At 50.0% G+C, this 144,179-nt stretch overlaps 1 protein-coding gene across 1 annotated transcript; it reads right to left on the reverse strand.

Moving 5' to 3' along the window:
- Nucleotides 1-4,369: 4,369 nt before the first annotated feature.
- LOC141963915 (hydrocephalus-inducing protein homolog) lies at nt 4,370-113,997 on the reverse strand. The gene is given in 51 exon segments (XM_074913650.1): nt 4,370-4,404; nt 9,077-9,261; nt 9,444-9,658; nt 10,065-10,268; nt 10,742-11,356; nt 12,107-12,266; nt 13,242-13,383; nt 13,862-14,045; nt 14,349-14,487; nt 14,934-15,159; nt 16,285-16,458; nt 17,084-17,254; nt 17,909-17,946; nt 17,948-18,092; nt 18,246-18,414; nt 18,633-18,872; nt 19,956-20,105; nt 20,500-20,691; nt 20,804-20,931; nt 21,777-21,913; nt 22,926-23,059; nt 23,723-23,853; nt 24,367-24,544; nt 26,222-26,359; nt 27,217-27,426; nt 28,112-28,228; nt 30,118-30,310; nt 40,679-40,992; nt 41,837-41,980; nt 43,714-43,857; nt 45,724-45,979; nt 48,105-48,343; nt 56,019-56,171; nt 58,426-58,590; nt 59,047-59,182; nt 60,434-60,534; nt 61,343-61,578; nt 63,533-63,600; nt 67,792-68,015; nt 69,976-70,094; nt 74,515-74,614; nt 79,068-79,239; nt 81,413-81,430; nt 81,931-82,132; nt 91,168-91,292; nt 97,144-97,343; nt 102,628-102,762; nt 106,743-106,862; nt 107,773-107,898; nt 109,067-109,198; nt 113,860-113,997. Coding segments are annotated over 51 exon segments (8,517 nt in total).
- Nucleotides 113,998-144,179: the final 30,182 nt, after the last annotated feature.

Here is a 144,179-nt window from a genome sequence, read left to right on the forward strand (position 1 = left end):
CGAGAAGGTGCTGATGCTGTCATGCAGCACAGGCTTTATATGTTCTTAATGGAGTCTTCGTATTTGTAATATTTGTCATTCTATGTTGTGTCAGTAAGGAGTGTGGGGGACTTGTTGGTGTGGTTGTGTGATTGTTCTGCGTGTGTGAGACGCAGCCCAGCTGCAGCTGCGGAGTCATCGGTGCTGCTGTCTGTTCGGGCTCAGTGTTACATGTAAAATGCCTCCTCTAGCGGGAGGCAGCAATTCTGTGTTGATTGTTGTCTTGAATTTAGGTGCGTGCTCTGCGGGGAGAGTGCACCACTGAACCATCTGCCTGACGGAAATATTCTTGAAAGATCATCTACCACCTGACAGGGGTTGTTTTTTTTACCAGGGGTCGTAGATGCTGGTTATAAAGAGAAAAATCAAAACTATGGTCTGTACCCCTGTGCTCTGTAACAAAACGGTCAAAAATTGTTCAGCTTGTTAATTTTACTGTGGCTCCCCCTACTACTATGCCGAGAAGCCGCGATGACTCGGGATTTGGATCAGCAGGTACCCCTTAAATATTTTTGGACTCAGACAGTGACACAAGGTTAACTTCTGGTAAAATGTACTCTCGTTAAAGCTAAAAAATCTGTCGAGCTGACAGGCATTTTAGATACTGGTGCAGATGTGACCATAATATCTGTGAGCAGTCTGGCTGTTAGCTCTGGTACCTCAAATGCTTTTCAGGGTTGGTGTCATGCTGTAACAATTCAAAGCAAGGATCTCATTCATGTAAGAGGCCCAGAAAATTGGGTAGCAAATATTCACCCATTTATATTGGAAACCCCTATTACGTTTTGGGGTTGTGACTGTGTGGCTCAATGGGGAACTCCAACTGGATCAAATTTGTCTTAATTACCACTGTAGCACAACCCACCCTGAAACCCACCCTGAAACTCACCTGGAAAATGGAATCACCGGTGTGGGTGGGTCAGTGGCCCTTGCCAAGGAAAAAGTCATGCCACCTTAATGACTTAATTCAGGGATAATTAAGTTTCTTATTTTAAAGAAAAGTGGTTAATAGTGACTTTTACATGATCTCCAACATATTAATGATACCACACAGGATAAAAATACTTTACAACCATGAATGCCCTCCCCAACAATGATTACCTGAAACTGGCATCTTGTAGTAATTGATCTAAAGGATTGATTTCTTTTATCATTCCCTTGCATCCGAACGATGCACCTACAATTACCTTTTCTATTCCCACTATTGATGTCAGTGAACCTGCAAAACAATACCACTGCATTATTTTACCATAAGACATAAAAGTCCCACCAGGTCCCCCAAACTGTTACATATCATTATATGGATGACATCCTTACAGCAGCAGTAACACAGGAGATCATGGAAAAGGCTCTTGCTTTAACCAAGCACTTACAATCTCAAATGGTGTTGCAAATACCACTTGAAAAGGTACAGATATCATCACCAGGCAGTACCTGGGCTGAAGGATTTGTGAACAGACTATGGTCCTGCAACAGCTTAAACTTAAAACTGATGTTAATCACAGGTACACTGCATTCCCCCACGGGACAAGCCATCATAGAAAGAGCACGCCAAACCTTGAAAGCACTTTTGCAAAAACAAAAAGGGAGAGAGATCTTGGCTCCAGGTCAGCCATATGCTCCGGTGTTTCAGTGGGATGAAAAACACATGCCTTTTTTCCACCAGAATGCCAGAGCAAAATCAAAACCAGTTTTCTTTGTCAAGGCGTCAGGCTAAAGACATCACTGCAACTTGCCCTGAATACCAGACAGACTCCATCTCCTCAACAGGGAAGTGGTGTCGACCCTTGGGGACTCACCTCCTCAGAATTATGCCAAACTGATGTCACTCACTCAGCTGCATTTGAAATGTTAAAATATGTACATGTGTCTGTTAATACCTTTTCTGGAGCACTGTTTGCATCCTGCCATACAGTGGGGGGTCAAGCACCTGACCAGCATTCCCCACTCACTGACCGGTCAGGCCATGGTGGAGCATACATCTAGCAAGCTAAAGCGTCTGTTACAACAACAACAACAACTAAAGGGGGAAGATGCAAGATACCAGATCAACAAGAGGACCAGAGCAAGTCTCAAGTGTTAACAAAAAACTTAGAAAGTAGTAACTGAGGAGGACCATATCTTTTAATAACCTGGGGAAGAGGTTATGCTTGTATCTCCACAGGTCTCAGTCTCCAGTGGTCACTGGCAGGGTGTGTGCAACCACACCTGAGGGTGAGAGGCAGCCAGCACTCAGGATCCAGCTGTGGGTGCTGTGGGTGCCCCTGTGCTGACAGTTTGTAATCTCTTCGACTGATCATTTAAGCAGAATGTCTGGGTAATGTTTGCTACTGCAACAGGACAAACTACACTACAGTTGCCAATTCTTTTAAGAGAAAATGCTAACAGTAATTGCAACTCCTTAATGAAGTATCTAGGCTTACTAGTCACTATTGAAAGATGTAGTTTAGATGAAATGCAGTTATTAATAAGGATGAAATGCTGTAAGAATGTGTGTATTCCACTTTCTTTGTTTAGCAATATTAAGAATTAAAAGCTCAAGTGTTTAACCTTATTAGAAACTCCCTTGGTTTCCCCCTGGAGTGCTGGCCAGGCTCCAGGTGGAACCCAACAGGAGGATGAAATCAGATGTTCCTGCTCAAAGAAAAGTGCCAGTTATTTTGGCCTGTTGATTTAGAGGCCGGACCTGCTTGCAGCGACGTTGGATGCCTCACCTACAGATGGACGCATCACGTAGGGCTTCCAGTTTGTGAGGAAGGGCACTCTGAATTCTCACTGCATTCGGGGTTCCCCAGCGATTGCAGATCTGGATGTTAGTACTTCTATTAAGTGTGCTATTCCGTACTTTCCTTACTGTTTATTTTGTAGTATTTAGTCATATCTCTTATTTATCAGTACTGAAATTAGCCTACTCTTTTAACTAATAATTGTAACTGCTGTACTGTTTCAGCCTTCTGTGGAACTATTGTAAGTATGCTGTGTTTTTGAAGTTTGTCTAACCCTTAATTGATACAGCTCTCAAACAAGCCTTGCAGGTGCCGTTGCAGAAACCAAGAAAGGGGAGATCTGGGAGGCATCGGCCTTACACAGCCTCTGACAAACAGCTAGGCTTTGATGAAGAACAGGCCTCAGAAGATAGATAAGAAACTGCTGAGCTGTGCCAAGGTGGCAGGGAAAAATCAGTCAGGACAGCAGGCATTTTGCCTGGGCTTAGCAACTGCTGCCGACCCATCCCAGACCTGTTTGATTGGAGTTAGAGCTGAGAGGCTCTCTTCCCCCAGTAGCTGGGAATAGCATGCGAGGTCAGGCCTGGGGATGTATATAGTTTGGTGGACAAAAAGCCTATCTGACACATGGTTGGTATAATCGGACAGTCTGGCTGGGATGGCAAACCCGTGCCTTTAGCCTGGGCTTGTCAAAATACCAACAAGGCCGCCTTTGTTACCACAGTCGCTGTTGTAGCGGACCTCATAGGATGCCTACGCAACATGACCCTTCAACACTTTGGGAAGGAACCTGACACAATACTCATCCCCTGGAAGCAGCAAGTGTGGGACGACATGGTTACACGTTCGGAAGACTTACAACGTGCCATCTTTGACTTTCCAGGGTCCATGACAACTGGAAAGGGTCTACAATGTGTTACACACCTGAAGACACTTCAGCTACAACTTACACTACCCCTAGTCATGCGCCCTCTTAACGGCACAACATACTTCACAGATGCCTCATCACAATCACAAACAGCTGCAGTCGTATGGAAAGCTGAAGGACACTGGGAAAAGAGGTTGTGGACTCAGACTAATAAATCAGTACAATGGTTGGAAGCCAAAGCGGTCCAGACGGCACTCCAGCAGGAAACAGAGAATCCACTTAATATTGTTCCAGACTCTCTCTCTGTTTATAAACTTGTACACAAAATGGTAACCGTAGGATTTGTGCAGACGGAAGTATCGACTTTGCTTTATGACGCTCTACAACAACACGTAGGACAGGCCTTTCTTACACATGTGAACAGTCACCAATCCTTACCTGGTCCAATTATAGAAGGCAATCATAAGGCTGACCAGGTGGCTCGGGGTGTATAGTCACTAGATGCTGCAAAGCATTTACATGCCTTTCTACACCTCGGAGCAAAAGCTTTAGCAAAAACATGTCATATTTCTCTGTCACAAGCAAAAAACATAGTGGCACTTTGTCCCTACTGTCAAAAGGGCCCACTGTGGGAAGCAGGTGTCAATCCAAGGGGTATCTCCCCCAGTCAGATATGGCAAACTGACATAACAGAATTTGACCTATTAAAACCAAATAAATACCTCATGGTAACCATTCACACCTTGAGTTCTACAATATTAGCCACGATGGCTTGCAGACAAACAGCCAGACACATTATTGCTCACTGGGAGGGCGTCATCGCCTTATTAGGGAAGCCACAAGAGATTAAAACAGATAACGGCCCTTGTTTCATCGCGAGACGTACGAAAGAATGGTGTGCATTATGGGACGTCAAGTTAGTACACGGCCTTCCTTACAGCAGTCAAGAGCAAGCAATAGTGGAACGTGCGCATCGCACCCTAAAAGCCAAACTACAACAGCTTGGGGAGGGGGAAGGTCATAAGGGGACAATACCCATAGACCGGCAACAGACTTTATTGTCCCGCGCCCTTTATGCTTTAAATCATTTTGTAGAGGCGGCGAGTCCACACTTCCCCTGTGGAAACACTTTATGCCAACCCAGGAGACAAAAAATTATCCTTTGGTTCAGGTCAAGGAACCGGGAGTGGGAATTAGGCTGGTCACTGAGAGTGTTTGGGCGTGGGTATGCAGCAGTGGAAAAAGATGGTTTAATTAAATGGATACCTGCCCGATGTATAAAAGCTGAAATAACCATTTCTTCTTAAAGTTTTTGCGGATTTTCTGTGGCTTTTGGCTACTTGGATCTTCTGCTAGATGAACCATCTCGCCCAAACCCAACATATGGGCAAGCACTACAGAGAAGCATGCAGCAGCTGTGGTTAATACAGAGAAAGAATGGAAAAAAAACCCAACACCAAAAAAACCAACAACGAAAAAACCAACACCAAAAAACTCACCCTTGCACATGAAGAAATAGAACAACAAGTCTTCAATTATTACAAATATAGCTATATAGCATGGGGAGGGGGAAGTGTAGGGAGAGGCGCTCGGAAGATCTCACGATGTACAGAAAGAATAGGGAAGTAAAGATCTCGCGATGTACGGGAAGGCATATATAAAGCAATTGTGCAGTTAATAAATCGAACAAGAAGCAACCACCATATTGGTGTCTGTGCTTTTGTTCCCGCGAAGGTCATAATCTCCTGCATGGATTAGCTGTGATCTGAGCGCCACACCTCTGCGGATTGGCAGATAGAAAAAGACAGCTAATACCCCTACCTCAACACAGGACTACTGCAGCTGGAATATTTTTGGATTGCAGAGAGACAAAGCTCCTGCTTAAGGAAAAAGATTAAAAAAAAGAAAAAAAAAGGCAGGGTGTCATGGAATGCTGTTTTGACTGAATATCACCTAAGGCCCAAGCCCTCTACTCATGTTGTTGGATAAATGAGATTGTCTTTGTTATTTGATTTCTCTATCTCGATACTGAATTTCACACCTCCTATCTTATTTTATTGAATCTGATGGAGAACCAAAACTTGCTGGCTTTAACTTTGCTGGTATAGCTGCTGCTACGATTTGGGAATAATTTTTTGAGGGGTGATATTAATGCATATTAAAAGACAAACCTGTGCTGGATATTAGATGACTGAACTCCAGTAAGATTTAATTCCCATTTCTACCATTCTGTTACTTCTTATTAAACTTGAAATAGTTGTCAGATTTTATTTTTCTATTGAGTCTACCAACAGGAGAGTACAATCAGTACTATAAAAGTGTGTTCTGGAATGTAAGCATTCAGTTTCTGCCCGAACTACCACGACAGGTGATTTACCATTCCACTGAGAACATTCTTGTCTCACTACAGACAGGGCAGTTTGCAGAAACCTAGGCAGGAACAAGGGAGGCACAATCTTTCGTGGCAATATCCTGGGCTTAATTTAAATTGCCTCAGCAGATAATGGCCAGTGCTGGCAGTTTTTTCTCAACTAAGTAATCCGACATCACCTCCGTGAATGGGAGGAGGGGAGCGTAGCCAATGCACAGCAGCCCTTTCATTTACCGAGGTATGACTTTGTTTGCAGAGAATATGCCCTGGGGTGGTGGCAGGAGGGAGGAAGAGGAGCCACTTCTAGGAGCTTGGGTCTTCTGCTTTGATTAGGTCACAGCTACAAATAGATTTAGGACTCAGCCATGCTCAGTATTTTGCTCCTACTCGTACACAATGCTTTTAGAAATAAAAAATTAAAAAATGGAATGTGGAATTAAGGTGGTTGATTTAAATGACAGCAGAAACCAAAAAATTACAGATCTCATAGTCCAGCAGCTCCTTAAAGGAGTCTTAAACATCAAAAAGCAAGAAAAATCCTTGCGGGACAACATCCCACCCAAGAGGAGGAAGATGGTGGAGCAATGGGTGGGAAAACGCTCCAAAACCCCGCGGGAGGCGAAGCCGGACAGGCACAGCGTGGCGGCAGGCAGCAGCAGGCAGCAGCAAGCGGAGAGCATCCGATGCCGACCACATGCCCGGCAAGCGAGCCAGAACCTGAGGGACACCACGGACAGAGTGCCGCCGCCCCCCGACCCCTTCCGACAGGCGGGCAGAGAAGACGTGGAGCCGGATCCCCGCCGCACGCAGCCTGCGCCCGCCCGCTCCAGCCCCAGCCCCAGCTCTCTCCCGGCTCTCTGTTTCTCACTTCATTAAAGGTTCGATGTTCGTTTCACAGCGCCTCTGCCTGGGCTCATCCCTGCAGCGGGAGGCGGGGGGTCAATGCAGCCCCTGACCCGTGTGTAGATCTGACCCTCCACCGCTTCACCCACTGCATGAGGAACCCCCCATGACTCTGGGTGGAGATGTTGAATCAGAACATTAGTTCCCAGACTCACGGTTAACGAACTAGAAAGAGCTCTCAAAAATCCATCTGCTCCCATGGAAGCAGAAAAATTCTTCTTTAGCTTTGAGAGCAGGACGAAGCCGTCTGGGACTCGATACGCTCACGCTGCACAAACCCCCTGTTACACCAGTGTTACAAATCTCGACAAATCGAACACCATGTCCCGGGCCATTTCCAAACATTTAAAAACGTTACATCAAATCGCCATAGCTCCTGGGGGATTTTCACTTCCTGGCCTGTTTAGGTGGACACCATCCTTAAATTTTGCCCTGGTTTGAGCCCAGAGGGCAACTGCGCATCACACAGCCGCTCACTCACCCCTTCCCCGCAGAGCTGGGAAGGAGAAATGAAGCAAAGAGCTCAGGAATGGAGATAATGACAGAGAGGGGTGGCTCGAGCACCCATGAGTCAGGGCAAAAGACAGACTTGTTAGGGGAAGAAAACAGGAATAGCACCTGAATTCAAACACTAACAATGCTTAACAGACACAGTGGGACAGTGAAAAGCGTTATGTTACCACAGTTAAAAACCCCTCGCCCCACCCCTCCCTCCCTGGATAACGTCCTTGGCTCCATGCCATGCAGCTGCCGCCACAGCCCGATCAGTTTTTAACTGTTTCAGGAATTCCTGTACCAGTCGCCATGCAGTTGAAGATGACACAGTGATGGCATTCTTCCTTACGGCCGCCTCGAATAAGGCGCTCCCTGCCCCTTTCCATGTTTCGAGATCAAAAGCAGACCGTGCATCAGCAGGGACCCCATTCCTTTTGCACCAGATAAGCAAAGTGCGCAGGGCTTTCCCCTCGTCAGAGGGAGGTGGCAGCAGAGGGCTCCACGATGGGAGGTGGAGGGGGCACTGCCTGAGGGGCTTTCTGCTCATTCGGTCTTTGTGGAGGAAACAACTCATCTTGTGCTTCCTCATCAGAGTCCTCACACAATCCCCTCGCCCTCAACCACGTCTACGTTTGGGACGGGCTCCCCCCGCTAGGTCCTTATCTTGACCTCTCGCCACCAGGACCCGGCCCGAGGACACCCCTGGATTATAAGGTGTTTCCCCTGAGCTTGCTTTCTCCGCCTTAAAGTCTTTTAAAGTCTCTTTTAAAAACCTCCAGGTTGTAAGGAGGTCGGCTGCATTCTTATTACTGCGAGAGGCACACTCCAGCAGTTTCTGTCCCAGTTCTTCCCATTTGCTCACACTAAATGCAGTGGCAGTGCCAGCTTCATACCCTTGCGCTTTGATTCACGACAACATTTTTTGGAGCGCTACATCATCCAATTTGACTCCCCTGCGCTGAAGCACCAACTTCCACATTGTCAGAATCATACCCTCCTCCTTAGAAAGGATGGCACCCATCGCTTTGTTCCCAGCCACTCACCTGGACGGTGTCAAATTCCAAAAGGTTGTCGGGACTGTGCAGCTCTCCCCGCCGCTGCGCTTGACTGGGCTCCATCTCCGCAGCTCTTCCTGCCGCCGTTATTTATTTCCTCGGTGTTGGGATCACATCGGGGTCACCATTTGTCATTGTTGAGACAGACACGACAAACACCGAATTGTGCAAAATGGCTACTTTATTGTTCCAACAAGCCTTTTAACGACTTTATGAAGCGTTTGTGTTCATGTGTGACTGGCTTTGGTGGAGACTAACAGTTCACGGCTGGATGCCCTCTTCTCTGTTTCAGCCTCGATGACCTTCCTCTCCTTGTGGTCAGGCAGTTCCGGTCTGGCAGTTCCTTGATCTTCTCAGCTCTTCTCGGGACTTTCAAGTCTCTTAAGGGTACGTGGTTATCTGCTCAAAGTCAGTATCAAACTTACATTCTGATCCCTCAGACCAGCCCAGGTCTCCCATAGTACCAGTACTGGTTCCCAGCTCCAAGCACGGGAAGAGACACTGGGCGGCTCAGGCAGCATGCTCTGCCCGAGCCAGAAGGTCGCTGGGGCACAAGGGGCAGCCCTGGCTCTGAGTTCAGGGAGGAGCAGTGTGGGAGGCTCCCATGCCCCAGCCTTACCGTGGGGGTCCTGGCTGATGGTGGGATACAGGCAGGTACCCCTGCAGTGCACCTGGTACTGTTGGTTCGTCCCCAGCACCTCAAAATGCAGCGTCTGATCAAACTGCCCCGGCACCGTGGAGCTGAACTGGACCCTCAGTTCTACCTCGCCGTGGGCAGGCACTATCCACCGGCAGCTGCTCAGCCTGGCAATGAAAGAGGAGGCTTCAGACATTGATAACGAGCAAACGAGAGAAGGAGGCGGCTCATGGACTTGCCATCCCCCCATGGAGGCCCTGGCAGAGGGTCCCTGCAGGGCTGGGGACGATGGACCCCGCTGGCAAGATGGACGTGAAGCAGAGGGATCACCTCCTCCCTCACGGCTCACCTGACGGATCTCCCCGGGGATGGGACCGTGTCCATGTCGCTTTGGTGTGCCCCGGGGCGCTGCGTGGGTGCTCCCGTGCCCGGCGCCTGGAGACCTCTCCTGCCTGGAGACCTCGCCCGGCTGGAGCTCCGCTTCCTCCTCACAGCCTCCGGCCTGCCCGCGGCTTTCTCCTTCCCCGACTGGCCCCTGCTTGGCGTGACCTGCTCCTCTGACACCTTCACACCAAGGCAGAGAGGAAAGGGAGAGAGGTGAGACCTGCCCTGAGACGCCCCCATCCCAGAGAGAAAGCTGCAGGTTTGTTAACAGACGGGAGAGAGAATAAACCACCAACCACCTCTGCCCATGGATTTGGTCTTCCGTATGGGACTTTGTTTTGCCTACAACACCCCTCCTTGCCCAGGACCCTCTCCTCAAGGGAAGTTGAAGGGTTTAGCTGATTTTTTTTTCCTCTCATCTTACAGAACTGGCCCATATTTCAAGCAGAGCTGTCTCTTTCAGACAGACAGGAGGGATGCCTGCAGACATGGAGCCCTGTCATGTCTTCACTGCCCTTCCACAGTGATCCTTTTCCATCCCACCCACCCCCCATGCCCCCATCCAGCCTGGACCCTGCCCTGGCACCTCCACTGCAGGCACATCCAACAGACTTCTGGTGTTCTTCTTTTCTTCTTCTGCAGTGGCACCTTCAGGCACGACAAAGGCGAAGTGCTCGAGGGCTTCTCCTGCTGCAGGGACCATCCGCTTCTCCGGGTAGCGGATCACGGAGTAGAAAGCCGTAGGTGGAATGGGAGGCCCCGAGGGACCCAGTCCCAAGTCATCCAGGATCTAAAGCATAAGAGAAAACCCTGTTTATGCTCCCGTCGCCTTCATCCTCACACTCCCTGAAAGACACTGAGCTTTTGGCAATGGGTTTTTTATGTAGATGGAGTACAGTGATTTTTTATGCCCAGCGGGGTGGGCAGGCTCCAGAGCAGTGCCAGGACCTACAAGTGGGACCTAGAGAGAAATTTGAGTGACTCGGCTGAAGGAAACAATGACCAGGAGCTGCCCTGCCCTGGGACCACTGTGAATGATTTCCAGACTGGGAAACTCTCTGAACAGAGAGGATGAGAGCCCCCCCTCTTCCCCCCGACCTGAGGGATGGCAAGAACTTCCCCAGCCACGTGGCTGCTGTGAAGCCATCGTGGAACATCATCAGTGGCCTGGACAAGGCTCTGTGCTGTTGTCACCTGGCGGGACACAATGCACCAGGGCCTAGACCATGGCAGGCTCAGCATCTGAGCCTCACAGGGCTTTACCTGCTCTGCTGCTGGCAGCTTGCCACTCTCCAGGATCGCCCTCGTCACATCTGCAGAGCTCAGCACCTGGATGTCCAGGCAGGGCACCCCGACGTCCTGGCCTCTGGATGACCCTTCTGCACCTTCCCCTTCCAGCCCAGATAACTTGGAGTCCTCAAGAGCCTTCAGTTTTTCCAGATGCTCCTTCTCCAGCCTCTCCTGGTGCTCCTTCTCTCTGTCCTTTTGGCTCCTGCAACGGCGCTGGCCTTGGACTTGCTGCTGTACCACCTCCTGGTTCAGAGGGGACAGCAGGATACCCTGAGCCCTGTCCCAGGATGACAAAATATGTGTGACATCCTTCTGCGATGCCTCGTAGATCTTAAACCTCAGGGCCAAGTTCTCGCTGTCACTCTGCGCCTCGGTTTTGGTTTCCCCCTGTTCTGGGTCCGCAGGTTGTACAACCTCTGCTGGGCAGACATCTGCCAGGGGAGCCTCGCTCTGCTTTTTCTTATCTTCCTTGTCACTTGCAAGAGAGTCCGGGTGCTCCTTTGCAGATCCCTTCCTCTCTCCCCCCTCGGTGACTTCGGACAGGTTGCCAATGGATGCTCTGGTGTTTCTGGTGGATGCGTTCGTATTCTGGGCAGGACGAGCAGGAAAAAGCGGTGAGCATTTCCAAGCACCAACTCAAATGCTGTAGGACAGCGGCGATCTTTGCAATAGCACCCCATGTCTCATCTGAGGCTTGTGCTAGGTGCTCAACAAATCCCAGTTCAGAGCGCAGCTGGTATCCAGTTGAGCTCAACTGAAACTAAACTCCCCAGCGTCAGACTGATGAGGAGTCCTGCAAACCAGCTGAGAAATGGAACAGCTTCCCCGACCCAAACTTAAGACACCTCCTTACTCCTGTGCAGTCCTCCGGGCACGTTTCTGCTGTGCTGAACATCCATCCCTGTGTCTGGCTGACACTTTGGGAAGCCTGGCTGCTAATGAATACCTAGAGGGCCTGGTGGTATCTCCTGCCAGACAGGTAGCAAAAGACACCACATCCCAGGCGGGTCACGGCTCAGAGGTGTAAGTCACATGCAGAACGGGGACAAATGCTGGACTAAAACTATCTAGGGCTCGGAGTTATGTGAAGCCATGACTCAAAGGCAGCATGACCCTAGAAGAGCAGCTCTACCCAACAAACCCAGCCAAAAATAGCCCTGGCGAAGCAGCAGCAGGATCAAACACTGGCTGCTGTTTCCCAGCACAGCCCCGTGTGTTACCGACGGCCAGGTGCTCATCCCCAGCACTGCGGGTGGCTGCTGGCTGCGCCAGGAATGGTTCGGCTCAGCAGGAGGGGCCCCAGGGCTTTTACTCATCTCTATAAACACAACCACCCACCTGCCCGACTCCAGGCTGGCTTTTCTTCCTTGCAGCATTATCTTTCCCAGGCTTTCTCTTGGCCCACTTAGATGACTTCTTCAGATCTTCTTCCTCCCTCAAGTGTTCTAGCTCCCACCGGTGCTTTTCCTCAAGCTCTTGAGCCAGCCGCTCCATCTCCCTTCAGCAAGACAAACAAAACATCCCCAAGAGTCACCGCCAGAAATCTGGGCTTGTTGCAATCCCAGCTGGTCCCGCACTTCATTCACTGACCCTGAGGCCAGGCACAACCGTTAGACCAGCTCTGTGGACTTCCCTCAACCTGGGGAGGCTGGGACATCCAAAGTGAGGGAAGGCGGGAGGGGACCTCCAGGGCCAGCCAAATCTAGGCTTTGCTGTCACAAGGCCTAAATTGCACTACTTCTCCAGTGAGGTCCACCTGGACACCTCCAGCAATGCTGCCAAAGACTGGCTGATCCAGGGAAACAAACTTCAGCTGGGGCTGAAAGAAGTGCTGACACACAGGCTCGCTTTAAGCAAGTCCCTCCCCAAGTTTCAGGCAGGAGTTAAGAGAGCCATAAGCTTATCCTGTGTATCCTCCTGAACAGGGCTGCTTTGCTGGATCAGAGCTTCCCCCAGGCTCACCTGCTGCTGCAGCTGAAGCTGAGCCTAGGAGAAACCAGCTTTATGGCTGGTGTCACTCAGTAAAGGAAAACCCTGGGAGCTCAGCAGTGCAAGGGCCTCACCTGCACCAGGACTGGGATCTAAACCAAGCCAGCACAGCTGTGCCTCACACCAACCCACACCACAACCCCTCTGGTTTGGAGAAGAAGGGCGATGAAGAAGATGAGAATGAACATCATTAACTAGAGACACCTGTAAGCACAGTGGCAAGGCAAGCACAGAGCCCAGCTCCCTGCAGCCTGTGTCCAAGCCGAAGGGCTCACCACTAAAGCGGAGAGAGGATGTTCTCATCTCACCGGAGGAAGGTGCCTCCTCTGCTGGGAACCAGGGAGGTGGAACTGGCAGTCCTTGTGCTGCTGGTAATTAATGCTTTTGGCCTTGGTAACCCCTCTGAGCTCAACCAAGGTCTCCGGAGCAGGGAAACCCTTCGGGGACACTATCCTGGGGAGACACCCATAGAAAGCTTACAGACCTCTTCTTCCTCTCACGCTTGACTTGCAGTATACTGTTATCAAACTGAATTTTCTCCTCCTCGGTGAGGGCATCATACTCGTCCTCGTCCATCTCCCAGAGGCGTGCTTTCTCCCTCCTGGCAGCTTCTTCCCGCTCCCGTCCTTCAGCACAGACCAGAGGAGAAACCGTCAGTGCCTGCAAGCAGAGCTTGCTGCTCTGGGTGAGCTGCCAGGATTCACAACTCTGTCCCAACCCAGCCTATCATCCTGCCAGGAGATACTGGCGAGCTCACATTCCCGCTTCAAAATTCAGACAAGCCCCCAAACTATCGCTGCTCAGTGAGTTCCCGTGCCTTGCCTGGCTCACACGCCCCAGCGCCGTGGACGGCTGGCCGGTGGTTAGTTATTGAGCCACAGCAGCTTACACTTGTGCCCAAGCTTTAATGTTAGAGACTGAGGTCAGCCTCAGCATTGCTGTATTTTAAGCAACTGTGAGCTGAGTGCTGGCTACACCGAGGCAGAAGGTGGAAGGATTAATAAAAACCCCTCTTACAAGTTCTGCTGGTAACCCAGATACACACGGGTAAGGTTGAAGGCTTGAGAGAGAACATGTCAGAGTTACGGAGACGAAGAGTCTCACCTTCCTGCTCTTTTGCGGCCATCTCCCTGGCTTTCCAGGAAGCATAATCCTGGAACAGGTTCACAAAATAGATGTAAGGCCGATTTCTGACAGCTCTGAGCAGGCAGAGGAGAGCAGACGCCGTGCTGCGTGCATAGAGGGTCTCCAGGCCATCAAACACCACTCCCTGGTAGCAGTCGCTCAGCTGCAGATAAAGCCAAAAAGGAAGAGAAAGTCAGCTGTCGCACGCATTGGGCTCTCAGCCAGTCACTAAAGCCTGTCGTCAGAGATCACCAGCCATCACAGTTCCAAGTGCAGCAGCTCAGACAAGCTCTGATCTTCCCCCGCGCTCTGCCAGCTCATGGCATCTGCAGCTTCACCCCTTCACCCATGGATCCCTGCACGCAGCCCAGGACTCCTCCAAGAGCAGGCACAGCCCTCCTCCTCCTCTCTGAATTATACCTCGCTGCCTGTCTCTCCCTAGCAAGAATGCCCCCACCCCATGTACCTGCAGCCTGTCAGAGAGGATGGCCACCAGCAGGTCCTCGGGCAGCACGCAGCTCCTAAAGCCCAGCTCTTCTGATGTGCTGCTACCGATGCTCAGCGATCGCTGCGCAGGAAAGCAGGGACGGGGAGAGAGGTGAGAACTTGATGAGCCTTGCAATGTCGAACACCACCAGAAAAATCAACCGCTTTGGAAACCCCCAAACAATTCCAACTGCTGGGCTTGGAGCTGGGGTTTCTCACTAGCAGGAGACTAGAACAAAACTGCAGGCCAGCAGCTCCAGGGGAGCACGCTGGAGGGTGCGTGCGTGGCCAGCAGAGACCCAAGCTCGCAAGCCCCCAGCGCAGCATCCAGCAGCTTTGCCCACGGCTGCAGCCACATTAGCCAGGACTGCACTTTGCCAACAAACGGCTGAGATGCCGTAGAGTGTTTCTGCCAGGGTTTCATTCCCAGCCCGAGCCATGCCCAGCCTGCCCAGCTGGCTCTCTGCACTACAGACCCCTGCACCAGGCTCTGGGTGACACAGAACCTCCACTGGAAGCAGCCCCTTCACTTCTCAGAGGCAACAGAAAGGTCCCAGGCATCAACCAGTGCAGGCCGTGCTTCACCTGGGAGCCTGTCAGATCCATCAGATGCTGCTTCTGGGATCGGGCTGTGGGGCCATCCCTCTTCTCGCCTGCCGCAGCACTCACCTGGCCTTGGGAGCTGACGGACTGCCGGCTGACTTTGTCCACAGAGCTGGACCGGCTCGTCTCTAGGCTGCGCTTGGCCTTGGCGTGGAACTGCTTGCCGAGGGACTCATCTGCGTTGTGACCTGCGGAGGGGACAGACGCTCAGTGGGGAGCAAGCAGGCACCTTCCACCCCAACGGGCACAGCCCTGCGCCCTGGCAGGGACACGGCCCTCGTCCCCCAGCCTGCCGGGCACTAGCAGCACCCATCTCCAGAAGCAGCTCCTGCCCTGCTTCTCTTTTTAGCATGGTAAAGCACACCACCTGATACTGGATTTTAAAGCCAGAGAGTTTTTAAGGCACAGCTCCGCATCCCTCCTCACAAATGTGCACGCAGGTGACGCCGCACAGTAGCTCCCCTATGGATCAAGCCGAGGCTCCATCCTCCAGGAGTATCATTTCTGTACCTTGCGCCCATCCTGCACTCTCACGTGGAGACGGTAACATGCAGCCCTGCCCCAGCTGCATCCCCATCTCCACTGGAGCCAAATCCTCCGCATGGGCTAACCCCACCTGGGGCCCAGACCCTTCTTCCTTCCGCCAGCTCCCAACCCAACCAGGTTCAAAGCTGAGCAATGCAAAACTTCCCCCACCAGAACCAGGGTCTGGCCTCACCCTGCAGAGCTCGGGGCACCAACTGCCCAACCAGGTTTTCTAAAAGTCTCTGGTCTCAGGTGGAGAATGGCACCACATGCACGAGCTGTGTGACCTGACAGCGTGTATAGGGAAACCTCTGGAGAAGAGTCTCATCTGAAACTCTGGGAGGTTATTCTTCCCTTCCTCTCATGTTTCTGAAGCCACACTCAAAGTCAGTTGTCTAGTGCTTCATGAGCAGCTTCAGAGGGCTTCTTCCTTGTTCAAGTGGGCATCAGTTCTGCCTGATGGCCACGAGGAGTCAGCTGGATTCAGCTTTGAGGAAATGTAAAAAAACCCTGAGAAAAATTCAGGTGTGCTTCACCACTCCTAGGAAAAGGAGTGTGTGCTGAGAAGCCCAGAGGCAGTAAAAGTGCCCCTGTCTGAGCCCTTAAAACAGAGATTATTTTCTTTAATAACATGAAATGCTTTATGAAATGGCTTTGCATTTCTGCACGCTGCACCCATGTTCCCTAAGAGACCCAAGGGCTGTCAGACTCCCTCTCTGGAGCAAGCAGAAGTGGACGGTCAGGGTGGGTTTCTGAAGCGCTGCTCTGGGTCCAGCATGTCTCCTTACCGGCACCCTCTGCCTCCTTGCAGCTCTGCTCGATGGCAGCCCCGATGCACAGCTCCCGGGCGCGCAGCCCTGCCGAGCTGCTCCTGTCCGAGATGGCTTCTGTCACCACGGCGTCGATGGACAAGCAGGCAGCGCCGTAGTATTTGGACAGGGCAACCGCTGCCGCTGTCTTTCCTTGAGAGAGAGGAAGACTGCTTGGTGACACTTGCACGTGAAGCGTTTTCAGGGACAGGCTCTAGAAAGTCCCCAGACAGGATTTCAAAGTTTCAAGGACAGTGGGAAATCAAGTGCCCCTTTAGGGGAGACCACGAGGGAGGGAGCTGAGCACGGCTGGAAGCGTTGTCCTCTAGAGCCAGGCGGATCACCTCCACCTCACACCCAGCTGAGCGCTTTGTCCCTCGTGGGGACCTCAACCCTGGGCCAGGACATTGTTTCGAGCCCGGTCCCGCCACCCCTGCGCTGGCCGGCGCTGCCTCAGGCAACGTCTGGGCACAGGCTGGGGGTCAGTGTGGGCGAGGGACCGCGCCCAGGAGGCAACCTGGGCACTAGGCACCGTGCTCCCACCAAGCAACGGGGACACGGCCACCCTGTGTGGGGGGAGGATAGCCTGGCTCTGTGGACACGGGGTGAGCCACAGCACTTGCCCCAGCTGGTGAAGGCCTGGGACCATTTCATGTACCAGCAGGGCTGTGGCTTACCTCGCTTCGCTTCAAGTGGTCAATCAAGCAGCACGGCCCACCAGGACGTGTCTCTCCTGCTCCCCCCGCATTCCTTGCAGCCACGGGCTCGGCTCACCTACCTGTCAGGGGTGCCCCATGGACGATGACGACGATCCCTCTGCGGTCTCGGGCCGCGCGCCCCTCTGCAGAGATATCGATGCCAAGGTGGCGGGCGATGGCCCTATGCACAGGGCTGTCGGTCACTTCTCCCGAGGCCGCCCTGCTGCTGGTGACGCTCTGCCCATGCTCTGCTGTGCGGAACCAGATAGAAAAGTCAGCCTCCTGCCTACCTATGACCCTGATCATCCTCCCCATCCCCTCAGATCCTGGGAGAGAAGACTCTGCTGAAACCAACACCACATCTCACCATGCCCCTCCTTTAGGCTTGTGCAGATCAGGGTCTGCCCTAGATGGTGGTCAAGGTGCCTCTTCAGAGTATAGGAAATGGGCTGGCAGAAAGAGGAAAGAACAAGCCTTTGGCAATACCTAACAGGACTGGGCCAAATGTCCCGTCACCTGTCAACGTGGTCCCAGGTCCTGCTGAGTAAGGGGCGGACAGGCAGAACCAGGCATTTTACACTGTCCCAAGGGAGAGGCTCCATTTGCACATTGAGCGATTATCCAAAAGCTGGATGCTTTAGGAATATTACTCCAGGAGATGTAGCTGGGCTCTGAATTCATCATAACACATTTGCAAAGAGCTCCCACCTTTGCCCTTAGGAGGTCACCAAAAGCCATCTCGGCTTGCAGTGTCACGCAGGACAGAGAGCGCGCTGCCCTGCCTAGGAAAGGGAACAGCATCACCCTGATCCCAGCAGCTCCTGGGGCAAAAAGGTGCTCATTTGGCAAAACTGGGGAGAACCTCTCTGGCCTCTCACTTGTCCCTGTCCCGTCTGCAACAATACCCAGCCCCTGTCTTTTCTCAACACCTTCCCTCTCCTCTGTGTTCAGATTTAGAGTCCACCTCGTTGGACTGGCTTTCATCAAACACGGAGGAGAAAACGAATGAGCTCTGGGATGAGACAGCGTGAATGATCCCAGCAGAGGACTTTCTTCCTTGATCTGACAGAGACTGGACATTTTCAAAGTCTGCGTGTTACAAGGCACAGACTTTCACGCTGGAATTCCTCCACCAAGCTGGGGAATGGGTGGCTGCTGAAAGCCTGGGCTTCCCGTGGAGAGCTCGGGGTGTGCGGGCTGGACTCCCCGCTGTGTCCACGCTCAGGACAGCCAATGCCAAACCCTCACCGTTGTCCTGGCCTGCTGGTTCCCCAGTCTTGGACTCCTCATCCTGCAGCCTCTTCTGCTCCTGATAGTACTCCAGCACCTCTGGGGGCAGCTTCTCACCCGGGGCACGTGGAGGCAGCAATAAGGTGTTACGGCAGTCATAATCTTTAAGCATCTGCAGGATCTGTGCATGTAGGGAAGAGAAGACACATGCAGGACGTGTTTCTAACAACACGGACTATCCAAGCCCCTCCACAGTCTGCCAGCAGAGCTGGCTAACCCTGAAATGCCACCAGGCTTTGCCCTGGGGACTGTCTCCATCTCCCTGGCACGAACCCGGGAATGCTGGAGCACTGTGAAGCTACGGGAGCGTGCACATGGGGACCAGAGCTTCCCTCTCACCTGCTCCTCAGCAAGGTACTGCTGGTCGAACTCCAGCGAGTAAAACTCGATGGGGAACTCGCATGGGTTCTTCACCACCACCGTCCCCTCTGCTCCACGGCTGTGCGGCAGCAACGGTCCCAGCTCGAGCACTGGGGGGCTGAACTCCAGCCGTGGCTCCAGCCCACGCCCCGAGACCTGCAGCTGGAGGTTCTGGCTGCTCTGGCAAACAGTAATCTTCATCTCACTTCTGTAGGACTTCTGAAAAGAGAGAGGCACAGAAAGCTCCTCCATGAAGTCCCAAGTGACAGGGCCTCAAATTCAACTCTTTCCCCAGGGCAGGGGTGTCACCAGTACCTCTAAGGGAATGGAAAACAGATGTTTACTTCCAGCAGGGGCTACAGCATCTGCATGCTGGCTCTGAGGAACTGGGATGAATCCTAATGTGAAGTCTAACTGGCTATTTTGGTGTCAGATGAATCTAAAATGCACTATCACATGTTTTCACCTAGTCACAAGGGAGTGTGATGCTCATGAGAAAGGTCCTCAGGGTTACGTTTCCCAGACACAGTCCTGGCACTGCTGCATCAGGCAAACATCAGCTCGATGAATGAGGCAGGTGAGCTCTCACTGGCTAGAAATAAGGGTCGACTTCTCTGCTCAGTGTTTGGCTCTGGTCAATGCCAGACACAAGATGGTTACACCTCTACAGCAATTAAAACATCCCTGGGACTGTTCCCAGGCACGGAAGCACCTGTGTCCATCCTGTTACCCACTGCCAGTTTCCAAGCCACGGTGGCCACAGGCAAACTGCCTTTGGGAACGCCCCGTCATTGCAGCTGACTCCCAGAGTGCCTGGGAACGCGCAGGCAGGCTGAGCCAGAGCCACAGGGACTGCTGGCAGCAACCACTCCAGGTGACTGTCCTGCCGTGCCCAGGAAGGTGCCCGGTGGCTGTTTTGCCTGCTGGTACCAGCAGCAGGACTTGCCTAGACTGGCCCTTGCAGGGTTATCCCCTGTGAGCGCGCCAGCTGCTCTGCACCAGGGCGCTGCAGCCTCAAACAGGCGCCTGCAAGGGGGAGACGAGGGCAAACAGGCAGATTTCCCCCCATGCACCAAGAGGCAGCCAGCCCAGCGTGCCCTGATGCTCTCTGAGCAAGCTCCCCAGGGGGATTTCAAAGCCCCTCTCAGAAGAGTGTGCTGCAGGGGAAACTGAGGCACAGTGGGTACAGGGCTTGCAGAAAGCTCTCTGTGGAGGCAAACGCCGTCTCCTCCTCCCCGTGCTGGGCTCTCGTTACCACACTGTCCTGCCAGACCTCCTGGGGGTGACACTCGCCCATCTCACCTCTTCTGTGGGCGAAAACCTCACTCGGACGTTGCATCGCTGTCCCGGAGCGAGGGTTCCAGCCGAGGGCAGCGCCTCGAAGACACACGGCTGGGCTTTCAGCTTCTGGGGCACCTTCTGACGCACCCCCGCTGGCCAATGCTTGTCCACCTGAGCACAGAAAACAATTGTGTGAGGTCTCCTCGGTCTGCGAGGACAGACCCTCGGTTCCCACAGTGCTCTGAGACACCGTCACGGTGCTGAGGGCACCCACAGCCAAACCAGCCGAGGCCACCCCTGGCCTGAACTGGAGGGAAAACACGTCGGCAGGGCAGGCAGATGGGGAGGCACCGTCCTCAGAAGAGGAGGAGCGGGGGAAGGTGGCAGAGAAGTGAAGCACCAGCTAATGCCCAGGTCCAGGTGAGCCAGCCTTGCTCTGTACCTCCAAAGCTTCCTCAGACGAGCTGCAGCCCAAGTGCTCACGCAGCCACCGGGGCAGAAAGGGCAAGAGAGGCAAAGAAAACCCAGCCGAGAAGGTATGTGTTACACATGGTCTGTGCTTTACCTTCTTAACAGGCTCATTTATAGTGATGAGCCAGTTACAGGGGACCTGGACCTGATTGTGGAGCTGGATGGTTTCCTCCTGGCACTGCCCACACTGGAGAGTGGAGAACTCCAGCCTGTCCCTGGAGACGCAGAGGGCTGGCATGGCCACGCTGGCACGGAGGTGGACGTGGAACGTGGGGCCTCCTGCTACCTAGGGAAGGACAGAGCATCCAGCTGAGAGCCACGGTGACATCTACTGCTGTCCCCAACCTGCCCCGAGAGGTGCACGGGCACAGTGGGGCGAGGAAGCACGCCGCAGGTACCTTGATGGGCAGGAGCACGTCCACCTCTCCCAGCGGCAGGTTGGCACTCTGTGGGTCAAAGCGCACTTCAAATGTCTTGCTCTCGCGGCAGGGCAGGTGCTTCACGTGGTCCAGCTCCACACTGAAACCTTGAACAGACGAAAATAAAGCAGCTGAGATACACAATCGACATGAACGTGTCACAAGCACGTTAAGGCCGTATGTCCTGGCTGGCAGCTCTGTGAAGTTCCCCTTTGTACCTGTGGAGAAGACTGCCACTCCTTCTCCCTTGTCACCGCACAAGGAGAAAGGGTTTTCACAGCCAGAATCCAAGACCCACATGGTAAAAAGGAAACATCTCAGTTGAGGAGCTCCAGCCATTCCTTCACTAGGGATCCCAGGAAAGGATGCACAGACCTCTCCAAAGGAGAATTTCCAACTAAGATTCCCCCGTGCCATGGTGCTCTCTGAAAAACGATTTAGAGGAGGCACCTGATCACCCTTCAGACACGGCGAGGCACCGTTTGCTGGTGCTGTAGCCTTACGTCACGGCCTGTTTCGAAGCCTGTTTTGATACAACAGAGGACCTCACAGGCTGTCTCCTCACTAAAGGCTGAACAGAAGTGCTATGGCATGATGAACTTTAAACAAAGCACTTCCAAACCACAAAGGGTCCATCTGTTTGCAACAGAAGCTCATGGAGTGCCCATCAGATGATGCTCATGGTAGCCAAGAGCAGAAGATGCTGAGAGGTGACCAAGGTGATCAGCCCACCCAGCCCCGGAAGGGAAGCGTTAGGGCAGGCCCGGGCGGGCCGGGTCTCTGAGTGCTGCTGGCCCGGAGAACTCAGGCTCTAAAGCACCAGGCAGCAGGTCCCAAGGAGGAGAGAGTTACACATACAAGCACTCAAAAAACCTCCCCATGTCCAGTGGCTTAAGCTAAACTGTCAGACAGCTCCTTCGAGCCCACGTGAAGGCTCTTCAGCACTGGTTACCTGTGTCACGCAGGACCTGTCTGTCAGCGCAGAAGGACACAGGGAACTGCCCGGTGTTGGTGATCCTCACGACGTGCGTGGGGGTGTTACCGAGAATCACGTACCCAAAGTCCAGGAGGTACTCGGGCAGCTCAGCTCTGAAAGGAGGAGTAAGGACAGTCCTTAAACCACAGCCTGGCTGCATTTCCAAGAGCATGGAAGATGCAAATAAAATATTTCTGGATTCACTGTTGTAAAAACTCAACTCAAGACCATGAAATCCAAGGCCTGACCACCTGGTAATGAGACTTTGGTAAGTCACGAGGAGCATAGGACCTAGGTTTTATCAGCTACCAGTGGGGCCTTAAAATAAAATTAGTTTAAAATGAATTATCATTTATCACAGCTCCTCTGCTACGGGAAGCCACTGTAGGTAAGTCCAGTGGACCTCCACTGGTCTCAGTGAAACTGCTATGCCCCATGTGCAGCCCCAGCCTGAAAGTGCTTCAGGACCTTGTCATGGGATTCGCCTGCACAGGAAATCTTCACTGCTCTGCAACCAGATCTGTCCCCAAAGCAGCACGGACAAATGTAGTAATCAACACCTGCAAGATTCATGGGAGGGGCCTTTCCCAGAGCAATCTCACTCGGCAAAGCACCTACGTGATCTGTTTTGCAGAGCATCTTCCTGAACTGGAGGCTACCGTGCCCATGCCTCCTCATGGAGGAGCAGAGGGAAGATACCAAGGTAAGCCCTGCAGTCCCACCAGCATCCGAGCCACCTGATTTGTCAAGGGTGTGTCAGCCTCTGCGGTTCCCTACTCTTTTTGCTCAGTGTGGTCTGTTAGCCGGAACAAAGATTTGAGTTGCCTCTTTCAGATCTGGTCAGCAGGGACGGTGCTGGTGCTGTCTGGAAGGGCTTGATGCTCTGCACTGGCCCCCTCAGCCCTAAGAGCAGGACCCAGCGCCTGTGGGGAGCTGAGCACCTCCAAAGCTCAGGGTGGCTCTGTGGCAGTGAGGACACTCAGCTGCTCACAGGGAGCACGGCAAAGCCGCCAGGATCAGACCCTTTCTGGAGTCCCCACTACCCCCAGCTCTCAGGAGCAGGGGTGCACTGCTGGGTGTTACCCTCGGGGCACCTGGAGAGAGGGTACGGGAGCCCCTACTAACTTGAGAAGCCTCTGACGAGCCCGCTGGTCAAAGGCAGTGGCCTCTGGGGGACCAGAGGTGAGAGCTTTCTGCTGCTCCAGGGCGTGTTCTTCCATCAGCAGCTGCTCCATCTGCATCTGCAGCCCAGGGTCCAGCTGAGGGAAGGAAAGGCAGCGGCTGGTTAGCAACGGTCCTTCCCAAGGCTCCCCCCTGCTCGTGCTGGAGGGGTGATGGGGTCCTTCTGTCTCGCTGCTCAGTGTCTGTGACACCTCCTGCTCTCTCAGTCAGGGCCTCATCTCAAGGGCAACGAACTCCAGCAACTTCGCCTGCCCAGTCACTGTTACAAAAGCTGATCTGGCCAGACAGACAAGCCAGGAACCTTCCAGAGCTCCAAGTCTTTGCCTGCCCCCAGCCAGTGCCAAAGCAGCTTGGACAAGAGCTCTCTTGTAAAGGGAGCCACGATAAAGCTGCTGTCTCTTAGAGATCAGCACTGGCAGCACAGTCCCAGAGCACAGTCAGGCTGCTGCTATTAAGCTCTGTAAACCTGGCAGGGCTTGGGTTGTGAGCAGCAAATCCCCCAGTGATGACCTACATCCCATCACGAAGTGCCATAAATTTCATCACTTGAGCAGGGTCTTCAGGATCTCTCCCTGGGGCAGCCCCGGGGGCACTGCTGAGCTGTGCAGGATCATGGGCAGGTGTGGGCAGGGAGGTCCCAAGTGCCAGCAGGGCCCCGGGAAGCCTGCTGCGGGCTGCAGGGGACCCAGTGACACCGGGGGAGGGTGGCACGCGTCAAACGGGGCAGCAGCCATTCTCACCACGGCGTCCAAGGGATCTGGGGGTGGCTCCGCAGCCACAGCCGCCCCCAGAACTGCTGCTTCCTCTCTCTGGCCATCTTCTTCTATCTTTTCTATCACCTCCTTGAGGACCTTCTCATATTTTTCATTTCCTGAAGGAAGAAAACATCCACAAATAGAAGCGGGGCACAGAGCCATTCCCCTCAAAGCTGGGAAGCCCCACTCCCCCGACTCTGGCCTCTCCCAGAAACACCCTCCCCAAGCAATGTATGGAAAGTCCATGCTGCTTCTCCTCTATCAACCCTGATGTTCATTCCCACTCATCTTCCTCCCCACATGGGAGCATCTCATCCCCTGCAATGTGCTGCAAATCCAACCCTGCCAAAATCCCTGCCAGCCTGTGCTCAGCTTTCCAGAGCATTTCTGTCTAGCCATCACCTTCCCAGGACTCCAACACATGCTGGAAAGCTCTGCAGGATGGTTCCTGGGGCAAAGCCCATACGGGCTCATCTGCCAGAGCTTCAGGAAGCAACCGGGGTGTTGAGTTTTGGTCTGACAGCCCTGAAACCTCCAGGCTTGGTGGAGGCAGTTTGAGCTGCCCTACGGGCATCTGACATGGGGGAGAAACAGGGGCCCCTCCTGGGGAGCAGACAGGCCGTGCTCACCTTTGATGTTCCTGGGCAGGTCCAAGTAGATCCTGGGAAAGCTCCCCTCTCCCTTCAGGGAGATTTCTTCGGGCTCCAGGTGACCCACTTGGATCTGGAAAGTCCTGCGGAAGGCTCCAGGCACTCCTGGCAGGTAGTAGACTTTCAGGACTTGCTCCTTGCCAGGTCCAACGTAACCCTGCAGGGTGTGGGAGAAGAGGGAGGGAATGCACCAGAGAGGGTTTGGTGGAGGGATGGCTCAGACGACAGACATGCCGAGAAGAGAAGGCAGGTTCTCGTACATAACAAAGTATCAGACAGCATCACCTTCTAGCTTTCATAGAATCACAGAAGCTGAGGTCTCCTACACCAGGTCCTTCGGAAGGCCCGTAGGGATGCATTCCCCCAGGACAGACCCACAGACCACCCCCTGCTCAGCATGAGCACAGCTCTGCCCCTAATGGTGTTTACCCTCTGCTAGCAAGAGCCAGACTGAAGAAATAAAAGCTCTTTTAGCAGCCACTATACAAAATAAGGGAAGTGCCCACACTCTCGGCATGGCCAGCAGCTCCTGCCACAGCACACCAGCGGTTCCCAGGCTGATGTTGAAGGACCTGACCCCTTACAATGATCCAACCAAACACCTCCTGCCTATGCGGTTACACCGGGGTGCGTGAGCCTATCCAGACTCACGGTGACCTGCAAACATGCATCTCTGGAAAGGCAGGAGCAGAGACTAGGATGAGATCTGGGGAAGGCGTTGCCAGGAAGGGCACCTCCTCTCCGGGCTTCCAGAAAGGCTGCCCCAGCCCCAGGCTAGGCTCACGCCAGCCAGGCTGAGAGCAAATGCAAGCGGACAGCAACACAGCCCTGGGTGACGGGACACAGCCGCAGCTTCCCTCGGCTCGCCCTCTGCACGCTGAGCTGGACCCTCGGCTCCCCGCTCCCCTTCAGGCTGCAGGGAGAAGGTGCTGAGCGGGACAGATCCTGCCACTTGGTGCCCTGAGCCCCTGGTGCAGTGCAGAACACAGCTGCAGTGGAAGCCAGCCCTGCCAAGCTGCCAGCACCGGCGGGGCTGTTAAAGCGACCGACTGCGCGGGGCCAAGCAGAGCTGGGTCTTGGGAAGCTGGCAGGAAGAGGGCATCAGTGTGTCACCCCTTGTAGGAGACAGGCATGAGGAAATGTGAACGCTGTTTGGCTTCCTCTTCCCACTGCAAAAAGGGACTAGACAGGAATGCTGCTCCAGCCCAAAGACAGCCACGCAGGACTGAGAAGTTCGGACGGTGGGATGCTGCAAACTCCTCACTGTTCCAGCCCTGCTCCTGCCTGGCCCCCTCACTGCCCCACAGAGCTCCTGCAGAGCAGCAAAGCTGGGGGAGTGGGGGACCGGCACAGGGGCTGCTACAATTCTGCCAAAGCAGCTTCATGCCCAAGTGAGAGAGGATTTAAGTCCCGCTCAGTGCTGGCAGGGGCCTGGCAGGGTGTGCTACAGGCAGGGACAAGGGCTAAGCCCTGTCCGATCACACAGCCTGGGCACGGTGACCCCCAGGAGAGCCGGCACAGCGCGGCCCCGGTGCCTGCACAGCCGGAGCGCTCAGCAGTTGGGGTCCCCAGAGCCACCAAAGCGCTGGTGCCTCCAGCCAGTGGCTGCTGTGTGATGGCAGGGTCACCCGCTGGCAAAGGCCGTGAAGGGGGGCCGTTAGGACCGCGCTTGCTGGACCACCCCTGCCCCCCAGCAGCAGCTGCTTACAGCCCTGTCTCTCCCGTCTGCTTTTGTGGGTTGCTTTCTTTTTTTTAATTTTGTGTTTTTCCCCCACAACCCCCTCCTGGGCAGCCTGACCCACAGCCAGGGTCCAGGCGCCACCTCCGTACTCACCGTGCTGGGCAGGACCAGGGGCACGCCGGGCAGGGGGCTCTCTGCGGTCCCCACGCCGGGACTTAGCACCACGTAGTTGAAGCCCATCTTCCCTCTGTTCTGCAGGGTGACCTCTGCTTCGGTGACTTTGTTAAACAGCTGAAGAGAGGACAGAGGAGTGGCAAGATGAAGGCACAGGCCTGATACTGGGAACCTCCTTCTGCTTTCACTGGGATGTGAGCAAATGAACTCAACGCAGGAGAAAAGCAGAGGCAGAGGACATACGGGTACTTGAGTCTCCCTGGTTAACCTGGGTAAGCCACCGCCACAGGGCACCCCTTAGCCCTACGCAGGAACAGACACTGATGGTGGCACGCAGAGGGGCAATGCCAACCACAGAGATCAGTCATCAGGAAAGCAAAGAGGAGACAAGCTCTCTGCACCTCATGGTGTGTCATCTCACACCCAGCTGGGACAAAGGAGGTGGCATCAAGACACTGCAGAAGAAAAAGCACCTGTAGTGACAGCAAAATGGGAGACAGGGCCAACAGCTGGAAATATCTGTGGGGTTTTTGACCGAAAAGAAGTGGGGATTATTCTAGGACATTCTCTCCAGCTACAGTGACTGGGAAGCCCAAGTTAACTTCCTCCCTGGTTTATTTTGCTGATTAATCAAGAACATTAAAAGAGAGCCCCTCCTGGGACCTCAGGCTTTAGGAGCGGATCAGCAGATGGACGTCTTGGGGCACGTCCCTCTGGAGATCACCACTGGGACCCTGCCTGCCCCAGGAGGCGGCATTAGTTACCTTGAGGAGGAGGAATTCCCAGCTGGAGGGGGACGGACATGGTCATTAAAAACCAGCTTGGATGCAGCACATATCACTCCAAGGTTGTACTTCCAAGCCATAGAGCCAACAAAGTAGTTGGGAAGGGGAGAGAGCCCCAGCCCTAGGTGGCAGCAACACGCCGGTGATGGTTTCACGGCAAGGACCTCTGCCAAGAGAAGCGTGCGGTACCTGCAGCCCGCAGTCGATCTCCGTGACGTCTAGGAGGTAGTTGATGAGTGAAGCCTCCCCGCTCAGCGCGATCTCATAGGTCGGGCCTCCTTCCACCCTGCACAGCGCCGTGACGTGGGCGACGATATTTGTGTGGCCAAAGAAGGTGAACATGACCCGCTGGCTCTTGCCTGGCTGCAGCACACCGCAAAGCGGCAGGACATCGAAAACCTGGAGGTAGGCGAGGAGAGATCAAGATGTCAAGCATGGAAATTGATGCAGAAGAGCAGCCACGGCTTGGAGCAAAGTACAGACGTGGCTGGAGGGGGCTCTTCCTCAAACACAGGCAAAATCATCCTAATCTCATCCTGTACCCATTCCACTTAGCAGTGGAGGGGCCACGGGAAAAACCTTCTCCCATGCTCCCTCATTAATTAATACACTACATATTAAAAGTAATTTGGGATGTCGCCTGGCAGCAAGAAATTCTCTCCACTGCAGAACTTGCCTTTAAAAGCACCTTTTACTGCCCTAAGCAAAACACAGTATTCAGAGGTGAAAGCTCTCAGAGCTGGGGGGAGGACTCCAGCCCAGCTCATCTGATGTTTTTCACTCTCTCCGATTCGCATGCTGCGCGCTCTCAAGATGCTACAGCAAAAGCTACCGCAGAAATTTCCTGTTGACCACTTGATTAGCAACAAGATGAAGAATGCCCTCCATAGCTGCTGCACAGGTCAGCCCTACGACACGTCCTGCGTGGCCTCTCCAGTGACCGGTTGCTTCAGCAGCGCTGTGCGATGGGCTTGGAGGGACGTGAGGCCACTCTGCGAGCAGCATCGAGGGCCACCAGTGGGGAGGGGAGCTACAGAACTGCTTGCCACACTGGAAACGTGGCACAAGATGGATTCCCACTTACCTCCTCCATTCCCAAGCTGACGGGCTCTGCCTCCACAGACTGCATCAGTCTGTTGATCCCCACCAGGCCCTGTGTCTCCACAGCCCCTTCCAGCTCCTCAGCAGGGGATGGCAGCACCTGCAAAACAAGCACCATGGGCTGCAGCGAGCACCTGGCTGGTCTGGGTGAGAGCACTCTGCTGCAGGCTCCGCCACCTCACCCAGCCAGGAGCAGCTGAGATGGGACCTGGGTGCAAATCAAGTACGGGTATGTCCGTGCCATCCGTTGAGTGGGTCCAAGCCCACCCACAGGTGAGACACGGGCTCCGCCTGCGCTTCCTACGCACAAGCGTGCATGGGGAAGCTGAGTGCACCCAGCCCTCAGTCCTGGCAGAGACCTCAAGGGCATTTTGCACCCTTGTGCCAGACCAGCTTCGCTCACTCCTGCCCAGGGAACGTGCCCAGAACCCCATGCCTCGACAGGTTAGGTTCTTCAGGACAAAAGCAGGAGCACAGCTGCAAGCGAGAAGTATCAAACCAGGAAAATAAGGGCTTGGCACAAGTATCCCATTTCAGAGAGTGCTTAGGTTTCATCTCGCGCACCCATCAGTGCTGGAGAGCTGAGGATCTCCCCCAGGTCACTCTCTTGAATGACACCTTCCTGAAGAAGGTGGCAGAGATATTCTTCTGTCTCCCAGCAGCTGAGAGCTGGTGTTTGACCTCAGCGGTGCCATGTTTCAAAAGGAACCTCATCCCCTATTTAATAAGCGAGGGCTTTGTGAGTGCTTTTGAAGTGTGGCAATACCTGCTTCTTCAGTAACGTGAAGAAGTGCTTTGTGCTGGGGCCTTGGCATCAGCAGAATCTGCAAGAATTTTTATGGGACATCTTTACACCTAATCAGAGGCTACATCTCCCCGGTAGATGAAGCTCAGAATCAGAAGATTCAATGCTCTTTCTCTCGTCTCCACATTTTCAAGCCTAGCAAAGCTTTGCCATTCACCTATTCCCAAAGATTCTAACCCGCATCTTTCCTAGGCCTATGGTCTCCCACCTCCCCAGGGAGGTTATGTGGGTATTGCCTTGACACAGTCACACAAGCAGAAGGGGAAGCTGCAATCCTGGCGTATCCTTTGAAGCCTTTTGGATCCTACTTAGCCACACCTACTGGATTTTCTCTGGTTTGTTTCTGCATACGTTGCAACAAAGCAGGAAATAAAGAAGATTCCACGCTTCTATCCAAAAACATACAGCCACGCTATTCTTTACGTCTACGGGGTATCATTTCTCCTGATCCAGAAAAAATGTGCCGTTATAATGTTAAAATGACCGAAGTTTGGATGTGAGCAGGTGCAACCCCTCTCCTTGACCTTAATGTCAACGCCAGTGCTTTCAGAACTTCCCATGCTTTCTTGCATCCTCTTTTATTGCCCCAGGAGCAGCCTCTGTCCCACACGATGCAGAACAAGGCGCCAGTTCCCACTAGCACGGACGTCAAGCTCCAAAGCACCGAGGTTCACCAGGAAGGTCAGCAGACCAAAGGCCATTTTTCATGCCAGGAGGAAGAGACAATGACCTTGAAAAGTCTCATTTTATCAAAGATGGCTCTGTGGCCATCCCTGCGATACTGCAGGTCTCGGGTGAAGGCAGAGACATAAAAACATGCAGCTCCAGCTGGGGGTGAGAAGGTGGTACCTGGAGATCACAGTACTTGGCACAGCTTGATACAGGAAGGAAACTGGAAGCCTTCACATCATGATGCAGATAAAAGGCTCATTTTACAGTGTAAAAACGAGCTAAAAAACCCCAAACTCAGCATAGGTCTGTAGGATCTCAGTGGGCTTCTCCAAGCAAAACTACCCGATTTCTCCCTCCCCAGAAGCCCCATGTCCAGCCGCTGGCCCTGCTGCCCAGCCCACCCTCAGGGCACACGAGAGCAGGGCAGCTAAAAGGGGGATTGGCACAAGCACGGCTTTTCGGTGGCAAGCTGGGGGAGGCAACGCAAGCGGTAGGTGTACAAGAAAATCTACCTTTGCTTCCAGGGAGTCATCTGCATCTGCTGGCTCTTGGGCAGGATCCCCTGTGGCTCCCAGGGCTTCAGCTGGCTCCTCCACACCTCCATCCCTGCAGCTGCTCCCTGCAGACACCGAGCGCTCCAACCAGGCTCCCTCCTCCTTTGGTGGTTGGGGTTTGGTGAAAAATTTCGGTACCGGAGGGCTGAACCTGGAAAATAACATGACTTTGATTGTGGACCTGCAGTGGGAGGGAGGGAAGCCTGCACGAGCAGCTCCTCGGCAGGATGCGGCCCCCGGCTGGGCACTGGTGGTGTGAATTCAGTAACGGGTCTGAGCCAGCAGCTCCCAAACCAGGATGGAGCAGGTCAGCATACGGGGCTGCCTAGGGATGACGCTGCTGTTGCGGCGGTGCAGGCAGCTGGCAACTGGTTGCAAGGAGAAATGGAAGAGGACACGGGTGAAAGCCTTGTAGGGAGGTAAAAATCACAGCAGGAAAGGAAGAGACACACAGACTGTGCAAAAAGGTGAGCCTGAGACACAAAGGGGCAGATCCGGAGAGCAACAAGCCAGTGCAGAGCCACCAGTGCCCTCCTGAAAGCACCCACAGCTGCAGACTGGGCCTCCCCCACCCAGAGGGCCAAGGCGAGAACTTCTGCAGCTCCACCAGGTGCTAACCCGGAATATTTCCCCTGACACCACCCGCAGCTGCAGGTCAGCACAAGCAAGCAGCAACGCCCGAGGCTTTCTCCAAGCACGTAAGGCAGGAGCAGGGATAGAGCCCGGAGCCTGCTGTGCCCTAACCCCGACAGAGCCCAGCGCCGTGCGGGGCACCCACGGAGCCCGGCACGGGACACCCCACACACGCGGGGCAGCGTGGAAAGACCCGCTGAGCAACTCCGGGCAGAGACACGGCTGAACAGCCCGTTGATCCCTGAGGAGCGCCGAAGCAGCAGCGATCGGTGCTCCGGGGAAGGGAGCTTTGGGCATTTGTAATCAATACACGGCACACACCGGTGACAAGGCGCAGCTCCCTGCTGTGCCACCGGCATGCCCTGGTTGCGACACAACGGCTCCAGCCGCACCTCGCGCTCAAAGGGCAGCAGCTCTGCTGAAACAAGGCTGTAACCGATGTGGCATGATCACCTCCCCAGCAGCTTCTACACACAAACCATTTGAGGACCAATTTGGCAAATGGTTCAGCAAAGCAGTTCCACAGCTCATCCTACTGACAGAACTGAGTTGATAGTCTGACCAACACGTGTCAGTAGAAAGTGTATGGTTTAACATTTTCAAACAGTCCCAGTGACTCAGACTACATTCCCTGTTTCAAATTGCAGCAGGTGCTCACGGTAACTCTGTTCATCCTTCCAGTGCCCCATGGAGGGACACGCTGGAACCGTGCCTGCCTGTCACCACGCCTATCTGCAAGTGTTCCCGGGGGCAAACGAGCCCCGTCTTTCACAGCACTGTGGGTGCTTCATTCCCAGCCGGGAACTCAGGGCCTTTAACGACGTGCTCCCAAATGAGTATTTGTCTCTGGCTTTGCAGCTTATCATTAAAGGCTGGTTTCCATTTCTGGATTAGAGGCTCCGCTCCTCACAACCCCCGAGAGATCCCACCTGACTTGTCCTTCCTGCAGTCACATGCAAGAACAAGGCTCTGCCCAGGCGAGCTGCCCCAAGCAGGGACCGATGAGCAGCAGTGCCGTCACCCCCCCCAGCCCCCCTCTGCCTGCTACTGGGACCCCATGGGGGACCCCAAAGGCCACCTCGGCACCGTCCACGTGGAAGAGCAAAGCAGGGCTGGAGGGGACGAAGGCGCGCGCTTGCCCCTGCAGAGCATCGCCCATCTCCAGTCCCGCCAGTGCAACCTTCGCTCCTCTCAGCCGAGGCGCCTTAACAAGTATTGGGGTGCCCTGAGGGGTGACCCACCTGCTCAACACCTCCAGCAGCCACTAACTTGGGCATCTGCCTCAGGATGAAATCAATCCAGCTCATCTGCAACAACGGTGCCTCCGGGCAGCCTGCAGCCGAACGCTGCCTGTCCCTGGTGACAGGGAGATGCCCCCGGCGCAGGGGCAGACACATCCAGGGCCAGGAGCACTCGAAGCCCTCCAGCTACACACCAGTCCATGCACCAGTTCAGCGCATGGCTCTGGCCATTGTCATGGTGATTGTCCCAAAACTGCTAGCTGTGACTCCTCCTAGCCAGGCAATGAAAGCGCGGCTCTCAGAGCTGCTTGTGATAAATACTGCAGGTTAAGAACAGCTCCTGAGGAGAGGTAAACCCCCGAGATGCAAAATCCATGATCACTTACGAAATTACCCTCAGTTGTATAGTATGGCTTGAGGCCACCTCATGGGATCGTGGTGCCTAGACAACATTTTTCACTCTAAAGCAGAAGCCTCTGCGACCTGGTGCTGGGAGATGATGTGATTAGTGAGTCCTGCTGTGGAGAAGCACAAAGCACGGAGAGGGACTTTTTCCAGTGAATGAACAATAAGAAATGTAACATGAAAAGAAAGGGAGGGAGGAACCCAAGGTGCAATAGAAAGCTGACCCCTGGGACAAGAAATCTTCCTGGTGCTGAAGGGGGTTGTCTTCAAAACAGAGAAGAAAGGGGAAGATGCTCAGCATCAGCCCAAGCTTTAGGCAGCTCTTCCCCTCCAGCACCTCCTGGCCAAGGCTGTGAATGCAGGGAGGAAGGCCAGGAGCAGAGAGCAGCTCCTCCACCTGCAGAGAGGACCCATCCCAAACCAGAGGGGCCGAAGGGCTGTGGACATGCCTCCATCAGCACTGTGGAGCTGAGAGACAGAGCCTCCTGACATAAGCAGGTCAGCCTGGAGCTGGAGGGGCTGAAAGCAAGGGGTTAAGCCCTCCAGGTCCATCTCACCCAACCTGGCCACCCCTCAGGTGAGACAAAATGCATCCAGGAGTTAACAGTGGGGATTTAATGGCAGCGAAGGGCAGATTGACACCAGGGGGAGAGGAGTCCTTCCTGCTAAGGCCAGGACAGCCTTGTGTCACCCACTGTCCCCAGCCTCAGAGATGTTGAAAGAAAATATCTCAGACTGTCTCTTGGTTTCTGAGCCTGCTAGGGCCACAGCTTCCCACACCCGCCCCCCAGAATAGAGGAGCTAGAAATCACACTGCTTCTGCAAACTACACGTGAAGATTCACACAGGACGACATGACCCGGCCGCCTGAGGCTGTGAGAGAGCCAGCAACATGAGGACCGTCCCCCCAACCCTGCAGCGCTGCAAGAGGAGTGCCCCAGCTCCCACAGCCCGGCCAGCACCGGGGACAGGAGCCAGAAGCCACCGCCCCTTTGCATGAAATGCAAGAGTTTTAACAGTGCTGAGACTGCTTCCCTAGTGCATGGCACCCACGTGTGGAGCATCCTTGCCCAGGCCCCCAAGGACCACCCGCTGGTGCCCCCACTAGCCACGGCACTGGGTTAAAACGAGCCTCCCAACAAAGCACGAGCTCTTCTCAGCTCATCACAGGGAAAAGCACCCGAGACCGCATGCCCATGAGGCACCCGAACAGCCTACAGGCCCCTACAGTGCACTTTTATTTCTCCTTCAGGCCATCAGATGCATATTAAAAAGGCACTTTGGAGCCAGCTACAGACAGCTCAAGGGTGTTTTCAGCTGAAAACAAAATAATATAATACAGGCGCAAACCAAAAGCCTTCCCAGTGCACCATGTGGGAACACTGGGCTTGAGCTGGGCCAGCTGGCCAGCAGCTGAGGAAGGCAGTGGCGAGGGTTTGCCCTCATCAAGAGTGACTTCTGAACAGCATTTCATCCAAATGGCCCTGAAGCCTATTTCTTTGCTGGGATAAATTCCCCTGCTGAGCTAAGGTTTGTGTATTTACTGAACCACCCACTGAAATCCAGACCAGGCAGCGGAGAGACAGAGGAGAGAAGCAACATTGCTGCGGTGAGACCCGACACCTCCAACTCCTGCCTTGCACTCGCTGCAAGGGATTAAGCTGGATTTGGCATTCATCTAAATCCAGCGAGCAGTCCCACTGTGACCAAGTATTAATTAACTCAAAGTTCATACGCAATTTCAACAGCCACTTACTTATCCAAGTCAAAAACGTGTCAGTTTTGAGAGATGAGGGAGAATTTTGATTTCTTGTTTGAAAGCAGAAATTGTGTGGGAATGGATGCAGCAGAATTGAAGTGTCTCACGTTCCCGGGGCAGCAACCAAAGCTCGCCAGCACCTTGAAGCAGGAACCACAGGATTTGATTTTTGGATGCACAAAATTCCTTGGCTCCTGCTGAAGCCCACAGACCTTGGCCATTCCATCACTTTAGATGAGAAGAGTCAGAGGAGGGCCTGAGGCCCCTCAAGCTCCATGTGACAGGGCTCATGCCTCTCCCAGAGTATTTCCATGAGATGTGGCTGGTCCAGTTTTGCAGGGGAGAGGCACTAAAGCTCCTCAGGCACTTTGGTTCAACCGAAGCTGGACCAGGGCCAGCCACCACTGGCACTGCAGGCACAGCAGCTCTTTGTGGAGATCACCCTGAGGCAGCAGTACTTCCCTCTCTTGACAGGTCACAGCCCTGGAAGAGTCTCCACTGACTTTACTGGAATTATTTTGACTTACACTGCTTTTACAGATGGTAAAACATGACCCAGTAAGTCCTCTCCTTCCTCATGCTTTGCACGTCAGCCAGGCAATTTATAAGCATCAGGTGAGCTCCTGACTCTCTATCAGATAGAAAAATGCTTCTCAATCAGACTCTGGCCAGAGGTCCCTCTGAACAAATCAGCAGCTCTAACAATAAATGTAACTGTAGTCTTTGTTCAAAATGAAACAAGCCCTGACAGCTGTATTTTGCAGATGCTATTTAAAGTAATCGGCACCCATTACAATTGTACCAGCTGCTTCAAAAATCAGCTCTGCCAACAGACGACTGCATTGACTCCCGTGACTGATAGCAAAGGAGGAGGGATGTGCTCCAGCCGTCTTTGTGGCAGGGATCTGGACACTCACCGTTTCAGGATGCCTTCATGGGGACAAGCGCTAGAGCTCGGAAACACAAAGGCTATGGCTGCAAGGGTTAAGAATACTAGGAAGCAGGGGGGAGCAGAAGTGGTTGAGCATAACCAGCTCCTGGGTGATTAGAAAGGCAAGCAGGAGGCTCCCAGCCCTGGGAAGAGAGAGATTCTCAATGTCCTCTCCTTAGGGAAAGGCTGCAGGAGGCCGAAGCTGGATCTCAACAAGTTTGTGAAAAGGGTGAACAGGACAGTCTGAGGTGGTAGAGGCCAGGCTGGGCGGGCTTGGCAGGCCAGTTTCACCCTAAAGGAAGCCAAAAAGCAGCTCAAGCCTGACCTGGGGCATCCTGGAGGTTGAGGACCAGCAGGTACCTGGGCTCTGCTCAGGCACCCATGTGCTCTGGGTGCCTCGCTGCACCCAACGGCAGTACAAAAAGACCTTGCAACCCCCGGCCAAGCACCCTCCAGAGCACAGGGGCTCGCAGCTGCACCACAGGAAAAGCCAACCACGGCCCCTCTGCCCACCAGCTTGCATCACTGTCTCTCCACGGTGCCAAGAGCTGAGCGAGGAAAAGGAGTGAGATACAATGACGGCCCATGTCCTGAAGTCCTCACCTAGAAGGAAATGTCCCCGCTCATCTTGACAGCATCTGCTGAACCCCAGGAGGTGCCTCCACCGGCCCGCACTGGTGCAGGCTGCCCAGCACGCCCGGGGTGGGCAGCGATGCCACAGCACACCCTCCCAACGGGGCTCTGCAGCGGGTCACTGCGGGGAAAGACAGGAGAAGGTAAAGCAGCAACGATAACTAAGGCAGAAGGAGAAGCAAACCAAAACAAGCTCCAGTTTCATGTACTTCCTAGGATCACATCCCCAGATCACTCAGATGCTGAAGCTCCACCCCGCTGAGTACGCCAGCACCGCCACCCATCCCCTGTCCAGAAGGAGCAGGGCTTGTGGCACCAGCAGAAATCACAGATCTAAGGCTGTGCGTGGCTTTCGCCTTGTGTAAAAGGTGAGTTAACGCCACTGCTGAGTTACTAAAGGTCACTCCCACAGCACAACATCATTACCCCCTGCTTTACCAAGAGCAAGGCAGAAATACTCCCAGGAAGCGTGCTCACAGGCCAATGGCCCCACTGAGCTCCTGGGGCCAGGGCAAGGGACGAGCAGACAGGATTGGCCTGGTCCAGATGACACCGGGACAGCTGGGGACAGCTGTGGGGTGATGGAGGCAAGCGGGTGAGGGAGAGGTGACAGGTCCCACCGAAGAGGAAGCAAGCAAAGCAAGCTCACAGTTGGAAGGGTTTCACACAGACAGAAAGATGACTCTCCTGAGGGCAGAGCAGCTGAAAAGGCGGCATTAATTGAGTCAGGCACTCTCAAAAATGCATGACATGTCACAGCTGGCCCAGAAGGACCCTTGGGGTGCCCAACCCCCCGGGACTCCTGCCTCCTGCTACAAGAAGCGGATGGTGGGAAATAAACCAATCCTTCCGGCACCAGCCTACACCATTAACTCTGGGGTGGGCATCTCTTTGCGCTGCCCCACTCTTTGCAGAGCCCCATTAAATCTCCCTGGGACCTGAAGTCCTCCCCAGGCTGCTGTGCTGTAGAGAGCTGAAGGTTTGCCCTCTCTTTGCCCCTGGCTGCCTCCCTGTCCAAGTCAGGAGACACAGACTGATGGTGATACATCCCCGACATCCCAAAGTCCTCACCTGGGCTGTGTGAACACGGGGTCCATTCTGCCTTAACCCAATTGCTACTTGTTCTCTGAGCTGGCAAAGCAACCCACCTGCTTCTGCGAGCAGCGTGGCAACCTGTCAGAGTTCAAGGATCACCTGGACAATGCTCTTAGTCATATGATTTCGTTTTATGTGGTCCTGCAAGGATCAGGGAGTTGAACTTGGTGATTCTTATGGGTCCCTTCCAACTTGAGATATTCTATGAATCAACGCTCCTGCGCTGCTACAAGGGCAGTAGCAACAGCGGGTCTTCACACTGTCGCTGTTTTCAGGGATGAGGAGATGGATCAGGCGGATAAGAGATGATTTTTTTATAACACGCGCATTTAACAGAGCCTGTCACAGCATGGAGTGGCTCCTAGAGCACATGGAGCTGGTGGCTGTGGCCAAAGAAAACCTTGGCAAAGAAAGCACTGTGGACCAAAACATTGGCTTTAAGCAGGAAAAGTAGCACCCATGGGGCTTCCAAAGCCCAAAACGTACTGCCCCGAGGAGCTGATGGCACCGGGGGGATGAGGAGGGGGTATGCTCTACTGCCACCCATCTGAGACTCCCCAGACCAGGGGCACAGTGGATGGGTGCATTCCGGATGGACAGGCTGCTGCTGCTGCTGCTCCCTCTCCCCTCCGCTGGCTGACAGGGGACTGCTGTCAGATTTGTACCTTGCACTGTTGTTCACTGCCTGCATTTTCCATTTCTTCCTTGTTACAAAAACAACAAAGCAGAAACCCCATCAAATGTAACAGAGAGTTGGGGGTTTCTGGTCAGTAACAAGGCTGAGATGGAAGGAGAGCGAGCGAGGAATGAGAAGTTACTAATGCTGTAGGAAAACCCACTTGGGAGGAGAAAGGCTCCTGGTTGGTTCAAAACACATTGGCCGAGAAAATCCTGGATGGAAAAGAAAGAGTGATTTTCTACATGTTTAGCTCAACAAACCCTTTCCCCAAAGAATCTACTGGCAATTCATTACACTGGATTTGTAGCTAAGAAGTTCCCACTCCCCAGACACGCCAGATCAATACACAGAGGGGGTTGGACAGGTGCCACAGAGGGGCAGAGCTCCCTGCTGATCCATCCTGGCACACGGACTGCTCGGTGTGTGTCAGCTCTGTCCCAGGGAGGAAACGTGTCTTGCATGAAGGGGACAAAGAGGTGATGCAGGAACAGCAATGCTCAAAGTAAATGACAAGGCACGGGTCCTTAATAGAGGATGAAAACTCCAGAGAACAGCGAAGTTTGGCGATGAGGCTTTGGCAGCCTTTGTCACAGGTCTCAAAGAAAATCCTTCTATATCCTTTGAGATTTAATGTCTTCCCTTTGATGGGAAACCCAAACAAAGCTGAGGAGCCAGATACTGCCCTTAGAAAGGGGGACAAATCAGTCTTTCATAAAGAAACCTTTAAGGTAGGAAGTATGATGAAATCTCTGAATTTGACTCCAGACCTACAGTCTCCTGCTGGGTGACTCTGGTGACCCATTCCAACGCCGCAGAAAACATCGTGGTGCAAAGGCTTAACTCAGCTTTGAGCTATCAAAGGCCCAAGGGGTGAGGAGAACGTATTCTCAGTCTGTCTCTAACCACGTAGAGGTCTAGAAGAAGAGTCACCATGAGAGATTGATGGCTCAGCAGTGCCATAGAAGGGCCATGGGTTGGCGTGAGTTGGGCACGTCCCACCACACAGCAATGGTTGGACTGTGTTGCTTATATGATTGCTCTGCTCAAAGTAGCAGCAGTGATCAAAGGGTAAGTAGGAAAAATAGGTTGAACAATTTGAAGCAAAAAAGATCTAAGCACACAGTCTTGTCCAGGCAGAGGAACATTGTTCTCTCCTGGCCAAAATAAACGTGTGTGTCTGATCGATGGTGGGAGTCTCTGATGATGGGCTCCAGCAAGGTCAGATGGATGGATGGTTAAACTCTATTGATCTCACCTTCATGAGACCTGGTGTTTGATTCCCTTGCTGTCAGACTGGGTGAGTTTGATCTGATAATTTAGAATATTAACAGTTCTTAATGTGGACCAGAAATAATATCTGACATGCTGCCCTTCTGCCAGGCTCTTAATGAGCAACTTGAGGTGTCAATAGCTTGGAGACCATCTTCATTCCCAGCTCTGCCATGGAGAATCACATGGTGTCTGCTGAGGGACCCACAGAAAGTACATTTCTGCTTAATTAACATACAGAGCAGAAAAGGGAGCTGCCACAACATCCCCAGTGCTAACGAGTCAGTGAAGGGGCTATGCCAAGCCCTTCGGAGCAGAGGCTGCTCTCCTGCCAGATGCTCAGGACCCTCAACTGCTACTGACTCAGCAGAGTTGGGTGACCCAGCATCCCCTGGAAGAACAAGCACCTGCAGGCTCAGGTCCAAAGCCAGTTTAGGTGGAGACGGGTCAATTAAAAGCTGAAAGCTGATTCAGCGTTCACATTTCCAAAACCTTAAATTGGTTCTAAAGAAAGAAAAGAGTAAAGATAGACAGGCAACTGGCCAGCAAGTGGCCCCAGAAGAATTAATTCCACACAGGCTTTGCTGTAACGTGCTTGCTTCTCTCTTATTATAAAATATATGCATTGGTCTATCATCAAAATTAGATTTTCATTCTAGCTTGCAATTAAACCCTAATCTAATTTAGCAGGAGATGACAGGGGCCTCCAGGCTGGGCTTACAGCTCTGCTCCTCCTTCCCTGCCCACCTCCCTCCACCTGCTTCTGTGGGCTTTCCTCTGCATTTTAGGGTCTGTTCTGGTAGGTGCCATGCATCAAGAAGGGCCACACTAAAGACTGGTTGTTACTCGGTAAGATCCGGCTGTGAACAGGCTACCCCCGTGCCCAGGTCTTCTCCCCCAAGCTCTCCTCATCGCCACTGCTAATCTCCAGTTCCCAGTAGGTTGTCTCCTCTGAGCCAGATCCCAATTCTCTAAACAAACCTGATTATTGATGATCTCTATTATTTGTAATGGCAGCACTTCAACACACAATGGTTAACTTTGCTGGGTTTCCTAGGGCGTTATGGAAAAAACATTTGCTACTGTAATTAAAACTGCCCAGACTAGACTTTTGACTAAGCAGAGAGGCCACAGCGGGAGGAACTGCTAGAGATGTGTTTATAAATGTGCTCCAGCACAACTGCAAGATTGCTCTTGGGCTTGTAAACCACAGCCCAGCGCTGGCTGGCCCTGCTTCCCAGGACGTTCAGACAAGTGCTCCCACCAACGCCTACAGCTGCACCCACAGCTGCAGCAGAACCTGCCCTTTCCCTGTAAGACACTAAATGGCTGTTTGGGGAATGTGATGGTGCAGTTTAACGATGAAAACTCACTTCACCAGTGTGGTGTTCGCCTCAGGCCACAAAGGTCTGAGAAAGCAGCTTTCCAACACCAGCCTTCCTTCCCAGGGGAACCAGTATGGGGGCTACAGTAAAGCAGCAGCAAGAGACTGTGTAGGTTCTTAGTGTAAAATGACAACACATAGGGTTGGCAGGGAAGAAAAATCATACATCTGCTTGTCCCAGTGCCTAGGTATGGGTTTGTAGCTCCAGAAATAAAGCAGGACTCTAGGTTATGGACAATGCAGGAAGTGTTGGTAGCATCTCACAGCCCCAGCTTGGCTGGAGAACGTTGTCTCCTTCCCAGCGTCAGACTGGTGGAGATCACTTATTCCCTGAGCACCTAAGCCCGACCACGGCTGGGAGGTGTTACTCCCCCAGGGAAAGTTGAAAGCAATTTGTCACACCACAAGGAAACAGCCTTGGTCTTTGCAAAGCACAAACAGGACACAAGGAAGGAGAAGAGCTTCAAGGAGAGAGCAAAGGGGCACATACCTCATCTGGCTCACGCAGCCGTCCATCAGGAAGGACCAGTTGTACTGGACAAGAAGCGGGCTGCAGTTGGTCATCTCGATGTAACGCACATCTTTGGTGTCATTCAAGATGCAGCCAAAGTCCAGGGCCGTTTGCTGGATATGGAGATTTGGGAAGCAGACTTCTCCCCGAACGGTGACCTGCTCCTCATGAGGATGCTCCAGAAACTGTATCTTCAGAACCTTCTCCACTACCCGGCTACACAAATCCTCTTTATAAGCAGGGTTAAATCTGATGGAGAGAAGAAGTTCCTCCCCTATCTCCAGCTTCATGGGCTGCAAGGAAATGAAGAGTATTAATCACCAGTGTGATGAAGTCCCAAGGTCTGGAAGCACGAAACGTGGAAATGTTCAATGTGTGACCCCAGCGTAGGCTTCTCAGTTCATCCTGTGTTTTCTTCACAGTGTGTGCCTGACTGCAAGCCCCACCACGCTCTGTCTGAGACTATCTCAGGCCCATGTCCCTGTGCTCTGCATCAATACACGAGGAAAATAAATATTCTACTGCTGAATTCGGGACCCCCAGGAGCGATGTGCTAAATACACACTAAATCAGCATTTGGCACACCAGGGCCTTTTGCCCCAGCTCTAGAGGAACTGCTTTGCCCTCCCAGCACAAGCAGCATGGCACTGCAGCCTCGCCCTTGCAGGGGCTAGTCACTGGCACAGCACAGAAGCAGTGGCCGTGCCTACAACGTTTAACAGAGCCCATGTCCAGCCCCTTCCTCCAACAACAGGGCAGGGGCCAGGCAGCAGCTGGAGGAGCCTCCTCAGCCTTCCTGGAGGCAGGGCTGCCCCTGAGGAAAGCCAGCTGCTCTGGAGGGTATCTGAGAATGGCTGCTGGAGAGCTCAGTGACTTCCAAGAGACACCGTTATACACGGCTTGCCCAGGCCTAGCTGCCTGCTCCCCTCTCCTCACGTCTTAGAGCCAGGATGTATTTCCCCAGTTCAGATGATATTTTGTTTCCTTCAGCAGCTTGATTCAAATCTGACTTAGGTCAGGCCAGTCTACTGCTGAGTCTAAGGAATAAACTTCTCTGCTAGAGGACCTCCCAACAGAAACGTACCAGCACACCCCCCCTCTTCAAACCCCACAGCGGGAGGGCCCACGGCTGCTCACCTGAGCGTCTGCAGAGAGGGGCTGCCGCTCCGCGTCACAGATTAAGAAGGGCTGCTCTAAGGCCAGGACGACGCTGAGTGGCAGGGCGGAGGCGTTTCTTAAAGACAGAGGCTGGTGCTGCAGAGTTAGGACATCACCAGGTTGCTACAGAAACAGGACACAAGGGGAAAAAACAACATGAAGTAGCCACGAAACTCCTTCCCTTTCTGATGCATTTCAAGTTTTTCAACCCCAGAAGTGCATACACCTCTATTCACTATTTTTGTTAGTTTCTATCCTTCTAGGTGGTTTTTCTCTAAGTATATCAGATCCTTTCATGTTTAGAAACCACAGCATCCCCCGGGGACAGGGAAACACTCTGGCACACAGAGGAGGGAATAGGACCCTGAGAGGAGGCAGCTGCATGAACAAGACCAATAGCAGAAAGTGAACCCAGAGCACTTGTCTCCATTTTCTATCCTCTTGAGAAGAATGGCACAAGATGATTTTCACTCACATAGTCATTTCTTACAACCTTGTCAGCTCTAGTAGCCTCATAAGAGCAGTGATGCTGGTCAGAGGAGAAAAGCGAGCAGGATTTGGCCCACAGTGGAGAGCCTGCAGCAGCCTAAGGTTGGCTTTGAGCATCTACAGGCACATACAGCCAGGAGAAACCTCAACAGTGGCGCTGCAACGGGTGTCCTGCTGCCCCTGCTCCAGTGACAAGCTGTCTGTAGCCTCAAAGCTCGGCTCTGCCTAAGCTATTTCTTCCTGTTTATGCATTGCTCTGGGCTTCCTGCATGGTTTATATAAACTAGACAGTGTTTGGGAAACTTGTTCTGGATGTATTGACATCAAACAGCTGCAGTGTCATAACACTCAACAAATCCGAGCACATGGCATCAAGCAGACCACAGGCAGACATCAGGGACAGCTGAAAAGCTTCTAATTAAACCTGAACTGCCTCCTCACAGGATTTTGTGCTTCTCTGGAAGCCTGGGAACCAGAGGAGAGGCCTGAAAACACAGAAACTAAATAATGAAGTATCTTCTCTTTTTCAGACACCTCAAGGGAGAGGGAAAGGTGATGCAGGAGTCAGGATCCAGAGGCTAAGGGGCACCTGCTTTGCGCTGGCATTATCATCACTGCAGCTGAAGGATGTCTGCGGGTCCTTTGAAGAAGGTGAAGCTTGGGGAATTGCAAAGAGCTACCATCCATGCCAAGAGCAGAGAAGGCAAACAGACAAAATGACAGGTTTTTCTCATCAGCCTGAAGAGCTGACAGGAATCTCAGTTCTTCTCAGCTTCCCTACAGGATCGGTGTTCAGACATCACCGTGCCTTGGAGGATCCCCAGAAGCCTCCCTTCACCCCGAGTACAGGAACTGGTGTCTCTCTAGAAGTAGCCATGATCCCCCTCGGCAGAGCAGCTGTTCTCTCTGTTTTACTTGGGTGAAGTTAAAAACCAGTCCCATCTCTGAAAACACCCTCGCTTACTTTACGAAGTCCCTCAGGAAGGGTGAGGAGGGGGTTTAGCATCGCTCAGCTGCAGCACTCTGCTCGCCTACCTCAGCCCCAGCACACGAGGTGGCTGTGCAAAGCCCACGCTGTTCTCGTGGGTCCCACACATCTCGCCCTGTGCCCTTGGCTCAGCAGCTCAACTCTGTCTCCACATCAAAAAGGCAGAATACAGCTGGTGGGACTGCTCCCGATCCCAGAGGGGCGAAATATTGATCTCAGTGTTAATGGCAAAATCTTGGTCCCGCTCAGCTCAATAGTCAAAGCCCCAGGGACTTGGAGAAGCCATTTAACTCCCTCCTTCGAACACAAGCACACGCCCCACCAGGCTTTCAGTCACCAGCCATGCTCTTCAGTGCCAGGATGAAATCCAGAGACTTACCTTCTCCACCCGGAAAGTGATTTCCCTGGAGGACATTTTCAGGATGGGAGCGATGAACTCGCAGGTGACATCCACTTCCATTATCGGAGCCTTCTCTGCCTTGCTCCCCACGACGGCGTGGCACAGCAGCCGCTCCTTCACCACCTGCACGGAGGAGTCACCCGTCACCCAGCGGGGCCCAGCAGGGCGTCCCCAAAACGCACTGTATTTGCTGCCCACCCAACCACAGACCCTATTACCGCCATCAAGTTACAGCCACTGGGCTCCTCAACAGCCCCCTTTTCTTTTTATGCTGCATCCCATTTATTCTGCTCTCAAACGTCCGTAATGCCACACCCCACTATCCACAAAAAGCCCTTGTGAGTCATGTGCTGCTACAACTGTAATAGTCCCTGCCCCAAATTATTACTGTTTTGATTTGTCCCACTGCCAGGCATAATACTTACAGAAAGCTGTAGGAACTTATTAAAAAAAAATTTTTAAAAATGCAACTATATTAAGGGAAACAGGTGACAGAAGGGCCAATGCTAGCAAACCCTCCCTTGGAAGCTTAGAGGACAGGATCCATAGGAAAAACCCAAATAGGCAGACTGCCTTCAGGTAAAGAGGGGGCCACTCATTCCTAGCAGGTACTGTGCCCTCCTAGAGCTGGTTTTAAAAGAAACCTCCCCAGGAAAGAGAGGTCTTGCAGTTTACATGAAAACCCTCTGCTTAAGCTGGATGCTCTTAAGACTTTTTCCTGATTTCTCATGGTTTCAGTTCTCCAAAATCCTCCCTTCATTTCTCACTCTTCCCTCTGCTACAACACCACAACTCCTCCTCAAAGCCTACAGACTCAAAACCATCTGTGCTGCATGTGCGATGCAGGGAGTTGGGCTTCTGACCGACATCAAGAGTATTAAGTTCTCAAGACCCGAGGAAGGTGGAAAGCCCACTCCCAGGGTCTTGGTTTTGACTGCAGGAGCCAGGTAGCCACAGCTCAGCTCACAGATCCTCTTTCAGCTTTCCCGGCAGGACAGCCTCTCCAGCACCCTGATCACTTTATTTCCTTTCTTTTCCCTGCTTCAACAAAACCTTTGGGCTCCGAACTGCACAGGGACAGTCCCATTGCAGTCAGTTAGGTGAGTAATCAAGTATTCGTCAAGCTACCTACCAAGGCAGCCCTTTAAAACACCTTTCAAAACACAAGTATCAGCAGGAGCTTGATGCAGATTTATTCCACATTCGCCTAAACATCTGTGCCCAGCAGTCTTGGAGAGAGGGAATGCACACCAGGGTTAGCTGGAAGTTTCTCCGCAGAGTAGGATTTCCCCTGGAAATAAAGAGTCCAGGGAGGAGAACACCCCGTGACCCTGCTGAACTCTCCCCCTGAGCTGCCATCCAAGGGTGCTGCGAGACCTGGCTGCCCTTGGCACCCCGGGACTGGCTGAGAGACTGAGGTGAGCCGTTATGGAAATACTGACAAAGTCAAGCTGTCGATTGTAACAATCCCTGCAAACAGTTTCCCACGTGGATGAACATCACCCGATCGCTACAGCTGACACACTGTGTTCATTTTTCTGCTCCAGGACTCAGTGCTAGACAAGCCCTCTGCCCATGCTTGTCTACAGAGGAAAAATGATGCTACTCCCAGACACTCCCTCCCTTCACAGGTGTTTTGTTTTACTCACTGCTTCCCCCAAATACATTACTTTGCACTTTGTTATTTACTTTCTGCCTGTGCTCCTAGTCTAAGCGTAACTTATTTTCTCTGCCCTTCCTTTCTGCCTCAGCACATGACACCTTGTAACCTGCCATTTGCCCCTGAAGTAGCAATATCTCCTTCAGTCTGTCTGTTTTGGTATCAGCAGGTTGGGTTTACAGTAGCCATGGAAACATGAAAAAGCCTTAGGAACTGACAGTGGCTAGCAAGGAAAGCTGGTGCTGCCATGGTAGCTTGTGCTGTTAGAACAGTTTCTTGAAAGCACTTGCTCCTGATGGGGAAGGCTCAGCCCTCGGCGGGGACCTCACCTGAGGAGTGCTGGAGAAGCATTCCAGCACCATCTCTGTAGTCTTGCCCGGCATCAGCTCCACCCTCAGTGGCTGAACCTTAAACCCAGGGCGGGCAGGTCTGGGGCTCTGGGAGGAACCTTGGCCCTCGGTGGTGCTGACAGCAGGGACACGATGACGCCGGCGAAACGAGCCAGAACCTGCTGTTGACCAGTAGAGCCAACGGGTGCGCCGTCCTTTGTTTGTTATCTTGAAGCGGTAACAGCAGGGATCCAGGCTGGAAGGGAAAAGAGATGGAAAAAGTCACGGGAGCTGCTATCTCCCAGCGGTCACCCGGCTTCAGCACCCTGATGGCATTACCCGACTGCACACTCAGCAATAAAAGCACCTCCAAAAAGGCTGACCTAGCTCAGAGCTTCAGCAAAAGCCAGACCTTGGTTGCCCCTAAGTTTATCAGCATCCAGCAGCTGCTCTGTTTGCGTACAGCAAGGAAGAACTGCATGAAGATCATCATCTCAGCTGCTGCAGACAGAGCATCACCAGCCTAGAGACCCTCCGGTGACCTGGGCACCCCTTGCCTCGCTGGCGGGGCCCCTGCCCTGGCACCCCCAGTCCCTTAGGGAGCATCCAACCTCATCACCCCCAACACATCGTCCTTTGCCTGAACAGTGCAGCTGGTGCTGTGGTTTAGGAAGATAAATGCACTGTGAGAACACAGGATCAACAGAAGTTTCCCCAAATCAAACATGGCAGCAAGACCAGGTCTAGCTGCTGAGGGGATGGAGCAACGATGAGAGATTAATAACTAGAGCTAGATATAAACCAAAATGAATACTCAATGGAAATTGATTTCTTCATGTAAGGAAACACTAACTGCAGGCTCGTCTGGAGTAATTATTTTACCCTCTATAAATCTGAGCATGACCAGGACGTGAATTGTTCCTGGAACAGTTACTGGTTTTCTGAAAAGGACAGAATACACGGCTTACAAAATGCATGCCTGCCCCAGGCAGCTAAATGCACAGACCTGAGCCAAGAATAGAACAAACCAGCCGCTGAAACAGACTGTTAAAACATGATGCGTACAAGCTTAGTGTGAAATGGTTTCTGTGGTGGGCAGCACAGACGAAAGCCTGGAGAAGCTCTGGGTGGATGCAGAATCTGTGGCTCTGGGAAAGCCCAACTCATCTGAGATGTTACCTGGGTCCCGTCTCAGCTCACCTGGGGCAGCTCTGCAGCCGACAGCAAAGGCAACAACTCCAGAGTCTGCAGAGCAAGACGTGAAGGGGGGCAGAGGACCATGACACAAATCACACTGACATCGCCCACTCCGTTGGGTAGCCAGTCTGTGGCTGCACAGAGCACAGGACACGCTGGACAAGCACCAACCCCCTGCAATGTCCCTGCGTATGTGGGTGGCTTGTGCATGCATATTTAACCCCCCAAAATCTATCCTAAAGAGTAGGATCAACCTGCTTTTTCTACCCCCAAATTTAGGGATTGGACCGCTGTGGACACTCTGCAGCCAGGGAAAATAACAGGCACCTCAAAAAGACTATTATTCTCATCCTAAGAGGTGTCCAACACAAAGCAGGCAGCACTTTGAAAAGGCTTATTTTTCTCCCATTTACAGGAACAGGCCTGGTCAGATAGACGCGTTAGGACCAGTGAACCCCCTCCTTTGAGCCAAGCTCTTTAATTAACACCTTCCATTTATCCTGCCCAAACTCAGTGGACTTCTCCTCCTCTCCCTTCCAGAGCTGGTCCAGTGCCGCCCTCGCCTGCCCGCGCCTCAGGCTCCGCTGCGGCGGTGACGCCGGGGAAAGCCGGTGGGAGAGACGAGGGAAGAGCGACTACGTCTGATGAAGAGCAGCCCAGCAGGGGAGACGGGGAAGGCGAGCAAATGAGGGATGACACGGGGCAAAGAAATTCTGCTGCTCCTCAGGACCGCTGGGCAGAGGGCAAACAAAACAGCACCATTAATTTAGTCAAGGACCTGCTAACAAGCTACCACCAAGGCGTTCCGCTGTTGCGAGATGATACTCCACAGGGAAGGGAAAAACAGTCAACATGATTGCAAAGGGAAATGTGTTTATACTTGTAATGTAGCATCTTCCACCCAGAGGCTTCCAGGACCTGCTGTTTTCCTCCAAATCTCTTTTTGTTCAAGTGAGGAAATAGATGTATTATAACTAAAGACAAGTCAGTGACAATTTAACAACTGGTTTCCATTTTGGTGGCTTTTGAGGGTATCTAACAACTTTCAAATGGCCACAGAAGGAAGCCCTGGGGCTTCAGGAAAACAGAGCCAGGACCTTGAGCGCTGAAGAACAACCAGCCTGAAGGACTACAGCAAAACTGCCCCTTGCTGAGCCCACAGCAGAAGCTGAGAGATACCCTACCTGAAGTGGGGTCCCAAGTTGAGCTCCGGCGCAAAGAGTTTGTCAGTGACAATCGTGGTGCCAATGCCAACAGCCCGGACGGGGATCACGTAGGTGTGGCTGTTCTCGATGAACAGGTTCACCTCGTCCTTGAATTTCTCCGTGTCATCCAAGCTTGCTATGACAGCTACTGACACCTCTGTCTCAGGAGGAATCACTCCTTCACTGGGTTCAATCCTCCAGCGCGAGCATTCACGAGCCTGTAAGACAAGCCAAACACTAACTTAGCATGGAAACCACGGACCCTGGGCTCTTGTGGGGTGCAGGAAAAGGAAGGGCTGAAGATATGAGGATAAAAACCAGAGAGGCTCCATTTCCCTAAATCCAAGCTGGAAACAACAACTATGCAGGAGCTTCTACAACCTGTATTTTACCTTCCTTTAACAGACTCACTTCATTAACCCAGTGTTGCCCAACCCAAGGGATGCTCATCCTCAGGAGGAGGTTATTCCTCCTCCAGTCTCTCTTTTGGAGCGCACGCCAAGGGAAGCTACTTCACCTCTCCTGGCTTCCTGACAATGGTGGCTGGGCTGGCATAAAGGCTCAAGGCCAGAGGAAGCCAGGACTGCTCAAATCCCACCGCAGCAGCCACACGGCTGGGGGATACTGCTGAGAGCCTGAAGAGTAACTCTGCAAAACCGGCTGATCAAAACCCTGACACCAACGTCTTCTTTCCCAAGAGGTACTCAGTGCTTCTCAACAGCCCCCGAAGAACTGAAGCACTCGGTTCCCACTGATCACCAGCTGCAGTGAGGTGCCCCAGTGCCCTCTGCTTTGGAAAATTCAGCTATAAATGTTCACAGCAGGGCAGTAAAGCAATAAGCAGAAAGCAAACTGGAAGGCACGTGCCCTGTAGGCACGGCCCGAGCTTCCAAGCACTCTCTTCCCTCTGGTTTCTCATGGACTTCCCTCCACAGTTGTGGCAGTGAAGGTGCTGGACCCCAGCCCCTCCAAAACCACGCTCCCAGGGAGCAAGCCTGCAGAGAGGAAACACACACCGTGCTCCCTGGCCAGCAGGAAATGCACAGGGAGGCAGATGTACAGCTTCCAAGTGTCCATCACGGTGGTGGTGGTGCCTGCACCCCACACTTCAGTGCTGTGTTTGGGGTGACAGGCACTACTCACCCAAAACCCCGCAGTATTGTAAGAGAAGAGGTTTCCCCCCGCCTTTTTTATTTTTTAATGGAAAGCAACAGTGTGCTTGGAGGCCTGACATGATCCAAGCAAATGCTCGATCCAGGTGAGGTTAGCTCGAGTTTCCATCCGTCAGGCTGGCAGCACTCAACTCTAACAGGACACCAGCCAGCCCAAGGGAGAAGACTGTCAGAAAACCAAGCAGCACTTTGAAGTCTTGGGAAGCATTTTAAATAACCCCCCAAAGCGACCTCTGCTAGCAAGGGTAAGACTTTCTGCGGCCAGGGAAGCAAAAACTTGCTGAGCAGGCAGCGTCCCAGCAGCGTGTGTAGGATGCCCCAGCTAGGATAGCTCCTTAGGCTGGCTGTGCCCTGCATGGAGAGCAGGTCGGGTCTGCACGCCTGCGTCCCAGGTGGAGCATGCCAAAGGCATCAACATTATTCCAAGTGCTGGCAAAATCAATCAACTCTGCTCCATTTAATTTGTCCTCTAGAGCTGCAAAAGAAAGTCTTTAAAAAAGCAAGATGAGAATGGGATGAAGGAAGGTTGTTGGCACAGGGTAAACTCTGGGGCCTCACACAGGATCCCACCACCCCTCCTCTGCTGCCCCTGCATCCCGTGCGCAGCCCATCACTAGCCTCAGAGGATCCACTGCGCTGCCACCAGCCGAGGGCTACCCAGCCAAGGCGTTCACACCAAGCCGGTGGCTGTTAGCTTTTCTTTGCCCTCTGATTCATGGTAGCTCACTGGAAAAGGAGACCTGATAGCTCCACCCCAGAGGTGAATCTGCATGTCTGCTATCTGGCAAAGCTCATTTATCAAAGCTTGGCAACAAGCCAGGCAGTAAATTGTACCCAAGAAACTATGACTGAGGAATAATGACAGGCTGTCTCGATGGAGCCAGACTTTGAATTTCCCAGGGTGAGCCAGGGCCAACAGCCCACTCCAGAGGAGCAGGAATGGCATCGTGTCCTCATTCTTTCCGTTAGCATTTGGTGTGGGTCCAAGGGGCAGCACGGGGCAGCACAGTGCACCACTGAACAGGAGACCTGCCGGGACCAAAAGGCTCTGCCGGGCCAGACTCACTCAGGCTTCCAGGTCAGCTTCTGCCTACGTGGATCCAGGCTGCGTCCCAGAGACAAGGAATCTCTTGGAGCCACGCTAAAAATTCCCCCCACTTTGAAGACCACGATCTAACTTCTGATAACGTCCCTGCTACTCGCTTATCCTTGAATGCTCCAGAACACAACCCAGCAGCCCTGTGCACTGGATAGACAAAAACAGTGGCTATTTTTGTCCCTGCAGGAGCTTGCACAGAGTCCCTGAGTGCTGGGCAAGGGTGGGGATCAATCACTTATTCAAGAAGCTCAATGCTGAGATCATTAGCTTCTCCCAGGACAGATTTCCACTGCGAATAAGAGCTGCCAGAATTTGGATATAAGACACCACTGTGCATCTAAGAGATGGATGGATGGATGGATGGATGGATGGATGGATGGATGGATGGAATGGCATTGATGGCTGGGATGGGATGGATGCCCTAAGGGACGACTGAGGAGCCACCACACTCAGTTCTCTAGAAGCTGCATAAAGCTAGTTAATTAAGTGATCTGGTCATTCTGGCCTTGCACAAGTGAAAGAGGAAGCAGAACTCACTATTAAAATGCAGCTGTACTTTACCAAGCCACAGCCCTAGCAAGGGAGCATTCACACCTTTGTCAGCCGACCCATCGCTCCTCACGGAGGCTGCCCATGAAGGGGAAATAAAACCCCGTCCCACATCAGTTGTGCATAGAGCCTCCTCCCGGGTGTTTCAGCGGTCCTGAGGTGGGGGACCCTGCGTTCTTCATTTCAAAGCTACTCTTTATCCGCACAAACTGCCAGTGGCAGAAGAGAGCCCCAGACGGCCCCGAGCCCCAGCAGGAGGTGGAGGTCAGGGCACGAGGCTGGCTGGATGCTCCCACCAACCACCAGCCGCCTCCTGGCACCTCAGCACCAGCATCTCCTCGGCGAAAGCACGGATGGGGACCACTTTGGTTTAGCCTCTGCCCCAGAGCACCATCAAGGGGATGTTTTGTGAAATCAAAAGGCAGAGCCTCTAAAAAAACTAAAGTAGTGTGGCACTCACTGCCACTGACAACAGAGCCTAACTTGTCAAGCTTGGTTCAGCCAATAGCAGACTGCTGAGCGAGCTAACTAAACTTGTCTCCATTTGTGTCCCTGGTCCAGAGCTCACCCCTCCAGAACCCATCTGCGCTTCCTCGCTGGGCTGGGGAGATCAGGGCCACCTGGTTTGATAACCAAACTCCTCCTGCTTTTCCTTTGGGAAAAGCACCCTCCTGAGTCACTCTTGCTTCTAGGAGCATAATTGCCTTGAAGATTCTACTCTTCTTTAATTCATTTAGCCAACAGGTACAGCATGATACGACAAGTTTAATTTCCCTAGACAAGCAGGATAACAATTTCTTCCATTACTAAAAAACAGCAATTCTGAAAGGGCATGAACTCATATAAGATACCTAACGTGATAAAAACCAAACTGCCCCCTGTGGCCAGGTTTCAGGCACCTTTTCCAAGGTCTCCTCCACACCTCTGCTCCCCTTTCTAAGAGCCACATGCTCTGGACTTAAGCCTGCTGGACCTAAGCCTGTGCGACACTGGGAGGGACGCAGCCTTCCACCTTCCTCAGGTTTTGGTACAACCTGTCACCAGGGCAAGACTGACGCTCCTGGCCATGACCCCTGCTCATGACTGATGCCGTGTGTTTCCAGGCACAGGTGGCTACAATGAATGGTTCCCTCCAGCTCTGGCAAGACCAAACTGGCTGGAAATCAGCAAATTGGTACTGCTGCATTAGCAAAACATGGCCTTTAAAACCTAAACTAAAAGGTGAGCTTTTGGAGCACCATGAGGCTCTGGTGAGACAGCTCTGGAAAGAGTTAAGCCTGTGCATCTGTTCCCGTGCTGGGCCTGGCTCATCCCCATCCCCCACTTTGCCAGCTGACATTCTGGTATATTTTGTTTTCTGTATCGGGGCGACTGACACTGGCACTGCCTGGCTCTCTGGCCCAGTCGCTGTGCTGGTGGAGGCGACTGACACTGCTTCTGCCTGTTCCCCCGGCCCGGATACTGTACCAGTAACTTCACTCTCAGGTTCTGTAGCCTTTTCTCCCCCCTGAGGGCAGTGGGTGGTATTAAAGAGGACACGGTAGGCATGGGCAAGTCCCCAACACATTGCAGCGATTTGTGTCTCCTGGGTTTTGCCAGCTTGGTAACACACCCTTTCTAAGCACTCCATCAGCTTCTCAGGGCTCTGCATTTGTTTGGGAGTGAAATTCCAAAGCATTGGGGGTGCCCACCGACTCAGGCCTTCGCCCATCTTTTCCCAACCCCTTGCCACTCACTATTATCTGACCTCGGGGCAGGTTTCCAGGCACTGCTATTGTTAGAGAAGCGCCGCATGGCCCAAAACAAGATCTGGCAGGCATTCAGAAAGCATTGTGCTGCAATCACACTGCCCTGCAGGCTCCAAGGATAATTGAAACTCTCAAAAACCGAGAGGATCTCTTCCCCTGGCTCACCCACAGAGGGGGTGAGACCCCTAAAAAAAGCCCAAACGGCAAACAGGTACTGGCCCGCCCCCCCCCCAGCGATACAAACACATTATAAGCAGTCAGGAGCCAGTACAGCAAAATAAGACCCTTTACACATTTTCCACTGATAACAAACACCAGCACTGAGAACACACAGTGGATATAAGGAATAATCCAGCTCCACCACGCAAGCAAGTGGGCCAGCATTGCAAACATTGTCTTATCAAACCGTACAAATACAAACAGAAAAACTGCACCCAACAGATTGCTCTAGCACACTCTGGTCAGGGTCTGTCCCTTTTTGATTCTTATTTCAACCCTCTTGTGCCCCACGTTGGTGCGCCAAAAAGGCTGTGTTGGTTTAGGCCCTGCCGGGACCGGAGACCACGTTGCTGTTGTCACTCCCCCACCCTCGGATACAAGTAGGGCACAAACCCCGGGTTGAGATAAGAAGAAATTTAATACAGCAGTGTAATAAACAATCTGAACAACAACAGTAGCTATGATAACAACAATAAACAGTAATAACAGTAAACAAGACAAAAGATATACAGAGAAATACCGCAATGGTTACAGACAGCCCCGTGCTCCCCGCCACCAAAGCCACAAAGGAAAAAGAATTCCCGTGCTCCCGCGCCTGGACCTGAGGTCAGCATGGTATGAATAACCTGGCTGGAGATCCCTTCCCCCTCTCTGCTGGGGAAAACTTAACCCTATCCTAGCTGAACCAGGACAGCATCTTATCTTCAAAAGTTCTGCTCACCTTGGAAGAGACCCCATATTCAGGGCCAGTGTTGCCCATATCCTGGAAAGTTAATTCAACACTCATTTCTAAATAGCATTACAGATATCATTTGAAGGGCACAGCACTGTTACCCACAAAAAAAGCATCTTGCCTTGCTCAGATAATGCTCTTTTCTCCCATAGAGCAAGAAGAAATCTTGACTTGACAGGAACAGCAATTTGCATGTGATGGTTAATACCACCACCAAGGTGGCACCATGGCCATCTGCATTACAGCATTTTCCTTTCCTGTTTCGAACAAGATACTAAACTTATACTTGCCCTGTTGCTGTCCCTTTATTTAATCTTGTTCTGTTTGTTGAGCTGACAGTCAGCGTGCTGTAACATTGCTGATGCAATGCTGCTGTGAAAATGTCAATCATAGCTCCTTCCTTTGAGCAGGGACCGTGATCTCTAAGCCTAACTGCAAACAGCCACGGTTTCGAGATCAGCCATCAAACAGGAGACAGGGAAATCACAGCTCACCGTCCTGCAGCAATCTCCGGGCAGGAAATCAAAGCAGCAGCTTTTCTGTCTTAGAGAACACAAGACTTGGGCTCAGGGGCACAACTGGATGCAGGATGCCCAAGTCACCCACCAGCAAGGCTAAGGGACTGCCTCTGCTCTCAGAGGTACGTGTGCAGTTCACCCTGGCACCTGACTGCATCTCAGATCTTATCTCCAAAATTATTCAGTCCTCTCTTCTTCCCCTCAATAAACGGCCAGGCAGCCTAAGGCAGCAGCAAAGGGCGAAACTTCAACTGAGGCAGCAAAGCAGCACCAAAGGAGGCAGCTGCTGGGGGCAGGGAGCAGCTGGAGCACACCTCACCTGCCGCAGTGCTGCTCCCCTGGAGCTCAGCATCGGGGGGATGAAGAGTCTGAAGAGCCCTTGCTGAAACGACTGATCGAGCAGGTTCTCAGGACCTGCTCCCTTGAACACCTCCGTGATAGCAGCAGCTGTCCTGAGAAGCCGAGATGCTCACGGTGGGGTAAGTCAAGCCTGTGGGGTCAGCGGGGGGGACTACGGAGCAGCAGAGCCCACCCTTACTGCAGGGCAAGAAACCATCCCTGACCCCCCTGCTATTATTGTTCTATTTATTGATTAGCCACAATATTTGCAGAGATGGCAGTGAAGCAGGATAGGACTTATTGCCCAGCCCCACGCCTTAGGGCCCTGAGGCAATGCAGAGGCAGAGACACCCTGCGAGCCCCCCGGGACACACAGGCTGCCCGGGGAGGGAGGGCAGGCGTGAGGCCGGACAGCAGTGCCGGAGCAGCTCTGCGGGTCAGGGCCTGCTATGAGCACGCAAACCCCGTCCTTCACACACCAGCACCACCCACCCCAGGTGGCTTGCTCTCTGCAGAGATGGAAAGCAGGTTTTCATTGTGGAATCAAAGCAAGCTGCCCTGGGAATCCCCCACTTTGAGGTTACATTTATCCCCCAAACAGCTGGAAAAGCCGCGTGAGGGAAATTCAGCCCCGTCCTTGGCCCAGGAGGCTGAGCCTGTACTCTCACACACTGCCTGATGCTCCATCCACAACACCCAGTCCACAGTGCCAGGCCTGGGCTAACCAGCCCCAGGAGTCTGACCCACCTGGCACGGAGAAGAACAACCCCCCTCCGAACCCTGCTTTCAAGCCCCTCACAGATCCCCCCTCCAGTGGGGAGCACACCCCACCCGGCCTCAGCGCACGAGCCCGTGCTGGCTGCATCAGCCCTGCTCCCCCTGCCAGGAGCAACCCACCCTCCCTGGGCCGTGCAGCTTCTCACCCTACGCAGCCTCCAGGATTAAAGAGCCTTTCTCTGCAGCCAGTCTCCAGAGGTGCTCTGCAACGCGACGGACTCCACCGTAGGTACACCACCATTACACTATGTTCTTGTGCAACAACCCAGCTGGTTTGACACCCAGCAGGTGTGAAACTCACCTCACTGCGAGCAGTTTGAGGCCAGACCTCACACCCTAGTCTCTGTCATTACCAGCAGTTCGGCACAAAGCAAATGCAGATCTAACAGGGAAACCGTGTGGAAACCCATGCCCTTTCAGGAGCAAAGGGCCACGGCGTTCTCTTGGTCTCAGAGCTCCAAACACATGAGTCTTAGAGCTAAATACCTTCCACAAAATAAAGGGAGAACTTGCAACACTGATCCAGACTCATTTCTGCTCAAGCATCTATGCAAATTTTCTGTTTTACTCAGGGGTCCCCCAGCTAAAACTGCCCCCAGACCAGGCTCCTCTTGCTGCATTGTGATGGAATACATTGCTTTCTCAATCATCTAGTGATATGCAAATGTTGCATATAATAATTAAGTCACAGGTTGCTTGTCAGTCATTTTTGTTGGAAAATAGCTCCACAGACACTTACCATCGTTGCCCTGAAGGATGCAGGGATGACACTCTGATTGGAGAGGTGGAGAGTTCGGGAGGCATCTTGCAGAACTTGGATACTGTCAAAATTTATTTTGCTTGGATGCACGTAGACAACTGGTCCTTCTCCAGTGCTCACTAGATGGATTTTCTGCTCCAGAAAGCAGGTAGGAAAGATCAAAAAAAAGAAGAGAGAAAGTTTAAAATGATTAAACGGCTCTAAGGGTACTCCTAGACTGGGGGATAATTACGGCTGTTTGAAGTTTTCAGTGTTGTAAAACTGAAACCAAAGGCCTGGAGCCAGTGTGGGACCTGGACTGATCCCATCTGAAAGACACAAGCTCCCGTTATCAGGGGATAAAGAAACCCTGTTTCCCATGCTTGCTTTTTCACACCTCCTCCGCACTGGTAACTCTCCTTCCTCTACCTTGTGCCTGCTCCCACTCCTTCTACTGCTCAGTCTTGCCCCAGAGCACCCTCCCTGACTCCTGCTGCTGCACAGCACACTGGGACAGTGGCTTTAGTCCCAAAGCTACGCCTGTGAAAGCCAGCACCAGCCAGAGGCAAAGCAGGCCCTTCAGAGTAGAGATCACACAAGTTAGTTGCTCTGATTTGCACTTACGTCTATTCCTGGTATTATATGGATAATGGGCATTAATTATTAATAATACAAGCAGTATTTTTTCCTTTTGACAGTCTGAGACCCAAAAGTTCTGTTCTTGAAGAACTGTCACAGACTACTGGGGAAGGAATGTGGATCCCTTTGCTAAACCACCTCCTCACATCAGTAAAAACATTCAGGAGGCATTCAGGAGATTTAGCAGCATCATTTCCACTTCTTTCATTAAAAGTTTAAATCCCTGTAACTACTTCCAAAATGTCAGCCTTTCTTTCTGTTACAGAAAGCTTAAGGCTCACAGGAGCCCTCCGACATCCTCTTTCATCCTCAGAGATGAGAAGACATTTTAAAACAGCTGCTTCAAAAGTTGATATCCTTTTAAATTAAACCTTAATTAACTGTATTTGATCTTGATTTCAGCTAAATGAAGCCAGGACACTACAGACAACATTCTCTTGCCTACATTTCGTGGTCATTGCTGCTGTTGTGTATGCCTGACTGTGAACATCAGCCTTCAGGAAGCTTTAGTCCAGGAATGCTTTGCCTCATCCATTTCCAAGCTTGGCAGAAAAAAAAAAGTCTCTGCGCTCCAGGTGCAAGCGGCGTGGAGACTCATGAGTCTTTGGCTGGGGCTCTCAGCAAAGAGCTATGACGGGTGTTTCTCAGACGTGACGGGCCTGACTTTCAGCACGGCCTCTTACACAGCGCTTGCGTTAGCAGGATTCAGGGATGTCCCTGTGTGCTCCTGAACAAAAGGCCTAACGAAGCACCAGAGCTCTTCATCTAATCGCACAGCAGAGTACGAGACCCAGGGGTTGTTCTGGGCTTCAGACTGGCCTTCTTATCCTGTCTGACCTAGCTGTAATTAAATGCTGTGTCAGACACTTAGATTACCACCTGGGATGATACCATCCTTCCTCTTCTCTAGGTGAAGGGGAGTGGCTGCAAGTATACTTGAGATTACAAGACCTCCTGACCTTGTTAATGGATAGGAACCAGTAAAGTAGGATGCTCAGTTTTAACGTTAACCATCACTTGTGTTTCACTAGCTTTTATTTTTCCTGTATTGTACTGCAATGTATACTATTTCATTTATACTCTTTTCCTAACTACCCTCTGACATCTCACCCACTTGTAAAACATCTTGAAACCTGTAAACCCTTGCCTAGTGGAGACAAAACAGGCCTTAGACAGCCTGGTAACCTCCCTGAGTACATCCCTGATAACAGGGACCTAAGAACGCAAGACAAGCGCCTGAGAAGACGCCAGTGTCACGAAAAGCGACTGGGAGCGGGTTTACACCAACCCCCTCGGAACAAACAGGAGCTGAAGGATGGTGAGGTCACTCCATGACCATGCATGGACACGGGAAACCTCAAGTTCAGCCAGCGGGCAGTGTGAGGAAGACGATGTGGACCACCAGGGGGGAGAAGACCCTCAGTCTATTTTTACAATGCACGCTCATTTACTACGTAAATGAATTCTGTATATTAGTCAGAGAGCTTTGCTAGTAGCTGCGGCACTTGTGGTGGAGCGATCCCCAGCGCTGCCCAGCGCTGCGAATAAAGAATCCCTGCTGAACAGTCATAATTCTGACTGTGAAGCTCTTTGTTTCACAGACATTAGCTGTTGCGTATGCCACAAACCCCTTCTTTCCTTGTCCACACCAGCATATATTACAAGTTCTTGTTTTCCCGGGAAGGATCCCCGGAGTTAGCAACCCTGCCTGAGGCTTCACACCCCACCAAGAGGAGTCGCACCAAGGCCCACGTCCCCCAGAACTCACCAGAGGGGATCCGTCACTCCCAAACACTGCAACATGAGCAACAGTGTCCTGCTCTCCCGTCACCTGGGCCTCCAGCGTCAACGGGACCTCCACCGAGCTGCGAGGCTGGACAATCCCCCACGGCACGGGGCTGGAGTACCACACAGAAGCGTCCTCCTTGTGTTCCTGTAAGGGACAGAGTCAAACGCAACACACAGGAGTGACCTTGGGGGAAACTTTGAACTCCTCAACATCTACCACAATGGCAATTCACACACATTTTCAAAAACCCCTAGGAGAAAGCAGAAAGGTACAAAGCAAGATACAAGACTTGTATGGGCTTAGCATCCTCAGAGGGTCCAAAACCTGCTGCACCCACACCCACTCCTGTGCTGGCAGCCTCCTTGCAGAAGCTTTTCACAACCCTCTAAGTTCTCCTGCATGAAAGCACCCCAAAGACTAGAATATAAACTGCTTCCTAAAAAGTTTAAACTGCTTCCTGAAGTTTATATTCAGGTAGCTTCCTTTTCTCAGCAACCTTTAGGTTTCAATATAAACCAGCAAGGCCTTATCCAAAACCCTTTTTTTCCCTAATAAACCCTTAGTAACGTCTGAGGGCAGGAGGCGGATGCAATGCCAAACCTGAGGAAGAACCCTGTAGCAGCCTGGGAGATCGCTGTCATTCACAAGGGTCAGCATCTGCTGGTAAGGGAATTTTAGGAAGCACCGTCCGAACATCATGACAGGGTTGAGCACTCGCAGCGCAGGAACCACGCATCTAGGCAAAGAGAGGACCGAAAGGGAATTAGAGATACGAGAGAATGTGGAGTTCGTTTACTCCCCAAGTAGCATGAAACAGAGCGTAGCACATTTGTCAAATAGACACTTAATACCCCTACAGCGATAAATGGCCTTTAACTGCTTCTGACTCCACCACCGCCTGTAAAGGTGGGGCAAACCCCGGGACTCGGCCTCGCAGAGGCTGCCAGGTGCCCGGGCAGCGCACGGTGCCCTGTGCCAGAGCTCTCTGATCAGCTCTGCCCGCTCTTTGCCCCAGGAGGCTTGCAAGGACCCTCCCAACAGTCCCGGCAAGGCGTGAGCTCTGGGGCAGCCTTCCCCCCGAGTGCTCACCAAGGCTCAAAGGGCACAAGACCCCAGTGTCTCAGTGAGAACGACTGCCTCCTCTCCCACACCGCTGTTGCCCTGCCTGAGAACTCAGCCCTTTGCCCGGCGATGGAGGGCACCAGCCACCCCCGGCCTCAGGCAGTGGGGGATCACCCTCTCCCAGCTCCTGCACCCCACGGCTCCGTGCACTCTCTGTCCCCATTTGCACTTGTTTTACAAAACTGCAGCCCAGGCACTGACTGGATGACTCTGCCTGGGAGAGGGAACAGCACAGTGAACTCATCCCTCTTGGAATTAAACCGACACCCACCGCAGCACAACAGGGCTGAATCTGCCTGCAGCAAGAACAACTTCTGGCTTAAGTCTGAGAACATTAATGCTCAAAAGAACCAGAGGGAAGCAGAGAAATCTGAGCTCACCTTCCACATCAAGGACTACTTTCCCCTTCATAAGATCTTGCTTTGAGCTTCCCCTCACCAGTCCTGCCATAAGCCCCTTTCCCATTCCCATGCGCCTTCGTTAAGTGACCCAGACACCAGCTCCCAGCAGGCTGCTCACTGCGGCCCAAATGGATGTTGTATTTTGGCTGCAACCCAGCACAAGTCCGCCACTTGCAGGAAGGAGGAAAGATGGCCCTTTGGAAATTTATTACACCTCAAGCACCAAAACCCAGGCCAATAATGAATAGAATTACTGTTCCCTTTAGAAAAAGGCTCAGGGCCACGCCTGTCCGTGGAGCGCAGGTGCTGCTTTCAGAACACTGCCCATCTCACATCTGGCTGGGCAGAACTACGTCATTAAGCAACACTTGTCACTGGGAGATGGATCCAGCAAACCACGTGCAAGGCAGCGTGGTGCTGGATGCACGAGGAGAGACGACGAGCTGCAAGGAAAACATCGATACCTGGCTGTGAGGAGCAGCGCCGACACCGCCCTGCCAACACCGCACACGTCCACCACCAGAGCCAGCTCGTAGCTCTGCAGAGTGTTGGAGCACAGGGTGACCTGGTGGAAGAGAAGAGCACCGAACACTTCATCACTCCCAAAAGCCATCGTGCACCTGTGCTGTCCTCCGGTTCTCGTTCCATGGGCAGGAAAGGGAGGATTTTGCCCTAACTCTTCTGCTGGTCCATGTGCAGAGCACAGTTGCTGGGAGTAACAAAAGTCTTCTGACATATCTGCTTTGTTAAATACACCTTGCACTTACCAGGGCACATGTAACCACTATTAGATTAATGCTCTACTCCCCACTGTATTAAAATTAAAAGACTAATTTTTAATCTCAACTACAACAGCATAAATGCAGAGGCAATCTGTTGAATTCAACAGATTCAGCTTTACACTGGGAAGCTGAGGGCAAAATGCAGCCCAGCAGGTGCTGTGCAGTTCATGGCTGCCAGAGATTTTTCAGTCCCCACTGGAGATCACGGCAGTGAATACAACTCATTCTGCTCATCAGGAGAGGACAAATAAGATTGGGAATAAAAGGAAAGTGCTTTATACAATGACATCTCTCTTTTTAACAGCCACCTTCTGTCCTCACCCTTCCTTTGCCCACTTTAAATCAAAGAAACTGCTCCAAGCAGCTCTCAGAAACAGATAATGGCTTCTGCACTTGACCATATGGGACATGATCTTCAGCTGACCATTCTGGGAACAAAGCAGTGGTCCTCCAGAAAAGCCCCAGAGTAACCCAGCTAACAAAAGCCCAACACCAGTGCAGATATCCTCCCCGCGTTGCGCTCAGAGCTAGCGGTGCTAAAGCCCTCCCATCCCTCAGTGAAGCTCCAGCTCCACCCGCTTCTTCCCATACCTGGATATCCAGGAATCCCAGGGGGCGGATGGTCCCTCTGCGGGGCTTTATGCTGAATTCTCTTGGCCTGAGTTGACGCTGGGCTCCCTTTCTCTGGAGTAGGTGAGTGTTTTCTGTCATCTGAGCAAGACTGCTGACACTGGGCTCTCCCAAGCCGTCCCCAAGAATGCGAAGGTTGAAGGTGAGGGGCACCAAGGAGGTGTTAGTGAGGCGACACGACAAGGTGTGAGGAAAGCCTAGGAAAATGACACAAATATGAATTTATGCACCAACTGTCCCATGATTCCTGATGTGAATAGCCTGTTACGATAAAACCGGGCTTGGAGTTTAGCTCTTTTCAATCTGAAGTACAGCTAACTGAGAAGTTACGCAAGGAATTAATTGTCACTTAAGCTCCCTTTTACGCTGATCGCAGAGATTCCTTCCTTGGAAATGGCCACTCTTGGCGATGCTGAACCCCAGAAGTTTCTCTCTCCCTAGCTGTGAGGAGCTCTCTCGCCTGCCCCCAAACCTGCACCAATTAGTTCTCACTTACAAGTGTCCATCCAGACAGACCATTTATTCTCAAAATTCAATGCCCTGTTGACTCTGGGAACACTCCCACAGTTTTCAGTATATAAAAGCGGGTATTGTCATCGAGGAGAAGCTGCAGTAAAAGGAAGGAAGGATGAAACTGGGAACGACAGCATGACGCAAAGCACTCTAACGCAGTTTCTCGAGGCAGGACCCTTAAGGCATCTCCTGTCTGGGGCTACCAGACCGAGCACGTGACAACTCACGGCCCCGCACTGGAGGCAAACCTGATGCTTGCTCAGAAATCAGCAGGAGCCATGTTCCACCCCACCTAACAAACAGGACACGGCTTCCACACTGCACACTGCCCTGCACAGGTCGGCATCACTTGAGCTGTGATACTCGCCTTCCCTCATGGAAAAGCAGTGACACAGCCACACCTGGGGGGGTGTTCTGCAGAGACAGGACATCAGCCCACAGCCTGCTCTGGCCTGGACATCTGGCTCGGCTGGCCAGCTCTGCGAGAAGGAGACATCTCCCGTGGCCTGCTCACCAAGCGTCGTTTGAATACACGACGGGGAGGAAAACCAACTGCAGCCACAGCGGGGGGGTTCTCCATGTCCAACCACAGTGACCACTGCCCACCTCCAGCAGTTACTCCAGCAGGGAGGCAGGAGGGGCACAAAAAGGACAAACACAGACTTCACAGTTCCAAATGAGACCAAAGTCGCCAGATGCAGGTCAACAGTCAGCAGCACAATACAATAGCTGCCTTCAGCTGAAAAGCCCTTATTAATGAAATTACATTAGGGAGGATGAATCTCCTGTTACACCTCCACATTTCTGTCTGGTGTGTTTCTTCTTGTTTTATTCAAAAGGAAATAAAGAAGTAGCAGAGTGGTGATGAAGGGAGGGGAGAAGCAGCTCAGGAAAGGCAATGAGTCTTCTTAAAAAGTCCATGAACAGCATGAAAACACAGAGGCATCCTGGGCACAGAATGATAATGGCCCTTCAATCAGTCCACAATGGATTTCACATTTAAACTGTCGATCATCTCAGTCAAAAGCCTTTTGTGAGACTGAGATGGAGAACCAGAAGCTGCATTTCAACGGGGACGCTCTGGATGCTCAGCCCCAGGCTCTGTCAGCAGAGCTGGGCCTGTGGTGGGGAAGGAGGAGCCCGTGGTCCGAGGACATCAGTGCCTGATTCAGAGCTACTGCTTGGGCATGTTACCTGGTGGGTGACAACGAGGGGCCCTCACAGCGCTAATTAACATCTGGCACTAAAGGTCAGGGGGGTAAATGGTATCCCTGCCTTGCCACAGGAACATTGACCCAGAGCAGCTACAGGCCAGTATGTGCCTTGAACTCCCTTCTGCTGCAGGCCCATCCCCTGGGCCCTCTGGGACAAGGACTTTCACAGTCATTCTGCTGTCAAGGATTGAGAGGTTGGGGCTGAACAGACTACAAGGACACCAAAAAATACTGACTTTCTATCCCTTTGGTCCTACTGATCTCACGATGGCACAGGACTGCCTCGGCAACCAGCAGCCCTGGCTTTAACACCCTGAAGGCTGCTATGGAGGAGCACAAGTGACAGATGGTCTTATGTTAAAATGCTCCATTTTGGTAATTCCCAGAGCTCTCAACCCGTGGACCAAGCCCAGGGCACACTCACCGAAGGAGACATCACCGAAGTGGAGGGCAGGGACGTCGAAATGAAAAGTCGGTCCAATGACGCAGCCCCTGCAAGGACAAAGACAGGCAGAGGAGATGTTGGCTCGGTTAGAGAGAATGGCAAAGCGCTCAGCTTTCCGTACCGCTCGGGTGGGTAAAAGCTGCTCTCAGAACCAAGGTGGGTTTCAAATCAACCTGTCACCCCCGTGCTCAGCACAGCACCCATGTGGACAGCAGGCAGCCAAAGCAAAGTGGTCAGCACCCGACAGCTGCTGCTGAGGCTCAGGGCACCGCGGCAGGGTGTGCCCCCACGCTGCTGCTGGCCCCAGGAAGGTCCTGGAACAAGTGATGGCTCTGTGCCTCGGTTTCCCCACCCGTGATGTGATGGACAGAGGTGTCCACACAACAGGGGACTCACTGTAACGAGCCTTCCCAGCTACGGGTTCCCTGCTTTGGTATTTCTTAGCTGGAACTGGTGTTTCCATGGAGTATATGAACACCTTTCTCAGAAGACCTGATCCACACAATCATTACACATGCAGGACACATGAATCCAGGGGAGCCCCAAACATCCATTGAGAAGAGCAGCAACAGTTCTACTCATAGGACAGTTCGATCTTGGAGGGAAGTATCAGCTTGTCACCAGTGCACCAGCTGACACACCCAAGGGCACCACCTCGCCCGTCCCTCAACTCAGCAGACAGGCTCCAAACTCCAAAACTCACTCACATCCACTGAAATCCATACTCGAAGCTGCACAACAAACATTAATTGACTTCATGGTTGATGACAATCAATGCCAGCTCTGCCTCAGTTAAAAATCAAGGGCCACAGTGAACAGTGCCTTCTCACTTTACTCACATGAACAGACCCCAGCAGCCCGCGGGAGGGACCTGCGTCCATCCCTGCTGTCCCATTTCCAGCATCCCTTTCCAAGCACCAAGGAAACAAGCATCCGGCACCTTGTAAGGTTGGTTTCCATGTAACGAGTAATCACCTATGGTCTTGACACCTTCTGACCGCATAGTCAAAGAGCACTCAAAAACTGACTTTCAGGAGTTTCAATCCAACGCTACTTCTAGATTCTTGCAGTTGAATCAGCTCCTAAGAATAAGCCTGGTACCAAACCCCTGCTGATGGTGAAGTTCCCTCTCCAGGGACCTCACATAACCAGACTTGACCTCCCAAGCCCTAACAGCTTATTCCAGACGGAGCAAAGGGAGCAGATATGCTTTCCATCACAGCATTTGCCAGGAGACGATGGAAAAATACCTCCAAACCAGCCACGACTGGGGATGACATAAGGAAACTGCCAAGGATGAGCCTTGCCAGGCAAGTGGGGAAATGACTGCCCCTTCTCCTGAGTGCACCGAATCTGTGCTCTGGGAAGTTAAACTGGAATGACTGCCCAGAAGGCTCAGGCAAGGAGCCAACCCAGAGCTGGTAACAGTACAGCTTGCAAGAGAAGGGGGGAATAGGCAGTGGTTTTGACAAAAACTGTGTTTTACAGTAGCATTAAGTAATGCATGTGTGAAGGGAGATCAGGGTCCTGGCAGAGCAGGAAGAATAACAACACAAGGTGGGAATGGAACTGCTTGAACTCTCATCCCCGTTCCTTCCTTTGCATCCCAGTGTCCCACCAGCCAGCTTTCCTCTGTTCAAAAGAACCAGAAGCTTTTCTCCATGGAGGATGAAATCCAGTGCACAAAACCTTCCGAAGAGGGAGGCTCAGCTGGACCTGGTGGGTGGACATCTCAAGGGCATTTGAAAACAAACAGTTTGAGCTGTGGGGCTGGAGAATGACAGAAAGGCTGGAGAGGGATCCTTGAAAAGCAAGACAGAGCTCAAGGAGGCAGATGCCATCTCAGGGAGGAGAGGACTGCAATGGGAATTGCTGCTGAGGGACAGCTGCATGGGAGCAGGCGGGTGTGCTGGGCTGCCATCAGATGGGCTGCATAGGAGCCACCATCCAGGGAGGAGGAGTACAAGGATGGGGAAGAAATAAATAAAAAAGGACCAGCAATCCTCTTTCACTGAGACAGAAGGTCTACACTGAGCCCAGGGCAGTGCTGGCCAAACAGGGCAGAGAGTGGCCACAGAGAAGGGGAGGGCATGATGGGCACTGAGAGTCAGGGCATCACTGGGCAAAAAAGGACCACTTCATTTGGCTGTGGGGAAGCCAAAACACAACCGTCCCTCTGACAGCTCCTTCCTTCCTTCCCCAGGAGCAAGGCCACTGTGAGGCAGAGGCAGCGGGCGCTGTCCAAGCAGTATCCAAGGGATAAATGCATCCTTACCAGCAAAACCTGCCCTTGCTCAAGGAGAAAGCTGCTCATGCAATAACACCCTGTGACCAGTTTGGGGGAGGAACAGAGGAGAATAAATTATTTGATTGTGAAATGTTCCCTTTTGATTTCCAAAAAAAAGCAGCACTTTCCCTCCAAACACAAAGCCAATGTAATTCTTTCTTTACTGAGCTCAACAGACTTATTCACCACTCTTCTCTTGCAAAGTAATAACCTTTCTGTTCTTTTTTATCCATTTCCCTCATTTTATTGGTAAAGTCGACCGCAGAGTCCTCCCATTGCTTTACTGCCTTCGTCTAGAGCCTCCCAGCAGCAGCAGCCCAGGAGGCTGGTTGCCGAGGAGGCACAGCCAGCCCCACAGCTCCAGGGCTCCCAGCACCAGCTTTCCTGCCTACACCACGTCACCCCACCAGCCCGCGGTTAAAGACCAGCTGGGACAAGTTTGCATGCTGCTGCGGTCCTGACAAGTGAGCTTTGCCTCTCCTATCATCAGCTTTTTTCCCCCTTCTCCCTTTTGCTTGGTGAGGATTATCTCTTGCCCTGGCACCAGCCGCAGAGCTCCCCGTCTGCCCCGTCAGCACTGCTCTGGCTGCAGAGAGGAGGCACCACCACAGCGCTGGCTGCACAAGAGGACAGCCTGTCCCAACCCATGAGCATGAGAGGTGATGCTGAGGCTGCTGCTACCCATTTGGGATGGATTATTAACAGAGGATTTTAAAAACACTGCCTCTGGCTGCAGCCACCCAGGCTGGCCCATCCCCAAAGCCCTGCTGGCCTTGCTGTGTGTTCAGGGGGGTGGCCCAGACCAGCTACCGCCCAAAGCTGATGCCATCCCGCTGTCTGACGTTGCCCAAGGGGGAATGAGCTACCTGTAGGAAGGAGTCACTCCAGCTCCTGGGTACCCGGACTGGGCAGCAGGCATCTCCACACCTTTCCTGTACAGCCTCCAGGCAAATTGTTTTCCAGCACAGGTAGTCACTTAAAGCCCCGGGGCCCTCACACAGACACGTGTTGGAACCTGCTGCTGCCAAATTCTGTGCAAACAGCGTCCTGCAAAGTCACAGAGCCACCCGCCCAAACCATGAAGGCAAAGCTGCTTCCCAGAGGAACCCAAGACTTTGAAAGATAAACGGGCACAGGAGGCATGGTCACAGGTGGCAGCAGCTCGAGGGAGCTGATCCTGCCCCTCTGCTCCACTCTGGTGAGACCCCCCTGCAGGGCTGTGTCCAGCTCTGGGCTCCTCAGCACACGGAAGACATGGACCTGCTGGAGCGGGCCCAGAGGAAGCCACCAGAGGGATCAGAGGGATGGCACGCCTTTCCTGCGAGGACAGGCCCAGAGAGTTGGGGTTGTTCAGCCTGGAGAAGGCTCCGGGGAGACCTTACTGTGGCCTTCCAGTACTTCAGGGGGGCTGGTAAGAAAGATTTTGACTGGGTTTTTAGTAGGGCCTGTCACGATAGGACAAGGGGTAATGGTTTCAAACTTAAAGAGGGAAGACTCAGACTAGATATAAAGGAAAAAATTTTTACAGTGAGGGTGGTGAGACACTGGCACAGGGTGCCCAGAGCAGTGGTAGATGCCCTATCCCTGGAAACATCCAAGGTCAGCCTGGACGGGGCTCTGAACAACCTGATCGAGATGATGATGTCCCTGCGCATTGCAGAGGCGTTGGACTAAATGATCTTTAAAGGTCCCTTCCAACACAAACTATTCTACAATTCTACGATTTCCTCTCGCAGATAATTACGCTTCATTTGCTGATGCAACTGCAATGTTCAGACTGGAATAAGGTTAAAAAGCCTTGACTCTTAGTGTGAGGATGCTAGGATCCAAGCCAAGACTAAGACCTTAGACAACACCTTTTTTTCTCTGTTTCATCCTAAAATGAGGTAGGTGGGAGATGATTACCCAACAGCTACAGATGCATACACCAAGCTCCTATAACCCTCCTCACCTGATCGTCAAGGTCACAGGCTCAGGGGATCCAGTCACACTGAAGCTGAATTCTTCTGTGAACTTCCCCAGGACGGTGGAACTGAAGGAGATCCGGATGACCTGGAGCCCGTCTGGAGAAATGATGCCCTCCTGGGGGAGGAAGGTGAAGCAGGAGCCCAGAGCTGTAGCTGGAGGGACCAAGTTGAAGGCAGCGTCGATGGCTCCTTTGTTAAACAGGACCACCTGCAGCAGCAAGAAAGCAAAAGGGAAATACATAAGGAATCTTCCTTTCTTACAGAAGGCTGATTTGTTTTCTGATTAACCAATTAACATCTGTAAAATGCAGAAGATGCTGTGTCCTGCTGCTTGGCAGAAGCCAAAGAAAATGCAACAGGACAAGTTCTGCCTTTGGGTTTTTCATGCAAAGCAGTGACAGCTTCATAGACACAGTCACTCGGGGTTTATTCCACTGACACAGAGCAGCCCACTTTGACTTGCAGCGCAGAGGAGCCGCTCAGCATCACCAAGCCGATTCAGACCTGTCCCTAAGAGCAGCAAAGGGCAGCTGCAGCTTTACTAGTGAATCATCACACAGCTGATTCTGCTCCCGACGAGTTCGATCCTGCCGAGGGCACAACACATTGCAGCCAGCAAGTTTACTGCAGGTAGAAGACACCTCAGGGCAGCACTATCACCAACTTCAGAAGCACTCCCCAGCTCTCCTACGGTATGTCATTTAGGATTCTTATTTTGTCTTTAATGGGATACTTTCTTAGTCTTTGCTCAAACAGACGTGTCAGGAAAGGATGAGCGTGCGGTGCACAGCAGCTCCATCTACTCCAAAGAATTTCTCTTTCCTAAACATTCACAGCCACCACCTAAGACTTTACCATTATCAGAATAAACTACAAATTTAAAACTAAGCCATATTTTGTTGAACACTTGAGAGATCTACTGCCTCAAACAAGTGACATAACCCCGCAGCACTTGTTGAGATTCAGCTCTTCTCACGTTGGGCGAGCAATGCCCACAGCTGCTGCCAGTCACCAACACACCCACCCAAAGCAAAGCAGTAAAGTTTCTGATTGCTGCAGGGTCAAATCCTGCCATTTCCATGGAATTAACTATCTGCTTTGGATTTCTTTTCCCTAAGTTTTGTCCTTGTAAAACCTGGTAGAAAAATTGAGACAGAAGCATTTTTAAATTTTGCAGCTGCTGTTAAAGATATTCACGTATTCAAGCTCTGCAAGGGTAACCTGGAAACTACTCTCTCCTCTCACGTCTTTTACACCTCAGTTACAAATTGCACTCAGGGATCCTGTGCTGAGCTGAGGTTTACCTTCAGTCAGCACAGCACTAGCAGTATCATCTACTCAGTCACATTTTCTCAAGTAATGAAAATAATAAAAAGATAATCAATAAAGTATCACCATTAAAAATGCATAGAGAGCACAATATTTTGGTAAGAAAACACCTTAATGCATCCTTCCCTGCCCAGTCAAGCTTTTGAAAGTATTGCCTCATTTCCTACCTCTTTCAGTTGCCCTATCTCATTTTTTTGCAGAAGACACCATTGGCAGGGGAGGCAAATACGTAGAAAGTTCCTTTGCCTCATCTCCAGAAATGCTTTGCTCTTCATAGAGATGCAGCAAATCTGAAGAGTGGCAAGAGACTGGTCAGCAAGGGGAAGCACTCCCAGTTCCGCGGCCAGACCCAGCTCTGAGCCAGAGGCTGGACAGATTTCCTCCAGCTCCCAGGACCGGCAGCACGCACTGACCCGAAAGCTGGCTGCAATGGCCTGGAGTTCAAACTCAGTACATTTGTTCCAGCTGCTTTTTAACAGCCCGAGTACAAAGGTGCATTGCATCCAGGGCTGAAACAAAAGCCTCTGAATATTTATCTTTTTGTCCCAGTGTTGCTTTCATCTGTCAAGGGGGTATTTTTTCACATGAAGCCTCCCAGCTGATCCCCAAGGAAGGTTGCCAAAAAGCAGGGATTAAGACTTCACAAACAGCATAGGCACCTTTCAGATCCCATCAGAAGTATCCAGATTCTGGGAAAGCCCCCAGACTTGACTAGTATGTCAAACAGTCCCTGCTGACAATGACCCGAGTTGCCAGAAATCCCACAGGCCCACGAGGCTCACTGCTGCCCCGGGAGCCATCAGGATCCCCCCCAGCCCCTCAGAATCCCGACTACTCACCTCATAGCTGTGGTTTAATCCAACAAACACCTTCCCGATGTCCAGCTGCTCACAGCTGAAGCGGAGCCGAGGCCCTATGCCTTTCCCTTTGATGCGCAGGGGCAGCCTGGTCTCGCGGCCTGCGGAGAGATTTCCACTTCAGTACAGTAATTGCCTCTGTTATCCCGGACTGTCCAGGCTGCCTCAGTGCTCCTCCCTGACTCTGGCCTGGATGGGAACAGCTCTAGGTGCTCCAGGAGGAGACACAGGACTCTTCCCTGCCCTCAGGAGATATGCCTTGGGGCTGGCTTCTAATTTCTAACCAACCCCTCGGGCTGGTTTCTCATTTAGCCATCAGTTAGCGATGCTGAGTTTAAAACACAATCTGAATTTCTTCCCATGTTCTTAGATGAGCTCTGAAATCCATTCAGTGAAGGCACAAAGCTCATGAAACAGAACTGAAGATAAAAATATGCCATCTGTACTGATGCAATTGGAGACAAGAGCACAGGAGCCGACAAGTACGAGCCCAGGCAAGGCGAAGCTCCCTGCTAACGGCGCTGTGCACGTCTGACAGCTGCCTAGAGCAGGCAGAGCATCTCAGCACTGACACACAGCTCCGTGCCCGGGGCTCCAGGGCTCACCTCCTGCAGCGGCACCTAAATACGACAGGGCTTTGTGATCTCCAGAGAGCAGCACTCGCCTGTGCCCACCATGATACCGAGAGCTCAGCTTTGTAAAGACACCTTACCTGAGGCATGCTGAACAGGTATGGAAAACCTCACTGCTGAGGTCAGAGAAGCCATGAACATACTGCTAATACACACAGCCCTTGCTGCAAAGGGAACCGAGACGGCAAGGCTTATAGCTAAACTCTAAGATGATCATTTTCTTCCATAAGAAGATGCTAAGATGACAGGGTGGGATCCTGCAGTCCGAAGGCTGTTCTGAACCACTGCAGCAGCCTCAAGTGCCTGAACCCTGGCTCCAATTTGGGCTTGGGTCTCCCTGCCATCCCATCCTACTCTGCACAGAAAGCAAGTAGCACAAGGGGAAAAGAAAGGCCCAGAAGTTGTGTCTAACCTTCAGTGTAGCTTTTGTGCAGAAATATTCCTCTCTCCTTTTGTGTAATGCTCACCATTCATTAAAAATTAGGGATTGAAGGTTGATTTTTTTTTTTTTTTTTTTTTAATCTGCTGCATAGTTGTTCCAGAATGTCCAAAACTACTTCCTATTGCAAAGAGCGGCCCAGGTGGGACAACACAGTGACTCGATCACAACTTGAGAAAACTCTCCCTGGGAACAGCCCTTTCAGTGATTGCTGACTTTCTGATCTTGCAACCATGGAATGAGGACCTTTGATAATGTCCAAGCCAGAAAGGAAGAGCGTGGGAGCTTTTGTCGAATTCAACATTTTTTAAGTGGTTCCAGACAAAGCCCAGCTGACAGCAGACATGACAGGTTGCACAGCTCAGGCATTAATTGGAAGGCTGTGTATTTCTATTTCCCAGACACCATAAGAGAGGCAGTACTGGGTGCTACCTGTCAGAAGATCACTCCACCTTGCATCACATGTGGCTTAATTTTCATTAAAAACTCTAGGTCTAAATAATCAAAGCTCTTAGGTAATGGCAAAGATTTCCAAGTGACAAGCTTTTGTCCATGATCATGCTGAGACACACACTCCCTGGCCACTGCAATCAAAAAATCAGTGGCGGTTCTTCCCCTTCTGCAGTAGGCCCTCACCCTCTCCAGGTGGTCTCTGGAAACCATCCTTTCTTCTACCCCTACGCTGAACTTAAAACTTTAGGAAATCCCAGAAATGTTGCTCTTCCTCCTTCCAGGTGAACCACAGAGCGGGCTTTTCCCAAAGGAGGAGGAGCAGACTCAACTGCAGGCAGCATTCAGGAGAGCTGAGAGAGAAAAAGAGAGAGTAAGTCCTCCTGCTCGCTGCGGCTTCCAGGAGCATCCAGCCTTTGCCCAAGGCCTGGCTACAGCTGGGCTGTGGCCCTGGGACGCTCCCACCGGAACACGTCCCCGAGCACACAGGCCAAGGGCATGGAGGGGCTACAGCCTTGTCCTCAGTCCCAAACCCACCCCTGGTGCTGTGGAGCGAGCACTGGGATCTCAGCAGGAATAACGCAGCGGCGGGTCACAGGGTGCACAGGGTGGCGCTGCTGCCTCGCTTCCAAATAAATAGGGGTCTAGGTGGCCCAACAGCACGGGGCTCTGCTGCCAAAGTCCTTAACTTCTGCTGCTTTCTGACACTCAGTTGCTTGCTCACAGACTGTCCCCGTCCCTTGTGACTGAACATGATTCTCATCTGACCACATCAATAGTGTTACATGATGCAGGACAGTTCTGTCAGAAGCTAAGGGACTGATCATCACGTGGGATTCTGCTGCTCCCTGCAGGAGTGGCTTAAGAAAGGGTCTTGCAAGGTGTAACCCAGCTCAGTTCTGTGTGCGGACAAACCTAAAACTGAATTTTAGGTGTCAGAGCCCCCACCATGTGCTTCTTTCCAGCACTCAAGAGCCACAGCTTTATTTGCATGAATAACTAAGAAAGTTCATTTTGAGATTCAATATTTGACGAGGGCAAATTTCAAACCACTTCTTAACTGCCAGCTTGGCAAGTTGCACAGTGCTGATTAGTTCTGTAAATCACTGCATGCAGAAGCATCTGCTTGGCAATTCAAGGAGGCACCTGCAAAAAAGTGGAGGCCAGCAAAGCCCCTTTCCAGAGGGGCATGAGATCCAGCTGCACAACTCATGGGGCTGCACTGGGAAAAGCTCCCAAGCGTTCCCAGCAAGGGACACACACCCTCTGCAAACCTTCCTCCAAAGGCGTTGTGACTGGCATGCAAGTGCATGAGGAAGGCAGTCATGCTTCTTAGAGGAATCAAGAAGCAAAGTTAACTGACTCTCTAGTTAAAGATCACTGTTCTCTTTTTAAACTCTTCTTGCACTCAGGGGCCTTGACTCTGGGACAGTTTCCACCCTGATAATACAGGGGGTCAGCTCTGGTTTGTAAGGGAGGGGGCTAGGTGCATCATTTCAATGACCTCCTTGAGGTTCTCTTCCAAGGAGCCAGTGGGGGAGTTCAGTTCTCCCAAGGGTCCATCAGGACCTTTTCAAGAGCAGGCTTCTCTTTCTAAACAGATCGTTTGCTCATCTCTGTTTCCTGTAACTCTCAGACCAGCTCAAGGGTTGCATGTAAGTAGTCTTCCTATTTCTCTGCAACAAAAACGCTCTCCTGGCACAACCCCTGGAGATGCCTTCAGCAAAATGATGGACACCCCCATCACAAGAGCAAAAATCCCAGAGCCAGAAGCACAGCACTGAGCGAGGAATCCCTCAGGCGCAACTTTTTAAATCGATCCTTTCCTTCCACAGCTCTAGCAGCTGCAGCTGGGAGGCAGGAAGACACTTTGTGAACACAAGCCCTGGGTAATGACTGTAGGGGGCATTTGCCAAGTAAACCCTGCACAATTACAGTATAAATAAAAAGCTGTTTCATGACATTTGTATCCCCCAGCTTAGGGCAGTAAGTAAAGCGACAAAGCAGCTGGGTTAGTGACTTCAGCACACTCCAGAACAGGCGCCTGGCTGCTGGAGGACCACGGGCCTCGCACCTCTTCCTCTCAGACGGGGAAAAACCATCACATTCCCTGGATGGAAGCCTGACAGCGCTCTCCCAGTCTTGAAAAACACCTTAAGCAGCACCACGCAGAGACAGAGAGGAAGGACGAGGTCACCCGAACCCCGCAGCCTGCTGCAGGTACTCCCTGCCCCAGGTTAGCACAGCAAAGCCATCACCTCTCCCAGGGCAGAGATGGTGCAGCTCACGTGGGCCACAGACAACTGCTCCCAGCAAAAGACATGATGGCACTTCTGTCAGACAGGGTCAGTGTAAAGCTTGCCTAGCAGACTGCTCGGACTCCAGGGAGGCCGCTCACCCCGCTGAGCACAGCAAACCCTGTGCAACGTACCCGGAGGCGCCACAGACTCAGAGCCACAAGGTGACAATTCTCACGTGCTGGCCAGAGGTGTCCTTCTGCAGACAGCCCGCACTCAGCAGGGCTCAGCCACCCAAGGTCTGGCAGTGTCGGGGTAGTGAGAGGGGATCCAGGCTCTGGAAGCACATTTGTAACTCAGCTCCTACCGCCTCAGGAGTCTGATGATGCATCCGTGTAATAAAGACTCCTCCTGGAGGCAAATGGTCTACAGGGACGTGGTGCTCGCCCACTGAAGCTTAGCTCTGGAGCTCTTTGGCCTCTACAGGCACCTGGCAGCAGAGCAAATGCTGGCAAACCCACGGCATGAGAACTTAACCCTTCACTGCCTTGGTTGTTCTGGGATCAGTGACCCAGGCTTGTAGCCACACATCCTGAGGGCTGGCCTTGGACAGGAGACCACCTGGAAACCGCAGGGGCAGTGGGCACGTGCCAGCACCCTGCTGACCACTGACCCTTCCTGCCAGCTACACGAGAACCGAGGGGGCTGCAAGACTACTTGCGCCTCCACGGTGGGGAACAGAAGCAGGAGAAAGGAGCCGTACCTGAGATGTCGCAGTAGACCGTTTGTTGATAGACTCTGGCTTCTCGGGGTCTAAAGATCACGTTAACTTCAGCTGAAGAATTTGGCCAGATATCTCCCTCCTGAAACAGAAGAAGACAGCAAACCACTTAGCTTCAAATGTCACATTTCTTGTTTTCAACCACAGCCCTGTAGCCTTTATGTAGAGCATCAGTGAAGAGCAGGGAACAAGCAACAGTTATCAACAAAATTTAGGGGGGTTTGGAAGCAGCTTCAAAAGAACTTTCTAAGTCTCTTACCTTTACTGGCATCTGGTAGAGGCATTTTGTTAAATTAGGGCTATAATGAAGCCACCAAACTGGCTCACGCTCCAGTGAATCCAGTAGGATTTCTCCAGAGATGCCAGTCATTTTAAGAAAAAGGTCCCTCTCGCCTCCAAACCTTCCCATGTATCTCTGTAGCACTATGGCTACATGACGACTTTTACTCAGGTCAGGAGAGATTTAACAAATCAAAGAGAATTTCCCATTCTTAGTTACAAAGGTGCTGCCTCTTATACCCTTCACCTGTCCATGCCCCTAAGTATTTAACGTACTGCGGTGAGTGGGGCACGCAGCACCAAGCAGAACGAGCCCTCCTGCCTGGGGATAGAAGAAGAACACGCTCCTGCCCGCTGGCGGCTGCTTCTGCCCCGAGCAGTGAGCAGCCAGCCAGCACGCAGGCTCCTCCAGCTGACGGATGATCTGGGAAAGGAGTTGAGAGACAGAAGCATCCTGTTTCTCTCTGCGAGGTGCACACGCTCCTGTGTCCCTGAACACAGGCTCAGAGAAGAAGAGATGGGATTTGCTTACAGCTCCACACCTCTTTCAACCAACAGGCTCTTTTCCGTGTCATGCTCTTGCTCAGGGATTTAAGTCTGGGCCATGCTACCAGTGTGTCTGCAGCTCTCTGCTGCTTCCTCGGGGTCTTCTCTCTCTGCTTCTCGCCCAGAGAGTCCTGGCACTGGCGCTCAGTCCCAGGGAGCCTTGTCGCACAGTTTCGGAGGCATGCCTGGTTTCTAAAGGCTCTCACTTCTTGCAAGTGAGACACCACTTACATCCCCTGAACCCCTAGCATTACAAATGTTCCTTGTGTGTTTGTTGACATAAATAGAGGCACCTCTGACAACTGTAATAACACTCGACAAAGGAAGGAAAATATCAGCTTATAGAAGGAGACGAACAGAGTTCTTTTTCTATCAGCAAAGCGAGGCTTTGATTCTGCATGCTGCTGGGTATCCTCGCTGCTTTGTCCAGAAGAGCCTTGAACGGAGCGGAGCCTCTGGCACTCCTGCAGCATAAATATTAAGTAACTATAATACTTCCCATCGAATTAGCCCTTATAGCTCAAAGGACAGCCCCCACAACAACTGAAGAGCTATGACATGGTGAGTTATTGGGCTGCAGCTGCAAATAATTCCCTAAGGCACAGCCTGCTCAGAGTCAACAGAACAGAGGGAAGAACTGTGAAATAACTCACAGAAAATACTGTGAGTTATTTCTCCTGGGAAATTAAAATGGGCTGTTGAAGAGGTTCCTTGCATTCCTGCTACCCCACAGGGGAAAAAAGAACTGCTGCTTGAAAGGAAACGCTACATTACCCACCCTTGCAGGCTACTGCTACACGCGTCCGAGCCTCGGGGCACCTCAGGAGCCAGCCCCGTGCCTGGGCGACGTGTTCTCTATAGGATGGCAGTGGAGTCAGAGCATGGAGAGCCACCGTGGATGGTAACCAGGACAGATGTAAAACTATGCAGTGCTGTGAACATGGTATTGCAACACTTCTGGCTGAAACACTTCTGGCCTCAGACAGGCTGCAACTGGCAGGTGGCATAAAATACAGACGGTGGATGTACGATGGTACAGCACCACCACTCCTGCTGTCCTACCCTGGCTTTGCTACAGCATAAAGCACGGTGATACAGGAGGGGATGGCACCCGGGACTCACAGCTACACAAGTGATCTCTCTGCAAGAGCCCAACCGTAAATACATGGCAGATCCTATCTCTCCTCCCTCAGCCCCTAAATAATGAGGATCTGCTAGATCTCCACCAGTCGGAGTCAGAAAAAGCTGGTCTTGAAAAGCCAGGCACCACCAACTGCTGGTCAAATCACCTGCTTTGCTTTGCAGAGGGGGAAGGCAATCCATGGAAGGAAATCACACTCAAAGCAGTCAAAGAAAAAATAGACAGAGCTGGCAACAGAAGTACTAAAATGACACTCAAAGTGCATCCTCTCAGCTCAGGGCACTTAGGAGAAAGGCAGTGCCAAAGCTAACATCTGCCTCTTTCCATAAATAACAGAGCCCACAGGGAACTGTGGGATGGACCACAGCTCCCACTGGAGATGGTGCCTTCCGCCAAAAAACAAAGTGCTCTGCAGTAGCTTCTCATGTGGATGGGGACCGGCTTGGTTCCCCAGCTGAGGTGCAGGTTTGCAGCAACAAACACCACTGTCACCTCCTGGCCCAACCTCTGGATCAACAACAGGAGCACCTTCGTAACCTGGACATGTTGTCGACCACCTCCATCAGCCCAGAGTTCACATGTGACACTGAGGAGTCACTACCAGGCAAGGACAGGACAGTGAGGACTTGTCAAGGTCAGTGTAGCAGTAAGTCCTCGTCCTCCCTCTCCTCTGGTTGCCATTTCCAAGGAGTCAGCTCCCACAGGTCTCCAATGGGACTTACAGACAAGCTGGGGCAGGGAGGATGCAGCAAACAGCAAGGACTTTGTCCCTTGGGAGCCACCTGGGCCTCTATCACACCTGCCTCATGTGTAGATGCAAAAATAAACCAAATTTGAGATGCGCTCAGAAAGTCAGAGCTGCGTATCAGCTTGTTTCCCATAGGCTTGGGCAACTGCTCAGAATGTTCTCATCCACATGGTAATTCCAAAATCACACCTCCTCTTTTCTGTTATTTCCATCAGCGAGTAAACCCTATACAGACTGGTGACCTGCTGCAGCTTCTACAGATTGCAGCACCTGAAAATACTGGCCGCTAACGGTCCACTGACATAAGGTCCCATCTCTGGGGGGCCTCTCCAGCAGATTTTACATGGCAGTGCACGAAGGGTGTCTGTCCAGGCTAAAAGTTACAGGGCTGTCACCGCAAAGAAGGTTGTGGAAGCCAGCAGCAGTGGAGTTTTAGATTCTACATTTAATAAAAGTAGAAAATGCTTACTACCATTTGATGTAAAGACACCCATATGCCAGGGGGAAAGACAGGCATGAGCAAAAGTGAATGTGAAATTGATTGTTCCATCAATAATGGGATTCATGGAAATCAAAAGGTTGATAATGCTGGACAAAACAGAAGGGGAGAGACTCATGTGGTAGCCCACTTATAGTCAGTCCTAGAGCAACCTGTGTAACATTCCATTCAGGAAAGGTTTCCCCTCGAGACTTGAGGCCAGGCTACACTTTATGTCCCTATGTCACTACATGGAGCGCCAGGACTCGGCGCTGTGGGCAGCCAGACTTCTGGACCTCACCTCAAAGCATTCAGGAGCTTAAGAGCAGGTTAAGCTACTTGTAGAGACAGTCTGACTGTAAAGCAGCAGGAGCCCTGAGGCACACTCCAAAATCAGCTCTGACACACCACAGGCTGGTCTTAATGCTCAGCTGATCAGCTCCCTCTCTCTACAACATTCCCACTGCTCCGACACAATCTCTTGGTCACATCATGCTGCTGTCAGCTACGGTGGTGTGAAACTGCCGCTGTGCCAACATTGGTGGCTCTCAGCCTTATATGGGATATAGGAACAACTAAGAAGAGGAGATGATCCCCTTCCTTGAAAAAAAAAAAAAAAAAAAAATTAGTTTCACCTATTTTAAAAGGAAGAAGAGGTTGAGATTATCCTAGGATTTACTCCAAGACGAAAAGGGATTTTACATTGCTCGGACAGTGGGCATTCTTCATCTCAGACCACGCAAATACTCAGAACCAGGGATCTGGCCGATTGCAGGATATGGGGTTTTGCTTGCATAAACAGAAGAGGCAATAAAAAGTCTGTACCTATGCGCCATGAAACTCAGGAAGTCCGTTTAAACCTGCCAGCCTTGTGTCCAGGCTCACAGATGACACTGGAAGGGAGATTGAGCCGTGGTATCCATCCAGGTTATATGAAGAGATTGGTATGTCTGTGATCACACTTGGGTTGAACTTGGCCTCCTTTCCACAGAGGACCATTTCATTCCTCAGGTCAATATGTGAACTGAGAGCGCTCTAATGTCCTTTGTTAATCCCCACACACTATGTGTAAGCTGTGCCCTTACTCATCGTTATCGATAGCTCTCAACAGTGTAAGGACACTTACCAAGCGCCCTTAATTTATAGCCCTTGCAGCAGAGCTCAGCTTTAGGCAGCCTCTCGCTCTGCCAGGAGCCCACAGAGATGCTTTTTCCAACAAGCTCTCGCAGCCTCCCTAGAAACCTGGTGTTATCTCTTGGCCCATCAAGCCAGCTGACACAGGGACCTGCCAAGTGACCTCAGCCAGGGAGGAGAAGGAAGGGAGGTTCTCAGCTATCACTTACCATTGGCTCAAGGCTGAACACATCGTCGGAGAAAAGCATGGAGTCTCCTTGCACCTTTGCCCGCTGGTTATGGAAGGGGCGGGAGAGAAGGGGAAGGCGTTCTCCAAGAGCAGAGTCCACCCTGCACTCCCTCAGACAACGATCCATCTTGACCTCTTTCCGCCTCTGCAGCCTGCAGCCACGGGGAGAGACAAACCAAGCAGATCATTTAATGAGCAACATATTTGCAGAGACTCGTGTGAGCGCAGGGGCAGCAAAGCGCTCGGGGAGGATCAGCGGCAGCTCAGCGAGGGGCTGACCCCAAGCCACGGGGTGCCCCACGGGTCAGATTATCACTTGCTGGCCGCCACCACGGCACGCAGGTTTACTCCACGCTTACAAGCTCAGAAGAGGTTTCTGAAAGCCAGCAGCCCTCGAGAGCCTCCTGGCTCAAAGCCTCTGCCACAACTGATGGAGAATCCACCGACCACCCCAACTGGCTTTTCCTACCACAGAGCTGCCTGGGGGAGCCAGATCAAGATGAAGGAGCACCCACTGCAGGGCTTCCCTGGCAAGGGGCAGACGCAGCTGGGTTTCAGCTGCAGGCCACTGGCATCACTCCTTTTTCCTTCCCCTTTGGACCTGCAGGGGTAAGCAAGCTAAATGTGCTCTCTGTGCCCTATACCACTCCTCACCAGAGGATCCCAGAGCACTGTAAAAGCAAACCAATGAATTCAGGCATTGCATCACTTCGGTGAGACCAATGTCTATATGTGCATGGAAACAGAGGCCCTGAGAGGGGAAGGCACTTTTCCTGGCATCACCCACTAAAGAAGTCTGGACCAGCATCTCTGAATCCAAACCCTTACGTCTGGCCTTGAACCACCTTATCTTTTTCCTCTTTTTGGCCATCTCTGTAGGGCTTTGATGCAGTTCATCTCTCCCTTACTTGGCAGCTGTAGCAGAAATCATTCTAGAGTTTAAAGATCACAACCAAGAGATAAGGGAGCACTGCTACAGAGAAGTTGCTTCCTAGCTGGCACATCGCTGTCCCCTCTGCACACTCCAGTCCCCGGCCATGAAGAACCAGCAGGTGACAACTCTGGGGGGATGAGTGGAAGGCTCCATGTGTAGCAGCAGATCGAGGCAATGTAGTAAAACCAGGATAGCAATCATCACCCAGCTAAATTCAAATACAGTTCCAACGGAAATACGCTCACGGATGTTACCAGCTGTACACAGACAGAGCCTGGGGCAAAGGCTGGCACCAGCACCAAAAGTACTTGCTTTGGCTCGCCCCCCCTGGAGTGCAGTGGGGAATGTTTCTCCACGGCTGACCTACAGCCCTGCGCGTGAGGAGGGCTTCCCGCCACCGATGAGCAACCCCCAACTCAGCCTCCATCAGCGGACAATAATTCCACCATTACATCCCAGAAAGTCCTGCAGGAGGGACACACAGCAAACCCCTGGATACACCACCTAAGGATCCAGGTCTTCTGGGGTCACAGCCCAGAGCAGGGTCCTGCACTGCCTCCTCTCATGGAAAAAGTCCTCTCTGCTCTGAGATCTCTAAGGCTTCTCTGGCAGCAGGACAGTGGCCTTGGAGCTATGACCATCCCTGGGATTGCAAGGAGGAAGAACAGAACGTCCTGGTCAGACTCAGGACATAAACCGGCATGAGATCAAATGTAATTGGAAATTAATCAGGTTGAAGTGAACTGTGGGGAAGCCTGGTTGCTTCTGAGGGGAAAGAGGATCACTCAGGGTCCAATCTGAGACAGGCAGGTGAGGAGAGAGCGGTAAAGGAAGGGTCCAGGCAAGGGCCCAGAGAAGGCAATGAGGTTTTCTTTTAACACATTGAGCTTGCATGGAAGTCACACACTGTGTAATTAAAAATAGAGAACAGTGGAAAACTAGTTTTGGCCTTCAAGGCATTTCTGACCTAATTATGTTGAACTTTATTGGCTCAGAAGCCTTTAAAAAGTGCTCCAGTTTAAGGCACTTTCCTGATTAGCTGTGAGCTAACTCCTATACACCTACATCCATGCAAGTCTGGAAAGTCCCACAAGGATTCCCTTAATCACCCAAACTTGTAAGTGTCATTTCCAGTTCATCCCCCCGGGCTATAAGTGTGTCTCTGCTGCCTGAAAGGGGAATGTCAAAGCTTCACCACAGACACCCTTGGAAGAACCTGCCCCATCTCTCAGCACCATGAAGACACAGGCTGCTGCAGCCCAAACGCGCTCTGTCCCGTGCTGCCCTGCCTTCCCTGCGGAACCCTTCACCTCCAAAATCTCCCCAGTCTCTGAGGAAGGGTAGAAATACCTCGTTGTGCTGGAAACCGGGACAGTGCAAGGCAATTCAACATCCTACAGCAGGACAGCCTCAACTTGCTCGGCCAACACAGCACCTGACCCTGCACATTCCTGGAGAAGGAGCCTGCCACCTTATCAAAGCTGGAGTGGAAGAAGCTGCAGTGAATATCACAACAGTTATGCTACCTGCAGCTATGTTAAGTGCTGCTACTCAGTGCAGTCCCAGGGAACGAGTGCTGACACTTTCCTCAGCCTCATGGACCCCCCATAACCCAGGGGTCTCTGGATATCAGTGGTTTGGGGCTCCCTAAAATGCAAATTTGCTCTCTGAGGGAATCCAGTCACTGCAATCAACCTTTCCTCCACAAAACGCCATCCTCAGCTGGACTATGGATGGAGCTGGAATGCGAGGCACTGAGCTCCATTACCCTAAAGCCCAGGGACACCTAACCTGATGCCATACATGGTTTACTTGTCCTAAACCATTCAATGCACCACACCTCTTGAGGCCACATGTTAGTTTTACCCTTGGGCAGTGTATCTTACTGAAATGAATCTTTCAAACGAACCTCAGCCTCTGATGATCCTCCTCTTCCTGAGTTGAAAAAGCCTTCCACTGGAAGTGAACCTTGATTTCACTCCGATTGTGAATGACTACAGATCTGTGGTTTGACAGTGTGAGGTAAGTCTTCTCAACTGTCAGGGAGCTCCTGGCCAGACCGATGTTGACATCTACAGCTGCTCCAGAGAGGCTCGTGTGAATATCTTCACCTGGAAAAAAGCACAGGGGAGTCTTTGCTCATCTCACTTGCTGATGGAAGTACAAGGAACAAAGCAAACCACCAGTAACAGAAGAAACTCTTACAGCTTTTAGCTGTATTGGCAGTTCCACAGATCAGCACATTCATCACATCCTGACAGCTACCCGTGTACAGAATGAGGATGGCACCACCATCAGCACCTTATTTCTGGGTGCATTTGTAGAGATCTATCCCCAAGGTGACAGTATTTACAGTGAGATTTTTCCGATGTGCCCAGGTGGCCTTTGGGTTGCCATCCCACTCGAGTCATAGAGAATTCTGCATCCAAGTCGTTCAGGTGACTCCGAGGAGTCCCACCTCAGTCAGGGCTTGCCCAGCGTTGTGTCTCTCCTGATCCCTTGTTGCTGACACCCAAAGATGCCTGGGGGCACGCAGGCAGGAAAGGGAGGTTCAGAGGAACAAGTGACAGCCCAGGGCAGGATGGGACACAGAAGAGAGCTTCACTGTGTTGCAGAAGCAGCGCCCTCACTTGCTGTGGGTTTGTGAACACGTGTCAAGACGAGACTGGTGGGGCACGGCCCACCCCGACCTGCCCATTACAGCCCTGCAAGCCCATTTCCTCAGCCGGGACCCTGCTGCTTATGCCCGAGTCTGCAAGTCTACGCTGCGTCTTCCCAAGCCGTTCAACGACCAGAGCGAGGGCATCTTTGCTTGCCACCTCAGAGCCCGCTGAAGAGGAGAGTGTCCCTGGCTGTGCACATCAACTGACCAACGACTGGGGCCTTGCTGGAGGACCTGCCAGCACGTCACCCTCCCAAACAGACTCCCACCAAAGGCTCCCTCCTTTCCAGAGTTTTCAAACCTTCCTTCTTCCCAGCCAAGTAACTCCTGGCAGTCAACTGAGATCAAACTTCTGTACCAAGCTCACTCTTCCTCTTGCAGGCAAGTGTTTCCCAGGTGAGACTCAAACAGCAAACATCAGACATGCTCTCCAGAAACGGCATTTCTGTGGAGTGGTGCTTAAAGCCTCAGAGCCAGCCCCAACGGACAAGTGCAGCAGCCTGGCCGTAGCCTGGAGAGCATCCCTCTGCAAAGGCAGAGCCTCCTCCTCCCTGCACAGGTCACAGCAAGGCAGCCAGCCAACGGACCTGCCTTTAAAGCGCTACCGTGCAACAACACAGGGAGAGCGCTGGATGTGTGCTGGGTGCACTCCTGAAATCCTAAGCCAGACACAACACAGCAGAATCACACTCATTCCAGGGAAAAAAAAAAAAAAAAAAAAGGAGCCCCCTCTTTTGGGGGGGCACTGGGGATTGACTCACCCTTAAAACACTAGTTCTCCAGAGTCATTCACTCATCTCCACACACAGAGAACCCAGCCTTCATGCCTGTATAGCCTCAATTTCTCCGCTCTTAAGGGAGTATGGAGTGGTAGGGATTTGTGGTCAGAGATGAGAGTTATGCTGCAAGGACAGCAGCAATGTTTACAGTGACTTGACAATCTGCTTTCTATAATGGACAGCTTGGCATACAGAAATGACTGATGTTCAGGAGAGTTACAGAGGCGGGTATGCTTTATGAGCACTGCCTCTCCCTCCACTGAATCCTTGGCATATATTGGCAAGCAAAGGAGCCAGGAGCCAAGAAATGGGAGACATGCACAGTGCCTCGAGCTTGGGTTTATGGAAACACGAGCCAGCGCTCTACAACGATCAAGATGACAAACTACTGCAAAATAAACACCATGAAAATTATCATCGTCTCCCTGCCTAAACCCATGGCCACGTGCATCTCGAAATACTGGGTATAGTTCTGATCTCAAAAAAAAAAGCTGAAGCATCTCAAGCTAAATAGAGAAGGACAGAAAGAACAATTTAAAGTATGAAGCAGCTTTTATAAGAAGATTGACTATGACTCCTCATCCTAGAAATCATATGGGCAATAGATGGGAGAGGTTTGTAAAAGCATGGATGGCCTGGGAAACGTGAATAAGGAAAAAATTGTCACTATTTGTCATAAAACAGGAACCTGAGGGCCTGAAATAATGTTATTAGACAGAAATTACACAAAAGTGGCAGTCCTTTTCCAGGGAGTATTCCTTCCTTTGGAACACACTGCCACAGGAGGCTGTAGAGGCTAACAGCTGCAAATCCAGGGAGAAACCGGACAAATTCTTAGAAGATAAAGGCATCAGAAGCTATTCAACAGAGATGAGAATAAAGCCTCCAGCACAGAAAAATGCTAACTCCAGAGCCTGCGAGGGAGAAAGCATACGCACTGCCTGTTTCTACACAATTTGCTAAACATCCCCTACTGCTGCTCTCGCGGGGAGTTGCTGGGGATGCAGTCACCCTTGCGCTCCCGGCTGCAGGCACCGAGGACTCTTCTGAAGGCTGGAGGGTTTGCCGGAGCACCTTCTACCACAGAGAGCATTTGGCATCGTGCTGAATACAGACACCCACAAATCGCCGGGTCCAGGAGAGTGCGCACAGCTGCCAGCGAGTCAGGAGGAAGCCACGGATCTGTCTGCCAGGCCCATGAGCTGACACGGAGAGCGGACCGGCCAGGGTCGGCCACGGGCGGCTGCAGGCTTCATGTCTTGGGTGTCAAATCAGATGTGACGTTTCATTTAAGACTCTTGGCTGTTTTTCAATAAACGCCTCTGTACTGTAACAGCGACATAGCACTAGGCATTTCACTTGGCAGGGCAGTGTCCATGGTGTGTGGTTTGGGATGCTTGGCTGCCATGAAAGCGCATCTACTGAATCTAGATGTGTCTGCCCTATCATTATTTACACAACGTGATCTTATTGCAGACTGTCAACTCTCTCATTCTTACATGCTTCTGATACATTTCCTACAGGTGGCAGGACACAGCTTTCACTCTGCAACCTGAACAAAGCAATGCCTGAACTTGAAATTAAACGCTAGACTTTTTACAGAGCAGCAGAGCAGATGCTTCGGGTTGTGCACTCCTGAGTGGTGCTCTTTGACACAGCAGAAACACCTCTGTGTTTTATCCCAGCATCCATCCACATGGCTACAGACACAGGTATCAGCACACCACGATAACTTTTCACTATCTTTAAGTGAGAAATCTGTGGGACTCCTGTTCTGCAGGAAAACAGACAAAGAGAGAATTTACAGAAGAGCTAAAGCATCTTTCTTAATTCTTCTAATACTACACAAGCATCCTGGTACAAGAGGGAGTAATTTTCAGAGCAGTACAAACTGATCTTAAACAGAAAGGATAGATGAGCAAGCCCTTGAACAAGATTTCGAAACAAATTTCAGGTTTGATGAAGAACACATTCCTAGTATCCAAGAGCTGGTACTTTCCTTCATTGATTACTGCTCTAAACATTAGGAAGCTGGTAGCCAGGTCGATTAGACTGAAGAGAAACAAAACAGCACCCTGATGCATTTTGTCTTCACCACGACATATTCTTCCTCTATCCCTGGGTTTCTCTCTGAGATTCTCTCTCTGAATTTGGATTGTAAATCTTTTAGAAGTGAATGACAGTCACATTTGGAATATTTAGGTAGCATGGAAAGCAAGTGTAATTTCATTTGCCCAGTCTGTCAGAAGACAGTGCCTTCCTGCTGCTGCTTTTTCACCGAAAATACAAGCAAGCAATGAAAGGAGAGCTCTTCACTCAAAAGGATGTGACTGTACCCCCATATCGACCTATGAGAAGTCATTCTTTTGCTCCTGCTATCATACCCAGCTGCCTCCACTGCCGGCATATTCTTGTTTTTCAAGCAGCGTGCAGAGGTCTCCGTTACCACTTCACTGCCGGAGAAGCGAGTCACCTCACCAGGCCGAGCGATCTCTGGAAAGCTGGAGAAGTCACCTACAGCCTGATCCAGCCGCCCCACCACGTGCTTTTTGCTGCGTCTCCCACAGAGCTACCACCAGATCAGAGTCAGGAGCGCTCCTCTGAGCTGTTTCGCTCTTGGGAAGCTGATGGCTTCACCTACAGGATGCGCCGATTCTCCGCCGGCCTGAGAAAGGCGTCTGTCCGTCCCCACGCCTGTATCTCCAGCCCCAGAGCAAAGCATGGAGCAGCGACAGTCATTTGCAAGTGCTTCTCTGCGGCGGTGTTCAGGAGCTGCCTTCAGACGTCATTAAACCATCACGTTATTTACTCCAGACCTCCTTTATAAACCTCACCACTAAATAACTGCTGCTGGCAACACAGGTGTCTCTAAAGAACCACTCCCAGGCTACAACAAAGCTCAGAGCATCCTCCTCATGACCGTGCCCACAGTTGTTGCTGTAACGGCCAGAGTCCCCAGTGTGGCCCCGGCCTCAGCAAAGCACCCACTGAGCCCACGCAGCACAGTGAAAGCAGAGGGTCTCTACCCCAGAGGCCCTGCAAGGAGCCATAAGACAACAGATGGGGATGAAAAGGGAGGTGGAAAGCAGTGACCAGGCAGCAGTGCTCCACAGGACAGGCTGCAGGCTCTTCAGACAGCTCTCCTGCACGCTGAGCCATCTCCCTGCAGTCAGGCTCCCGCTGTGCATCCTTCTGTGACCGAGCACCCACCGCATTCCCCAGCACCCCTCTGCACTGTGCTTAGCAAGAACTGTTTGCCTGGTTCCAGGATGAAATACTCCGGCACAGGAATATCCAGAAGCCAGCACGGAGGCTTTGTCCTGCCCAGCACGAAGGAGCTTTGCAGAATGTTTTGAAAAAAATAATGAAACCGTCAGAGGATGGAAGACCACTGCCGCGTACCCAGGATGCCGCGGGCTATTTTTAATCGTTATTGCTACCACAGTAACGACACGCTGGGGTACCCGACTGGCTGAAACATTGCTTTTGGCCATGGGGAAAATGGTGCAGGAACTTTCATTCTGATTGCCTGGCAAAGACATGCTCAATAGACCACCTAATAAATCAGTCACCCTTCAAGCTGTGCTTCTGCTTCTCAGCAGATGCTGATCGATCCACAAGGAAAGGAGGCTAATGAATGTTCAGTTCTGTCCTGAAACACCTCCACCGGTAATGACACTTAGAACACGTCAGTGATTTCCACTGATGATAAGAGTAGACAAGCTGTGGTCAAGGATGACCTGCAGAGAGATGAAAACCACATTCTTCCAGAAATCTTTCACGTGCTAAAAATGGGGGATGCAGCGTCACGCAGATGTCTGTTTCTGTGCATGCCTGAGGATGAACAAAACAGCCAGAAGGAGATTTCTAACTTCCAAGCCACCCTCCTAGTACATACATCCTAGTCTGTGCTCACGCAGTCAGCTCCATGGGTTGCTGGAGCAGGGGTTTTCTTCAGAGGGGTGTTATGTAGTTGTGGAGCTACAAAGCTGTGCAAAGAAACCTCAAGCAAATGAAGCACAAACTTCATTCCCCTTCATCTACCCTCAAAGTGACAAATCAGCTCTCCTGAAACACAAGGCCCTGGAGAGGGGCCATACTCTGCAAGGAGCAGAACAACCTTACCAAAAACAGCATGAGAAAAATTCATTATTACAAGCAGCTCTAGGAAAGGGGAAACAAAGACAGGAAACAGTTGTTACCTATTACCTGTTTTGATAGAGACAAACACTCTGGAGACCAACTAGACTCACCCATCAATCTAAGTGATTTGAACTATAAGAGCATATAACCAATCGGCTGTATAAAGTATTAGTTACCAACCCTCGGTCTGTTGCAGTGCTGCTACTGTTAAGATGCAAAGTCAACATATAATTGCACAAACTCCTATTTACACCTTTTTTGCCTACAATACACGACTCCCTCCACTCACTTTGAAGCAGATGTACGAGAACATAAAAGTCTGACAGAAACCAGCCATACTGCTGGGAATTCTCACAAGAGAAGGAAAAAAAAGCACAACATGCACTCACCACCTACGACAGGCGGAAAGAAAAATCCCCTTGCAAAGTTTTTTAATGCCTCATAGCCCAAGGAAAATCTAGAGAAGCCTCTTGTACAGCATCAGTCTGGCTTACACCTTAGGATCTAACACGGGAAACAAGATCTTCTTTAAAAACTCACAGAATAATGTCAGTTTCTAACCATCTGCCAGCACTAAACACAAAATAAAAAAGAATTACAGCAGTTAGTGCACTACAGGGAAGCTTTGGATTCAAAAGGGGCTGTTGCTTAGGAAGCGGAAGATTTCCCCACCTCTTAGCACCTGTAAGCAGCTACCGTAAATCTTCCTGGTGTGGAAGGAACGGAGAAGTGCATGAAGATGAACAGCTGCAGACTGGAGTGGCAGTGGCACACAGCGGTGGGCGTCAGAAGCTCACGGTCTGTTGCCATGAATTTAGCTCAACAGTAGCTTAACGCTACTCACAGAAGCACCAGAGCCCCTGTAAACACTGGCACAAGACTAAGATTAAAGCCAGAAAATGGTTTTAGTATTCCCACCCTGGTATCCTGCACAATACAGGGACGAGTCAAGTATGTACCGAGGTAGGGAGTTTGCTCAGGCAAGTACTGAGCCTCCTCCATTTCGGCTGAAGTCAGTTCAAATTGAGAACACTCAGCAACTTGTCTGAGTGATCTCAGGAACAGAAAATGCAGCACAACAAGGGCTAAACCTCAGTTAAACCCTGCTGCCTGTCCACATGCATCAGTGAATTTACAAAGGAGAAAAAAGAGGAAGGAAAAGACTTGGTCTACAGACTAAATCAATAGGATTTTCATTTCACTTTCAAACGAGTTCCTAGAACTCAGTGACTGCAATGCCAGCCTTGCAAGACAGATGACAAGACCCTTGGTCGAAAGGGGGTTCTTAGAGGAAAGAGAACAGAGCTCTGCAAAGGTAGTTGCTTTCTCCAAGGCCAAACCACAGATGACTATCACAACAAGGCAGTGTTTTCTCAGATGCTTTATCCTCGTGGTAGCTGAGATGTTCAGAGGTGCTGGCACGTCCACGCTACCATTACTTGTTCAGCCTCAAACAGCAATAAACAGCCAGGGCTGGGATTTCATGAGTGTCCTGCATGTGTACAGGGACCACTAACACACCGCCAAGCCCCTGCATGGGTGGCCTCATTACTGAAGTAAGCCTGCTCAGCCAAGGAAAAGGATTCAGCATCCCAACACGTTTACATTCCCAGATGGAGTATGAGCTGGGCTTTTTCACACCCAGACCCATGTACATGGGGGAAATGGAGGAGTTGGGACATGTAAAGCAGTGAAGATCAAATTTTCACTGTAAATCATTATGCTCTTAGCAGCAAAGACATTTTCTTCACAGTCACCTGTAAAGTTTGTAGCAACACAATTACCACCACGCGGACAGCCTGTCCAGGGGACAGCACCTGCACTCCTAACCAGGACAGTGTAAAGGAGGCACAATTCTAATCAGCCAAATAGCAGGCAAAGGGAAGAGCTTCGTGTCTCCTTAAGCAATGCTAGGGACAGATTTGAATTAAAATTAAAGCCAGGCAACACGCACCTGATCCTGCATCAGTCACACTAAAACCAGTGGGATTCACTGAGAACTACTGCCACTTGTGAGCAAGTCAATACAGACACAGAGTAAAGCAAGGAAAACGCCTCCCAACACCCTACACTGATATTTTGCTCTTAGTGCCTCCGCTTCATAAGAAACAGTCTGTTGGCAGCTCTGAAAGAGCAGCCCAGCTGCTTTTTGTATGCGAGTCGCAGGGAGTCTGACAGCGCAGGACAAAGCAGCCAGGGCTCTCCCCGCCAGGCTGGGTAACACGGTCTGGTGCTCTGCACTACGCCTAAAACAAGCGGCTTTTAAGACTGATTGATTAAATGCTTTGGTTTCACTTCAGCAATTAATCTCAGCAGCCTTTTACTTCTTTGTATGCTGCAAAGTGTGAGAAATAATCCCTTAATTATTCCTTGCTCTCCTTCTCAGTCTGTGGTTTATTAAAAAATAACTGCAGTGCCGTATTGACAGGCAGGAACAAATCCTGCCTTCATCTCCCAGGCAGCTGCACCACGTTACGGGGAGGTTGCCCACCCCAGAGCCAGCAGATAGTTTGGTCCCTGTGGCCTGTCCATGAAAAGCACTTTGGCAAAGATTACCCATGGAGGGATCAGGTGTTAAGAACAAGGCTCAGGTTTTCCAAGCAAGCTGTGAAGATCCCGGCCCTGGATTCTTCAATTGCACTTTCCATTTCACATGGTATAAACCCCACCGCCCTGTTAGCCCTCATCCAACCCAGGAAAAGATCTATCCCTCTGAAGTTTATCCTATAGGTTCCCTAAACGCATACAAATGAGGCACCTTTTGTCGTTCTCTGAAATGTCAGTTGTTCTGTCAAGAAAGTGTTACCCAAACCAACGAGCTTCTCTGAGCATAAATTTTCTGTGAATGTGTCATTGACTGAAAAATATTAAACAAAGCTGTGATAACTCAGAAGGCTGCAAAGAGCATTTGGAAGATATAAGAGAATTTACAGAACTTCTACAAACTCAAGACAATAAAACGCTCATTGCTGGGCTAAAGCATCGCAGTCGCACCTAGGTGAGGACATGACACTTCCCAGGAATGAAGTTCAGGAACAGGGACAAAACAAACCTCTCTTTCAGGCAAGAGAAAATGCACACCAAATGCGTTCAGGCAACTGAAGAAGTGTCTTGATCAGCATCACGAGATACCTCTGCTGAACCAAGGCAGACAGAAGCCTTTTAACATCACACCTTTTCTTGAGTTTTTCCCACCTACTCTTAAAGTGACACTATTTGTCACTTTTTCCCCGAGGTAAAGGACAGGGAAGGTACACCTGGAGAGGGAATTAAGGTGGCTGCGACATCGGGCAATGATGGTAGATGACTGTCATGGGGCGTGCTGGGGGGAGAACACCGTGCTGACAGCAGGGATGGACCAGCACACAGCCACACAGGACACACAGAACAGGCTCAGCCTTTGCCCTTTAACTGCTCCCTTCTAAGCACTGAGACGTGCAGAGGTTTTGAAAGAAAAACTTTTAGAAGTAGTTTGCAAAGCAAGTTTAACGTTATTCTGCCTAGAAGGGGCTCTGTTCTGAAGGATGCAGAGAGCGTGCACCACGCAGTGCCCAGCACTTACCTGTGTCATAGTGAACTACCAGGGAACCGGAATGATCCCCGGTCTTCAGCGGGTGAAACTCCACTGTCACTTGCACAGCATCACCAATCCCAAGAGTCCCGATGGAGGGATCCACAGAGAAGGGGCTGCAACGCAGAGAAAGAGACACATCAGGGCTACTGTGGGCGATCCGGGGACTATACTCCTTTTGCAGCCTACTCCACTTCAGCTCATTGGGCAAGCAGGAAGCAAACAAACCACAGCTAGCAGAAAAAACAGAACATAGAGGATCAGAAATGGCGCTACAGACTCTCACTTCTGAAGAGATTCGGCTCTCCGAACATCCTGTGGTGTCAAACGACCTCACCTCCCCCATACTCTGCATCCCCATCTCTGCAGGGAGGCTCAGGAGTCCGACTGCTGGCAATACAGCCAGAGGATGGGTTCTGAGGAGCACAGAGAGGGTGAGAGCGATCTGCCTGCACAACCTGACACTGACTTCCGCAGGAATCTCTCTTTTCCTGCCACCTATAAACTCCACCTCAGGAGATGCAAATGTCAGGGCACTACCTGTCCCAGTGAGACTGCAGCCTAGCAATCAGACAGGAGGGAGAATAAGTGTCTTTCTGAAGACCAGAGAATAAATATGATTTAATTTGCAGAATTCATTTTTTTACCTTGAAAACATCCTAGTTTAGCCTAAGAAAGGGTGCATTTCGTCAGCATTACAGTGAAAGCTGCTCTAAGAAAAGGAACAATCAGAAAAAGCTGAATAAGTGCAAACGCAGATTAGAGCGATACAAGGACGTGGAAACAAGACACGGCAGGAGGATCCCTTGTACAGCCTGAACCGTTAAACCCCCGGCTACATGAAGTGCCATTACCAGGAGCACATCAAGGCGGGTTTAACAGGGGTTTTTCTGTGTATTCACAAGCACTGCAATCTGGGACTCTGGGTTGTCATCCAAGCTCGGTAACTGTTTGCTTGGCCCACCAGGCAAGTTCTGTGCAATGCACTGGAAAGAATTATGAAAATGTGTTGGGGTACTTTGGATTTAATATGAGCAATTATGATTTGTCACCAGGTAAACGGCTCTTGGCTGACAGACACAAAACTCAGTGCTTTAATGCAAAGGGACAAGCCAGGTGTAACACGCTTCTGCAGCTGGGCTTCATGGCTCTTCTACAGCCCCACTTAGAAAACGAAGTTATTGCTTTTAGTGCTTTGCTGGTGGTCAATTTGTCACCTTAAAAACATGCTCTGGAGAGTTTTACCATGATTAGAGAATGCAACACACACAAAAATACTGAGAACAACTGGAGCCATGCGCAAGCTGAACTTTGTTCATGTAAGTAGTGACAGCTGATGAAATTGCTAGAGTTTCTGCTCATTAAGGAGATGTCACTGCAATTAGGGGCCTGACCTGCTCCCATTACAACCATGGGAGCATTGCCACCGAAGCACGGGGCCTGCAATGTTTGTGTGCTGGGCCTGAGACTCTGGAGAGAGGAGGAAAGACAAGGCACCACCAGCCTCAGAACTGGGCTGTTCTACACGGTCCTGCACCCGCACTGATGGTCACTGACAGGACTGCTGCAGGTCTCTGCCAGGGCTTGGGTGGGATCATTGCCTGGTGTGGGAAAGGCAGAGATTTTGGAGTTTTTTTGGTTTTGTTTTTTGTTTTCCTTTCAGAAATGTTGCCAGAACAGAAAAGCTGCCAGTTAAGGGGGATCCTGGGCAACACTTCAGCACTACCTCCCATCCTATCACCTTCCTGCTCCTTCCCCATGTCTACATACTCCTGCCCTCAGATGGATGGGAATAACCCTCCCGAAAATACCTCCATCTTTTCAAATTGTGAAAGGAGGATCCAGCCAAGTTCAGGACTCGGTTCTCAGGGCTGAGAAATGGAGCACAAATCAGATACTGCCTGTCCTACATCCTACCCCACGCCGTACCCATGAGACAACTCTTCCTGCTGTAGTGGGAGCTCATTACCCCTCACATGGACCTGGTTCTCCAAGACCCAAAGATGCAAGCTCCATGGTTTAACTTAACTCCCCTGAATTTCAGTCACCATCACTAAGCTGTTGTCTGCAGCCTACAGATGAGATGCTAAGGAGACATCCCTGACACACTGTCACAGCCAAATGAAAACCACTGCTGAGAGATGGCACTAGCGGGATAGACATTGGCTTTTTACCCATTAAATGTGAGCTGTTCTTTGGGATAATTTGCATCCTGTTAGATCTACCCTTTTAATGAATCACCACTGCTCCTGAAAGACAGAAAAGATAAGGTTTGGAGGCTTTTTAATAGCTCGTTTTCTTCTGACATGCTTTGTAACTATGTCCATTTGTAGGTTTGCTTTGTTGTACGACATCTAGACTTTCACATGTCCAGATCTCCCAATGGCACCTTGCAGTCCCTTATGCAGCTTGTGTAAACATATCTAGCCACACCAACTTAGGAGAGACCTGTCCATCAGTACTTGCCGAGATCTTGCCTGTTATTGCCCTTCAGAAAGAAAGCAACACTAGATTCGTAAGCAATTTCATCATGATATATTTTGGCATTTACATCTTGCTTACTTTCACCAGGCAACAGCTCCCCATCTTGACAGCTGGGCATCCCGTGATGATACCAAAGGCCAAATACTCCTGACAGAACTGAGAAATACGACTGACAAGTGAATAAAGCTGGCAGTTCTGTGGCCCAGGCTCTCAAACTACCATGCTGCCTGTTCTCCTGAACCACACCTTTGGCACATGCAGTGTGCAAGGAGGCCGCAATATACTTCAAGTGCCATGGCATGTTTATCTCCTGCAGCCAACCTTTCTTTGGTCTACTGGGGCCTTATAAAATCATTTGAGTTTGGGAAAATAGATTTCATTACAAGCTACCTCCAAACCCAAGGAAGACAGTAAAATTACTGGTGATTGAATTGCCTCTTCTGTCTACTAAGATCTATTGCAGGGGAAAAAAAAAAAAAAAAAAAAAAAAAAAGGTAGTTTCATCTTGGCATATATTATTTTATAGTAACGGTATAACAACCAAACTCAAGCAATATATCTTTTCCAGTAAACCCAGCCTGCTACAGTCAAAGCATCCAAGACTCCATCTCTGTGCTAAAAAATCCTGTCAGCATCACGCAAGGTCTGTATTTCCCTCTTTCACTGCACCTAGGCTCAATTTTCATGTCCTTGGATGGTCTTTGCACGTCCTATGGGAACTCGCCAGTCTCACGCCTCCATGTAGCATATGGGTACTACAGGGAGGGATACAAGGGGGCTCGAGGCACTGTGCCTCGCAGGATAATTTCCTGAACCTTCAGAGCTTGGTGGGGACATTCCTAAATGGATCTTATCTCAGACTGATCCCCTCTAGCCCCATAGCATGGCACAGCACAACGTCAGCAATGTCAGGAGAAGGCAGTGCTGCACTGAGATCTGCTTCCAGAAACCCTTTTCAACTCGGATGTACTGGGATGACATTTATCTCTGTGAATGTCATGAAGCAGAAACTCGTTATCCTGCCTTAACAATGAGACAACAGGAAGAGACTTTCTCTATTTATACTATTATTACTTTTTATTACCATGCTATGCAGCTAAGAGCTGGGTATGGACACGCAGAGGGAGGAGAGCACGAAGCCAGACTGCATAACAGGGAGTGCTTTGGTGGTTTTCTCCCTCCATGAAAAGTGATCAAATATGCGGCCATGCTTCTGGTAGAAACCATGGCAAGGGAGAGCTCCAAACGGGAACAGCAGAAGGATGCTGAATTGGCCCCATGGCTTCACTTAAGAGCTCTTCCCTGGAGGGAAATGCACAACAAAAAACATCAAAGCCTTTAGATAAATGAGTAACAGGCAGGGAAAGTCATCATGAAGTGACCAGATGCAAGAGCTGAGGGGAAAGGTTAGGACTGGAGATGGGCTGAAAAATGCACGGAAGGTGAAGGCAGACAGGTTATGCTTGATGCCACAGAGAAGGAAATCCAGAGAAAAGCTGCGAGGAAACGTGGTATGAGCAGCACGATGGACTAGGAAATGGTGACATCTGCAGCTGACTTGTGAATGGGCAAGAGCCTGAATATGCTCAGGCCAGAAAACACAAGTTTAAATTGTTTAGATAGAGAATAAAGGACACAGAGGTCACTTGATGGATCGATAAGCTTAGACAGATCTCTCACTCCCTTCTACTCCACTAATCCTCCTCCTCCTCCTCCTCCTCCTCTCACATGCAAGCATGTATTTTTAAATACTCTTTTAAGAGTATTTAAAAAGAAATCTGAATGAAAGTCAGGGCAACTTAATTAGAATAAAATGCTACTTATATTCAAAGATATAAATCATCTGTTTGAAATTTCAAAGCAGCTTTCAAAAGTTTATCATGAAATGGAAGAGATGGCAGATGCCCTCAGCTGACAAGGGAAATCATATCAGCTTCCCATCCCTGTACACATGCAGTCCAGTTGTTCAGAATTTTTTTGTGTGTAGTTTGAAATAAAACATTTGCAATGCTTCCCATTTCTTTATTGCAAATCTGGGCGGAAATATTTGCTCAAGCTCAGAAACTCTTAAAATCCGTATCAAGGAGGACTCGACGTGCTGTATCACTCAATAGGAGAGTTGGAGAGTCCATTGCAAAAAGATGATTACTGAGATTTTACTGAGTATTTATTTTGGTGGCAACAGCTAGATCTGGAAATCCCAGAGGAAAACTGTGCAGTGATTTACAAGTTCCTGCCTACGTGTTTCCACAGGGAAAAGAAGCAGCCTCCTTAAACAGCATCCTAGAAGCCTGCTTAAATAGCCTTGCCAGGGTTTGGTGGAAGCTCCTCTTGAACCCTCATGTTTCACAAGAGAAAAGTAAAGACTGGCCTTTTGAGCCCTGTTTTCCTGGAGAAGAAGTTGAAGCAGCTCAGGTGCACCAAGTCAGACCGCTGGTCTTTGCTGCATTCTTGACCTCAGCTCCTACACCAAGGCCTCCGGGACCAAGCAACTCACCACGAATTACCAGCCAACTGAACCAGTTTCCCTGCAGCTGCATCACCCTCTCCCATTCAGCCAACTGGGAAACCGGGGGCTGTCTTCTGAGACCAGAAGGAGCAGGACAGGCTGTCCACAACACAACTCATGTCAGGCATTTGGTTCGGGACCACCGGACCACCACGTGCTCGCAGCTCCCGGAGCATGGCTGTCTTTGGCCGACACTGGTATGGAACCACTTCAGAAGGCACTCGGGATCAGGAGGTTGCAAGCTGGATACTTACAGATTGGAGCACTCTCCAGGAAATCTGGGAGAGAGAAAGCTCTAGAAGAAAAGGCCCCCAACCCATGCACCAGACACTTGCTGCATCTTTTGCCTGTGCCCTCATTAGCACGCTGCTTTGGGGCTGTGGTGCAGTTTTTAAGCCAGTGTCTGCTCATCTCCACCTAAAAGCTCATTCTACTTAATATTTGGTCTCACGGACCAGACCAAACCCACTGGAAAACAAAGTTCCTGGCCTTTGTCAGGGCCTCAATACCAATTGCTTTGATCTACGATTTCTAATGGCACTTGCATATAAAGACACAGCTGCTGGTAAATTCGTAAATGTCTCTCTCACCAGCTCACAGCTTGCCCATCTCTTAACACTGTGTTCGGTCTACAGGAACCGAGCTCCTAGAGCTGTTGCCTGCCACGCAGCATCTTACACAGCCCAAGGGCAGCCAGGCTGCCTTCCTTCATGTGCTCTTTCAGTCTAATGGAATCGGTCTTGCGAGATGCTCTGTTGGAGACACCACTGCAGTACAAAACCTCGCTGCAGCACGCAGACTTTTATCACAGGTTCCATCATACTTAAAACACTATAAGCAACAGCAAAACCCACGTGTCCTGCCCGTTTCCAGCTACAGCCGCAACACAGCAGCTCAGATGCTCTGGTTCCTTGTTGTTACCAACCGTGTTATCATGCAACAGTGTTTTGCACAAAGAAGACAAGCTCCTTTACCTCTCAGTGCTGATGCGGTAGCGAGCCTCCCGGTTACCCACGTTGCGAACCAGCAGAGTTTTCTGGGAGCTGTACTTGACTGGACAGATGGAGAAGTTCAGCTCGTCAGGGAAGTCCAGGATAGCTCGGGCACCTACAGCTCGGATTGGCACAATAAACTTTTCCCGTTCTGTGATGCAGGTGAGCTGGTGGAAATAATCCTGCAGGGAAAGAAACAATCTCAGCACAGTGCATTTTGTACCATCCCATGGCAGAAGAAAAACTGCTGTTTTCTATGACTCTAACAGTAGCATCCAGTAACGTCAAAGGGCTTTTTACCTTAGGGACCTTTCATTCCTTTAGTGTGACTTGAACAAGGCTGCTAACTTGCAAAGAAGAAACAATCCCATGGATTCACCTGCTTTCACAGCAAGCTGGCAGAACCTGACGAAATTTTCTGATACTTTGATTCAGAGGCACCAACATAGAGCAATTTCATGGAAGGGATTACAGCAGTAACAAGAACCCGTGATCATCCCCACCGCAGATTGATGATCAAAGGCTCCACTAAGCACCCACTGTGCCACAGTACTAACTCCAATCCCAGCAACACAGTGACCTCACTGATGCTGGCCAGGGAGGGGATGCTCAGGTGCCTTTTCAAAAGGACTTTGCCACGTGCACGACCAACACTCAGTCTTTGGTGAAATATTTAACAAGCTGGACATGGGAATTGTTTTAATGTCAGGTGAGTTTAGGGTAAGTGTGTAATTCCTACCCTTTCCCAGAGCAATATAGGGACAAGGCTGGGGTCACACACCCTTAAAAAGCTATCTGATCCATCTCCCAACCGCAGAACTGGCTCAGCTCTACACCCAATCTACTCCTGCAAGATGTCTGACAAGTACTTAAAAGCACTAACAATTCCACCCCTGCCCTCGGCAGCCTATTCCAGCTCTACACTAGACTTTAAGAGTTCTTCCTGTGCCTAATCTCAGGTACATGAAGGCAAGGCTAAAGCAACAAGGATTTGGCCTCAGAGACAACCATGACCTTGAGAGAGCAAACTGCCTCTCACCATTCATGCACAGGCGTTGCGTGCCGAGCCCCCTCTCCAGGGACGCCCTGGGACGCTGCATCCTGTACAAGGCTGGACTCAGCTCTTCAGAGTGCCCTGACCTTCAGCCACGCTCCGTGACCCACCAGAATGGGACCTTGCACCAAGCTGAACAAAGCCTCAGGCCAAACCGGGGGAAAGCCAAGGGAAGAGGGGTGCCAGGCAGAAGCTGGCTGTGCAGGCCGCTGTGAACCCACAGTCCTGTGAGCATCTGCAAGCTGAATAACCCTCCCGTGGGAGGAGATGGGGGCTGCAGATCTCCACTGCAGCACTGCCCTGCCTTACCAGCTCTGCTAGGCATTTACTTACAGTCTACGGGTACAGCTGGAACCAATTCACAGCCTTGTTTTACTTTGCAACTGCAAACCCTTAGACGGTTTCAATCCAGGTTTCTAAACAAACATGCCTGGGTGAGAGAGGGGTTGCATCGCTTCCACACTTTAAAGTTTCTTTTTAGACCCACCAGCTTCAGTCTACAGATTTTCATGAAAATACAACTTCATCCTTCATACAACTCCTCTCCCAGTTTCAAGGAAAACACCTGTCACTGTACGATGGTTCCTCTTCTCCTATTCACCTTCGAGAAGCAATAAGTTACAAGCTCAGGCCTCTGAAGTATCACCACTGGCATTTGAATTTCACCCAGTGAAATTAAAGAACTGCTTGTGTCTCAGAGGTGTCAGTTCAGGCTCTTTGCAAGCTCAGGTTAACGTTAATTACTGTCACAGTGACAGCAACCTTCACTGCCCAGCACACCAGCAAACGCAGGGGGCGGTTTTGCTGTGAAACCAACCCTAAATACCTCACTGAACCCATTGCATCAGACAACTGCGAAGAAGAGATCCTTGTAGCACAAAGTAACGTAGCAAGTCAAGCAGGGAAAGCTCCCGTCTGAAACCAGGATATCATAAAGGCTGGAAAAGAAGGGCCATTAAGAGAGGAGAGACTGGAGGATGAAGACAGCTTCCCATGAGAAAGGGTGGCCCTTCTCCTGCCTTCCTCAGCCACCAATTCACAGCAGGCTTTGAAATTCATCACTTGGCTCCAGGTTCATTTTGCACAGGGCCATTTGCCTTGATTTTCTGCCCCTTTCCTCCCCTCAAAAGTCATCTTAAAAGGATACTTGGAATAGCTTCAGTGTGCTACCAAACATCTAACAGCGCCCGACTGAATTCTGATTTCAGTAATGCAATAACTCATCAGCCTGTCATAATTTACATTAACGAGCATTAATTCAGTCTCCACTGAGCAACAGTAGTGAATTTGGCAAACCTTACAGACTGAACGTGTATTGCTTGAATATATTGTATTGCTACAGCAAAAAGAGCGAGAGGACAAAACAGAATAAGCTGTGCTATGTATTCATATGCTTCTTGCTTCCTTCTTCCTTTAAGATAATCTATTAATAAGCCAAAGGACACACACAAAGGTAGGTATTCCTGTCTATTGCCAGTCAGTTCCACGATGCTTTCCAATTAGGCAGAGACTGTCAGACCATAACGCAAGGACACCCGAACACAGGGTGGCACGAGAACAGCCACACTGTGCAGCTGAAGCCCTAAACCCGAAATGTGTACAACAGAAGCAGCAAGAGTAACTACCTGGAAACGCTGACCCACAGAAAAATTAATATTTCTTATTTCTAAGGAGAGTGCCAATAAACAGAGACATGTCAGCTCTTTATTTACCTTCTGACAGTCCCATCCTGTGGCACATTCCCAAATGACTGCAAGACAATAGGAAATTGCTCATTTTTCAAGCAAGCGCTATATGGCACGTGGCATTTCAGCCACTAACAACTCACATGGTCCTTTTATTTAGGGCTTAGCCACAATTTTACTCCCTCGAATCAGGAGTGACTTTGCTGAAGTCAGACTTACCCCAGGGAAGAACAGATTCAAACCAGCTCCACAGCAGGAGTGCCCAGCCCTGGCAGAGGGGTTTGTACCTGCGTCCCAGCTCACGGGGTTATCCACCCTCCCTGCAGGTGATGGAGCAGCAGAGGGGCAGAGCCTCTTCAAAGGCAGCGCTCGTCAGCCTTCCACAACTAACACACAGGTGTTCTGCGTGCAAGCCACTGCCAGCCCAACGCAGGCGGCTCTGCAGAACCATTTCCCAAAGCCTCTTTGCTGAGGGGTTTTCAAGGCGCCGTGCACCTCCTGACTGCACTGTTGACCCGTTTCTAGCTGAGCTACGGCACTCTGGTGCTTCGCTGGCCCCACACTCCATCAAGTACGAGACAAAATGCTCAATTTGTACAAAATTCTGATTCAGCTGTATAAATCCCCACGTGCTCCTCGCTGAGCAGCAGGCATCCCTCTCCCCATGCCCTGCACAACCCCCAGTGCACCAGAAACCACCGGAGTGTCGCTGAAGCTCTGCTGGCAGAGCTCCCTGCTCCATACACTCGCCAGTTCAAGGGCAAGACAAGGGACAAAGTATTGGACATGGGGGTTCTGAGGGTTCTCTCACCCCACTTGTGGTGATGTTCACGTGTTGCTCTGCTGCCTCTCTAAACTCGAAGAGCAGCACTTTGCCCTTCACGGGCACCAATATACCTCTGCCACCCCCCAAAAGTACACTAATTAATATGAATAAATCAGAGTTTGAAGGCACCGGTGTACTTTGCAAAGCCTACCTCAATGAGATTAAGCTCTTGTGTCACTTGAGTAGTTTCGAGAACTGCCCTAGGACAACAAAATTTTAACCCTAATGATGTGAAATAATTTCTCATCCCTCCAAAGGAACACATTCTTACACAAGCATGGGGAGCTAGGGACCACAGGGCATTTTCTCTTCAGTTTTCTATATCCGTGCCGTTTGAGGATAGGACAAAGTGTTAAATTATATCTAAGTAGCAAGTGAAAGATGAAAAGCAGGTAGGCCCAAAGAGTTCTTGCACCGCTGGCCCGGTGCAGAAACATCTGCTGACTCAAAGCTGTCCCCTGGCCTCGTCTCTCCAACAAAGCCATGCGAAGGACAGTGCTAAGAGGTAGCAGGATGGTGGTGAAAGGACTCAGCATGCCTGTCCTTGTTTCCCTGCAGTGCTTCCTCCTGTCCATGCCAGGTATTAAATTCTTCTGCACTAACAAGCCTCCAGATAACAGCATTGACCCTTCACATCACAGCACTGAGAATCAGACCTGCCAGGGCCACAGCACTGACGTGCAAACCTCTAAGCAAAGGCACGGCGTGTTTGGCATGGAAGAGGTGCCAGCTGACAGAGCAGCCCCAGTAACACGCGTGACGGCCACAGCGCAGGCTCTGGGTAACGTGTCTGCCTGCAGCTTGTACCTGCCCGTTTATTCCCCTATGTGCTCGTTCAGGCAGATGTCTCAAAGCCACCTGCAGCCCAACAACCTCCTGCCGAGTTAGGGACATCTAGAGCTCAGTGTGCCTGTGCCAGGCTGGCTCCCTGCCACCTGCACAGCGCTCCCTCTGCCCCAGCCTCCCAGCTGCATCGCAGACAGACAAGTGTCCTCAGGGACAGCCCAGCTGCAAGGCTTGAAAACAGAGGGGATGGAAAAGCACCATCTTTGCTCCAGTCCAGGGTGAGGCAGGGAAGTGGCTGCCCGATGGGAAACAGAAAAGCTCTCTAGATCTGTTTGTTCCTCTAGTATTTTCCACAATAATTAAACCCCTACTGTTGGGATGAGATGGTCAAACATCAATACCCCACCCTGCCGTTTTCCTATAGTTCCACATGCATCTTCCCTCAGGAACACTCAAGGAAGCGCAGGGAGGGAAAGCACAGCCCGTCAGTCCCTGCTGCAGCAGCTAACAGCATCCTAACAGACCAGCTGCAGACTGCCCGACCACAGCCTGGAGCAGACCCCACAGCAGGCTGTGGGCTATAACCAGTGCGTAAAATCCGCCATGACTTCAGACATAATGTTCTACTGTCTCGCTACCGTGGCCAACACGCGAGGAATTAAGGTGACTCCAGTTTCCACGGGTGGCAGTCCTCACTCTGATCAGGCTCACTTTAGGTCCTCCAAGTAACAAGTCACTTTTAAACACACCTCTGTATCTACCGTTAGTGGAGCAAACCCATAATCACACAGCAGTGGACAGATACCAGAAACCAACCCCTTGGGAGGCCGCCCCACTACAGACGGCAGACTCTCTTATCTCTCAAACCAGCAGACATGACATTAAATGTTCCATCACTGAAGGACAAAAGTGATCTGAAACATGTAAGAGCCTCCAGCCTATGAGAGCATAATCTTCCCCATGGGGAAGGAGTTTCCCCTGGTTCTAGATCCAGGACAACCCCCACTGGAACCAGGACAGTCCTCAAAACCCACAGCAGATGCCCTGTTCTGAATCCAGCCCAGCAGGTTCAGCTTACACTGAAGGCACCAACCTCTCTGGACCTCCAGCCTCACCTTGTTCTCCTCCGGGGTGAACAGGATGCGGAAAGTTGAGCGCATGCCAGGTGCTACTTTACAGCACACACCACTGGGGCTGGTCAACTTGAAGTAAGGCGACATCTCCATGACAACCTTCACCAGCCGAGGAACCTGCAGGGAAGACAGGAAACTATGATTTTGCCACTCATACGGACACATGAGGAGAAAATACCTGGCCGTGCCCTGGGGACATCCCTCCTTAACCACTTTTCCAAAGCACTTCTAACTCTTGAGGTTGTCACAACCCAGACTGGAAGCCCAGAGAGTCGCAACAGTTCTGTGATCCCCTTGGGTTAAATTAAGGTGAAACGACACCAAGCGACCGGTTAAAATGTTTTACTTGCGGTAGAAAACAATTTAAACTTGGAAAAGGATAATAAGCAATGTGGTGTCTTACAAAGGGAGAGGGAGACGGAGAGGGAGAGCAATCCGGATCAGCACCCCTGGATCCAGCACTGTCTCAGGTCCGATCATCTTGGCTGGTGGGTGCAGACGCAACAAAGTTTCTGTCCCCTTTTCAGTTCATCTTACCAGCTGGTTAGCACACTTCTGCTTCTGGGGCAGAAATGCTCACCTCTTGTCAGGCCTTGCCGCCTCTTCAATGGCGACGGCACGAGGCCGTTAGCAAGGCCAGCATGGTGTCTGGCTGACACAATGGAGCCACACAGTACCGGGCTTACACAGTGCAGCCAGTGATGAGCGGTCTTGGTGCTCGAGGGGAAACTTTTGGTTTCACTCAGTTTCCCCCCCTCTGAGGTCCACATAAGGCATTTGTCAACACAACTACAAGGGAGTGGGGGGGTGCAGCCTTCCATACACTCCCGCTCCCTCAGGTGACATTCCTTAGACTAATCCAAAGGCCACAGCTGGTCCTGGAGGTTTTCTGTGTCGATGAATGTTTGAGGCATCAATGCCTTCAGTTCCTTACAGAGGAATACACCGGGATGGAATCCATTCTGCCAGGGCACAATAGCATATCAACCAGCCCAAAGAACCTGCGGGCTTCTGCCTGCACACACCCAAGCAGTCACGCCTCTGGAGGGGGATGAAATACCCAAAGGCAAAACAGTACCTGCTATACTGGGGGGAGGAAGAAATTCACTTCTAACATACTGGGTTTGAGTGGGGCAGTCAAGCTGCACTGCTACAGTCACGCAGGCAGACCAGCAAGAGGAGACCACAGACACTGTGGCCTTACTGGGAATAAAAGGAAACCTGGAGAGCAAAAGGAGGAACATAGGAAGACAACGAGACAAGAAACAAGGAGATGGCTTAAGGGAACTTAGAGCGGGCTGTAAAGAAGCAAGGGAGAAGCCAAATACACTACAAGGAAAGGCTGATGCAGAAGATGAGAGCGGTCAACTTGCCAAAATGATGGAAAGCCACACAGCCCCCCAGGCTGGGCCTATCAATTATGGCCTTCAGAGGCATTTTCTGCCTTGAGATACGTGACCAGCACTGACTCACGGTGTGGTTTCTTTGTTAAAAGCCACTCTCGGCTCTCTGGAGGCTCTTGCTGCCTGGTGCCTGTAGCCAGGCAGCTGCCAGTGCAGGCAAGGCAGATTTCTGGGCACTCCTCCCCACAGCCAGGAGTCCAGGCAGGTACCCTGCTGCAGGTTTCTGCCCTCTGGGATACCACAAGCACAGACACAGCAAAGAGGTGTTTTCTAGCACACTGATGTCAACGCCTGAGCACCAAATCTCATCTCAGAAAGTCTAAAACAGGCAATTTTGACTGACAAGCAGCTTCACTGATAAATAACCCATGTGAGGCCTGGGCAAAATGGAGGTTCATTCTTCACCACCCGCTCGAGCCCGATAACCCATGGCCAAGGCAGTCCTGACGTCTCCAAACACCCTTTGCTCCCAGCAGTGCCCTGGGACAGCAAGACCCAGGAGAACATTTTACACTGCAGACAAACATTTTGGTCACCAAGACCCTTGGGAGATGAGCTAAGACCTTCAGCAAAAGCCACCGAGAACATCGCTGAGAGTGGTGAGGAGCAGCCTGAAGACAGAAAAGCAATTTTACAACACACAGGGAAGAGCAGTAACTATACAGCAGAGCACTTCTCTATTTGAATGACTACAGAGCCTCTATCTGGAATATACACTTTGCTGTTAGCTGGATTTTTATGGATCAGACAACCTCAGGCGACCATGCAGTACAGGTCAGCGTGATTTGGAGGGATCTGTGAAACTGGTGAGAAAACTTTGAGACAGAGTACAGTGTTGCTGGACATCACCAAAAGCCAACAAAATTAGAATATAAGCACCTCTCTTGGGATTATCATCTCTATGTTTGTGTACTTCAATATGCCAAGGATTTCCCTTAAAGCTGATCTTGCTTTTCCACCAGAGCTGTCCAATGGCTGAGGACTTACTAGCTTCAAAACTAATTCCTTTTGGAAAAAATCAACAGCTCACACATTGCCTCCCCTTTACACGGCATACAAATCACAAGGTACAGCTGCACGTTTATTATTTTTTACTGGGAATAGCAGAAATGCGGATGCAGATGTTGTTTTCCACTTGAGGAAGCATGAACAGAGCAAATTGACTGTTTGCCTGTTGGCTGGTACTTGGCAACGACAAATATTTTGAAGTGCCATCTGGATAACGGAGCAGCTGAAGCCCAAAAACTTAATGGGAACAAAGCAGAGCCATAGGAACCAAGAGAAACTGAGGCACATTTAAACTAGGAAAGAGGATACCTACAGCAAAGAGTGCCCAGAATCAGTGTGGACCCCATGAAGGGTGTCCCTTGGACAGGGGCACCCACGCTGCTCTTTCCAGTACTCCCAAGCTAAACCAGGCCAGGAACGGGGCAGGACTCTCCAGGAATAACTGAGGGACCACCCTGAAACTGTCTTTGCCAAAGGGTCTTCCATTTTCAACCATGTCCCTGTCAAAACCCGTTACCTCAGAATATACTTTGACTTCTCTTGCTGTTCCCCCACCTGCAACATGCCCTGACAGATTTTTTTGTCCCCTTGTTTTTTTTCCAACAAGACCGGTAGATTTGGAGGGGGATTAATTCACGTGCTCTCACGTACACTTCCATCTGCCCATCTTGCCCTCCTCTCACATACACATCTTCTTCTTCATTACAGAACAGTATCTTTAATTACACCTTTCTTTTTCGGAACTTTCTCTGCTTCCAGCACACTTACTCTTACGTGTCAAGAGAAACCCTTGTGTGTACGATGCTCTCTCCCAGAGCACTTTCCCACTCAGCTCCTTTCCTCTCTCCTGTCTTTTCCCACTAGCTGCTCTTGGAACGTGCCTCATTCAAGCAAACATTTCCCCTGCTGAAATTCAAATTTTCCTCCTTATAGTGCAACAACATGGCTGACATTTTTCAACTTCTCCCTTCTCAACTTTTCTGGGAAATCTCAAAATGATCACAATTTTTTCAAGTAAAGGTGGAGACCTTCAAGAGAATATTACTCTGGATGTGCTGCGGTTCTCCAAAGGGAAAGCAGAGAGACACGCTGCTAAGAGAAAACTGAGCAGAACTGCATTAAGCTTAGCAGGAGCCTAAAGTGACGCTGGAAGGCCTCCCACCGCTTCTGCTGGATCAGTCCCTTTCCCCTGCTGCTTCAAAACACCCTTCCTGGAGTGCTAATGCCACTAACCATAACCTCCTCCAGCATGAAGTGGAGAAGGCTCAAGCCCTGGGCTTTGACAGCGAGCTGCACAGAGGCAGCTGAACAGGCTGCGAGAGGCAGAGGTGCCCTGCCAGAAACCGAGACTAACCAGGGAGCCACCAGCACATGGTGCACACTCGAGGGAAAGCAGGAGAGAAGGTAACAACTGTACAACCCCCAACATCCCCATCAATGCAGGGCTTTCAAGGGGAAGGACGCTGACTAGAAAAGCTCCTTTGCGTTAGATACCACCAATGCGTGGCCAAAATCAGGGGGAGGATTCCCAGCATGGGAAGACTTCCACCGTCTTGCAAAATAAAGGTGGTGAGACATGTTATTCTGGATGTGTCGTGCTGCAGCAGATAACTTGTTACGCTGTAAACCACAGGAATTACACGGCTCTCCCAGCACAGTGTTAAACCTCTGCATCCCAGCACTTACCTTGTCAGTGTTCCTCAGAATCAGTGGCACTTCATAGACCTCGAAGGGGACGTAGTTCTGAAATACCACCTCTGAAGGAAAAGGCTGAAACAAGCTCTGGTCCAGGTCAACTGCTGAGAACTGGAGAGGCAAGACAGAGCGGTGAGAGGAGGGTCAGCTGCTGGCAGAAAGATTCACGACAGAATCCTACACCGATCTCCAGTGGAGTACAGTCTCTCGGTGAGTACATCCGCACAGCTCACGCTAGGGAAACAGCCCCCCACCTCTGTTCTGAGCTGATCAAAAGTTTCTGGACCACACTAAGCAGGCTCAAGCTAAGAAGCTCTTTTGGTAGGTGTTCCTCCAGGTTTCCTTCTCCAGAAGGCAAGGCAGCGCTTACTGCCAGCAGAGCCCTGTGCTGACGTGGTCACACAGCTCCAGAGCCCTTCCTGAAGAGCCACCAGCACTCATGGAGCAAGCAAAACCCAAGAATTTACAGGAGATATCTGTATTATCTGGCAGCCTGCAAAATCTCACACCCTGTAAAGGTCCCACACATTGTTCCAACCCAAAACATTAATGCACTTGGTTTTGTTAAATCTTTTTAACAAAGCAAAACAAGTAATCATTATAGGCCCTCAGCCTTCAAAGGCCAATGCTGCCACCGTCAAAGGAGTCCCATGACCCCAAGCATTTGACAGTGACTACACCAAAGCACGAGGTGGCTATTTCACCAGGAGGATGGAAAATGGGAAGCTCGGGCCCTTGTGGCCTGCCCCTGCCTTCCCCCAGTATCAGCTAAACTCCAGCAAAACCCACCAACTTCAGCAGAGGTTATTTATATTGATTTAGCACAGATCAGGACTTCCAACCTCTCACCAAGGAAAAACGTTCTACCTTTCCCCAGCAGAAGGAACTCCACCACCACCAGCAGTTTGAAAAGACAACAGGCCCTGAGGTATTCAGATGAGCCAGAGGCACGCCTGTCACAAACACACACCCTCTTCAAATGTCACATCAAACAGCACGGAAAAGGGCAGGAAAAGGTTACCTTGTGATGGGAGGCTTCTCCCATGTCTAGAAGCTGGGTAATCCGGGGCCGCCTCATCTCCCGGGTGCTGGCCAGCCTCTGCTGGGTGGTCAGAGACATCTCCTTCAGGAAGGCAGAGGGAGTCAGCTGAAATGCAAAACACCAGCAGAAAGGATTTACTTTTTTTTCTTTTCTGCAGGAAGGATTTTTGTGTTCAAGTACCACTGATCAATAATTTGTGATCACAGCCACTAGGATAGTCCTGGAAGTCCTGTAAATTACCTGCTGAAATATTTAACATCAGTAAGTTAATGATATAGAGCTGAATACACACGCTCCAAGCAAGTGGCTCTGTCCCTTTAGCATCTCCTTCATGAGGTGATGTGACATGTTTGGGGATTTCTGCTTTTTGGGTATTTGTCCCCTCTTGAGTTTTGCTGGATTGAGCCAGAGACCTTTGAAGAGAGCGGGGAGGAGTTATCAGAAATCCCCTAACTCCACCCTTGCACAGTGCTCACACCAACTCGCAGGTGGAGATGGCACTGCTGGGTGAGTCAGAGGAAAGCAGACGAGCAGTGTTGTGCCAAGACAGAGGCGGAGAGGGATGGGTCCAAGTTTTAGTTATTTCTTTTCCATTAGCACTTGCTTCCTCTCTGTTCTGGCCTCACAGACCCCTCCACAGGAGGATACAGAGATGTCTCCTTGACAGAGCCTCAACACTGGGTCACCTCCAGTGAAGGGAGCTCCAGCCAGCAAACGGGACAGTTGTGGGTGGCAAGGAGGAATCGCCCTGAATCCCCACTGCTGTTTGCAGGGCTGCATCAGTGCTCCACACAGGTCACGAGATGCCATAAAACAACTCTTTTGGAAGCTATTCTATCTGGGACAGCCGTGTCCTGTCAAGACTCCAGGCGGTTTGAGCAGCCCACCACATGCCCAGCAGCCCAGCGGTGTGGCCAGGGCAGCACTGGCAGGTATGCCCCTGTGACAGGAGATGTTACTGCCCACACAGCAAAGAGGACGGAAGGCAGCACATTTGTGCTTCAGCTGTTCCCGTGCAAGGCCCAGTACATTCCTTTATCTCGGCTCCACTGGCACCTTCAGGCAAGACCCTGGACTTTCCCTGAAGCAATACAGCCCACCCCCCCTGCACCATGACAGCCCCCTCCAACAGAAGTACGGCAGCAAAGAGGTGGGGAGTGGTGCCTGGCTCCACAGCGCCCTGACAACGCGAGGGGAAGGCAGAGGAGGGGCAGGGGCAGCTTCCCTAAGGAGCCTTAGCCCAGCTCCTACCCGGCCCCCAGCAGGTACTTACAGGCACATGCCGCTCTGCCTCTCTGACCAGCTTCGGATAACAGCGTACTGCCGCCTTTCTCTGGAGTCCATCAGCCATTTTGGGGGATCCCATGGACTGATGAATCTTGCCAGTGGCCACGACTAGGAAAATCTGGAAGGAGTAACAGTGAGACTTTAAAAATCCAGAATCCCATTCACGGCAGACCCAAAGGATACACCTGTGTCTCCAGGCTGTGGCATCCTTCCTAAGTGGAGAACGTAAGGCTGCCTCACACTGTTTCGTGATTAGACCATATGTAAGTGGCAGAGTTAAGATTCATAGAAGTCAAACTCCATAAAAAAACTCCCTGAGCCAAAACAGACTTTAGCTGTGGGTGCAGTCCCAAGAGCCACAACTATTTGTTTTCATGAACTTCAGCTGTCAGCTGACAGTGAGATGCACCAAGGGTCCCTTCCAGGAGCCTGATGGAGAGTCCCCAGCTCCACATACTATCATTTACTGCTGTGGCTCCTGCCTTAAGTCTTTACAGTCCCATTTTCCCCTTCCCAGCATCCGATCTCTGCTATTCTGGCTTAGCAACTTTGCATCTCCCTTTTTATTTACTCTTCTTCTGGCATCCGGACCACAGTTCAAAGAACCGTTTAAGCTGGAAAAGACCTTTAAGATCATCGAGGGCAGCTGTAGACCCAGCACTGCCAAGCCCACCGGTCCTTTCCCTGGATGTACGCAGGAGCTGCTGCTCAGAAAATCACTTACGGATTTCAAATGCAGGACCGAGGGCCCCTGCCCCGGGCACTCCCCTGCCCCAGGTACCCCCCTCTCGCACAAGGGATGACCCCAGCCCCGCGGCGTGGGGCAGGGGGTGTCAGTGCCTCCCCGAGCTCCCCCGCAGCCCCGGTCCCTGCTCCGCCAAGCTCCCAAGCCGCCCCGCCCGCAGCTGAGCCACCCGGGCAGCACCGGCACCCAGAGCCACCCTCCGGCTTTTGGCCGTGGAGGGGACGCAGACACCGCCCCGCAGCATCCCTCACCTCTCTCACTCCGCGGGGGCTGTGGGGACACACTCACGGGAGGATCCCCACTGCCAGACTGGCTGGTATCCCCACTGCCAGACTGGCTGTTGCCCCCGTTGCCAGGGCAACTGGGCATCACAGCCAGCCCCAACACCACCATGGCAACGGCAGGGATGGGGGGTGGGGGCTGGGGGCGCAGCTCTGTGACATGGGGGCAGAGGGCACAGGGATGCTCAGTGCCCAAAGCCCGCAGTGAGCACAGCCAAGGCCCTGAGACCGCCTCCAGCACACCGCCCGGCTCCAGCACAGCCGCAGCCCCGGATGCGTCACCCCGGCTCGCAGCAGCGGCTACAGACAGTCCCGGCAGAACCCAAAGGGCTTCTCCCAGCTTGAAGAGAGTGAGCCCACGGGCAGTGTAGGGTTAATTAACTCTGCTGCGGAGAGAGCCACATACCACTGGGGAACACTCAGGGGGGCAAAAGTGCCTGCAAAGCCACTCAGACACAACCCACAGCAGTGCCAGCACCCCCCTCCGTAGGGAGGAGCTGCTTCCCTCTCCCCGCTTGCTCCTAACCCGGATCCCAGTTCCACCAGCTCAGCTGCTTTGCTGCCACCTCACAGCTCCCAGCCTGCCCCTAGCCCTGCCACAGGCAAACACCGATGCACAAACCAGCACAACCACCCCTGTCCCTCTCGGGGACGCCGTGTCATAAATTAACCCTGCGAAGCGCAGCCCGACAGGCACAGCACTAACTCCTGACTGGACCCCGGCTCCCCCCACGCCCTCACCCAGCAGCTCCAGCCCCCTGGGCTCTGCTCAGGCAGATGCACTGCTCCCCAGTGCCTCTGCCCAGTGCCCTTGTGCAGGGGCTGGCTCGGGGATAAGAGGAGGTCAGGCCTTGCTGAGCTTGGCTCAAATCCCTTGTGTTCATTTCAAGGCCAGAGATGCTTCTGCAACCAGGAAAACAGGACGGCTTGGCTGCCTGGCAAGAGCACAGAGGAAAATGAGCCACGGTCGGGCCACAAACACACACCAGGGCCTGCTGGCACTTCTCACCTTCCCCCCACTTCCATGACTTTTGGAACCCCGTTTACAGGGATGATGAACTAAATCGCTATTAATATCCAAACTCTCCTTTGTTACTCTTGACATTTTTTTGGTGGGAACAGAAGGAAGATAAACGTCACTCAGCTGCTTCACTTCACGAGAGCAGCTGACCCGACGTGACTTTGTGCCGGACCTTACGAAGTGCTCAGAATATTATGAACAGCCTTAAACCCAGGGATCGCTGCTGTGCCCAGTGTTAACAAAATCAGACCACTTTCCTACTCTGCAAACCAACAAAAATCAGAGATAAACACGTACCACATTTAGTAAGCACTACTCTGGACTAGAAATCATTTTCCCTCCCTTTCTGGCTAACTGGATCAAGGAACAGATGGATTTTCCCACTTATTTTCTGGGACTTGAAAGTCCAGCACCCTCAAACACAGCTCTACAATTTTTTACATCCTGACATTGAGTAGAATCACAGATCATATTCCCTCCTGCTTCCTTCTGTTCCACACCACCTATGCAAAGATTAACATTCCCTTCCCCTCGAGTTTTACACACACCCTGCAAGCAAGGCAGCAACTTCACTCCTTTACTCCAGAACAGCTGCAGTGTTGCACATGTCCGAAGGACTGGGACCTTTACAGTTCCAGGAAAGGACAAGGTTGCCAGTTCATTTTGTGTTTGCAAGAAACCCCAGAGCACAGCCCTGTCCTATGGACACAAGGCCATGCTGCAGCAAGAGCTGGGATTAAAGGCCTTCAGGGCCCGAGGGGGCTTGGCAAAAGCTGTGCTGAGGATGCAGCTGATGTGAGCACTTTGATATGGCCCAAAGGCACCCAAATCCTTTGTGCATGTGTCTGACAGCTTCCCTTAGGACAATAAAACTGAACAGAGCTCTGATGAGACTGTGCTGACAGGGACAGGAAATTAAGAATAAACAGCAAAGTGCTTAAAGGACACGAAGAACAAAAAGGCCAGTTCCATGCAGAGGCACAGCTCCAGGCCTGGACAGACCCTGTGCCTCTCACTGTGCCACGTGCCAGAGCTCTCGTTTCAAGGGACCCCACGTCACTCGTGCTGGAGCAGCAGCGCCAGCCTCAGAGCTGTCTGGTACCAACTGATCGCCCTCCAAACTTAAAGGCTGGGGATAGATGGGCACACTCTGCCCTACAATACACTACACCCAGCTGCTCTTGTGGGGTCACAGACTGGGTGTGTCTGAATCTTGCTTCAGTATGCACAATCAATCCTCTGTCTTCTTCCTTCCACAAAGATCAACCATCTCCCTCCGGAGTAGTTGGTTAATTTGCCTTTCTACTACACTTTGCTGGAAGAGGAAGACACGAGATCTGTTACAAGTGAGACTCAGGATGCTGTTGAACAATTTTGTTCAGTTACATCATCTTGCCCTGTTCAGGATTAAGTAGAAAGGTCACGTTTCTTGCCTAGGAATCCCCTGCTTAGCTATAATTACCATATAGACAGCATCTCAAGGGAGCCAGGAAAGGAGGAGAATTTCCAGGATGAATCTCTTGGCCCTCCAGCCCACTGCTAAGTGGCTGAGTGCTTTCTAAATCAAATCTCGCTACCCAGGAAGCCTCACCTGTCACCTTGATATTCCAGACCCTCTGAATTTTATCACTTTGGTACTGTCATCCTGCAATTTATTACAAAAGCTCTGCCATAGTTGAGAGGATGAATAGGAGCCCAGTGTTACACCTTCCTGTCATTTAATGAACTTCAGCTGTCAGCTGACAGTGAGATGCACCAAGGGTCCCTTCCAGGAGCCTGATGGAGAGTCCCCAGCTCCACATACTATCATTTACTGCTGTGGCTCCTGCCTTAAGTCTTTACAGTCCCATTTTCCCCTTCCCAGCATCCGATCTCTGCTATTCTGGCTTGGCAACTTTGCATCTCCCTTTTTATTTACTCTTCTTCTGGCATCCGGACCACAGTTCAAAGAACCGTTTAAGCTGGAAAAGACCTTTAAGATCATCGAGGGCAGCTGTAGACCCAGCACTGCCAAGCCCACCGGTCCTTTCCCTGGATGTACGCAGGAGCTGCTGCTCAGAAAATCACTTACGGATTTCAAATGCAGGACCGAGGGCCCCTGCCCCGGGCACTCCCCTGCCCCAGGTACCCCCCTCTCGCACAAGGGATGCCCCCAGCCCCGCGGCGTGGGGCAGGGGGTGTCAGTGCCTCCCCGAGCTCCCCCGCAGCCCCGGTCCCTGCTCCGCCAAGCTCCCAAGCCGCCCCGCCCGCAGCTGAGCCACCCGGGCAGCACCGGCACCCAGAGCCACCCTCCGGCTTTTGGCCGTGGAGGGGACGCAGACACCGCCCCGCAGCATCCCTCACCTCTCTCACTCCGCGGGGGCTGTGGGGACACACTCACGGGAGGATCCCCACTGCCAGACTGGCTGGTATCCCCACTGCCAGACTGGCTGTTGCCCCCGTTGCCAGGGCAACTGGGCATCACAGCCAGCCCCAACACCACCATGGCAACGGCAGGGATGGGGGGTGGGGGCTGGGGGGGCAGCTCTGTGACATGGGGGCAGAGGGCACAGGGATGCTCAGTGCCCAAAGCCCCCAGTGAGCACAGCCAGCAGGCCCTGAGACCGCCTCCAGCACACCGCCCGGCTCCAGCACAGCCGCAGCCCCGGGTGCGTCACCCCGGCTCGCAGCAGCGGCTACAGACAGTCCCTCGCTAACCCCGTTCCACTCTCTGACCCACTCCTGGGCCTCACCATGCCTGGAGATGGAAAAGTCCTCAGATAGACCCCTCTCTCATGGAGCTCCCTGCCCAGGTACACGGGTGCAGCTGAGACAGGGAAGTGCAGGAGGACCAAGTCTCCTCCAGGCTCCTTCGCAATCACCGGCCTCATCGGTTCCAAGAACACTTTCAAGCCAGCCACAAAATGAAGCATCAGCCATCGCCCCCAGGGAACACCCACGCTTTCAAAAAGAGAGCCCAGGAGCTGAAATTCACACCACCCGCCATGCTCAGGACCATGCACTCGGAGGAGCTATGGGGTTTATATCGCTGCCCCCTCTCCATTCCTGGGCTGGGACATAGCCACCTCTGCTCCCTCAGGGACCCACAAGTCCCTCTTCCCTTGCCAACACTCTCCCTGCCCCATGACCTCCCTCTGCTTTCCTGCACAATATCCAGCTGTCACCAGTAAGCTCAGCTTGAAGCCATCATTCCCAGGTCACACTTGGCTCTCTGCTGGCTGCCTGCGTTTCTGACTCCAAGAGGACACATGTGGGGCAGCCCAGGGCGTGGAGAGGAGATCACAAAGCCCCAGCACAGGCACTGCCAGCTTCTGGACACCAGGACCAGAGCCCTGGGGGTGACACAGGCACATCAGAAACATCGGTCCTGGCATCAAGTGCTGCACTCACCAGATCAAACCCACAGAGTAACTGGGCACAGCTGGTGTCTTGCAGGGGACACGGAGCTGCAGCAAAGGCAAAGACAAGGGCTGCAGTGAGGCCCCAGGGCGAGGAGGGCAGTGCTGGCACAGACACCTTACACCATCCATGAGAGCGTTCCCTTCCCCCGTTTTAACCCATGAAGGAAGAACTCCAGCGTTCAGCGAAGGAACTGACTGCAACACTCAAAGCCTTTTAGATGCTGTCAAAAGGTTTCCTACCAAATAACTGCAGTGAGATCACTTACCCAGCTGCATCATCATGAAGTCCCAATCATGAACTCCCAAACAGGCAGCTCATAATCCTCTCTAATCCAAGCAGGGTTTGTACTTGTTTTCTTCTGAGAAAGAAGGGAATAAAGTTGGCTCAATGGATACAGAGAAATGATTACTTGCTTTGAGACTTATTTACTTATAGCACAATGCTTAGCAGTTTATTTACTTATAGCAAGTTATAGCATTACTTATAGTATTTTTGAATATTACTAAGAATCTTGCTTGCCCTGAATTTTCCCAAGGACTACTGTGTCCATCAAAACTGTGAAAATCTACCAAGAACTGCTGTGTTCAGCAAAATATTACGGTTTTGTCCTTGGGGAACAGGAGTGCTCTAACTTGTCGGGTCCTGGTAATGAGTAAAGATAGCCATGTACGGACGACAGAAGTCCCACTGGTTCTCTTAGTTAAGACAGAATGAATAAACCAGCTGGAAAACACTAATTATTCAAGAAAATGGTCAAGAGAATCTGCGCATGCTCCGGGGAAAAGTACAAGGTGAGGAGGACTGTGAGCCTTCCTCCAACAGACCCCCAGAGACGCCCACCAGGAGGCAACGGGCAGGTGCAAAGAGAACATCAGCTGCTGACACCAGCCTCTAGACCTCACCCAGCCTCACATGCATACGGATGTTTGTGTTATGTAATCCAATGAATATGGATATCCACACTCCATAAGTTTCAGGTAAAATGTGCTGTTATGGTGCAAGCTTTGTGGAGAAATCCCCTTGCACCCCGGCGGCAGACTGGTGCTTTATAAATCTCTCTGAGTTGTAGTCTGTTTCCGCGAATCAGGTTAAACAGAAATTCTGGTGTAAAACTGGGGAATTCGGTGGTCAAACATCGATCTGGAGACCAAGGGCCATTTTGGGGTGAAAAGGGGGGGTTTGGGATTGGGGGAACTCACCCTGCAGCACCCAGGTGAGGGTGGCCCCAGTGATGTGGAGGCACCGTCCCCCACCCCCACGGCGTCCCAGCACTGGTACTGGAGGGGGTCGGGGCTGAGGCTCTCGGGGTACCCCTGGGGCAGCAGCACCTGCAGGGGGAGGACAGGTACCCCTGGGACCCCTAGGAATCTCAGATCCTCCCTGCAACCCCTGCACTTCAGGCTGGGAAACCTAGGAGAAGCAAAGGTATGTAACTACTCAAAGTTTGAACTGAGTTTCTTGATCACCTAGAAGGTTGCCTTTAAGAATATTCTGGAGTGCTTTATTCCTTTTTTCTTTTTATACTTTAGAAATACTTTTTGGCATTGCTGGATCGTGCAAAAGCAGAAGCTGAACATGATGAGCATTATTACAACGCTATCACTGTAACAGCGAACTATAACCTTGCCAGAATCTATGAGGCGATGTCTGAATTTCATGAAGCAGAAAATCTCTATAAAAACATTTTAAGAGACCATCCCAATTACGCTCATTGTAAGAAACATTTGGTACTTTAGTTTCACAGTCCTCCTTTTAATATCAAAAACTCTTCCCATTTACAGTGTCTTCAGGTCACCTTGTATCTGTCTTTGCTTCTTTTCAGAGTAGTTTTGGGGCTTACCTACATGCTATTTCCCTACCTTTTCCTTTTTTGAAGGCCTGCATCATCCTTATAGTCTAATATTCAGCTTTAAGCCTTCTAATTCTTGGTAAATCATACTGTACTCCAAAAATCTAGCAAAATTAGCTTATCTAGACTTGCATGCCTTTGCTTACTTGCGCCCCACCCCTAACAAAGCCTTAGTACCTCAGCCCTCGGGTGCAATCAAGGCCATCCACTTGATACACCCAGGCTTTGCAACCCTGCCTGTGTGGGTGGAAGTAGAGACCCTCTGGGAGAATCATTTTATCTTGGACCTTGGCCCTCCTCCAGGGAAGAAGAGCTGTTGAGGGTGTTAGCACAGCTTCTATGGCACATCCTGTTTTTCTTCCTCAATTCTGCTGAGACGGGGAGTCTAAACAATCTTAAATTGATGGTGCAAGGCCTGCACAAAGACAAGGGGAGGCGTATGGGACTGTTCACAAAAGACATACCAGGTGCTGATAATGTTGCTAGGCGACTATCCCCTAGCCCAAAGAGAAGTTTCTTATGGTCTTGTATGTTGGGTTGTATGTTCCAGCAACAAATCATCCTGGATTCTAGCACAAAGTGACCTGGCGGTTTGGCCAGGGCCCAGGGAAACAACTGAGACTGCGCAGAACGATGAGGTGAAAAGTTCATCAGCGAGGAAGAGGAGATACTTCATCTATGTGACCCTCGCCCGTAAATCTGTGACCACCGAACAAGGCCAAAGGAGCTCACTGCGCAGGCGCAAGGGGAGGAGACCTGATTGCCATGAGAAGCGAGGGGGGGCGGGGTAGACTCTGTATATGTACAGGCGTTCTATGAACATGCACTGTTCTGTAACGTATGAGCCGGACGGGAGCTGCAAACGGTGTGCATGCTGGTGGTGGAGCGATCCGCCATGCGCCCAGCGCTGAATAAACATACCCACTTTATAACTCCAGAAGTTATAGAGTGATTTCTCCGCAAAACATTGCTTTTCCTCTTGCCCTCAAGTAGCTGACCTGTGGTATCTTCTGCAAAGGCAGGGTGGTAGCCCTTGCTCAGCAAGCTGCAGCACACAGCATGCCCCAGCCTCATCTACAGCCTTTTCCCTGTTTGTTTTCTGTTGTTGCCTGCTGACTGATACTCTTCCTAAAGACTGTGGAGAGGGGAGAGCCGTTTAAAGTGATAAGAGAGAGTTCCTCCATTCTTTGAGGTTTCTCAGTCGTCTTTAAGTTATGAAACTAATGAAAAACATTCACATTACTTTAACTGTCAGAAATCTACGATTTCTGTATCAACACTGAGGATGGACATTCCTCTTCACAGGGTGTGTCTCATGGTGAATAGGGTATGAATGGTGTCTCGACGTTTGCTGTCCTTGGCACACCAAGAAAAAGACTGCTTTTGAAATTCATGCATGGCCAATATTTTCTTTGTTTGAGATAACTTTAACCTGTTTCCTGATTTTTATTTTCTTTTCCATTTCTATTTTCAGGCTACTTGCGCTTGGGAGCTATGGCTAGGGATAAAGGGAATTTTTATGAGGCTTCTGAGTGGTTTAAAGAAGTACTTTGGATAAATCTGGTTTGTAACCCTTTAAGTGTTTACAGTTAAAACACTTGAAATACTACCTTCAAATTTTGTTTTCCTTTTGTTACGTTTTGATTTTGTTCACATAAACTAGGGGAAGAAGAAAAAACTACTGCAATCTGCTGTCTGTGTGTTTTGTTGTTCTTTTCTAAAATTCTAGTTAAGAAAACAGCATTTTATTCTTGAAAAAGTAACCTTGCAAGGGAAAACAATACTTTTGCAAATTGTATTTTTATTTAGGACCATCCAGATGCTTGGTCTCTCATTGGCAATTTTCATCTGGCTAAACAAGAATGGAGTCCAGTACAGAAGGAATTTGAAATGATATTGAAACAGCCCTCCACACAAAATGATACTTACGCCATGCTGGCTCTTGGCAACATCTGGTTCCAGACGCTACATCAACCCACAAGGGACAGAGAAAAGGTAACGGGCGTCTGTCTGCCCTGTGTGTGGTTTTATTTATTTAACTTTTGCAGGCTCTTAGCTACTCAGAGCCTTTCCTTGATGCCTGTTTGGCATCTTGTAGGCTGTCAAACTTCTGGGTAGATCTTTTAATACCCCATTATAGACATGAGGGATCAACTGAGGTACTTAATTCTGCGGGAGAAGCGTCATCAAGATGGTGCATTAGAGATCTACACACAAGTACTCAGAAGTGATCCAACGAATGTGTATGCTGCTAATGGCATACGTGAATATTAGACTAATTTTCCTTCAGAGGTGATGATATTCTTATGTTTCATGCTTTAGTACAGAATTGTTTCTGCAGGGCCTGAATGCTATGTAGTGGAGCACAGGAAAAAATGGCTTTCATGTGCAATTTATGCCACTTAGTTTTTAATGGGGAACTTCATTCAGTCAATATTTTGTTTTCTTTGGTAAGAGTACATAGTACATGAACCTGGAAGCTTACACTGTAAATATTACTCTCCCCTTAGGAGCTGTCTTGGCACATAAAGGATATTTCTGTGAAGCTCATGAAGTTTTTGCCCAAGTGAGAGAGGCAACAGCAGATATCAGTGACGTGTGGCTGAATTTGGCACATATCTATGTAGAACAGAAACAGTGCTGTGTAGAACAGAAACAGTGCTGTGCAGATGGTAACATCTCTAAATTGAACTAAATAATATATTGGGTTAGATGACTTCTGGGTGTTTCTCTGCTGTCATAGCAGCTGTGAAAGTTTCTGAATAATATTTTAACGAGTTAGGTCTGTTTCTAGCATGCTGTTAGCTGTCAAGTCAAGATTTAAAACCAAACTGCCAAATGTGGGTAAGGGGTAACAAAGCAACTACCATTTGTACACTTTTTTTTTTTTTTTTTTTTGGTGTTAGCAGAGTTAAAACATAACTGGGTTAGAATTTTGGTCTCAGAATTAATTTTCAGTGAGAGAGGTTTCAGTCAGCATAGTTAACTGTATGTGATTTATATTCAGATGTTACTGAAGAAAGTAAATGCAATTTGTTGCTGGGATTTTTTTTAATAGCAACAGTTCCTATTTTTGTTCTTGCAAATGACTGCATAAGTAATAATCGGAGCTGTCTGATAAGATGACAGGGCCATGATTTCTTTCACCAAAGTTAGTATCACAAGGTAATTCATGTTGGAAGAAATTGGTTGAGGTCATCTAGTTCAACCTGCTCAAGCAAACTAACTTCCAAGTATCAACCTATTCTAACTAGATTCCCTCAATTAGTTGATGAAAGGCATACAAGTAAGCTGAAACAAAAGCGTATGCTGAACAGGATAGAAGCTAAGAACAAAATGCTTTCACTGAGAGTGGGTCCACACTGAGGCTCAGAAATACTTTTATCAAAGGAATCTTGAAGCTTTTTCTGATGGTCATAAGGAGAGATACGGGGCCTTTCTTGTCTGATCAAGACCTCAGTAGTCCCTGTCCTCCAGTGAACTCCTGTTAAAAAGCTTTGGTCACACAATCACATTTATTCTGTTGTGTTTGAATTACAGTGGGAAACTGGGTATCATTCTCACCTTTTGATTTGTCAGAAAAACGTTGTACTCATTTGCCTGTATATTTAACTACAGCTGTTAGTAGAAATGTGTTTATTTCCTGCGGTGTTTTATTGACCCCTGGGTTGTGCTATGCAGTCAGCACAAGCCACAGTCTGAGACACGTGGCACTGGACTCAAAGGGAGATGAACTGAATAGTCTAGCTTACTACAGCCACAACAGTTATTCTACTGTACTCTACCACAAAGCATACCCACCCAAGGCAGACATAAGCTAAATACAAAAACTTTGACTCTAAAGATGAGTGAAAATTGGGCGCTCACAACAGTGTGATCCAAGAGTAGTGGATCCAAGCATTACAGTTAGGGCAGTTCCTGTACTGAGCTGGAAATAAAAATCACTTTGTATTTCTTACTATTTTGGAGGTTTAGAAAGGGTGAATGACTCCTCGAGAAAAGAGTATGTCAAACAAAAGGTGCTTGTTACTGAAAAGGATACAAGTTTTGTAACTGAAGCTTTGATTCTAGACCCACAAAACCTATAGTAACGAGTCTTCCTTTACACTCCACAACAACTAGATAGCCCTTGGCATGCCAAGTTATTCAGCTATGTGGACAAAACAAGTATGTTGCCGAGTTATCTGAAAGGTGTGGATTTTTTTTTAATTAATTGCATCAGATACATGAAATTACTACATTAAATATGTTTCAATTTATAAAATATCTTGTATGAATAAATAGATTTCATACCATCCAGCGGAGAATAATTGAGTGCACTTAAAAGAAGTCATGTTTGTTGGACTTACTTTGCAAGTACCACCTATTGTAACGATTCTATTCTATTTTAAGACCTAGAGAGCCTCCTGGACTGCTGTCAGTTTCCAGGAATACCGGGTACTGTTGGGATTCTAGAGGGCTTTCTGTGAGAGAATGGCCATGTGAGCAATCCTGTATGAGAACAAGACTGGTAAGAGCCTCAGCCGAGCAAGAATGCGATAAGGATGTGACCCCGAATGAGGGGGGAGAAACTCGACGAGACAAACAACCCCCGGCAGGGGTTGGGACGGAAGAGGAGGTTCCACAGGGCAGGCAGCCTGGCAAGGCTGATGTGGCACTTTTTATCCAGTCGTAAAAAGGTTTAAAGCGCGGGCTAAGTTAACTGTCCAATCTTGAGGACTTGTACTGCATGTTACTCACGTGTGCAGGAGAACATTATAAAAGGGCTTTCTTAGTTGTAATAAACGGGCATTGCTTGATCCCCTTGGTCGTGTGCGTGCTCAGCTCTCCCGCGAGTGGCGTCCCTGGGTGGGGGCCTCAAGATTGGCACAAAGTCTTCACTGAAGAGGACTCGTCGGAGTGCAGTCTGAGGGGGAGAAAGCCGGTCGACATACCCAGACACTGCCCCGGTGTCTGAAGGTGAGAAGCAGCGCGCTGTAACTTTAAAAGGGAGAGATAGAGGGAGAGATTGAAGATAACAGACCCGCAAAAGGCGGCGGCCGGGGAGCAATGGGGCTACCTTGCCAAGGACAAACAGGCAGTGGTGAAACTCCTCCAGTGTGTCCTCTCTATGAGGGGGAAAGTATTCACTCTGGAAGGTTTAAGGTGGAGCCTAGAAAAGGGACTTGTATCTACTTGGGAATCTATAGGGAAACAGCTTTGGGATTCGAGCAGTGATGGAGGAAGGTCAGCAAAAGAAGTGAGCAGCTACAGCACACTCTGGAAACAAATTCGAGAGACTTTAGGGATCGCAGCGGCATCTCATTCTGACAATCCGCCCCCGATGCCTGCGCCCCTAGCGGCTCCCGTCGCGTTAGCTCAGGAAAAAACCTGTTTACTTTGCCAGTCGCGCCGCCGGGTCCGTGGCGGGCAGCGGGGCCTGAACCGAGAGCTGCGCGGCCAGAGCTGAGCACACCAGAAGGGCACCTGATGCCGTCAGAAGGGGAATGAGGCGGCATCGGAGGAGTCCGCGGGGTCTGGCAGCGGTCGGGGCGCAGTATGGAGTTGGTGGAGGCGGCCCGGGGCTCCCCCGAGCCCCCCCGCCGCGGAGTGACTGCCTGCTGCCCAGCCCGGCACCGCGCACTCGGCCCCCCCCACCCCCGACTAAAGCGGCAGTTTTTCCACAGAGAAGGTGCTGACGCTGTCATGCAGCAACGGCTTTAAATATTCTTAATGATGTTCTCAAGATTGTAGTACTTGTCATTTTATGTGTGTCAGTAATAAGTGTCAGGGGCCTCTTGGTGTGGTTGTGATTGTTCCGTGTGTGTGAGACGCGACCCAGCTGCAGAGAGTCATCGGTGCTGCTGTCTGTTCGGGCTCAGTGTTCTCAGTGTTCCAGGTAAAATACCTCCTCTAGTAGGAGGCAGTCATTCTGTGTTAACTGTTGTCTTGAATTTAGGTGCGTGCTCTGCGGGGAGAGTGCACCTCTGAACCATCTGCCTGACGGAAATATTGTCAAAAGGTCATCTACAATCTTACATGGGTCGTAGATGCTGGTTATGAAGAGGAAAATCAGAATTATGGGCTGAACCCCTGTGTTCTGTAACAAAAGGGTCAAAAATTGTTCAGCTTGCTTACTTTACTGCAGCTCCCCCTAATAGTATGCCGAAAAGCCGCAATTACTCAGGATTTGGATCAGCAGCTATTCCTTAAATATTTTGGGCTCAGAAAGTGACATGATTGACTTCTAGTAAAATGTACTCTCACTAAAGCTAAAGCATCTGTTAGAACAACAAAAAAGGGGAGATGCAGGCTATCAATCTACACCTCACGAAAGGCTAAATAAGGCATTATATGTCATGAACCTTTTAAACATTCCTCTGTCTCACAGGTGCCACCAATATTGTGTCATTTCTCATCACAGATACCAGATCAACAAGAAGTCCAGAGCAAAGCTCAAGTGGTAACAAAAACCTAGAAAGTGGTAACTGGGAAGGACCATTTCCTTTAATAACCTGGGGAAGAGGTTATGCTTGTGTCTCCACAGGTCACAGTCCCTGGTGATTACTGACAAGGTGTGTGCAACCACAGCTGAGGGTGAGAGGCAGCCAGCACTCAGGATCCAGCTGTGGGTGCTGTGGGTGCCCCTGTACCAACTGTTTGCAATCTCTTCGACTGATCATTTAAGCAGAATGTCTGGGTAATGTTTGCTACATAACAAACACTACAGTTGCCAATTCTTTTAAGAGAAAATGCTAACAGTAATTGCAACTCCTTAATGAGATATATAGGCTTACTAGTCACTAGTGAAAGACGTCGTTTAGATGAAATATAGTTATTAATAAGGATGAAATGCTGTAAGAATGTGTGTATTCAACTTTCTTTGTTTAGCAATATTAAGAACTCAGGTGTTTAACCTTATTAGAAACTCCCTTGGTTTTCCCCCTGGAGTGCTGGCCAGGCTCTGGGTGGAACCCAACAGGAGGATGAAATCAGATGTTTCCGCTCAAAGAAAGTTGCCAGTTATTTTGGCCAGTTGATTTAGAGGCCGGACCTGCTTGCAGCGATGTTGGATGCCTCACCTACGGATGGACGCATCACGTAGGACTTCCAGTTTGTGAGGAAGGGCACTCTGAATTCTCACTGCATTCGGGGTTCCCTAGCAATTGCGGATCTGAATGTTAGTACACCTAATATTTAAGTGTGCTACTCTGTATTTTCCTTACTGTTTATTTTTTGTAGTATTTAGTCATAACCCTTAATTATGGGTAGTGAAATTAGCCTACTCTTTTTAACTAATAATTGTAACTGCTATATTCTTTTAGCCTTCTGTGGAATTATTCTAAGTACGCTATGTTTTGAAGTTTGTCTAAGCCCTGATTGATACAGCTCTCAAACAAGCCTTGCAGGTGCCACCACAAAACCAAGAAAGGGGAGATCTGGGAGGCATCGGCCTTATACAACTCTGACACATGGTTGGTATAATCAGACAGTCTAGCTAGGATAGCAAAATATGACTCCTTCAGCAGTACCAGTAAATGACACTTGGTTTTGTAGTGATGCTTACACAATGAGTTTACATCTTGAAGAAGGAAGAGTATTTAATAATGATTCGGCTAAAAGGTTACCAATTACTAGATGGTTAAACGGTTTGGTTTTATATGGAATCACAGTTTTGATTGTCATTGTAATCTTTTAATGATGTTAAGCTCTGTGTGGAAGTGTTTTGAGAAAACGATGGACCGAACAATAAAAGGGGTCTGGATCGCTCAAAAACAAACAGAGGGATGCGTGGTGTTGGAGAACGGCTTGCAGAGAGCAAGGCCATGGGTCTCTGCAGGAGCTGATTGCAGCTATCTGAGGTAAACAAAGGAAAAAAACCCAGGGTACAGTTACACTAACAAGGACTGTTATGTTAACAAAGAGAGAAACTGAGGTACACAATGGCCTTGATGGTAAAAAAACAACCTTGGGAAAGAAAGCAAGTTAGAAGAAAGAGGATGTTGTGACATACCTGAAATGCCACAAAGCGTTGGGATACTATAATGTAGCCTTTTACATGTATCCAATAGATTTGCGAGTAGTGTGCATGGTTATTGTAGAGTGCTTATATAAGGGGTGATTTCTTTCAATAAAGTTGAAGCTTGCTCTGTCATTCACATTGAATCGGCTGCCTGCTTCCTCCGCAAGTGGCGCACCGAACGCGGAACCCGGGAAGCGGCGGACGGACTCGGAGCAGGAAGGCGACAAGATCGCTGAGAAAGAGCAGCAGATGCGTGCCATCTCCAAAGCGCCAGGATCGTAAGACTGACATCGGAGCAGCTGATCCAAATTATTGCTTCAGGAGATACTGCCACCCGAGAAGGGCTACCCCGGAAAGGCCGCAGTGGGATAACCAGGAAAGGACACAAGGAATTACAGGAATAAGGCTGAATTTGGGGAAACCTAGGAAAAGCCAGCACTGGTCGGTAGCTACTTGATCGGATATTAAAGAAGGTCGTCAAGCTACACGATTCAGGACAGGAAATTAAGGAAATTTGCCCAGGCAGGAATATTACACGTGAGGTAGCCCAAAAACTTTTTGCTTTTTAGAAAAGCGAGGAATAGGTCTGATAAAAGACTTAGCTGCGCTGATTAGTCTAGGCAAGGCTAAGGGACACTTTAAAGAGCCAAATTTATTGTTTAAAGAAGCAGAATGGTGTGATAATCTTTTAGACCCTGACACTGTAAATCCTGAAAAAGAATCTGTCCTCTGTCCTCCCTTAACTGAGGATGATCCGTAGGTAAAAGTGAGGCGAAAAAACCTTGGCACAACGGAATATGGACATGGCAAGAAAAATTCTTACTCCTGTGAGCTATGAGCTGGGTCATCAGCCACATTGGGAAAAACGGCATTTTTCTGTTATTAAAGATTTAGAGGAAAGCATTAATAAGAACGGGCTGCAAAAACTCAGACCACAACAGCTGTACTGGAGGCGATGGCTCAGGGATATCGATTGGCCCCATAAAAATTGGCTAACACTTTTAAGAGAAAAACAGCATTCACGCCGGCACAGTGCTCTACCTGGAAAACCGAGCGTGTGGCTCTCCATGCTTAACATTCGGAGCTGGCGGCGGCGGCCCGGGGCCTCCCCGACCCCCCCGCGGAGCGGCCGCCTGCGGCTGAGCCCGGCACTGCGCGCTCGGCACCCCCCGCCAAAAGCGGCAGGGGGATGCGGCACAGGCTTAGTGCTCTTAACGGAGTCCTCGTATTGGTGATAGCTGTCACTTTACGTTGTGTCAGTATTAACTGTCAGGAGCTCCTTTGTGTAGTTGTGTGATTGTGTGTGTGTGTGTGATTGTGTGTGTGTGTGTGAGAGAGAGAGCGAGAGAGCGCCGCGGCCGCTGCAGCCGCGGAGTTCTCCGCCCAGGGAAGCGCCGGCCAGGAACTGCAGGGTCCTAGTGCCCGCCCGCTGGGGCATCGGTGCGGCGGTTGGTTTGGGCTCAGTGTTCTCAGAGTTACAGGTGAAATACCTCCTCTAGCAGGAGGCAGTCATCCTGTGTTGATTGTTGTCTTGAATTTAGGTGCATGCTCTGCGGGGAGAGTGCACCTCTGAACCATCTGCCTAATGAAAATATTGTTAAAAAATCATCTGCAACCTGACAGGGGTTGTTTGTTTTACCAGGGGTCGTAGATGCTGATTATGAAGAGAAAAATCAAAATTATGGTCTGTACTTGTTAATTTTACTGTGGCTCCCCCTAATAGTATACCAAGAAGCCGCAGTTACTCAGGATTTGGATCAGCAGGTACCCCTTAAATATTTTTTGGACTTAGATGTGACACAAGGTTAACTTCTGGTAAAATGTACTCTCATTAAAACTAAAAGATCTGTCGACCTGACAGACATTTTAGATACTGGTGCAGATGTGACCATAATATCTGTGAGCAGACTGGCTGTTAGCTCCGGTAACTCAAATGCTTTTCAGGGTTGGTGTCATGCTGTAACGATTTAAAGCAAGGATCTCATTCATGTAAGGGGCCCGGAAAGCTGGGTAGCAAATATTCATCCATTTATATTGGAAACCCCTATTGCATTTTGGGGTCATGACTGTATGACTCAATGAGGAACTCAAATTGCATCAAATTTGTCTTAATCACCACTGTAGCACAACCCACCCTGAAACCCACCCTGACACTAACCTTGTGAACCGAATCACCTGTGTGCTTTGTCCTGCAACAACTTAAAACTGTTATTAAGACTTTAAAAGATTTACAGACACTGTTAGCAACTATAAATTGCTTACAGCCATTGTGGGCCTAACTCATGATGATCTGCATAGCTTATTTGATATTTTGTGAAAAGATCCTTCACTGACATCACCCAGAGTACTTACAGAGAAAGCAAAACAAGATCTTCACCGCATAGCTAACAAGCATCACAAGTACACTGCATTCCCCCACAGGACAAGCCATTGTAGAAAGAGCACAAGTGCTTTGGCAAAAACAAAAAGGGGGGAGAGATCTTGGTTCCAGGTCAGCCATATGCTCTGCTGTTTCAGTGGGATGAAAAACACATGCATTTTTTCCACCAGAATGCCAGGGCAATACAAAACCAATTTTCTTTAAAAAAGAATTTAAAAAATTTTCTTCTTGCCCTGAATACCAGACAGACTCCATCTCTTCAAACCTTTTAAACATCTCCCCTGTGTTACAGGTGCCACCAATATTGTGTCGTTTTTCATCACAAATACCAGATCAACAAGAAGTCCAGAGCAAAGCTCAAGTGTTAACAAAAACCTAGAAAGGGGTAACTGGGAAGGACCATTTCCTTTAATAACCTGGGGAAGAGGTTATGCTTGTGTCTCCACAGGTCTCATCTCCAGTGGTCACCAGCAAGGTGTGTGCAACCACACCTGAGGGTGAGAGGCAGCCAGCACTCAGGATCCAGCTGTGGGTGCTGTGGGTGCCCCTGTGCTGACAGTTTGTGATCTCTTCGACTGATCACTTAAGCAGAATGTCTGGGTAATGTTTGCTACTGCAACAGGACAAACTACACTACAGTTGCCAATTCTTTTAAGAGAAAATGCTAACAGTAATTGCAACTCCTTAATGAAATATCTAGGCTTACTAGTCACTAGTGAAAGATGTAGTTTAGATAAAATGTAGTTATTAATAAGGATGAAATGCTGTAAGAATGTGTATTCAACTTTCTTTGTTTAGTAATATTAAGAATTAAAAGCTCAAGTGTTTAACCTTATTTAGAAACTCCCTTGGTTTTCCCCTGGAGTGCTGGCCAGGCTCTGGGTGGAACCCAACAGGAGGATGAAATCAGATGTTTCCGCTCAAAGAAAGTTGCCAGTTATTTTGGCCAGTTGATTTAGAGGCCGGACCTGCTTGCAGCGATGTTGGATGCCTCACCTACGGATGGACCCATCGCATAGGACTTCCAGTTTGTGAGGAAGGGCACTCTGAATTCTCACTGCATTCGGGGTTCCCCAGCAACTGCGGATCTGAATGTTAGTACCGTATTTTCCTTACTGTTTATTTTGTAGTATTTAGTCATATCCCTTGCATGTGGATAGTATGGGATGCTTTGTACTTCATAGGGTACCTTTGACAATTTATTGCAGTGACTAGGAATAGTATTATTGATTGTAGTAATTATTAAAATAGCATATAGTTGTATAATGAGAAATATTAATAAATTTATGCTTGTGCAGCCTGCACAAAAAGAAGAAGGGGGAATTGTTGGAGAACGGCTTGCAGAACAAGGCCATGGGTCTGTGCAGGAGCTGACTGCAGCCATCTGAGGTAAACAAAGGAAAAAACTCAGGGTACAGTTACACTAACAAGGACTGTTATGTTAACAAAGGGAGAAACTGAGGTACAGAACGGCCTTGATTATGATGGTAAACAGCTTTGGGAAGGAAATAGGCCAGAAGAGGGAAGATGTTGTGACATACCTGAAATGCCACAAGGGGCTGGGATATTATAATGTAACCTTTTAGAGGTATCCAATAGATTTATGATTAGTGTGCATAATTATAGTTAGTGCTTATATAAGGTGTGATTTCTTTCACTAGAATTGAAGCTTGCTCTATCATTCACATTGAACTGACTGCTTGCTTCCTCCGCCCACCGCAGCAGGCGGCATCGGCACCATGGCCACTGTGCCAGGCTTCCAAGAGAAAATCCTGTGCCCTGCGATAGCAGCAGTGCATCAGACAGATCTGGGGTGTGAGACACACAGCTATGGACAGAACGGTCCTAACACTGCCAGCTTGCAAAACGCTGCGCAAGGATCACATGCTGGGTTTTATCAGATAATAAATAACTGCGGAAGAGCCCACACTGACAAACATTGAGTTTTACCCATCCAGTTTACTGGCAAACTGGGAGAGGGAGTTTATACAGGTGTAATCTACACCTCTAATTCTTTTGCCAGCTCCGCAGATGGACCAGATGATAGCAAAGGGGTCTTTCCTCCTTCCCTTTGCCAATATAATTATGTCCGTTTAAGAACTTCTACCAACACAGCTCTCTTCATTCATGATGTGGGAGGTTGTTTTGGCTTTTAGCATATTTCTAGCTGACAGCTAATCTACAAAACATTTTAAGCCCAGACCAAATCACAAGATTTGCTAGAGATAAGGAACACCACACTTGCTTCATATTATTCAACTGTATTTACATTAGCCCCCAAGCAGAACTACTTTATGTGCATCTGCTCCTTAAATTTGCTAATGGTCCCCTCTCATTGGTGAAACCTGGGTGCAATCAAGTTTGCAGCAGTTCAAAGCGGGAGACGATTCTTCTAAAGTTTGCAATAAACAGGCAGAACCAACACAAAGAGGAAGATGCAAGAAACCAGCCTCCTTGTCCATGACACTGACCATTTACACCAGTGTGGGTTAAATGCCTTTCCTCTGCAGCGACAGGAATCATTGCTCCATGTGCAAAGCATGGAAGAATGAGGACTTCAGGGTTTACTTGCAAAGTAAATGCTACAAAGTGAAGACAGTTTGTAGAAGTTCTGTAGGAATATATTCTATTAAACCAAAAATGAATTTAAAATTAGGGTGATGTAGGACCACAAACATGGAAAAATAGCTTTATCTTTGTACTTATCTTCACATGATGAAGAATTCATCACACCTTTACCACCTGGAGTTTTCCAGAAGCTTACAGTCTGATATTATCTGCACTGTTTTAACTGATGCCCAGGTTTCTCAAACTGTGAACTCCCCTGTGGCATCACAAATGAGGTATTCTGAAGTTCACATTTTTTCTGTTTCCTAAAATCACAAAATGACACAAAAGGACATTCTTACTGGAAACCGATTGCTCTCTTCACTACTAGTTTTAAAAAAAAATATAGGTCTGCTATTTCTACAGCACATGTAGTCACACAAGATACAACACAGTATCAAAGCAAACTGGAAATAAACACAGATCATCGTGTATGATTACAAATGACCCATCGCTGACGTAAATCAACAGCTACCTGGCACTACAGAAACCTCAGAAGATACAGTAAATTCTTGCAACGTATTCACCCTAAACAAGATTATTCTTCACCTTACTGATGGTGGAAAGACCATGCAAAACCAAACAGGACTGCGGAAAACGTCAGTTTTCCCCCCATCTTTCCTTCCCTATGAAAGACCCTGGGATGCATTCTTCTGTGCCTCAGCCATTGATGTAAACTGTGTTTCAGCTGTTGTAAAGCAACTGAGTTTTTGAATGAAAATACTGAAGAACTGATTCAGTCTGAACTGGTTTGTCTGAGCTATGATGTTAGTGATATCCTAGTTTTAGGTATTGAAAAAAAATAATGAGACAGGTTCCAGAATCAAGAGCTTCTTTAAACATAAATAGAACAAGGAGGGGGAGGGTTTTTTACTCGTCTTTCAATATTTTAAGAGTTCTGGACTACTAATAGTTTAGCATATTAACAGGTAAATGAAATTGTGGAATAAAAGAGCTAGAAAACATTCTTCCCCATTTAAATGAAATCCACGAAGGAGAGACAAAAGAAATGCGTATTTCAAAAGCTCTCAGATAACATATGAGGGTGAGCAACATCTATCTGATGAAAAAAACCTGCTAATCATCTGGACAAATTACCTAATGATTGAGGGAAGAAGAGGTAATATGAAGACTGGTTTTTGAGTTAAGTCAGTAAGCAAACAAAAAGACCCCATACACATTTACATAGAGGACCTATAGCATGACTGATTTACTCCATTTGTATTCACCAGCACGCTATTATCGAGACAGATTTTGCCTGTTTGAGGAGAACATACTACAGCAGACCATGTCCACCCATATTTGAGCATAATTTAACTAACAAAATTCCTCTGAGATGTATAGAGAGTTTAATACATGACCATCTCATTGTCCCTGTTGCCTTGGATACAAGAACTGCTCTAAATCAATTTAATAATTAAGGATTTGATCTTGGAAGGTTCTGTGCATTCTGGCTTCCATCCAGCAAAGCACTTATCCACCTGCGTACCTTTAATCACTCAAATGGTTTCAATAAAGTGGGACTACTTACATCCTTAAAGTTAAATTACATGCTTAAGTCTTGCTGGATGACAGCCAGAGCAATCAACACCTTGCAAGAACAAACCCCAAGCAAGAACGGTCATTACAAAAGGGAGGATGTGGTACATTTTGTTGTTAAGTTTTTGTGACAGAAAAAAAGGTGCATAAAGTGTTTACTACTTAATTTCCTGCAGATTTTTATCTGATTAGGAGCTTTAATACATGATTATATATTTAATGCATAAAATCAAAGTTATTTCAGGGTCCAACAGCATACGGCGTGAATAATCTAACCTGAGCATATATCTGATTGCCACAGGACCCTCAAAAAGGGTAAGGCATTAACAGGAACAGACACCGGCTGGGTTCTGCGGAGTGAATCTGTGGTCTTCAGCTTCACTGTGTCTTAAGGACTGCTGAGATTTCCAACAAAGTTTATAAATGGAAAGTTCGGAAAGTTCTGACTCTGACTGCAGAATTTAATACGAAGCAGGACCTTTCTCTCATCCATCCCCTTGTCTGCAGATTGTTTGACCCCATCCCTTACAGTGGAAGCTAAACATAATGCACACAAACAAGCCATTGTTATCAACATAGAAGTCCCCAAGGTTGAGTTTACATATGGGGCTTTTTTACTAAACAGAATTAAAGTGTAAACTTGGCAATGACGCAAGAAAAAAAAAAAAATCAAATCTCAGTAGGAGAGGACTATTACTAGAAGCTCTTACATCTCTCTGGAGAAGAGCAAGCAGGTTAGGTTCTCCTGTGTTCATGCTACCCCTTTTCCTTGAACCCAGAGCTGATGTTCCCTTCCCAGCAGAAGTGCCTTACTCTGCGCAGGGCCCTCCACAGGTACAAAAGGAGTGAGTAACCAGCTGGAGGAGCTTGGGGCAGCACTGGGAATGAAACTCAGGGGTGCCAGCTGCTGAGTTTTCCAGTACAAACACTGTCTCTCCACCCTTCACAAGCAACAGGCCTGGATTCCCACCTAGGGTGGAGTATTAGGCTATGAAGGTGGGGTGTTAAGAGCCCTGGGGTTTCTCCCCAGCTGAGCTGGACACAGGCTAAAAGCAGAGCCAAGTGGAAGAAGGAATTAGGGTTTCATCACATTTGCCACACCAGCATGGCAAATCCCCATACCATACTGTGTGCTCATGGCCAAGTGAGGAATATCCACTGCCCAGCCTCCTGCCTCTCCTCTTCCCCACTCCGTTAAATCACCGTTGAATTGTCCAGACAAGCTTTCTGGGTCTAATTCTTCTCTGTCTTGAACCATGTAATTGACTACCTGAAAGGGTTACTGACCTTTTTGAGAGCATTTAAAATCAAGAGACACAAGTGAAAAGGCTCTCCAACTCTCAGTGCAAAAATCCAAGCCTGGGTGGTACAGACCAGAGAGTCCGACATACAGCCCTTACCTGTACAAGAGGGATAACAGCGCGTTCCTGGCGTGGAGAAATGCTGTGAGTATTTGGAATGTGATCCAAGATCCCAGCAGGTAAACAGGTTTAAAAAAGGTATTTATAGACAAAGAGATAACCACATTTCCTCTCCCTTCTAATCTCTGTCAAATCAGGTTTCAAACAGAGTTCTCTTACTCTGTCCTTCCGTTTCTTATACTTTAACTTCAATGTTCTCTGCAGAGCATGGAAAACCCTGGCATATGGGAAAAACCAAGAAGATGTAAAGGTATGAAGTAGTCCATCTAGCTTCTCCCCGCCCTCATCATCTTCTACCCAAACTAAATAAAGCCAAGAGAATAACATCTATAGACAAATTAAACTCACTAGGTTGAAGCTGCTCACAAGGGAGTGATCACAGTCTAAGCAAACAAATCCTTTCCAACACTCTCGAGGACCATTAGCAAAAGGTCACTTTCAGGATTCACCATTCTCTCTTCAGCTGTTTAATTGCAACACACGGAAATACCACTGCCCACTCGAAGAATTTTAGACAGAAGAAACCGGAATTACGAACTAATTTACAGATGGGGGATAGGGATGTTCAAAATGGGTGCCCGAAGTCAGAGGAGGAATCACCAGACCCTGCTCATCGCTAGAGAGGATATGGCCTGAACACTCAACCCTGCTGACCCCTCAGCCCTCCCCAAGACCAGGTGAGGTTAACTGAGAAAGTCTGAATCGTCTTTGTGAGGAGTCTGAACACCTTTTAAACGCCCAGCCTCCCTCATCCACATCGCACAAGTTCAGCTATTCTCTCTTCTCAGGAAAAGGCCTTAACTTGCCTCTCTGACTTTCCCCGACACATTTTCCTCTCCTCCAGTGGGGTGCCAGGGCAGACATCCCTCCTCTCAGCAGCTGCCAGCCATGCTGTCACAGCTCCCCAGCTCAGACGGGAGCCAGCTTGTGCCCACGGAGAGGGGACAGCCCCAGCTTATGCTCACGGAGAGGGGACAGCCCCAGCTCACGGCTGCTGACATGCCTGTGCAAGCACTCCCTCCTGCACCCGCTTCATCCCCAAGAACCAGCCACGCTTGCCCTGCTTTTTATAAGCAGGCACAAATCTCCCCAGAGCAACAGGAGTCTACCAACAGGCTTTATGTACGCAAATAGTTCAAAAAAATACATAACATGGCAAGGGGGTGGAGGAGGAGGGGGAAATTCGACATTGACGAGGCTGCATGGAGAAACTTTACAGTTTCCATCCTGTTCTCAGTTTCCTGCAATGCTAGTTTATCACTTCTCAGTGCTGAGGAATCTTCTTTAACCTTTTCATTACTTCATTTTGCACAATATCAAGAGAAAGAAAACGGATAGCTGCCAGCAAGTACAACTATGCAGAGCACCAGCTGTCCTGCAAGCACCTGACTTTCTTCATTAATGACTAATATATTCAGGTAGTAGCAAACAACAAGATTTTTGCCTTTTGCCAACAATATGGATATTTAATATAGTAGGAAGTTTTGCCTGTTTATGAGCACCTATAGGAAGAAGAACCTGGTAGAACAGCTGGTATTGGGGGAAAGAATTCATGATTTAATTACCTCGGTTTATTAATTTGATTATCAGTATTTTCAAAAAGAGGGGCCAACGACACTGAATGGATGAGGGTGGGGGAAGGAAAACAGGAAAATGGTAGTTTAAGCCATTCATATGATGGCTTCCCCTTGAAAACACATGCATCCCAGACAAGAGTGACAAACGCATCAGAGATTTCTACCAGTTATTACCTGGCCTGCGAGCTGCTACTAAAGAAAAGCCATGCTGTGAGGATTCATGCCCTGGGACAAGGAAGGAATTAAGTAACTGACTTGGCTTTTACTTTAAAAGACTAAAGACCACTGCAGCCACAAGACCTGACACACCATTAAACAGCTGCCATCTGGAAAAGACATTCTGACTGATGAAACTGGGTAAGGGAGAGCCTCAGGATAAAGTAGTAGTAAAGAATCATGTGTTTAAGCAGAAGACGTTTTTCAACAGACAACTATTTCCTGTTTAATAAAAGTCTGGGTCTGTCGTTCTTGTGCACTGCAGAGAGAAGTCTTGTGTGAGGCTATATTCTTCCCAACTAACCTTTTGCTAAAACAAAAAAGCTGAATTCGATACTACCAGGAGGTACAGCCTCTATTCATACCAGCCAACATGGACAAGACTGCAAGGTTTGGCCCTTTTTCCCCTGCCACGGCCCCCTTGATAACTAAGCATCTCCTGCTGCCAAAGAAACCAAACCAAAGCACAGTTTAAGCTTCAGCGCAGTATGCATAAACAAACAAGTTTTCCCTGCCACAACCAATGATCTCCCTGTGTCACTGTACTGCGGTGAGACTGGGACTGATTCCCTCCTTGGTAAGACAGTGTAAAGTCAAAATAACTTCCCAGAAATCAGAATTAACTTCCATCCTGTTTAAATGGGTGTAAGAATCCTTCACTTCTGCTTGCCCTGCTCGGAAAGGGAAACAGTGTTTGAGGACAGCATAGCACAACTGCAGATAGGCAAATTCATTAGGATAATCCTCTCTGAGCACAGCGAGTGTGCGTACTTCTCTGTCGAGGCAAGGGGATGATCAGATGCCTCAGACCTTGTAAGAATCAGTAAAGAATTAAGGTTTTTCTTTGTTGTTGTTGGGTTTGTGGAGGTTTCTTTAAACAGAAGGAGATGCTTAAGGCAATACAAGTAGCAGCAACCTGCTGTACGTGACTGGATGCTGCAATGCCACGTAAACAAAGCATTCACAACTCCACACTCACCTGCTCTGTGAATGAATCACGTCATTGTACCGTGCTCACCATATTGCCAAGGAGACCTGAGACATCTTGGTTACTTCCACCTCTGGTCACATTGATAATAACCAACAGGACTGGCTTGCCTGAGACAAGAGGCGGTCACTGGGGAGGGAGAAGTAACAAGCAAAAATGAGTCAAATACGCTCCTGTTACAAAGACACCTGGATATCCCATTATTGCTGCACGACAGAATGAGCATGATGCTGCCCATGATACTTCATGGAGGTAAGGGTAGCAGGTGGTTCATTAATGCAAATGGTCCCCAGGGAGACTGATCTATTTAGTTATTACATATTATCCCCTGTAACCCCTCAAACCCAAGTTTTAAGAACAGTTTTATATCCTTTATTTATCTATGCAGAGTGAACAAATCAAAAGTATTCTACACAGGAATAAATCCTCCTCATACTCTACTTCCTAAGGTCAAAATGACTGAAGCATCCAATTCCTTCTACTGCAAGCAACGACTATTCTGAGTGCGTTCTAAATCCCTATTCAGAACCTCTTCCTTTTCTCCTCCACAAAACCCGGATAAAACAACCCCTTTTGGCATGCAGGAACCCACATTTCATTTCAGTCCAGGAACTAAGGACTTTGGAGACTGGAGGGGAAAAAATGGCTAAACGGCTCAACCTCAGTGTTCACTGTTTCCCTAGTTGTCAGGTGCAACCAGGATGAGAGACCACTGAGATTCAACTGGCTCATCTGGAAAATCAGGGGATGAAGAAAAATATTCATACCTCAAGACAACACAGCTACTCTGAGTGCTATGACCTGGAGTTTCCTCAACAGTGGCTTCTGCACAGAAAAAAACCACCATGCCCTCGTATCAATGAAGGTTTGGTTTTGCTCCAGAATACTAGGACACCATAGCATTAGGACTTGCACACAGCAGCATAAAAGAGACTGAAGCAACAAAGATGTTGCTCTCACTGCTTCCAGACAAAGCGGTGCTACAACAGCCCTGTTACAATCACATCTACTTCAGACACAACTGGATTTGCCACAGCATTGTCTGTAACCATCAGCAGAAATGTCAGATTTGGGCTTGTTCTCCTAGACTCCAGAAGCAAGTCAAGGTGGAAGACTCCGGGCTTGTTAGTTTTCAATAATGACAGCAAGCAATGACATGCCTGTGGAAGAGGCATGAATTAATTGAGGTTGGAAGGGACTCCTGGCGGTCATTTGGTTAAGCAGTTTCAGTATCTCCTTTCACCTTGCAGAGTTGGACCAATTTTGATGTTAGATCCAACTTCATATTTCGATAAAGCTGGTCATGAACTTGCCCAGATGAGTTCTGAATACCTGCAGTGATGGACATACCACAACTTCTGTAGGCCCTGGTTCTAGTGTTTGACCTCCCTCACAGTTAAAGAGTTTCTTACAACCGAATTGGCATTTTCCACGTTGCAGCTTCTGTCCATTGCCTCTCGTGATCGCTGTGCAGCTCCAAGAGGAGCTTGGCTCTGTCTTCTCTGTAACCTCTCATTAGGTAGTTGAAATCAGCTGTCAGACCCCACCTGAGCTTTCTGCTCTTTAGACTAAGCAAACCCAGCTCCCAGAGCCTCTTCTCATGTCCCGTGCACCCCTGCCCCCATCATTGCGGTGGCTGGACTCACTCCAGTGTGTCAATAGTTTTCTGGTACTGAGGAGTCCAAAGCTGGACACGTTGCTACAAATATGGCCTCAGAAGTGCTGGAGAGAGGTGTGTAAACACTTCCTTCATGCCTGCTGGCTACACGCTTGATAACATCATCACCCAACAAGTGGTTAGTGCTGTTGCACAAAGAGCAAGCAGGGAAAACATCAGACTGTGGCCTGGCTTGAGGGATGCTCAGCCCAGGCTTGAGAAAATCTTGTGATCAAACCGATAGAGTAATTTGGAGAACTTTTACACTGGAGACATGTCATAATGTTTCCCCCAACAAGGTTTTACAAAAATAACAGAATCTTCCATTCCAAAAACACAGCCTCCCGACTGCTCCAAAAAGCACAGTTGTAGCTGTCTTGACATGGCCAAGTGAGTAGCTAGCAGACAGTGCTGAAAGAAAGCATTATTAAGGAGGAGGGAAGAGTTTATGTTTTTCAAAATAGGTAATGCATGTGGGAAAGAAAACCTTATTCCACCTGTGCCCAGCTGTCTCACTATATGGACCATCTTGGTTCTGGTCATCTCTGGCTCTGCCTGCCTGCAGGCTGTGGGCGGGCGAGGTGTTAAAAGCGTGGGGTGAGCCTGTCCTCTCACAGCTCTACCGTGTTGCTACAAAATTTCTGAAGTCCAGATCTACTCAGATTTTACTTGTATTCCTGTGGAAGTTAGTCATGGGTTATTCTTTTACACAGAAGTGGAAGAAAACGCTTACTCGTTGTACCTTTTCTCTTCAGAAAAAACTGGGGGATGTTTTAAAAGAAAGCAAGTTTCTAAAGAGTTTTTGTTGCAAAGCAACTTTTTTAACATGTATGCAAATTTTCACATTCTACACTCATCTTCTCTCCTGTTTTCCCCTTCACATTCCTTTCTTCTCCCCAGCACCTCTAGAAACAACTATAGCGTGTCAAAAGTTAGCCAAAAAACCCTTGGCTACTGTAGTCAAAACACATTTATAGAGTGATCAGTACTGTAAAATAATTCAATTTTTTCTGCTACGCTACCATCTCTCACATAGTTATAGAAGCACTATTTCTTGTGATTAAAACAAATCAGGAGATGTGGTCTCCCTTTTGAAATTCAGAAGTTTAAATCCCATACAAAAGTCGGCTTAGCTAGTTCCTATACCTTGTCATGCAAGTAAGAAGAGAAAAAATAAAGAATTAAGGACAGAAATGTACGTTTTACCAGAGCACTTCATTTTATGTGAGAACAGCTTAAAGAAACAAAGTTCACAGATGTCATTTCATCAATGACAAAGATATGCTCACAATGTACAAAATACACACACACACACAGAGGGGGGTGTTCCTAATAATTTCTGTATTCGGAGGCTTTTGATCAGTGCCATCATTTTTCCTGTGTTAATGATGTAATTTAAGGTAGTGAGAACCACCTCCTGGTAATTCTGGCACACATCACCTACCAAAGACTGACAGAAATCTGTACAACACAGAACAAGTCTGTCATCCCAACCAAAGTCAAATCACGTGTGAGAACCTACTGCTGGTGCTCTCAAGCATGAACCCCAGATTTTTCTAGCACTTCTGCCCCACTGAATGCAATGAAACAATTCCTGAGAACAGGTTACTTCAGCGCAGGGTTTCTCTCCTCCTTTGATGCCTCTACTCCCTGTCCCTGTAGGAGGCGGCCTGTCAGTCTACAGAGCAGAGAGGAGGAAGGCAGCCTGCAGACTGCCCAGCCGACACAATGCCATTACATTCCTGTATCAAGACAAAGCAGACAGAGCCAGCAGTGGCTTTTATGTGCCATGAGGTGCCACCAGTAAGGACCTGTAATTTCACACTTGAAGCGTGAATTGTTTAATTATTGCTTAATAGTTCCCCCAAGTCTACTAATAAGTCTCCTGTTTTAAGCAGTTAGGGAGGGTTATCAAGCAAACCAAGAAAAAATAATACCAAAGCAAAAGGGACAAGCCTACAGAAGATTTCTTCCTAGGTCCTTCCATTACGGCGCTTCTCGGTCAATGGCACAAATATCTGAAGAAGTTACTGAAGGGCACCGAGAGATCACATAACCATTTATGCACTGCACATTTTACTTATGGAATTGTCTTGCATTTTTCACAACAGAGAAGTTTACAAGGTCCCCTATTAATTGCAGACCAAATGATTTTTGTCCCTGAACGTTTTTGATTCCCTCATCCACATCTTGACATACCACAGAATTTTTGGTTTTTTGTTTGTCCAGGCCCTGGGGTTATGTTCATCGTGGATACTTACTTTCCTGACTACAGAAGATCTCCTCATCCATACAGATACATAACCACTGTGGTGTACTGTAGCAATGAGTTCTCTACCATAGCTATTCACAATGGCAAAATAAACTTTTCACAACAGTCAGGTAGGTTACAATACATTAGATTGCAAGAACATTGCACAGTGTTTAGTTACAGGTCACTCGGAGAGGATTTGGTCTGTAAAGCCCACGGCAGGAGTCTACTTCTTCCAAAACCCCAAGCTCCGTAGCACCGTAAAGCGTAAAGCAACAACTGGGAATCTAAAACTCCGGCACGTACATACATGCACACTGCTCTGGTGGGTATGTTAACCTCTGAAAATGCTGGCAGCCTTCTGACGAGACATCACCAGGACATTCTCTGAAGAGTATTTCCAGTCATTATTGATTCTCTTTTAATTAATTTAAACACTGAACTGTAGTGTTTATGATCCCCCTGACTTAAGCAGGTTTAGGGACAATGTTCAACATCCCACAAATGCTACCGGTTTGCACTGCATGTGGTATGACAGGACGCTGTCAGTCTGATAAGAAAGAGGTGTACCAGGATCACTCATCTCTAAGCTTCCGCTTCATCATCCTGCCTTGCAGGCTGCCAGCTCATCATCAGCCTCCCACTGTCTCAGGAAAAGTACCCACCTGTGCCCTGCTTCCCCCCCTGCTTCCTCCAAGGGGAATACGGATGCTCCTTTCCTCTCCCCCACCCCCACCCCCCCCTACATACTTTTAATCCAAGGATGTCACAACAGTGTCCCATTTCAGTATCAGATCTGCTGTCAACCAAGCATGGCCCCAGCCACTCTAAATTAAGGTCAATTACACTTTTCCTCATTTGACTGCTCAAGACAATTTTCAGGTTTCCACAAATACGGTTCTTGAACACACTCAGCACTTTCTGCTACATAACTGCTTGCATCAATTCTTCTATAAACAATTCCATATTGCAGAGAGGAGATTTCATTCAAAATTACTATCTAGTATAATTTTTTAAATCTTCTCAAAGAATAAACAACTATTTATCTATGTGGGTTTTGTGCTGAAGATTTAAAGATCATCCTCTTCTATGGGAGACAAACACCGAGCTTTTTGCTGTTATGAAGATGAGTGCGAGCCACTGGATATTTGACAGACAGTAAAATTTGTTATTTCCAAAAAAATCATGTCTCCAGATATGGACCAATTTCCCTGTATGCATATGGAACCAAGACCACACATAAGGAAACAAATAGAAACTCTCCCAGCTCCTATGCTGCTCTGCAGTAACCCAGCCCACTGAGCCATGCAGGGAAGGATCCAAAAAAATCCAGCTACCTGTACTGGTTTGGGGAACCACAAAGGCAGAGGGTTCAGTAAGTAGAGAGCAATCCGAAGTTATCTGCCTGATGGTGCCAAGAAATGACATTTTGTAGGTTATACACACATCAGCAGTTTCTTGTTAAATAATCCAAGGGAAAGTATGCATGCATTTTCTGCCCAATGAAGTTGGTTTGAAAAACACCTAAGGACTGAAATACCCGGGGTATACAATTAGTTAGTGCAATGAAGGATAAAGCTACGGGGTACCTGAAGCTAAGAAAAATACACCTCTGTGATCCTGTTACCCTGACAGAAGGAAGAGCGGCAGCGCAGCTGTGGTGACACGGCTCCAGCGCAGGTTGGTGCCATTTAGCAGGGAGCCCAGAGAGCTGCCCCATGGACAACAGCACCTGCTCAGAGCTCCCTTCTCACACAGTGATGGATACACAGCCACCATTAACAACAGCATGAAGACACCCTGTTTGGTGAGGCCACACCTGGAGTATTGTGTCCAGTTCTGGGCACCTCAATATGAGAGAAATCTTGAGGGGCTGGAACGAGCACAGAGGAGGGCAACGAAGCTGGTGAAGGGCCTGGAGAATAAATCCTGTGAGGAGCGACTGAAGGAGCTGGGACTGTTTACTTTGAGGAGAAGAAGGCTGAGGGCAGACCTCAGCACTCTCTGCAACTCCCTGAAAGGACACTGTACAGAGGCTGGTGCTGGTCCCTTCTCACTGGTCATGAGCCATAGAACAAGAGGGAATGGCTTTCAACTGCAACAGGGAGGTTTGCACTGGACATTCGGAGAAAAGGTTTCCCAAATAGAGTGCTCAGACAGTGGAAGAGGCTGCCCAGGGCAGGGCTGGAGTCACCATCCCTGGAGGGGTTGAAGGGTCGTTCCGATGAGACGCTGGGGGCTGTGGTGCAGGGGAGAACTTTGCACCATAGTGGGGCTGCGGGCTGGACTCGATGACCCCAAGGGGTTTTTTCAACCTGAATGATTCTGTGATTCTGCGAAGACAGAGTTTCTCCCCAAAAGCCAGGTCCTTAGATGTGGGAGCATCAGTGCCAAGGACTGCAGGGCCCTTCTGGTCCCCTCTGCAGCTGCGCTCAAGTATCTGGATTCTCAATGGTTCTGAGGTCTCAGAACAGGCCGAGACCAAAACTCGCTGCCGTGGGGGCGGCTGTGTCCAGAGCCCCTGAGCACACCGCAGTGGGGCCACTGCTGCTGGGCCTGTCCGAGCTGTGCGGGGGACAGGCGGCTGTTTCCAAAGAGACAGGTTGCTCCGTTTGACATTTCTGACGTGCTCAGCGAGGTGAAGGGAGACTTGTATCACGTCTCACATAGAATGTTCTATCTGAGTCAAAGAATGACCCCAGCAACTCAGTTCACCAGAGGTAGCTCATGGTTGAAAATGAATCCTTCGCTCTCACAATTGTCATCTCCTGGAATAACAGATAATGATAGCAACTATATTGAAAATGCAAGAGTCTCCAGCTGGTAGCTCAGGATGGGTGATCTTTGCAGGTTGAGCTGTTGCCGTGGAAGTAAAACAGCAGCAGAGAATGTTTTATTAGAGAGTTTGTTCTGCTACACCTGGAGTTATTGGGCTGATAAGTAACACAGCAACAATAGCAACATTTTTAAGTGCTGCATACATTAAGTTGAGTGTATATATAAAGCTGCATATTTACAGAGCTGCATGGGGTTTTACTGCAGTATTCTATGAAATATAGTAAATATTTCTGTGTAGACTTTTCTGAAATAAAAATACACAAAGAAATCATTGCAGAGTGATGCCACAGAAACAGGTAAGCCACTGAGAAGATGCACTGCAGGATCTGACAGAGAAGAGGAAAAATATCACCAAAAAAAAAAAAAATCAAATGTCACAAAGTTTCATTAGAATGGAAAACAATGCACAATTTCAGTCTAAATTTCCGTTATATTTGTTTCCTAAGGAGTGTTTGTACACAACAATTCCGCAACAGGGTGCCATTCTCTGGTCCACCTGCAATTAAGCCAGTTGTTTCCACATGGAGCAACTCTCTTGGAAATGAAAACATTCCAGAAAAGCAGAGGGTCTAACAAGCAACTAGGAACTTGCTTTAATAAACACTGAATCTAAGCATTAACTCCTTTAACAACAGAGCAAAGGAATACCCCGCTATTATTCATTACTAGACTGGAGTGATACGGTACTTTTCCCGTTTTGATTTTTTGTTAAAGTCTTACTGAGAACTTGTTTACTCCAGGAAATAACAGATATAATTATACTCCTAAAATTATGTAAAACATTTCTCAGTAATGGGTAAGCATACTCAAGAAGGGTAAGCTTTATCCATGCTCGCTTAGTTTGCTTCTAAGACAATTCACTGCAGAAAACTCAGCCACTGCTTTATAATTATTAATCCTTCCAAAGGCAAAGCCTCTTCTGTTTGCTTTTATAACACACGATTATTTTTACAAATTAACCTACTATGTCAACAATTTTGAATGACTGTCCCCTGCTGATGCAGGACACACATGCAGTACAGCATGCACAGCTGCCTACATCTGCTAGACAAATTCAGGTATCCCTGCTCAGATCCACGTGTGCCTGCTGGGTCAGCTAAATCTTGAATTCAGGACTGGAGCCAAATCAAATGGTTTGACCCCATTTACAACGTTGCCTAATCCAGTTTTCTACCGATAGGCATCTTGCATGCATGTAGTCAAGAAAAAAGGAAAGAGGAAAAGCAGCCTGAGTTTACAAACCCATAGCTACCGATTTTCCAAAGCTACAAGGGCCCCGCATGGGCCGGGTCACTCCTCTCTGCGGACATCCATTTCTTACGCTCTTCTCTTTGCACCGGCCGGCGCTGGGGAAAGGCCACAGAGCACCGTGGGCCATCTCCTGCCCGACAGCCATGGCTCCCACTTCCCCGAAATGCCGTGAGGGTGCACAGCCACCCTAGAGAGCGGGGGCATGGATCTGGGATGGGGCCACGGCGAGAGACAAGACAACAACGGCCCGAGGTCGGTTCCACCAACACCTCGGCGGGTTTCCCCGCAGGCAGGAGGCACAGACCCCTTCCTAGCACGGGAGGGGATGTCTGCGCCCAGTCGTTTCATCTGGGGGAGAGGAAAGTTGGCTCGTGTGCATCTGCAGAACTAGCTCTGTCAGTGCTAATGGAAAAATATATAATGAATATGTTGTTAATCAAACCTTTCTGATCTTTAGAAGTATGTAATGGGAAACGCACTACCACGGAACAGCCAGGGGTCTCAATCAGCTATAGAAGGCCCCAAAAAACCTACACGTGCTGCTGGTAGAGTTGCTTTTATCTTTTGCATCTTCTTTTATTTTTTTCTTTCCTCTCACATTTGAAGCAGCAGAAGCTCACACCTGCACTGGGTAGCACAGACCGGCCAAGAGCAGAGACACAGCAAACCAGTGATAGCAACCTGCCTGTGCAGCACCCTCCACCATAAGCCACAAACAGGAATAGGGAGCAACAACAGTAGTGCCACTGCAGTAGCGCAGAAATATGAATTCTAATGCAATTATTTTCAGGAAGAGAAGAAATATCCCTAAACACTTGCTACAAATTTTTAATGGAAGAAAGTACATGCTGCAAAGCACAGCACCATCACTAAGTGGTCTAGTTAAGAAAAAAGCCTCACATCTGTACAATTGCTCGATAACTGTCCTCAGAGGGGTTTTGTCCCCTTCTCAGAAACACAAGCTTCCAGTCACTCACAAATACAAAGTACTGATCCGAGTGAACCGCAGTAATTCTCAAATAATTTCCCCAGGGAAAATGACACCGAGTAAGGAAGCTGCAGGTAATTTCCACA

Source organism: Athene noctua, chromosome 9, assembly GCF_965140245.1.
Source record: "Athene noctua chromosome 9, bAthNoc1.hap1.1, whole genome shotgun sequence".
NCBI classification, from domain to species: Eukaryota; Metazoa; Chordata; class Aves; order Strigiformes; family Strigidae; genus Athene; species Athene noctua.